The 119,846-nt window shown below is 41.3% G+C and overlaps 3 protein-coding genes across 14 annotated transcripts; 2 read left to right on the forward strand and 1 right to left on the reverse strand.

Moving 5' to 3' along the window:
* Positions 1 to 12,597: 12,597 nt before the first annotated feature.
* Positions 12,598 to 36,856, reverse strand: WDR4 (WD repeat domain 4). 2 transcript variants are annotated; one of them, XM_030020317.2, is made up of 11 exons: positions 36,683 to 36,856; positions 35,999 to 36,061; positions 35,103 to 35,249; positions 32,734 to 32,890; positions 32,015 to 32,127; positions 28,790 to 28,850; positions 27,360 to 27,458; positions 21,500 to 21,564; positions 19,767 to 19,950; positions 18,797 to 18,866; positions 12,598 to 16,255 (listed from the first exon to the last, which is right to left on the reverse strand). In XM_030020317.2, exons 1-11 carry the CDS (start codon positions 36,805 to 36,807, stop codon positions 16,077 to 16,079), a joined length of 1,263 nt encoding a protein of 420 aa, XP_029876177.1. In that variant the 5' UTR covers positions 36,808 to 36,856; the 3' UTR covers positions 12,598 to 16,076. The 2 variants fall into 2 exon arrangements, with proteins under 2 accessions (XP_029876177.1, XP_029876178.1); XM_030020318.2 differs by lacking the exon at positions 36,683 to 36,856 and adding an exon at positions 36,291 to 36,506.
* NDUFV3 (NADH:ubiquinone oxidoreductase subunit V3) lies at positions 36,812 to 49,148 on the forward strand. 5 transcript variants are annotated; one of them, XM_041124979.1, is made up of 5 exons: positions 36,812 to 36,915; positions 37,254 to 37,457; positions 37,830 to 37,920; positions 43,626 to 44,597; positions 48,865 to 49,148. In XM_041124979.1, the coding sequence occupies exons 2-5, from the start codon at positions 37,410 to 37,412 to the stop codon at positions 49,029 to 49,031; spliced, it is 1,278 nt and encodes a 425-aa protein (XP_040980913.1). In that variant the 5' UTR covers positions 36,812 to 36,915; positions 37,254 to 37,409; the 3' UTR covers positions 49,032 to 49,148. The 5 variants fall into 5 exon arrangements, with proteins under 5 accessions (XP_040980913.1, XP_040980914.1, XP_040980912.1 ...); XM_041124980.1 differs by lacking the exon at positions 36,812 to 36,915 and adding an exon at positions 37,019 to 37,038; XM_041124978.1 differs by lacking the exon at positions 36,812 to 36,915 and having other exon boundaries at positions 37,140 to 37,457.
* Positions 49,149 to 67,426: 18,278 nt separating this feature from the next.
* On the forward strand, positions 67,427 to 112,260 carry PKNOX1 (PBX/knotted 1 homeobox 1). Of its 7 annotated transcripts, XM_041124803.1 has the most exons (14): positions 67,427 to 67,552; positions 73,164 to 73,218; positions 75,284 to 75,360; positions 79,057 to 79,137; positions 83,808 to 83,909; positions 86,629 to 86,756; positions 87,912 to 88,083; positions 99,564 to 99,734; positions 101,217 to 101,316; positions 102,254 to 102,351; positions 104,742 to 104,870; positions 105,960 to 106,036; positions 107,677 to 107,849; positions 108,825 to 112,260. In XM_041124803.1, exons 5-14 carry the CDS (start codon positions 83,859 to 83,861, stop codon positions 109,034 to 109,036), a joined length of 1,311 nt encoding a protein of 436 aa, XP_040980737.1. In that variant the 5' UTR covers positions 67,427 to 67,552; positions 73,164 to 73,218; positions 75,284 to 75,360; positions 79,057 to 79,137; positions 83,808 to 83,858; the 3' UTR covers positions 109,037 to 112,260. The 7 variants fall into 7 exon arrangements, with proteins under 7 accessions (XP_040980737.1, XP_029875950.1, XP_029875951.1 ...); XM_030020090.2 differs by lacking the exon at positions 75,284 to 75,360; XM_030020089.2 differs by lacking the exon at positions 67,427 to 67,552 and having other exon boundaries at positions 71,409 to 73,218.
* The last annotated feature ends 7,586 nt before the right edge of the window (positions 112,261 to 119,846 follow it).

Below are 119,846 nucleotides of genomic sequence, written 5' to 3' on the forward strand. Positions count from 1 at the left end.
AACCAACAGTTACCATTTTCAGAAAATACAACTTCACAGAAACTTCTGGCCAAAAAACTTATTGGATGTCCTCATAAATGAAGAAGCTGTAACCAAGTCAAACATTTCTTTCTTCATAATCATGTTGTAGTAGATCTGGCTCTTTGCTAGTGAGAAGTCATACTTCTCAAATCATCTCACACACACAAAAAGAGCTTTCTGACTATTTTGGCATGTAATCAGGAATTACAGGTGTACTCAGGCACATGCACACACACAAAATGGCTATCTGTAGACATTTTTGTAATACCACTCTTGGCTCTGTTGCAAGATAAACTTAGAACCAGGAGGGTTTGGAAAGTGTAAACTAGTCCTGTCACAGCCAACATTTGCTATAATGTCTCTAAGGAAAAAAATCTCTATTTTCCAAACCGCGTGGAAGCACACTTATTGCCTGGCTGACAGATCTGGCAGATCCTCTGCCCTAAAGGAAGCTCCAAGGTGACAGGGACTTGGAGCAGCTCTATTTCTTTCTAGACAAAAAGAGCTTGCTCTCAGCCCGCTTATGGTGTTCTGGGCTCAGGACAGCTGGGATGTGCTCCAGGCTGAAAAACACAACAAGAAAATCAACACAAAAGCAGATAAATCCTCCTCAAATCTGTGTGCTCAAGCCATGCCTTCTAGCATGCCCAGTTAATAGCTCCCCTGCTTAACCCCTGGAAGCCAGCTTGTCCCACAGCACTCATGCTACCGGACAGCTGCCAGCCTTTGCAGCCGCCCCATAACACAGAAGGATGCTCTAAAGCACCCATAACTAATGGGCTTGTGTACGGACAATTAAGCTATAAATCATTAGATACGCATGCATCTCAGTGGAAAGGCAGATCCAGACCTGTCCCTGGCCTGGTCTAAGACAGGAGAACATGCCAAGTCAGAGGGACAGGCAGCCAGGCAACCACATGGTATGGGGACATAGCATCCCCTTATAATTTGTCAGCCTCAGGTATTATGGGTTTTTTTCAGGCTTTCCCAGGTAGTTTTAGTGTTTGGGTATGCACAGCTTGCTCCTGGCATGGTGTCTCCAGCTGCTGGTCTGCTGCCTGACCACCCCGGCTGCCCATACCCGAGAGGGGAAAATGTCCCCCCCAAAGGACGGCTGGTGACGGACACGTTGGGCTCTGAGCACCGTGGCTCTTGTTCCCAGCCACAACCGCCCTCGGCGGCCAGCATCGCAAGGGCTTCAACATAAACGCAGACGACTGGCAAAGGGAAGGCCACACGAACGGGACGTTGGCTCTGACGCCATTCTGCTCTTTCCAGCTTTGTTATCAGGGAAGCTGGTTGAGGTTGCTTTTTCAGGGGGAGCTTCTTTTTTGGGCTGGATACGTTTTTTTCACGCACTTTTCCATCTGGCCCTGCAGCGCTTGGTCTGCTTTTCAAATCAACGTGCTGAAAACATAGCGGCCATGTTTGCGTACCGCTGCAGTCAGTGCCTGGGGATCGGCCAGGCTTTCTGTCACACAAAAGCCGCCTTGTCAGGCCTTCACATCTGGGGCCACGTAAAATGGCACCGGGGCCTGAAATCCCCTCTTGTAGTTTAACTATAAACGTAGCCTACAAGTAGGCCTGTGGCTCTGGAAAGCAGATGGTGAGGCAGAGCCGGTGCCCACGCCACGCAGGGCGGCTCAGAAGCCGTGGGGAAAGAGGGAGCAGAGCGGCTCTAGGCCGCCATGGGAGTTTCTTGGGTGCCGACCCCAGCCTGCCCCCTCAGCCACGTCTGCCCCCGCAGCCCCCAGGTTCGTAAATGAAGGGAAGGAGGGGAGCGGTGGGGAAAAGCCGCTGACAGCCTCACAGCTTCGAGAATGAAAGTTACAGGAATAAGAGATTTTCCCGTTTGATGAGCAAATTCCTCCCTCCCCCTCCCCCTCCAAATTTCTGCACCAACTTGAAAGCTTGAAATTTCATTTCCTTTACTAAAAAATCCTCAGCTAAATTAAATGAACATTCAGAGCAACGCTTACGCATCGCTTCATTTTCGAGCTATTATCTCCCTTTCAAAAAACGTTACTAATTTTAGGTGAAATCCTTGAAACAAACCAACCCACAACGTCCCTGTTAGAAAGGTTTTCTGTCATGTTTCCTTGCCCTGCTTTGAAACAACCTGCCTAATCTGATTTCGAACCACAGGCGACGCCAAGGCCGCGGCTGGGATCCCCCCTCTGCCGCCCTCGGGCCCTGCGGAGGATGGCGGGGGGCAGAGGACGGGGTCAGGCCATGGGAGCTGTGCGGGCAGCAGGTAAGTGCCTTGCACCCGAGAGGAGGCCAGCGCACCCCAGAAAGTGGGGAAGAGCCTGGGACGGACACCGGTGGGCCCCAACCCCACTCACACCAGGAGTTTTAGTGCCTCCTTCCCCACTGGCAGCCGTCACCCCACTGCTTCCCAGCGCCGTCCAGGACTCGCACGGTGCCGCCGGGGCTGGCCGGCGGGGTTTGGCTGCAGGGAGATAGCTGCTTATCTTGGGGAAGAGCTGAATAATATGTTCCTAAAGGTTACAGGATAACAAGTCTAAAACACTGTGTACTTCAGAAAGTTCACCGGGGCAATGTGTGTGTCATAAATGACAATTTCATTTCTTCCAGGCTGTATTTTTTTTTTTCCCCTCACTCAAGACTTTGATCCTCTTCGTCATGCTGGCTACTCTGTGTGTTGCCAAGGGCAGATCTCCAGCTGCAGTGACTCGTCCTAGCTCCTTTGCTTATAGAGGACACACCACTCATTTTAGGGAAGGTGAGCCAAGGCTGCATCATCCAGAGCCTCCGGAGGCTGCCCACGCTCTGCCAGAGAAGGGTGGCGAGTTTCATCTCCATCTGGAAGGCAGCCTGCATACAGGGACATCCTGGTTTGCAGTACTTCAGTGGACAAAAAGTACAGGAATCTCCCCTTTATTTATAGTGTTTCATTTTATCCTACCAGCTGTTTCATTTATTCATCCTGTACGGTGATTTATTCATTGACCTGTGCTTCACATTGCCATTTCCACCCAGGCAGAAAGCATCAGCTGCTGCCTGATCTCTGCACAGTGCTAAGCACCTTCATGAGACTGGGCTATGACAGGTCATCCTGCTTCATCTGCTGGCAAGTATATATAAAAGCAGAAAAAATGCATTCCTATGCATACATCTTATTTTATTTATGTATTTATGTAACTGTTTTGACTAAGGGGAAAATTATGAACACATAGATAGTGCCACCCACAGTTGTGAACTGCACTGAATTATAGGCATTTATATAGCTTTGTTTAGGTGTTGTACAGAATTGAGGCTCAACATGTGTCTTTTGCATGAAAATACATAAAAGTAAACTGAAAAGGTTACAAGCTGATTAATATAAAAAGTTTGCACCCATTAGTATGGTAGAGCTCTTTCTTTCAAACATCAAGTATACAGGCTAACTCAGGAGGCTTACTTTTTTCAAAGCTGAGATTAAATCCAGTATTTCCAGTCTAATAACCTTATAACACCTTTGAATTTATCTCTAGGACAAAGGTCTTTTCTCATCCCAGTTATTAAAATTTAACTAGGGAGACAATAATCATCTTGAAAGACACATTGCACACGGAGGGAGACTCGGTGGCGTGACTTACAAGAGGAACTCAAAGTTTGCAGAGTAAGAATGGTGTTTGCAGACTGTAAAAGAGGATAACAACCCCTGGGACATTCTTTCAAAAAATCGGTGAATCTTGCACTGCACTGCACGGGAGGATTTGCTCTCCATACATTGGGGTCAAAATCAAAGCCTGTTTGCCAGACAGGGTTTGCCTGGTTTTTTTAAGTTTCTTTTTTGAGCCCTGTCTTCTTTAGAGCTCAGTAAAAAGTTAGTTTCATGACTGTAAGTTATATCAGAATTCACTCTCAGAATGTGCATTTACACAGTGCAGTCTTCCTGAAGCTGCAGGCAGGTGCTCCAACTAGTTGCCTGGAAAATCAGCTTCTCTGTAAACAAGCCAGATAATCAAGAGCAGATAAAAGTGCCTGGATTAGCCCTGGGTATGTGTGCACATGCTGCCCTTACTCTACTATCCCAACTGTTGCTATATTTTTACTGCCAGGTGACTGGCAGCATAGCCATGGATGCTCTATGCTGTGGGGCTCCTTGTTTCTTCCTTGCCCAGAGGAGGATGAGGCATCACAGTAGGCATTAGAGGGTGATCTGCAGCCAAACCCTTTTACCATTTCCCTCAGTGCACAGCAGGAGGATTTTGGCCTGCAAGAAAGGGAGCTCATGCTCCAATCTGCACTCCCAGTACGGCCAGCCCCCTTAAGGCACCACAGTTGCACAGCTCACCTTTTTTGGGGTGGTAGACATGGCAATGACCAAGGCATGATACTGCTAGGGATGGCAGCACGGCTGTGACCTTGCTGTCAACACTAACACGTAGGGAAGCTGGCAGCTGCCAGGGCAGGGTTAGCCCCTGCAGCAGGGACGCAGCTGTAGCAAAAGGAAGAGCAAAGCTGGCACCCGCAAAATCCCCATCTCATGGCCCCAGCTTCACCCCCAGCCTTCCGAGAGGGGGAAGGAGTTCCAGGTTTGAGGCTGCACATGTCTGCTCTGCCAGCGCTGCTAAGACCAGGCTCAGGAAGGGCAGTGGAGTCCCTGCTGAGGACCTCCTGCTGCATGGGGTCCGTGCAACATACACCTCCAGGCAGTGGAGGTAAGAGCTGGCATTGCAAAGCCAGGGGGAGATAGGAGATTGGCACCCCTTACCTGGGCTTTGCATGTAAAGAATACAACTGGGGACTGTGCTGGCCCTAACTAAGGAACAAAGTGCCAGACACTACTGCCAAGTAACCAACACAGAAAATAAGAAGCACTGGTCACCTGGATGCAAGAGTTAAACGCCTTCATGCTGTTGGTGTGTTTTTCAAGTTGCAATACAGCATTTAACAAAGTAGGTTCAGCAGTTAGATTTGCATACAAATTTGCATACCGGCCTCATTAGACAAAATTCCAATTAAGTCTTCAGTGCATGCAAGAATGGCAGATGCACAGGCCTAACAGGCGTACCGTTTTATGCTACGGGATGGCTGTAGTGTTTACATCAGACATGATTATACCCTGTTCTGCCCAAATACGGTTTCATTAGTTTGCATCAGCTCCATCCATTTCCCACGTTGTCCAAATCTGAAACCTTTTATCTTCTCCAGTTTCTCATTTTTTCAGAATTATATTATTATCTACTCTACTCCATTAAGAACCCCTTTTAGCCCATCTAAATGTATTCTCATGTACATAAGCATAATAACAAGGAAACATATAGGAGCTTGACATTTCTTTTCGTGCTGGTACTTACTGTTCAAAATGTCCTAGAAGAATATTAATGATGTCTGTCTTTTCACAGGTGAAGGGAACTAATCACTTGAAAGGACTCTCCATCTTTGGAAGTGTGCTGCACCAAGCAGGTCGTTTCATTATCCTTTTGGAAAACACATTTAAATCCCTTGAATGACACCCACATCAGTCTCCTCACTCCCAACTGCACAACCGTTGCGTTAAAGAACTGCCAAGGGAAGATCAGAGAAGAAAATTAGGTAGAACTTTTACATTTTCTGATCCTTAAGGAGTTAGCAGGGTGAGGAGGATAATAGCCACTATTCTCAGTGATTACATGGTGCTGGCAATAAACAACTTTTGTAACTATTATATGTCTGTAAAAGCCCCTGATCACTTCAAATGTCTCTGCCAGGAATATGATTCTGTAAGTAAAGTGCATCAGCCACCCATAGGCTCCAGCTCTGAGTGGTCCCACAGGCGCAGCTCCCCAGAAAGACAAGCAAGCTGCATGGCCACTAAAACCACAACAGTTAAAGATGGAGCCAACGCTTACCCTCTCAACACTGAGACTACCATGAATTTTTTCCAGTGTTTTCTTCCTCTAGATCAAGTTGAGATTAACCAGTTGGCAATTTTACAATTCTGTAATCATAGATCCTAGTGAGGGTCTCTGATGTGAATCATCCCAAATGGGTTTGGCTCAGTTGCAACCCTGACCTCAAATCTTAGACTGTATCTATCAAATCTAAACACTGCTGCTTTGGTCTAGCTCTAATAAGGACACTTCTACAGTGGTTGTCCACATGGGTACGTAAAACAGTAACATTTCACTGGAAGCCTCTCAGTTTAAGATTCATCCAGCTTTCTCCAGAGACAACCATGTTCCACCAGGAAACAGACACCTGTAAGCATAAAATGGAAACAGCTCCCGTTCCTAGGGGAAGTTAGAGTAGATGTCATAAATTCTCTTTTCACTTCTAACCCCACATTACTTTCTGCTGGAAGAAGACTTCATATCATCGTAGCCCCAAATTGCTGGGCAGTCTGAAAGTGTTAAGAGAAGCATGGTTTCTACCTCAAGAAGTTGACCGCATAACCCAAAACGGGACATAAATGAATTCAAATGGTGCAATACATGCCCTAGGATGAGCAAGCAGATGATGGCAGCACTCTGGTGATGCTGCAGGGACAGCAGACTCCTCCTCCCGCCCTCATTCCTCATGCAGGTCCTACTCATTATCCTCTGTGAACACAGTGCTGGTGCCAGCTTTGGTCACCAAGAGATCGGAGAGATAAGTTGGGAAATTCACAGGAATGCAGAACCCAATACATAAAACACTAATTACATTTCTCCAAAATGAAGTTGCCAGTGCAAACCCATTTGCATTTTTTCAGCTGAAGTTTCTTGCTTGGCTTGTGGCAGTGATGGTCACAGCATGTTTCTTCTGCTGTAGTTCAGAACAGATTTGCTGATTGCACCAATCCAATCCATGGCAGTGCAGGCAGGAGCTGATGCAGCTCCCTTACACCTGGACAGAAGCCTGCCAGATAGTTCTGTACAGCGGTGATCTGTTTGCTTCTCAGAGGAGCTTGGCTGAAAGCTCGGATCCAGAAAGACTTTCCCTTCCTCCCCTAGAACTTGCTGGGCCTCATGTTACTCCTGCATGTTCAGCTTATCTGATGCTTTTAAATCAGGATAATTTAGATATGCTTTCCTCCTGAATTACATAATTTTATTGTAAGTGGATGAGCTGAGTTGGGAACACTGTGCTCAGCTCAGCTAAGTGCAAAGAGCCCATTAACCTCACAGGGATAAAGCAAAGCACACTGGGGCAAAAAACAGGCTGCCTTTACCCTCCCCAGGAAAGACTTTTCCTATAAATGGGGGTGTACTTGACTAATGACAGGCATGTGAGCTGGAAATCAGTGACTACTACTCTCTGGGGAGCAGGGCAGAAATGCCATGGCAGGGTCACGCTCACACACTTCACCACCTCCTGGCTGAGTAAAAGCTCATTAATGTACCACCCACCGCAGGGGCAGCACGGCTGTGTCTCTTCCGAGAGGAGCTGGCTTTCCTCCTGCCAGGGCTAAAAACAAGCGGTCAGTGCTCGCTAGGACTAAACTCCCTTTGGTTTGAGGCCCTGAGGGGCCTCATTCAGGTGGAGCAGACTGGGCTGAGTCTACGTGATACGCTGCAGGCAGATAGGAGCTTGCTCTGTCCCAACAGGGAGCCCGCCCAGTGTAAGCTGGGTGTGGGTAGTGGCCGTGCAGCGTTAGATGGCACGGTGCTGCGAACTGGGTGGACCAGCTCAGGAGCAGCACTGTCAGTAAAACCTGAGTGCAGGTTGGCTTTCGTGGCAGCTGTGTCCGCAGAAGTCCTCCACGGCTTAGAGGTGGCAAGGGAGGGATCAGCTCCCAGCCTCAGTGACACTATCTGTCCACAGCTCAGGAGCAGGCAAAGATGGCAAAAGCAAGCTAAAAACACAGTCACACCACTTCCTTCTCTCTGTGTGCTCATGACAGCCAGCCACAGCCAGCTCCCTCAGCTTGTTGGCATGTCTCGGTGTGTTTGCCTTTGCCAGGCTCACTCCTGCTGTTATGAAGGGGAGCTGATCAGCAAGGGCAGCGGGTAGCCCTCTCGCCACCACCCCGCTCCCCGGGGCAGCGGAAAGGATTGAACATCCAAGTGGTGAAATACCTTCTCAGCCCTAATATCTCCTGCTCAGAAATAAAGCAGCAGCCACGCTTGAAATGCTGTTCATTGCTTAGCAGGGAGCACAATTTCCTGACCCTTTCTTCATCTCTTGCAACTTTGATGTCACCTATATTTAAAAAATAGGTTATTTTATTAAAAAAATACATTGTTTTTTAAATAGGCTAACACCAATAGGCTTTGCACATGTTAATTGTCCTCAGGCAAGTAAGATCAACTAGGTTCTTGATGGCAATCACAGAAAGAGCCAAGATGCACACAAGGTATGCAGGCCTGACTATGCCAACAGAAGAAAGAGGTGGCATCTCTCACCGAGCGATGAAGGATGAGTGTGGGAATGGGGAGGCTGCTGTACCTCTTGGAAAGCCCTAACAGGAGAGCGACGCCTCTGTTTCTTGTCACTGAACTGTTCGGTGCAACTGCATACCTTGCTCAGCAAGACGTATTATGCCAGTGACATCTGCAGGGAGAGCCTGACACCAGTCGCTTCTCTCAGCGTGACACAGGGTGTCAGAACCCAGACCGGAGCAGGAGCATTGGGTGCTGTGCCAAAGCACAAGCAGCACGCACCAAGGCGATCGACCAGAAGAGAAGACACATCAAGCCAGAGGGAGAGTGGGAAATAGGGCTCTGATGGCTCACGCACTCCTGCATCCCTCGGCAGGCACACGAGCCTCCTTCCCACGCCCAGCGGGTGAGGAGAGCAGCTCTTGCTGTGCCGTGCGTTCCCAGAAGGGGATGCAGCAAGAGGCCCAGCCACAGACTGGGTCCCCCAACCTTGCCAGCTCTGTACCAGCATGGGGAAAGACGGGTGCCAGGGCAGGGTGGCACAAGGCAGGCAAGGAGCGAGACAGGGCATTGCCTGTGTGGTACCGGCAAAGCCCCACGTGGACCACAGGGCAATAAGTGAACTGGGAACCTCCTAGGAATTACGGTAGTTGTTATTAATTCATGCATGGATTTCCCCTATGCTATCTAGATAACACTGTTCAGCTTCCCAGCAAGCATAAAAAAAAAAAGCAGATAGGGTGAAAAAACCTCTTGCTTATTGATTTATTCAACCTGTTTTCAGTGCCTTCCGAAACATACCCATTGCTTATTAACAGGAAGCAAAAATGCAGCAGCAGCTTTTCCATGCTAATACCTGACACATCCAAATGGAGCTGCTATACCCAACTGTTGCCCAAGCTGCTGCATCTGACCAACAAGCACTTTGAGTTTTAAGCCATTAACCTTTTATGCAGAGGACTCTCTATAGCTACAAAGGTGAAAGAGTCAGGAGGATTTTTCTCTTTTTATTTCTTTTTACTGTAGATCGTACCTGTGCTGGGTTACAAAACCAAAAAAAAACCCAGAGTGGCTGAAACTTCCTCCTGGCTGTACCACGGAGACTAGAGAAGGGACGGAGCCTGATTTGATATGACTATTTTTTATAAGAAATTTGAAATCTTATATAGCTGACTTTACACTGAGCAGAGGGATCCCTGAGGTCTTTTGTCCTAATTTGGCTGGGGGAGGGTTGTTTGGTTGGCTTTGGTTTTTGGAGAGCTTTTTTGTTTTTTAATGAAGGCAGTGGCAAGAGTGGAAAAAGGCTGAAAACTCAGTCTTATGACATAATGACAAGAGTTCCTATGTCTTTGTATTAAAACAAGCAGGTAGACACTACTCTTCTCTCTAAAGAAACTCTCAAGAAATTTCAGGAAAACTGAGAAGCACGGGTTGATTTTTATTGTTCTTACTAGAAGTTGCCTGGCACAGTTCTGCCTTCTTTACAAAACAGAATTTCTTGGTAAAGTATTCCGGAAACACAGTACACACAAATCTTAAGACAGTGACTGATTATTACAATTATTATTTCCTTGAAGATAAGAAGCCTTCACTTTCTAATGGCTAGTTTATTTGCTGAATACTGTTGGCCTTAGATACGATGATGAATTATTATTTCAGGTAAATCTAAATGGTACATAGATAATAATATGACTCTTCCACAGACCAGGAAATAGGAAAAAAATCAGATGAATGTTGCTTTTAATTTAAAATAGCTGGGGTGTCTCATCCTACCTTTCTTGGGCTTTAGAATATTAGAAAGCAAAGGAAGCACTGCAATGTGAAATACTGCAATTATAAAGGGGAAAAGTCAATGGAGAAATCCAAGACACCCAGCACTGCAGAAAACTAACTAGATTTTATATTGGATGCTGCCATCTTGACAACATGCTGATGAGAAAATATAGTAACACAGTTCTTATTTAAAAGCACAAAACCCTGGTGGGTTGCAACACAGCTGTAAAGGCAGTTAAATCAGGCTACATGCGTAAAAACCTGCACAGATGGAATGCTGAAATGGATGTTTTAATTGGTGTTTTTCATATTGAATACTGTGTTTCGTAACTGCCTTCCCCCAGTAGTCACTTCAGAAAGGATTAACAGCAACAGCTACTTGCTTGCACTGTACTCTTTTTTTTCCTTTAACACATGGCATAGAAAACTCAAAAGTGCCAGCATGTACTGCTCCCTGGCCATTGCACAGGGTTTAGGCTGTCCCCTTCTCCTCCCATGGTGGTCAAGACAGGTGAGGGCCGCAAGCGGTATTGTTCTCTTCCCATTTACAAGTGAAGTTTAAGCCAATGGATGACAGCAAGATACAATACAGAGTGAGGGTCTCCTTACTTCGTGTTAGAAAGCAGTTTGGATCTCCTACTAATGTTTGGGGATTTTTTGTTCATTGTGTTTATATATATATATATGATTTTATATTTATAAATATATATGACTAGGTCTGACACTCCAAAATCAAAATTTCCATTCCAGATGAGACTATTAAATTCTTCTTTTTATCCCTATGGGCAACATGCAGAAATACTATATCCTGCTTGTAGATGTAAATCTGGTCAATCTCAGACAAGTGAGCAAGTGTACAAAGCTTTTTGATCGAGAGCTCGAGCTTTGCTGTTAATAGAAGCAGGCGGGCTCCATGGCCGCATTAATGTCATATTTGCTTCTATGTGTATTTGCTTTGTGCTGATTCTCTGGAGTTAATACATGTACCTAACTATAATGTACTGTTTGAATTGAAAGTTGAATTTAACAACCAGCAGTCCCTAACTTCCATATCCAATGAACGTCAGTCCCACTGACTCTAATAAAACTTACCAAAAGTCGTTGAGACTCGAGGTTGTAAGTACAGATTAGAAAATGGGGCGTAGCCACTCTTGGATGTTCAGGTTATGCACACAGGAACATGTGTCTTATGCATGTGCAAACACATCCATTATCTCTATTAACAGAAAAAGGAGGGGGAAAAAATGTAGTATTAAAAGAAGTATGTTGCTGATGCTGTGAGCTTTCTTGAAGACAAAGCATCAGGTCACACAAAACAGTCTTCTGCCATGTTAATGGTTACTCACAGCTATGGTCTAGCCTCCGAGGCACCCATAGCCAGGGTAGCTCAATTTGGAGAGGAGCTCTGATAGATTTTAGCTGCTAATCCCTGCAGGACACGGTGGCCTTGCATTATAGGCCTGCCAAATGTCACACACTACACGAGGCTTGCACCTCACCACCAGTGGTGACTGCACACTTGCCTGCATGCTGGGCATGGCGTCTCCAGCTCCGGCCGCAAACCATAATGTTGCTGCTCGGGGACCTCAGCACCGAAATGGGGCTTGTGCTTAAAGGTGCCCAGGAGAAGAACCGCCAGTGCCGCAAACCCTGCTGGGGTGGGTGACTCAGCCTGAAGCGAAGGATGATGCTGGGGAGAAAAGCGAAGACAAAACCAATCGTAGTGCAGAGCAGAAAGCCTGAGCGTTCTTGTTTTGAGCGGCAGGGGTGGACACCAGTGCAACTGCAACTGCTGCAGGGCTGCGCTCTGCGCTCTGCTCAAAGCAGCCACGTGCCAGGGAACTCGGCACTGACCTGCGAGAGCCTCCTACCCACACGTGCATACAGGTGTGCCCTCAACTGTGGCCTCCACATGCAGGTCCCTACCTTCTGCAGGGACGTTTCATCTCCTTGCCGCCCTTGGTTTATCCCTCAGCTGCTCCTTTGGCTTCCAGTCACGTTAGGCCCCGAGAGGTTTTTTTCCACAGAATTTCTACTCCGACCTTGACCTGACCGAGGGAAGGGGATGTGCAGAAGGTCACTGGGTAAAAAAGTGCTGATGTGGGCTATCAAGCAATGACCCACTTCAGTCAGGAGTGGAAGAACCTTCACACCTAGTTCTTGCAGAACTTTCCAGAACCCCTGTGTTCAGAGGTGTCCAGTAACTTGTGCAAACACATTGGAAATCGAGATCTGTCGGCCTCTAAAGCCATTCAGTTCTCTACTAATTTTTTCTTTCCAGCCTCTGCATCTACAACTATTGACAAATCATGTTCAGCCTGGTTTTTCTCATTTGCAAATTACGACTCAGCTGAGTCATCCCAGCCTCGATCACACCACATCACCAGGACTGATGCCAGCAGGGACAACCAGAAAGAGTTAAGCCCATAGGGCTTTTCCTTTTCAGATCAAAGCACTTCATACAAAATATTTCAGCAAAGAGCAAAGAAAGCTGAAGCAGACTTTGGAGTGTATCGAAATTGGCAGCAACTTTTTATTAGCCTGAAGGTAAAGCAACTGTAGTGTATTGGGATTTTATTTTTTTTACAGAAAGGAACATCTTTGTTTATAGAGTAAATATGCTTTCTAAGTTTTGTTAAAAATGTAAGGACTGTTCTAAAGCATGCTACTGGGCTGCATTTGATTAGGATTCCTTCCTGCTAGGACAGATGAAAAGTCACTCTGTTCAACAATGTGTTGCTGAAGGGGTTTCAGTGAAATCCCAGCAACGGGAGTAGGAAGCATATGTTTTGGTTTAAAACGCTGAGGAAAAGAAACTCATTATTGCTTCAACTTTTTCCTTTCCTTACCTGCATTTTTAAAGGCTCCTTGAATTGTCAGTGCTTAGGGAAGAAGCAGGGGAGTCACACAATCACCACAAAAAGGTTTAGCGCAGTGTGGGGTGAACTTATGTGGCCTACAAACAGCCCTTGCAATGGTTTGAGTGTTCCCAGTTCTGCTATAAAACTACACCCTTGTTGACGCATCCCCTTTTTGCTAGGCACACATACATGCTTCGGTTCAAGTTCAGAAAATAAATGCAAGCAAGCGACACCAGGTTTAACCACTAGAAATAAATAGTTCAAATACCAGGGAGAGGAGTGTTGTCTCACTCTCTGTAGTAGTGGTATTCACTCCTTTTTAATGATTTGCTGGTGTCTAACCATTTCCCATTCAAGGTATAGGCACACTACAGTGGGTTTAGGCCTTCCAGCAAGTTTCCTTTCTCTGATCACTTTTCACAGACCCCTTCAAAGCAGTCCACAGACACACACACAAGCTCACAACTTAAGCTCAGGAACTGTTGCATGCAGAAAAGGAAACATGAAATGTAATAGGAAAGGAAAGGAAAACTTGCAGGAAAAAGAACAAAAAGGCCTGAATCATCTGCCAGATATCACATCTTATCTCACTCCCAAATGCCACGATCTGTCATCAGTTCAAGCATTGGAAGAAATTTTGGGTTTCTTCCAGGACAGCAGGCAGGGTGAGGATCACAAGAGTACCCCACAGCCAGTGAAGATCACTGCCAAGGTCTATCCTGCGCTGAGAAAACAGCTAGGGAAAAACATCCCTTGGGGATAGAAACTGCCGACATTGCAGTCTCTTGTCCTTTAGAGGTGTAACAATACCAACGTTCATGCCAAAACCCCATATAGGATCTGTGACCAACCCACTGAAAGCAGTTACCCGTGTCGTCCTCAGAAGATTTTTCCTCCTCTATGAGTTTTGTTTATGCACATGGACTCATAACACTTGACATCAAAGCATTTGCTCCATTTATATGACATCACATATGCACACATATACCATGATGCACTGCAGAAATAATTATTCCTAATACAGCGTAGCTAAGGTAGAGACACCACCTTCCCAGAGCAAGGAGGGCACCGCGTGTATGAGAACGTGGTCCTCACCAGTCACAGTACAAACCAAGAAACTACCCAAGCCAACTTCTAGGAAACAGCAAGGACTCCCACATAGCACAAGAGCCTTCAGGCACTCGGCGTGCTCAGACACTAACCCTGTCCTAGGGGTGAGCCTCCACGCCAGGCCAGCTCTTTGCCGTGACAGCCAGTGAGCCACTCCACCAGGTCAGCCTGGTGGTTCAGGCACTCTCTTGAAAGACAGAAAAACACATCAGCTCAAAATTGTTTGTTCCAGATTATGTAAAGTTAGGTCCGTTTATCTCAGCAGACTCTCTAATAAAAGGGTTATTGCACCTGAGGGGTTAAAACTCCTCATCAAGCCCAAACATGCCTACCTACCACGTTCTCCTTTGTCCAAGGGCCAGCGTAATCCAGGAGCACTCAACTGAGTAGGTGATACCCAAACAAGATGCGTCAGATCACTGGTATGTGGATATTGGACAGAGGGGGCTGAACTGCTACACAAGACTCTAATCTTTGTCGATGTGACACTGCATTCTTACATCATGTAACTCCACACATAGTAGAAACTACTTCGGATTTTATTGCGCCAAGGCAGATCCTGCCAGAATTAAGACTTTTAACTGGAACAGACAATACCACTCTTTTGACACTTCACAGTTTTTTGTCCAAAGAGACCTTTGCCAAGGTAGAAGGCTCTTTACTTAGAGGTAATCACTGGAAGAAATCAGACTCTGGAGGTGAAGGACTGCCTCTGTACTAACGCAGGCAACGCTCTATGCTTAAGAAGGCAATTCCAAACAGAATATGAAAATCCATGTGATATCCTACAGCACAAGAAAGACTTGTCGCCTCTGGGACACACAGTAAGGACAAGGCTGCAATTTTGAGCAGACATAAGCAGCAAGTTCTGCTTCTCTGCTGTATACCTGCTATTCTCAAAACAAGCTACATCTCAACAATGTCTTACACATCAGTGTAACCAAAATTTGAGTGCAAAATTTTTAAGTGACCAGATACTCCAAAGAGGACAGCTATATAGAGACCTAGAGAACTATTCATGGTTCATGCGCTAATTCTGAATAATTTTAATCTATTGTACAGATTTCTGCACCTGGTTTTATGAAGTACATTATATTCCATATAGACACAATGCCATCTGGTCGATGAATGCTATCTTCTGCCCCGTGATGAAGCAACAAGTGATCCCATAAGGCTCTTACTGATAACTTTTCAAAAAGATGTATTCTTTGGCTAATTGCAACATGAAAGACTTCTTGAAAGAAGCAGAATGCACTCCAAGCTTTGCACATAGGGCCATCAAATCGTTTTCACAGACACACCAGGATCATACTGTAACGGAAGGATCTTCCAATAACACAAAGTTGACTGACACATTTTACTTTTACTTTCCAGTGTATAAAATCTAGTTTTGCACTTCTCGCTATAGAAATAAGCCACAAGTAAGAAGCAATGGATTAGAAGCTAGGCAGAATCCCTACCATATAAACTGAAGGTAAAGGGTAAAAACAGGGATGGCGAAGTCTCAGCTAAAAGCTTTCATATACAGCAATAATTTCGCTACATTCCCTTTCCCATAGCCAGGTACAGTAAGTTAGTTACATTAACTAACAGACCTTTTAAAAAGTTAAAAAAAAAAAAAAAAAAAGCCAAAACCCAAAAGAAATAAAAAAAAAAAAAAAAAAAAAAAATATCACATCAACTTTAATCTGTGCACTTCCACCTGAAGAAGAAAGCCTGAACACAGTAGGCAAAAAGAAAATCTGTTTCAAGGAAAATACCATTTCCAATATTCATCTACCATGCCTTAGAGATTCCTAGGACTGAACCGCTAACACCTGTATGCTGCTAGAAGCTTAAGCATATTGTAAACACATTATCTGCTCCAAGCAGGATATTTTCATATCAGGCTACCTGAAAACCTGAATCTGAATAAAAGTTTAAACCAGTCTCCTTCCGTAATTCATTTTACATTTAAAAACAGTCCACAGTCAGATCAGTTCCTTTCAGCAAGGCAAAAGTTACAAGCTAACAAGCATCATAGCAATGATTCCTCAGTCTTCATCTTTTTTGTTTGTCCATTCGAACCACATTGCAGATCCTGCCTTTTCTTTTTCTGCTGCTGTAACCTTTCCTCTTTCCTCTGTAGGTAGGCAGCCATGTTATCAAATGAAGCCTTGTAGAGACTGCTGTAGTGGCTCTCTGCGCCAACAAAACCTGCAATTGGGCAAAGCAAGTACACAAGACAAGTGTTATTTCCCTTAGCAGTCTTACCAATTACTTCCTGTACTGTAATTCTAGATAGTGGCATTTCAACTCATTTACTGTGGTCCTATCCATTTTACTTAATATCAGCATTTGCACTGTGTAAGCCTGATTTTTGTTGGTAAGCATCTGTCCTGCATTCACACAGCCAAGCACAGCCCCCATTTTTAAATTTGCAGAGGCAAGCACCTGACATTCAAGCAAAGACGGCACACAGCTCTTTTTACATGTTGGACACTTGCAGAACTTCAAGGTTCCTGTTTTAAAATGACTGCTGTCACCACTTGTTGTTGCCCAAGACTTAAGCACTGCAAAGGGCATATGCTGCTGAACTATGCTTAGCTAACTTGCCTCCTAGAGTATTAAAAGAAGCTTAAAGAAGTAGACTTCAAACAGTGATGTCCTACAGCACACACATTTCTAAATATCCACCCCAATGGTTCTGTTACACCTTCTGTGAACCCAGCATAATGTTCATCACACCATCTCCAAGACTGTAATTTTAGACAAGTTTAACAGGGGAACTAACTACTTTCCAAAAAACCCCGATCAGATTGTTTCTGTAGAGAATACAGAATAAGACTAGTTGGCTAGGTCCACATTTCAAAAAATTTTTAGAGTGGTACCTGACAAAGTCAGTTACCTCTAGTTCTCTTTGTATTCCTACCTTTTCCCACTTCCCAAAATTCTTGATCTTAAAGGGCAAATGCAAGGAAATCCAGTATTTGCTAGGGTTTGGTCCTGAAGCTAGTGTGCTGCCCCACAGTAATGTACATACAACATCCCCTTGTTTCTTGGTACACAAACAAAACAACTTTCCCTCACTGGTACTCAGCAAAGCGCATACCTTTACTTTTGAGGGTCTTGCACTGGCATAGTAACCAATTTACTGGCCTTTGGGAGAAATTGCGTGCTGTCAGTTTGAATAGCCATGCTGCTCTTTACTTGATCAATCTGCACTAAATCTTGCTCTTTTTCTGAGATCAGTTATAATAGAATGTCAAAGTGTTTAATGAGTACTTCAGGATTGACCTACACATCTTAAATGCTACAGAATCATCAATCAGGTGAAACAAGTTTATAAAAGGACGATATACAGGCATTAAGACTGGGTTTAAACAGTATAATGATCACCTTTTTTTAAAAGAAGTAACTACCTTTTCAAGCATTAATTATGCACTAGCATAAGTGCTCATCAAGTGAGCCTGCCCTTACTAATTAACAATAATAGACCCTGTCATCTGAGCAGTCCTCCCTTCCCATCTGCAGATGCAGCCAGCTACTGTGTACCACAGTAATTTGCTACACTGGCTAATTATGCTCAGAACCTCTTCCCCTGCCTGCTCTTTTTACTTTTCTGTTGCTCATTTTCACTCAGACCTCATACTTCTAATTATCTGCCTGGCTGTAACTATCAAGTCTGCAACATCTACATGCAAACAATCTCCCTTCTAAAGGAGTACCTGACTTCCTCTTAAATTTCAAAGACTGTACCAACTTAATGACAACTTAATGACCAACTTAATGACAGATACACCCTAACCCATCCAATACTAGATATTAAGGAGACTTTCCATTAGACTGCTCATTCCTGCAACAATTCCATCTATGTAGGTTAATCACCTTTATGTATGACCACCAGGAACAGACCAAGAGAGCTGTGAGGACTGTAACACCTTTTTTAAGGAAGAAGGTTCCCAGTTTCGCAGCGAAGTACAGGAGAGACATTTCAATCAATCAACTCTCAATACATAATGAGACATCCGCTAGCACATGCCACAACCCTTCTCTACGCTGCAGCCATCACTGCCCTAATTTCAGCTTTTAAATAAAGTTTGATGGTTTTTAAATACAAAAAATCCCAGAAACATAGGGTGCTTCTGAACTAGTAAACCATGTATTATTTTTCTGCCAGAGACTGGAGGTGGGGCAGAAATCAAGAACAAAATGAACCAGCCCTGACAGCAATCAATTTCACCCCTGATGATACCATCCAGGGTCACACCCTCCAGCCACAGCAAGCTCCACATAATCTGCTTTGCCAAAGTGGACCCAAATGGCCCATCTTTACAGCAAAGCTGCTCCTCCCATGGCTATTCCATTCTTACGATCTCTGCTGTACTTCTGATAAAGTGTCATGCCGAAGTAAGAGACAAGACCACAAACAACAGTATTCGATATTACAGCCGTAAGACAGACTCCAGCAGCTCTGTCATAGGGTGTTTAGATACAGCCCTGTGATAAGGTATCTATGTAAAACAGCTATAATGCTGTAATTCCGATCTAAATACCTACACCATTTTGTTGTAACAGTAACCTGAACACACTTCATGATCTACACTAACTTCCATACCAGATGGAGTGATGAAACTGAGAAAACTGAAAGTGACTTCAACAGCCAGCTGAGCTGACCTGAACTCTGATTTTGCTCCTAAAAATTATGCTTTAACTGTAAAAACTGCATTTCCTGGGCCTCTAGGCCAAATTTCTCACCTTCAAACACTGTCCAGTTGTCTTGAAGATATTTTGACATCTTCTGTAATCCTTTGTCATCAGTTACAGGCTAGGAAAAGAAGGAACATTGCATGATGTTTTGGGAATAATAAACAATCTCATGTTTCACAGCACACTGAAAAATGCAACAGCTCTCAGATGAGTACAGTGAAACGAGAGCAAGTGTAAGCCCTCCATGATGTCTTTTAGGCTCCTTTTTTCGAGGACTGCTACAAAAACCTGGCCTGAGATCATGTGTTCTGCTGGGGAAGCTTTGGGGCTTGAAGGAAAAGAAAATGGATTCCCACTTACTATCTGTAAGGAAAAGGAATATCACAAGGAACACAAAAAGGTCAGAGAAAGTTTTATTTAAAACCACTTCACAACTACACCATCATTAACTGGGGACTTATAAGGATAACAAGCGAGTTTCCAGTTGTTTAATAGGCTATTACAGAGAACTTGATAGCACATCCCTCAAATTTGACTCCCTGTTCTCAATGAAAAATAAAAATAAAAATCCCCTAATGCTTCCAGAATGCCTTGTCCCCCAAAGGATCCCTCGAGAGGCAGGCACAGGAAAGGCTGTGTGGAAAGCATTCCTGAGCAAAGCACAAAGGGATTTTGTTGTTTTGTGTTTTTTTTAAATAATCAAGTGTAGCACACAGAAAGCACAGGCAATGGTTTAAAGTACTGAGTGCAACAGCTGACAACTACTCTGTCTGATCCTGATATGCCAGATGTTAGCTTTACCAGAGAAGAGACTGGTATTCATGACAAGCTCTCAGCAGCTTTGTGTTATACACAGGTGAGAGAAGTAGAATGAGATGTGTATCTACGACTTTTATTCAGTCTCAAGACATAGAGAAGTGTGCCATTTAGCTTTCATGGAACATAGTTTACTCCATTTTTGTTATAGCCTCAAGACAACACAAAACATTCAGGATGTTAGCATAACAGAAGTATCTACCTTCCACTGTCCATCACATGGTCTGTACAATTGAAGAGGAGCTTCACTGTCTTCCTCCAAAATCCATAGATCTCCCGTTTCCTCAAATGCAATGTCCCAAACTTTATGTTTCAAAGAGATTTGCTGTCTGTAAACTAGCTGCTGGGCAATGGCATCAAGCTGAAAGATGTAGACTGTGGGAATACTTTTGAGAGGAAAAACTTAATTACTATTATAACCAAATCCACCTACAGCCATCACTTGTACAGCAAACTGCAAACACCCACTCTAATTCCAAACAGAGCCAAAGCAAAGTCATTAGGAATTGCAAAAAATACCCTAGCACTTCAAGTGCAGTTTGCTTATGTGATCTGAGACAGAAGCTGTAAATACCTAACACGTCAAATGGCTTTTCGAGTGTTATATGAAAGAAAAAGCAGTCAACGCTGCCTTTTCTTTGAAAGAAAAAAAAAAGGTAGTAAAGGGAATTTCATAAGGATTACTAAGGATTTATATAAGGAGTGTTGCATCACAGCACACTGACCTACAGGGCTTCACTTGAAAGAACATGTAGCTGAGCACTGGTCAAAATAAAACAGGAAAGGAATTACATGCTGGGGAGGGGAGGAGGGAATGAGAGGGACAGGAAAACCTTGACACAGCTGAAGAATAGGACTCTGGCACTGCACTCATCTCCACCTCTTCTGTCAGCACTCACTCCTCTAACTCACAGCCACAGCCTCTACATGCAGAGCTTCCTAACCTCCCTCAGACAGGTTCCCAGTGTGCCAGGCAGGACAGCTCAGCTCCCTCCTGAGTTGCCTACCAGGTCCACATGACACCACTAGTTAGAAACGCTGGGCTGCGGAGCTGGAAATAAAAGCCTGATGCAGAGCACAGCACAGCCCCTGGGCCAAGTGACACCGGCATAGCCCTCGGCTGACATGGCTTCCCCTTCCAGGGCCAGTTTGGATGCCCATGCAGAAAGCCTGATGGGAAGCAGCTAAGGCTCCTTGCTCCGGTGAAGAGCAAGTCCACTGAGGGGATAGATTGCCGATTTCACTGTACAGTCAGCTCTGGCAATCTCTCCCTTTCCTGTTGGCAAGCTTTTGTCAGGAAGAACAGCCTCCTTGGCAGGCTTAAGGTGCTGTGGAATGAGAGGGGAAGAAGGCTTGTCCATCCCCGCAAGACATTTCCCTGCCAGTCGGATTTGTAAGGTTCCTCAGTGCTTAGGCCATTCAGCTCCCAAGCACTCTCTTCTTAGGCAAACACGTACATTTGAACCCAAAAGTCAACATAGACTCTCCACAGTTTTAAACTGAAGCAACGCTGTGGTTTTATACAGAACGGCTGAACCCATTTACAGGAGCAGAATACAGAAACAGAAGTTTGGCCGCTCCGTCGCCACAGCACCCTGAACAACAACACACAGGTCAGGCACAGCGATTTAGGGAGACATCCTGAGCACTGAGCAGTGCATCCTAGTCTTGCGTTTCCTCCTGTGAGGGAAAGGCATCACAAAGTCTGCAAAACTTAACTAAGCCGGGTGCCCCTCGCACTCACCTCTGCACTCAGACCAAGTACAATAAGGACTCAGAGGCTCCCTGTGAGGCCACAGGCATGCCTGGGATGCTCGGAGACCCACAGTACCAAGTACTGCAGGCTAGGGGAAAGTTAGGACAGCCAACAGGGAAAGCTGCTCTTGCCTTTGCAGGAGCTGTGATGATTTTAGCCGTTATTCCGTTTATTCTTACCCATCACAAAGAACAGCAACATAACCACCTTGACAGCAGTAGGTTATTCTTGACACAGGGTATTTCTATTAGGAAAAGAAAAAGAAACATCCTTGTAAGTTAAGACCATTTATGGGCAGAAAATTCACATTCCATTTCATGTCTTAGCCTTTAAAATTTAGCAGATGTCTTAATTTACAGCAAGTTAAGCAACATAATTAGCTTTAAACTGCAGTCAAGTATATTTTTGTACCAGTGTTTGCTGTTTTATGAAGTTTTCCACACTTCTCCCTTCACAGCCATCCAAACAGAGATCAAATGTAAAGGTTTTAGTGAACTACTCTTAATAGACTAACTAACAGATGAAGGAAAAGTACACCACCTTCAAATATTCTCTCCTGCACTGCTAATGGCAAAAACATCAACATTAAGCCTGCTCAGCCAGAATATCACACTAGCAGCTTAGAGATTATAAACACAAGCCATTAGCTGCTGTTATGTTTGTTAAAAAAAGAAGATAGTGATGCATAGCTAATATCCTTGCTGCGTTGTCTCTGGTGTTCTGAAGAACAAGGCAAGACTGCCTGAAGCCGTTTTCCTCATTAAAATAAAAAACACACCAAAACAAAACAACAACAAACTCCCACACCCAACAACAACAAAAAACCCCACACCACACTCCTAATTTAAAAGATACATAGTTTTATCTGGAAGAGAATCAGAGAAATACCTTTGCTGCACAACCATACTACCTGAAATATATAGCAACTGATTTGAGGCTCAAGTGCAAAGCAAGAACTTGGGAGGAGCAGAGAAGCTGCAAGAAGATGCCCTAGAGTGCTTTTTCAAAAGTATCTGTTATATAATGTGAAAGACAAAACTGCAAAGGCAAAAAGGCTGGTTCTCAAGTCTATTTTATAAGTAACAGTAACACCAGCACTTCTGATTAATAAAACCTTCCTACTACAGCAGCAGTGAGCTATTCCCTTTAGGTCAGGGAAAAAAGATCTTCTTAACGCTCTGCTGGCAGAATTCAGATGCATCATGTCCACTTTCCTTTTACCCTCTTTCCAGCCTTCACCTCTTTCCCTAACACAACACTGGTCACTAGACAGAACCTCTGGTTCACCAGCTTAAGCTGAATTTGCGAGTAACCACAAGATTTTACCCTTTGAGCTACCAGCTGATGTATAGGCATTGTCAGGGTGCTTGTTTCAGAATTTTGCAATCAGTATAGGAAAGCAAAACAAGCTGTACAGCTTCTAAACATTCAAGTCAGCAAGTTTAATACCAGAAGCTAACTATTTTGTCAACAGTACATGATGCAACTACTAAAAGATAAACCAACTGCAGGAAAGAAATTTAATTAATTGTATAAATATAGCTGAAAACCAGGGTTACACAGTGCATCTCCAGCACATGAGGAAAAAAAAAAAAAAAAAAAAATCTGTTGTGCGATACAATCTCGTGGCGGGGAAGCAAGAACAACAGCACGCACACACTTTTCACTCACATAATTGCCTGTTTGGACAGAAGAGGAGCACTTTATAAAAGACATTATCAAAAGGAAGATATGTTTCAGAGCTCTTGAGAACAGATGGGACTAATTTCTTGCTACTCTGCAGAAATACTAAGTTGTTAGTCCATATTTAGCATCAGGACCCAGGACCCCTGTTTAACATGGACGTAAAATGCTTACGGTTCCAAATACCAGGTAGGACGAGTGGGCTGAATCTGAAAGGTTCTCTGTAGCTAATACATCTAAATGTAGTTATTGCAGTATGGAGCCACTTACACCACAGCTTTAGAGTAGAACTGACAGCTCCTATTGTAAACCACCAGTGGGTTCTTTAGACATTTAAGGGAACAAGCCAAGACATATATATATATATATATATATTAAAAAAATACAAACCTCTGATATTTATTTCTAATAACAAAGCTCTGCCTCTCTCATGACAAACATGCAGGGCAAGTGTAGCGATGGGAAGTGCCACCTACACAGCTGAGTGCTTTGTCAGAGAGACAAAGGTTTCTGTGAACTTGAAGTATGCAGCAGCTCTCCCCCACCCTCACTGGGGGAGGGAGGTGGTGGCTTTTTTGATTTGAACCAAGTGTTACTCACAGCTGGATGGAGACAGGAAAATACATCTTCTTTGCAAGCTCTTTCCTTTCCATGTGTGGGTAAGTTAACAATCAGCCAAGTGAACACAAGCCCCGGAGTAGTATCTTGTTCAAGGACAAGCCTATGAAATCAGTTAACTTAAAGAAGAGCTACGAGAGCAGTCTGTGATAAACAGATGTTCACCTGATACTCTCTGAACTTATTCAGCATTTATATGACACTGTTATCAGCCTGCCAACACCTTAAAATTAACTTTTGATGTCCTCTGTAAGGAGAGGCGACCCTATGAAAAATTAATGTACTGGAGCACTGGGGTAGAGTTGTGCAATTCATGTTCTGGACTTTAAACAAGCTTCTGCCGTCAAGAGGATCAGATGAGGTGAAAGCTCTGAAGTAGGAAAAATATTTATATAGCACTACAAAATTAGAGAATTACTCCCATTCTAGTGGGAAAATGAACTGAGGATCTGCAACCCATCAGCTGAAATCAATGCTACACTGCTCACAAACACTCCTACATTCCCAAAACAGACATATATTCATCATCTGCCAAGCAAAATAAGCCCACATTTATGTGCTCACATAACCCACCATTACTGATGATTCCATTATCATTGTGCTTCAAGTTGTGTTTCAAGCTTCAGTGCATTCACAGTGGTTATCAACAGTAAAAATGAAATGCAACGCAAAAGAAAAGAAAAAACACTTATGTCCTCATCTGATCTTTGGTTGCCAGAGTCATTTACAGACAGCATGCTGTCTGTAGGTTGTAGTTACAACCTACAAAGTGCTGACTCAAGAGATTTTTTCCCTTAAATTCGGACTATAAATGTCACACTCGGTTGTGAAGATGATCTTTGATACACCTGGATGCACAGCATGGCTAAATACTACCACCAGACATCATCTCTGGCATTTCTAGCACTGTTACGCCAGCAAAACCCAAGTCTCCTTTCCCCTTTGGTCCTGCTGGCCATCAAGATAGTAACTGTTCTAAAAGAAGTACATATTGACACCTGTGTAGCAATACAGCACAAAGGTGGCAATGCACCGCATTAAGGTTTACATCTGTCGTTTATCTCTCTGTAAACCCTGGGACACTGTCTGATCACTGTTCCAAGTATGTATGAAATCTGGAAGTCAACCGAGTCTTTTGCACCCCTCAAGCATTGTGCAAATTTAGTGTCATCAGAGACAGATTTTAAAACACCTGTAAGAGTGGGCAGTAAGCAGAATTTCACAGATTCAAGGAACAGGCCAGCCTGAGGCTTCCAAGACCACAGTTAGGAGACACATAGAGCAGTGGAGAGAAGAACTGCAAAACACTGCAGGAATACAGTTTATTAACCACTGTGTTACATTTATTAACCCACAGTTTGTGGGTTTTCCATTTCTGTCATTGCTTACTCACACTGAGGTAAAGAAGCTAAACAAAGATTCCTCAAACAGTCAAAGGGCACCCCAAATTTCTACTGAGAAACTCCATCAGCATAAAGACTATCACATGGAAGGGGCTTCATCAGGTGTTAGGAGACAAGGCAAGTATTACTAAACTACATTTAAAAGCATTCTAAGAGAGTCGGAGATCATTTTTTAAATAGCTCTTGCTTGCAGCACCAAGTTTTTTTCCTCTAACATGTTAGTTTATCCAATACTATGTTCAAGGTTTATTATATAATTTAATATTATTTTTTATAAACTTGTTTGTAAGCAATGGAGTTAGGATTCAGTGTGAGATCAAGCACGTTAATTTACATGCGAACTACCTTACTAAATGCTAAGCCAGTCTAAGCAACAAGTAACATTTTGAAAATTAAGATTCCCCACTTCACAGCTAGTTGCTTATTAGTCCTCAATAATCCAATAAAGCTAGAAGACAAAGTATTTTAAAATAAAACCATTCTTCTCTCCAAAAGAAATGCCTTGCAACATTACTGCAGACATGGATTCAATGTCTATCAAACCATGTTGTCTCAAAGCACTCAATTCATGAGCTACTTTTGAACACAAAGATAAAACACTTGGGCTTTGAAACTGCCCAGTCCACTTATTTCCAGAAGGTTATATGTGGTAAAGTAATTTTGTAGGTTTGCCTCAATGTTAACTATCCATTCCTCACTCAAATCCTGCTGCGCCCAGACTATAAGAGGATACCAGCTAGACGGGCTTGTCCCCCAGTTTGGTACACCCACTTTTTGCTTGTGAAAAAAACCAGAAATAGCTACTTCAAAGAGTTCAAGCACTAGACTCAAGCTGAAATGAGTCCGAGACCTTGTGAATGTGTACAAGAGGTCTCTGGCTCACGTGTGCTTTAAAGTATACTTTCAGGTTCAGGAGCAGGCTAAATTGTCCATATATATACTACCCTGAATTCCTGCTAACAGGAACTCTAGGCCAAAACCAACATTTCCAGTATGTAAGCTTTGAATGCTGTGATGCAAGTGGCTGCCTTCTTGGGCTTATGTACGGACAGAAAGTTGCACGTTATTACTCCAACACAAAGAACAACTTGCTGATGTCTTCTACACAGAAGAAACCTTGAGTTGTCAGGTCTGTCCCTAGGAGCTTGGTCTTCCCATAGGTTATGCTCCCAGTTCATTAACTAGGAATCCCACTAACAAGATCAGGCCAGACCTACATGGACAGCAAAGAATCTCAGAGATCCCCACGAATGGCTCCCAACTGCTGGGAGATGCCAAGCACAACACACTTCGACTAACCAAAACCGCAACAAAACACAAGGGAGGAAAGACAGAACTTTTCAATTCCATTTCAGCCTGGATACGAATTCCAGAGTGGATTTGCCTCAAGAGCCATGCATGACTACAGGCTTCCCAGTCACCTAACAACTGGGAGACAGCCGTGGTCTTCAGAGAAAGAAGTGTTTTTAGAGATTCACATGAAAAAAACACCCAGCAGGATGGGTGATAAGATGAACAACTCCTAAATGACCCAACAGATTAGCAGCTGGCTTAATATGATGTACACAGCAGGGACAAGAATGTGCACTGTTTCATTGCTAATAGGTCGTATGCCAATTCACATGACAAGAAAGAACAAAACCAAACATCAGTTACTACCAGAACCACTGCTCACATCAGATTAGCATCCCAAATCACACTAGCACTCCAAACGCGTATGTATGACACCAGTCATGTACAGGCTGCAAGCTAAGGAGAGTTCCTGGGGTATTCAGTTTTCACATAGGACTCATACATTTTAATTTTGGACACTACCCAGCTTCAGAACAACCCAAAGGAACAAGCCCAGTGTTGTGTCTCCACCAGGCAGTACTATTGCAGGTGACTGGTTACAAATGTTACAAAGCTTCTTTTTGCTCAGATAAATTGCAACTTTAACACTCCAAATTCTAAATATTTTTAAAACTGGGTGAACTTTTAGATCTTTCCAGTGTTACAAGATATTTTCTGGCTAAGAGACAGTCACCTGTGTTTTTGGAAAAATCTTCTAGTGAAGGCTTTGTCCAGTGTGCAGAACTTGTATTTGGGAAGAATTACAAACAGCTTCTTTTGGTCACTGCTTGGTACTTTTTAGAAATGCACACAAGACACAGGAATGCATTTCAGGGACTTTCTTCCTTTCCTGAAATTCCAGGCTATTGTAACAGGTTCTAGGTCCGACACAATTTCAAAACCCACCATCAGAAGGGAGGCACTCCTAACAAAATGCAACAAATCCATTTGGGAATCACAAGGATCTGGAGATTAGCAAAAGCACTAACAAAAATGTGCGCACCTGGTCAGTTTTGGTTGTCTCAGGCCCACAGATGCTACTTAGATGGCAGCAGTACACTTCTTCTCCGCTTTTGTACTCCCAAAGTCTCAGTGTCGAGTCCTGGACAGATGGAAGCAGACACAAGTCTATTAATAACAGCACCTCAGGCAAAGAGAGGCCACTCATGGCCTTCAGCTAAATCCTATTTCCCTGAAGAGCTTCCCACAGAAGCTGCTAAATAGTCACTTAGTTAAGACCTCAAATTGCAGATAAAGCATTTTAATTAACATAATTCCCCCCCCCCCCATTCTAAATTATTCAATCATGCTAACTTTAATTCTCCTTTTGAAGTGGAAATTGGGTAGCTGGAGGAGTGCATTTCAAAATGAGTGCTGTCTCAAATAGTACAGTAATACATGTGCTCAGCGTTTTAATGGCCATTCTTTCAGGTTGCCCTTCTCTGCCCCTACTCTTGTTATCACCCAAATTGTCATTTGATTTAGTAACCTCCTGGAGAGAAGCTAGAGTCATCAAAGAGCATTTGCTAAGAATGAAATACAGCCGCACACAGCACTAACGCTAGAGTTGCTTGAAGAATTAGAGGAACAAGAGCCAAGAGCCTTAGGGAAGCAAGAGCAGCAGCTGAAACCAAATGCTAAGTATTACTATGATCTTCACATCTTCACAGAAAACATTATTTGTTTCCTATGCAATTTCGGTAGTCTGGGAAACAATATTGTCTCCCTTCTTCTAGACCAACTCCATCTACTCACTCTGTACAGGTCTGGCACAACAGCAGGATGCCATCAATTTAAGGAAAGGGCTGGTGGGAGGGAAAGGAGGGAACACTCACTTCTTCAGTCCTCATCCAAGCACTGTGTAGCACTGCACTGCAATCTCTACACAACATGCACTGGACATACAACGAGGACATACAGACAAGGACATAATTCAGAACAAGTCTCACAGGGGAAAGCAAGTGGGAGGGTGTAGAGTGAACAATTTTCTCATCTTAAAAGCTCTAAAAAAAAAAAAAATATCTGTGATTCTAAGGCCATTCATTCTCAAGACACTGATTGTCATGGCAGGCTGGCATAACACCCATTTGCTTCAAAGTTGTTTAATAGTCCAATGATTAAAGTTTAACTGTGCTCCAAAGCAAGAGTTAATGATGAAGAAATACTAAGGACTTTGTGATTCCTTCATCCCAAAGATCTTAATAAGAAGCTAGCCTTGCTATAAACACAGTAAACAGCTCTTATATGATCTAGCAATAGAATGACTGAACACTGAACAGAAAGCTGAGAAAGGGGGGAGAGAGAGGGCATGCTGTAAACCATGACAGATTATTCCAAGTATCCCAAGGAACTTGCAGGAAACACAAGCAAACAATGGTTTTAAAGTCTAAATTTTCAAGAAAAATACTTTTTTGAAGAAATTGCAATACATACCCCAGAAGCTGACAACAGCAGATCAGGATAGTTGGGTATTACAAGTATTTTGCTTACAAACCTAAAGGGAAAGTAGTCAAAAGTTGAACTCTCTTGCGTGACACTCTGGTCTTTAAACAGACACAGTAAGAGAAAACACCAATTTTAAAGAGAACTTTATAACAAACAAACAAGCAAGCAGATTCTCCACATCAAGCTAATTAGGAGGAAGAAAAAAATATGTCTACAATACTTAATACAGTGTATATATTACACAAACTACTGACTTTCTACTTAATAGAAAAAAAGTATTTCCCCAACTGCACTCAAGGAATTCAACTGACTTCCTCCTGACTGAGAATATTGCCATTTAGACCAAAAAATGCCAATGGAGACAGATTTACTTGGGTAGCACGTTCCCCTTTCTCAACTCATGATGCACATTAAAAACATGAATCAACAGATGCTTTTAAAACACAACAGTGATGACTCAGCTTTCAGAGTACCAGATCTCTCCCATCACATTTGGAGATCATTCAAAAGCAATCTTTACAAAATTTTAAAACAAACATGTGGCAATTTACCACCAGCATCTACATTCACCCAGAAACCTTGTTTTTCAGAAGTATGTAATACTGCTGTGTCTACCATGACTTGTCTTTGCTGAGTAATGAGGACCTGAACTTCTGGAGTTCGTTATTATCTTGGAGCTCAGCACTAAAAACATAGTGACCTGAGCAAAACATTACCTAAGTGAGACAGTCTTGCTTTTGAAAACAGACATAATTTTGAGGCCAATAAAAAAAGAAAGAGAGAAAAATAGAAGGAAGAGATTTGGTCACTGTAGTACAAACTTTCATGACAAAGCAGTAACGGCAGGTGCATGCAGGCGTAATAGATCCAGCAAGAAACACCATGCACCCCGTTGAAAGAAGAAAACCCAGGAGCGTGAAACAAGACAACAATTATAGCTGCTTTATGTAATCCTTTGCTTATTCATTCCTAATTTAAATATTGAATTTTTAAAAATATTTCAATCGATTTACACTAAGTGCCTTTCCACTCTGTGGCCACTAATGAACTCTTTGTGCAGACACAACAGCCCCAGTTTAAATGTGTCTTTCCAACCATCAAGTTCTGTTCATTAGAAAGTACAACTGTGTACACAGTAGGTGGAACATCAGACATGGCTCTGTAAATATGCTACAGAAACTGACCTGATCAAAGACTACTTAGATCTTTAACATGAGTAGTCTCTTGCTTTTGTACTATGCCAATTCTACACAGGTTAGACTACCAAATGATGTTATTAAAATCAAACTGACATTCCAAATTAATCTGTGTCCTAAATGCTCTATTAAAGCACCTTGGTGGGCAAGTTTACCCATATCTCAAGTTCTCTAGTCACACCATCTTTCTTTAAGTCTTGTTTCTGATATAGTGAGTTGACTGTACCACGTTGCATCATCTTATGAAAGAACAAGCCTGGAAGGGTGTTATCCCCAAGTAACTCAGTGGCCAGACAAGCAGAATTACATGCATTCCCTGCCCTATGCAGGGTCATGTCTTCTCTGTTACCTTGTCACTGTGGACTTCAAAATGTAGCAGTGGACACACAAAAAAAACCTTGCACAACCCCCCAACCCTACTCAAAAACCCTAACAACTGACAACAACAAAAAGCCTTCAAAAGCCCACAAAACCACATAGAGGTGGAAGGCAAAGGCAAGAGACTTTGAAAATACCACAATTCATAGACATTTTAAGCAGCAAAATGTAGGGGGAAAAGTCTTTTAAAAGTTTATTTGCCATGTCAGTCGTCTTCATGGGAAAAGGACTACTGAGAAGAAAAGGGAAAGTACAGTCCCTCCTGTAGGCTGAAAAGGAAGTCCTAATAAACAGGCTAGAAGACAACCCCCATTCCTATTCCAAAAGAACTACCAGTCTCCTAGCAAGTCAGAGTACATCTGAATCACATCAGTGTAGCCAGCAGGTTGTTTTGCTGCCTTCCACTCTTTAGATCACTGTAATTAGGACCTTTACTTCAGGATGGAGGAGAAAGGAAAGGAAGGGAAAGGAAAGATCATCCTTCCTGTTTTGATACAGAGTGAACCCTACATTTTACTGGACTTAGTAACACAGCAGCACATCATCTTTCTACAGGGATATCCCCTATGATCCACCGTCCACAGATCCTTCTATTTGCCTGAGTGTTCTTCCTCATAGCAATAGAACCAATCTCAAGTAAAACACGAAGTCCCTTTTCTCAGCTACCAGAAAGGCCAGGTAACTACATTAAAAAACGTGATTCCTTGAATCTATTTTATGGGACCATTTTGCACCCTCTAGCTCACTGTAGTCTAATGTCCAGGCAGGAAGAGTGCTCTATCCTTCCTATTGATACAGCCAGGTTTTTCTGCATTACCACAGAACCTCCAAGTCTGAGCTCTGCATTGAGATGCCATTAGATTAGCGTCTGTTCAAGCCACAAAGACTTCCTAAGATTTCCTTTCTTAAGGCTAAGGCAGGCTCCATCCTGAACTAACAATCTCCAGGCTTTGGATTCTCTTGTGGCCAGCAGGTCAAGGGAGGTAATTCTGGCTCTCTGCTCCACTCTGATGAGACCCCACCTGGAGTATCGTGCCCAGCTCTGGAGCCCTCAAAACAGGAAAGACATGGACCTGTTGGAGTGGGTCCAGAGGGGGGCCACGAAAATTATCAGAGGGATGGAACACCTCTCCCTTTAAGGACAGGCAGAGAGAGTTGGGGTGGTTTAGCCTGGAGAAGAGAAGGCTCTGGGGAGACCTTACTGCAACCTTGCAATACTTAAAGGGGGCTTATAAGATAAGGACAGACTTTTTAATAGGACCTGTCGTGATAGGACAAGAACTAACGGTTTTAAACTGAAAGAGGGTAGATTCAGACTAGATATAAGGAATTTTTTACAATGAGGGTGGTGAAACACTGCAACAGGTTGCCCAGAGAGATGCCCCATCCCTGGAAACATTCAAGGTCAGGTTGGACGGGGCTCTGAGCAACCTGATCTAGTTGAAGATGTCCCTGCTTATTGCAGGGGGGCTGGACTAGATGACTTTTAAAGATCCCTTCCAACCCAAACCATCCTATGTTTCTATGATTCCAACATAGACCTAGCTGTTGTTTAATATGATTTGAGGAGACAATCATTTCATCCACTGAGGCACAGTGAAGACCTGCACACAATAACTTCTGCACACAACAAACTTACTCTTTGTGTCCCAGACAGTAGGATACAATATTATGAGGAGCCTTTGCCAAGCTGACTCTGATCTTCTCATCTCTGTCCGCAGTTAGGATATACTGGTCATCAGGACTCAGTGTCTGTTGGTAAAGGGAGAGTTTTAGTGTCCAGTAGTTCAATGTTTGTTTTAATATAATTCTTGCTAACCAGGAAAAAAAAAAAGATAAGCAGTAAACTATCTGTTTCTCTTGACTCTGAATGGCAGGTGCAAACATTAAGCCACGCTCTTCCCCTGACAATGAAAGCATAAACCTTTATGACAGTAACTTCCTCGCTTACTAAGACAAGCGACACCGACTACTGGGTTCAGTGAAAGCTACTGAGCTCCAATGGTACAGGCAGAAGTCCCACCGCACCTTAAGAAGAAAGAAACTTATCACATTGAAGAGCCCAACTGACATGACAGACTGGGTGAATTCCCATATACAGAAGACTCGGTGGTGGAATGTGACTGTAACATGAAGACTTTTTGAACACTCACACTCCCAAAACAGATAACCCTTTGGTGAGCTTGTTTCTTTACCAAACTCTGCAGATACAAACTCAGTAGGAAGAAATCCAGACCACATACTTCATTTATATAAAAAAACCAAACCCCCAAATCTAGGACAAGAGCAATGCTGAAAGACCCAAACACAAGCAGGAATGCAGGTTTGTGCACTAACTGCAAGGAGGCACATACTTACCACATCCAATAGCAGAGACAAGTGACCCAGCTCAAGTTTTCCATCTGCTTGGGGTTCTGTTATTGAGTAAGAATAGACATCACCAGATTTGTCTGCAATCAGAATCTTATCCTCTGCAGCTGTGATAATCAAAGAAGTACATCTCCTGCTTACAGACCTGAAAGAAAAATGGCACAGTTTGAACAGCTCTGGATGGCAGCTTCAGCAAGCCTGGATTCAGACCCAGTTAAACAGACCAAGAGACTGGACAAAAAGCTCTCAGATGCAACATTCTTGAAATGGCAGCAATGAGAATAACGTTAAGGGAGGGTATGGGGCTGAAACAGCACTTTTGAGACCTATTAAATGACTAAACTATGTAATAGCAAACATCTGGGGGGGGTGGTGGAAAAAAAAAAAAACGGAGACACCATTAAAGTTGCATGCCTGCATTTTGCTTAGGTACTTTCTCAACGGATCATTTTGCCTCGGCAGCCTGCCAGTACTCTAAAGAAAGCTGGTAGGCTTTCTCGCACTCTCCATAATAAAAATACAAGTTAAACACGTAGAAAAGAGAAGACAACGTAGTTCTCCTAGTAAAAGTCCTTTGCAGCAACACATCTACAAACTGTGTTGAAACTAATTCTCCAGTTGCCACTTCGTATTGTAAAACGAAGCCCCTCCTCGTGAGCCTCAAGGACTCCTCCTCCCCACATCCAGAGTCAGAGCACCATGCTCTCAGGCTATGGTGTCCAGGCAAAGCCCTGAACTTGAGCTCTGAGTTTCCCTCATCATCTGCCAGTATCATATAGTGCCAGTTGCCAGTGTAGCAGGTAACAGTTTTCTTACAACTTTTCAGATAAACATAGGGCCATACATGTCAGAAAACAAGTTTTAAAAAAGGTTTAATCACTTAGTCTGGAGAATGCTTCTGCAACTTAACAGCTATTGTTATTACTGTTATTCTTTTCTTTTCATAACACCTCTTTTCCAAATCCCTCTATGTCCTGTGTGTTAACATAGGACTGTGGACACCGGGGATCGTAGGGAATGGACATTTCTATTCACCTACTCTCAAATACACTGTACTTCAGGTAGGAAGACAGAAATTCTGTTACTTTTTAGTGACTGTTTAAAGGAACACTGTAACAATGGGCAAACGTATTGGACAAGAATGTCTACTAACAAATTGCAGGCTCAGGGAGAACAGTTTCAAAATAGGTTACCTTGCCAACAAGAAAAAGTCTTGCTCCAAGTTCACTGTACTGCCTTTGATCTTAAAAACAAGGATTCAAAAGTTCCCCTTGTCTGAAACGAGCTAACTACAAAAGCCGCGTGAAAACTTTTATACAGTGTGCCACAAAACACCAATGCAAATTATATAGCTCAACTTTGGCATTCCCTTTTTTTTTTTTTTTTTTTTTTTTTTTTTACACAGAGACCCTTTTGCCTGTATTCCCAGTTTCCTAACAGGAGGTAGTGACATTCCCAAAAAATCCCGCTGTTGTCCTAGTTCATCTTTCAGCAGAAAACTGCATCAAACAATTACCCAATGGCATATTACAGGCAAAACATACAGGGCAAGACAGCAGGGAAGACAGAACACAGAATGAACGGAATTTGCCATTTCTGGTTTTGTCAGTGATTACTTACTCATTACAAGATTGGTTAATTCACCAAAGGTCCATCACGTACCCTACACACACAGCCAAGCTGACAGAGACTCCATTTCGTTTTGCAACCAGAGCCTCACATCAGTCAGAGACCGCCAGAATCAGAGACATCACATGCTGAGGTACTTTCTCAGGAAGCCCTTCCTGGTCCTCTTTTTTACAGACAATTGTCACAAGCAGCAGCAAAAAACTTGTAACTGGAGGACCTCTGGTGGACAGCTACAGACTGTTTTCTCAAGAGGACCGTACTACAGAAGGAAACAGTTGGCAGCATCTCTGAAGATATGCTTTTAAGAGAGTTCACAAACTCCCCAAAACATCTTCTCCAAATCAACAGAAACCAACAACGCACCCACTAAACTGCTCAGCATCACTTTTACGGGCCCAACCTCAGTGTTCACTAGGAGTGGGTAAAGTTTCAGTTCTTAAAGATGCAAATACTGTCTTTTGGAATAAGAAAAGAGATTATCTTTTCCTTGGCCAATGATATAAACATGTGCGCTCCCATTCTTGGTGTGGGGTGTACCACACATCACTTCTTGACAAATATCTTTGAATTCCCAAGAACATTAAATTTGTTTGAGCAAGAAAAAAAAAAAAAAAAGAGGAAGCTTAGTGATAACAAATGGCAACATCCCAAGTACTACTATTTTATAATTCTAAATTAATCAGCTGTAACTCCATAACAAAGTGACACGCAACATCCTGCTTCCTTACCTGATGCTAACACATTCCCAGGAAGGCTTTGTATGGAACAGAATCAGACGTTTGCTGTCATCTGTCAAGGCAAAATAATCTCCTGATGGGGAGAAGGCAAAAGCTAGGATGTCATCACTTCCTTTATCTGTTGGTTTTCCATCCTGCCTAATAGAAAGAAGGGGAACAACAGTTCACAACCCGAGAGTTACTGAAATCCTTAAGAAGAGAAGGTTGTTCCCACACCACCAAGAAGGAGCATGAAGAACAAAGTACACCACTGAAAGTTTTATTTGTGCTTAAAATGTTGAGCCAACTTGAACATTAGTGCAAAGAAAAAAGCCAAGAAAAAGGAAACTGATATAAGGTCTAAGCCTGCATCATTACCTGCTTAAAAAAAAAACAAAAAAACAAACAAACAACGCTAGAGTTTGTGCCAGCAGATCTTAACACAAATTTAGGGGAAAACAGTAAAATTGGCTACAGGTAAAACAATGTCTGGTGGTTGAATTTAAACTAAGAAAAAGACTTTTTCAGGTTTTTAAATCTCATGACTTAGAGAATAGACCTGAAGGAGGAGTTATGTAACTGGTTTGGGGTTTTTTTCTGGCTTAGATGGTCTAATAAAAAATGCAGCATTCTCCCATAAACATCTTGACCAAGAAGAGTTATACAGAATCATTGATTACACTACTGGTGTTTCTCTAAAAATGAAAATGGTGTAGAGTCTCCCCTCTGGGATGAAACAAGAATCAAAAAAATACATACATATATATCCATCAGGGTTAGCAAAAACAACCTAGCCATCACCTGATCAAGGAGTCATCCCTAGACTTTATTACCTTCACTGCCACCTAACCTCAGGAGGAGAAGCACCCTCCAGGAAAACAGCAGATTACCTAAGCAGATTTTCTCACCCTTTATTTCCTAAGGTCTTCTTCTCCGCATTGATGCAATCGTACACAAAGAGACTATCATCACTGCAAATAAAAAACAACAGACTAAAACCACAGGAACTAGAACCACCATGAGTTTAACTATGACGAGTGTCAGCTCCTTTGTAACATGCTATTATTTCACGGTTATTTGCGCAACTGACCCCTATCTCGAGGAACCACCCCTGCGAAATGGGCTCCCAAAGTGCTACGGACGCGGTAGAAGTTTAAAACCTTGGGCTGTACGCACATGCCGAAAACAATAAATTGTCACCTGTTGGCGAAGTAACGGTGATATTTTACTTCTGTCAGGCTTAACATCTTCGTCACTAGCAGCCACCCTGTTGTTCACACACCAGCGACGCGCGTCTCCTGGTGCACAATCGCGCCAGAAAACCCTTAACGACCGAAAAGCTCTAAAGCGCTCTGCCAGCACCGGGAGCGCACGCAAAGGCCCTGCCGGAAGGCGGCAGCAGGCCGAGCCTCCTCCACGCTCCCACCACCTCCCCCCCGCCCGCCAGCAGCCCGGCCCCGGCACTCGCTGCGGAAAGCCTCAGGGGCCGTGCAGCGAGCCCCCCGCGCTGGGCCGCGACCGGCGGGGCGGCCTCCGCCGCTCAGCATCCGCCGCCCCGCACCCCGCGGCCGCCCGCCCCGCCCGGCACTGACCCGGCCTCCCTGTACCGCGCCGCCAGGAGCCGGCCGCCGCCGCTGGCGGCCATCAGCGCCCCGCGGAGCGCCAGCGCCGGCCCGGCACCGGGACCGGGGCCGCGTCCCCCGCCGCCACCTTCCATGCGTCAACACCGCCACGTGCGCGCCACGGCGGGCGCAGGCTACAGGCGTCACGGCACGAAGCGATGACGCGGCGAAGCGAGGCCGCGGGGGCGAACCTGTGAGGGAACGTCCGTCCGCCCCGCTGCGCGTCACGGCGGCGGCGGCTTTCCCCGAGGCCGGAGGGAAAGCGGGCTGAGGGGAACCGAGGGGGGGGCCACGGCAGCGGCGCCGGCTGTGCCGTACACCTCCCGGTGCGCCTCGGGGTTGGGGTGGTCGCTCCCGCCTGGCGCCGTCGGGGGGGGCGGGGTTTGACGGGGCTGCGCCGGAGAGCGCGGCAGCGGGAGGCGGTAATCTTCAGCAGCTGCGTTACGCAGTGTCACTCAGGGTGCAGCTGCAGAGAGTGACCGCTTTTAACGTAGAAGCGGCGACTCTATGATGAAAACACTTTGTTTTTTTCTGCGTTAAGCGTTTGAAGCGGTAACACGAGTCCCCGTCAGACCGCTCAGAAGACGCGCACTTGCCTATTTCATTTCCAACCCCGCTGACGACACTCCCCTCCGCCCCCCCCCCCCGCTAACGGCGTCCGCCACCGCCTCACGGCTTAGACCCCGCCCACACCAAGATGGCCGCTCCCTCGCTGCTGGGTTGCGGACGAGCGGCGACCCGTGAGGTAAGGGGTAGGGTGGGCTCCGGGCGGAGCGGGGCGGGGGTAGAAGGGCAGGGAAGAACTCTCTCGGGCCGCCTCTACCCCCGTGCGGTTGCTCGGCTTCTCTCGGTGGCACGTACCCAGTCGGTCACCTCCCCTCCCCCGGGCCCGGTGCGCGGGCACCGGCCGCCTCGCCTCAGGCGAGGCGGCCGGTGCCCGCGCACCGGGCCCGGGGGAGGGGAGGTGCGCATGCGTGGGGCAGGACAGCGGGTGGGCTTGGCGGCGTCTGCGCGCATGCGCCCTGGGTTGGGGTATGCCCCCCGCCCCGGGTCTCCCTGTATCCAAGAGACGGTTTTTGTCCCGTTTCGTTCATTTCTTTTATACGGTGCCTTGCAGGTGTTGCGGCTGGAGGCTCGGGGGCTGCGAGGAGCGGCCCCCTCCGCGGCGCTCTGCACCAAGCCGGTGGGCTCCCGGACGCCGCCGACGAGTAAGATGCCTGTTTCGTGCTGAGCGGTGGTGGGGTGTAAATAAAAGCAAACGGGCGTACAGCTGCTCGTAGCAGAGCCTGTTTTCTGCTGCTAAACCGGCAGGGTAGCTAACTGCCTTCCCCTGCAGCCTGCCGGCCTCGGGAGCCTTATGCACCCTGTGGTGGTGCCCAGACCATAAAAGTTTATCTGCCTGTTGGACTGGGGAGTGCCTGTCTGAAGTTCAAGTCCCTCTGGTTATCATAGAATGGTTTGGGTTGGAAAGGACCTTAAAGATCATCTAATCCAACCCTCCTGCCATGGGCAAGGACACCTTCCACTAGACCAGGTTGCTCAAAGCCCCATCCAACCTGGCCTTGAACACTGCTAGGGATGGGGCATCCACAACTTCTCTGGGCAACCTGTTCCAGTGTCTTACCACCCTTACAGTGAAGAACTTCTTCCGTACATCTAACCTAAATCTACCCTCTTTCAGTTTAAAGCCACGACCCCTTGTCCTATTACTATATGCCTTTGTAAAAAATATCTCTCTGGCTTTCCTGTAGGCCCCCTTTAGGTACTGGAAGGCTGCTATAAGGTCTCCCAGGAGCCTTCTCTTCTCCAGGCTGAACAAGCTCAACTCTCTCAGCCTGTCTTCATAGGAGAGGTGCTTCACCCCCCTAATCATCTTTGTGGCCTTCCTCTGGACTCGCTCCAACAGGTCCATGTCCTTCTTACGTTGGGGGCCCCAGAGCTGAACGCAGTACTCCAGGTGGAGTAGAGGGGGAGAATCGATTCCCTTCACCTGCTGGTCACACTTCTTTAGCTGCAGCCCAGGATACGGTTGGCTTTCTGGGCTGCAAACGCACATTGCTGGGTCACGTTGAGCTTCTTGTCAACCAACACCCCAAGTCCTTCTCCGCAGGGCTGCTCTCAATCCACTCATCGCCCAGCCTGTGTTTGTGCTTGGGATTGCCCCGACCCATTGGCAGGACCTTGCACTTGGCCTTGTTGAACTTCATGAGGTTTGCACGGGCCCACCTCTCAAGCCTGTCAAGGTCCCTCTGGATGGCATCCCTTCCCTCCAGCATGTTGCCCACACCACACAGCTTGGTGTCATCCGCAGACTTGCTGAGGGCGCACTCAATCCCACTGTGCATGTCACTGACAAAGATGTTAAAGAGCGCTGATCCCAATACTGACCCCCGAGGAACGCCACTAGTCGCTGGTCTCCACTCGGACATTGAGTCATTGACTGCAGCTCTTTTGAGTGCAACCATTCAGCCAATTCCTTACCCACCGAGTGGTCCATCCGTCAAATCCATGTCTCTCCAATTAGAGACAAGGATGTCGTGCAGGACAGTGTCACATGCTTTGCACAAGTCCAGGTAGATGACATCCATTGCTCTTCCCTTATCCACCAAGGCTGTAACCCTGTTGTAGAAGGCCACCAGATTTGTCAGGCATGATTTGCCCTTAGTGAAGCCATGTTGACTGTCACCAATCACCTCCTTATTTTCCATGTGCCTTAGCATAGTTTCCAGGAGGATCCACTCCATGATCTTGCTGGGCACAGAGGTGAGACTGACTGGCCTGTAGTTCCCCAGGTCTTCCTTTTTTCCCCTTTTTAAAAATGGGGGTTATGTTTCCCCTTTTCCAGTCAGTGGGAACTTCCCCATACTGCCACAACTTCTCAAATATGATGGACAGTAGCTTACCCGCTTCATCCGCCAGTTCCCTCGGGACCCCCGGATGCATCTTATGAGGTCCCATGGACTTGTGCACCTTCAGGTTCCTTAGATGGTCTCGAACCGGATCTTCTCCTACGGTGGGTGGTTCTCCATTCTCCCAGTCCCTTTGCCTTCTGCGTCTTGGGTGCTATGCCTGGAGCAGTTGCTGGTGAAGACTGAGGTAAAAAAGTTGTTGAGTACGTCAGCGTTCTCCATGTCCCAGGTAACCAGGTCTCCTGTTTCCTTCTAGAGAGGGCCCGCATTTTCCCTAGTCTTCCTTTTATCACCAGTGTACTTACAGAAGCTTTTCTTGTTGCCCTTGATGTCCCTGGCCTGATTTAATTCTGTCAGGGCTTTAGCTTTCTAACCTGATCCCTGGCTACCTGTCCTTGCTTCCACCCTCTGTAGGCTTCCTTTCTGTGTTTGAGTTTGTCCAGGAGCTTCATGTTCATCCATACAGGCTTCCTGGTGGTTTTGCCTGACTTCCTCTTTGTTGGGATGCGTTGCTCCTGAGCTTGGAGGAGGTGACCCTTGAATATTAACCAGCTTTTTTGGGCCCCTCTTCCCTCCAGCACTTTATCCCATGGTATTCTACCAAGCAGATCCCTGAAGAGGCCAAAGTCTGCTCTCCTGAAGTCCAGGGTAGTGAGCTTGCTGTGTGGCCTCCTCACTGCCCTAAGGATCTTGAACTGCACTATTTCATGGTCATTGCAGCCAAGGCTGCCCTTGAGCGTCACATTCCCCACCAGCCCCTCCTTGTTGGTGAGAACATAGGCAAGAAGAGCTTAGAAATGCTCACGGCCTTGTCTCTGAACAGCTGCTATGTAAGGCCAGAAAGTGAAAAGTCATCACCATGTAAACAAGGATTTCTATTGAAATGTACTATGTAGTAAGAAAACTAAAAGTAAAGGTCTGGCAGGACTGGGTCTGCTTGGGATATATTTATATTCATAGGCCATGCTATGAGTTTGACACTTCTTTCCTGTTTACCTTCAATTTAATATGTTAGCTGCTGTGATGCTTGATCAGACTTAAGGAAAGCTATCATTACATTTGTCTTAAAAAGAAGCTTTGCAAGTTGCCTGAAATTTGGTGGAAATGAGTGTAGCAAGTTACTTTTTTTAATGAGGTGCAAAATCTGGTTTTGAACTTCAGATACTCCCCCTTGTCTTTTGAAATGTTTGGATTATGAGGGTCAAAAAGCATCCCATTTTACAGAAAGAGAGAAAGACTTGCAAGATCTGAATATCTGCTCCAGGCAACAGTGTTGAGAAGCTGCAGGAAACTACCACGGCCCTGTTCTGTTCAAATTAGTTATAATGCTTCTTGCCCTATAGGTTTGCAAGCAAGGCAATACATGGACCTGGGTTTGGATGCTGCGGTGCATTTGACATTCAGAAGTATTTGAACCCCTTCTGTCCCTGACTAAAGTCAAAACATGAATACGAATTTCAAAGAGGGATATCTTGTGCAAAATGCTGTTTGTAAATAGAGGCTCACTGATTCAGTGAGTAGGATTCCCATCCCAAATTAGAGATGCAGGTGCTTAAAAAGCAAAGCTCCATGGAACCATACATAGGAGTGATCAGACTTGCTGACAGCTGCTGAAAAGACCACTGAAATAGTAGTTGAATGCAGACTTCTGGCTTCTAATGTTAGCTTCTTAAACGCCAAAGCAAATAAAAGCTTGGTTGTTCCATTAAGAAAGCCGTTGCTGCATAGATTGATATAAGCTTGATTGAATAACAAATTGCTTTTTATTATAATTTTTTTTTCATTATTTTAAGTGTGTTTGAGATGTACTTTAGCATCAGTTTCTAGATTCATTGTCCTGCAGCTCTGATTGCACAAGGTGTCAGGAGACCTCTTAGGCCACCTCTTTCAGCCAGCTGCCTCCCCTGCAAATGGTTAAGGTTAGTTAAGGTGTATAGGATGCATCTGTCTTTCTCAGATTCTACCTGCAACAGGGTGTGCAAATTTGCTTTGCTTTAATAAAATGCTCGTGTTTACTTACAAAGTCAATGATGGGGAATAGAGCTGTAATTTCCGCATGCCACCTTTCTGAGTGCGAACATGTTTTAAACACATTCCGATAATGATACTGATGTTACAAGCATCAGTAAGAATGCATCTGAGAATAATATTCTTGTTACTGATGTGAATGTATTGTTCTTTTGGCAAAGCGATGCAAATACAGATCAGGTGGTACAGAGTTTGAAGTACCCTAATTAAAGAGTCTGTACTAGTTGTATTAGACTTTATGATTAAAAGTTGAAATGTATCTTTTTCACATATCCAAATATTACTGTTTAAAGTATTTTTCCAGTAACACCTACTGTTAATGGTCAAGTTGAATGTTACCTGCCTTCTTGGTTTCTTAGGATATCTTAACATCAATACTTCTTCAACTTTTGCTCAGCTTTCACTTGTCTGTCATCCCTTTGGGCATTCTTGTGTTAGTTTGACCTTCCTGTATGCTTCTTTGAAGAACTCTTCAATCCTGAGTGATATTTCCTCACGTATTAGTTTATATGGGCTGCTGTTTGGCTGTGTCAGTCTGTGCAGGGAGTCAGGCTTCTTTCAAAGGTGGCTGCCCATCCTCCTACTTCCCTCCCTGCCCTGCACCTTCCATCTGGCAGAGAGAAGTATGTGTTTGAAATTATTCAAAGTATTACCTGTACAGTAAACTGATTTTTTTTTTCATTTGTACCTATGTTAAGAACTCTGTATTTCTTTCTTAAATACTTTTAATTTCATGTGTCTCTCTTCTGTATTTTCATTTGGATATTGCTAAAGACTTGCTTCTATTCAGCACTAATTACAGTAACTCCTTGTATCATACAAGGTATTACTGTAAAATACTAGTAAGGGGGAAAACTACATCTACTTTATGGTCTTGTAAAGTAGATTTGGGTTTCCAAACTGTGCAGATAAATCTGCACCATAGACTGGATATCTGTTGAATTACATTGCTGGTTGGAAGTGGTGCAACTCATAATGGAGTTGGCTTTGCTATAGCAAACTTCAGTGGTGGTGTGTCTTCCTAATGTCCTCCCAGTCCTCTCTGTCCTCCTGTTTTCTGTAGCCACAACAGTATTCGCTGTTGATAAGCCTCTTGAGGATAGCATTGGCACAAGCATCCAAGGGGTATTTGGTACTCTGAAGGGGCCTGAAAGTTGCTACTTTCTCTTCGACTGTTGGCTCCTTGTCTGGAGAATTTAGCTTAATGAAAGTATCCATGATGGAGAAGAAATAAAGGCAGGCTAACATGAAGCATTAGGAGATCTTCTAAGACCTTTTTAACATAGAGATCTCAAACCACAAATAGGAAGTGGAGACAGTGAAGACTGGAGGAGATAAGGTCTTGGGGAAATAATGTCAAACTGTGTTAGACACAATTCAGTTGGTAGGTCACATGGATGCGTGAACAAGTTATACTTTCATGTATGGCCTCAGGTATCTCTTATTCCGCTACTTTGTCTCTTGGGAGTCATCCCTTCCTACTGCTTTAAAGATAACTATTGCAAGAGGCTGGCTATTGCTATGTCTGTTTACTATGTCTTCTGCTTTGCTGGCTTGTTCATAGACAAATATTATCTCTGTAGCAGCATATTTGAAGAGCTCGGTTAACAAGCTATCTTAATGTTCATCTGAGATAGGAAGGTGTCTGTAAACCATTTTCAGTGATGCAGAATTGAAGCACAGAGAAAAACAGCTCTTGCAAAGAGTTTGGCAGAGCAAGGAGCAAAAGGCATTATCTCACGAGTTTCAGCATCGCAGCAGCAAAAACTGTTAAGTGCTAACTAGAACTCTAGTTTCTTTAACTTAAAATGTCTTAAAACTTTCTGCTTCATAATGCCTGTATTTAGTATAATAACTTCTTTCAATTTGCTTTTTGTACTAGGTTATCTCAGAAAGTTAAAATTGTATGACTAAGATCACTAATTAACAGTGGTGTCAGATATAATGATGATAATCCTCTTTATGCCGTTTCCTAGATGTAGTGGCACCACAGGGAAGCGCCAAGCTGCTAGCCATCAAGGCACCAGTTGAATTTCCTAAAATGTTGTCTTCCAGCTCTCTCCTAGTATCTGCAAACAAAGGTGAGAGCATATCTAGTACTAACCTTGAGAAAGCTTCAAAACCTTCTGCTGAAGATGTGAGGATGTTCATGTCAAGAAAAACTGTGGTTGCATTTCCTCAGCGAGCAGTTGTTTCTTCCCTTGCAGAGGAAAACCTCACTACACCTGCAACAGAAGGAGTCTTGAGGAAAGAGTTAGTTGAGGAAGAAATTTCATCTTCATCCAGCTCAGATTCAGATTCTAGCTCAGATTCTGAGCAAGAAAATGATGATGACTCAGAAGTTGCCGTTAAAACCAAAGTTGAGTTTCCTAGACGAGATTCCGTGTTTTCTGAGAACATAGCAGTAAAAGCATCAATGCTAGCAAAAGAGAACTTGTCCAAGAAATCCCACAAAAAATATGTAGCTAAGAAGAAGCCATGCAAAACAGAAACTGATGTGTCTCCTGTCAAGCAGGTCACATTTTCTAAAACATCAGTTAGCCATGAAACATCAAAATCCAAAGCAAGAGACCCCAAAGTAAAATCAACTCCAAAAGCAGCAGATCGGCAGAAGCTGGTCTTAGACCCACACATGGTTGACAGCCAAGACCTGACCGTTGTCACTCATAAATCTGATTATTTGGAGGAAAAGTCCATTGGAACACAAGTAGCAGCTATTCAGCTGAAAGCTTCATCAGTGACTCAGGAAGACAAAAAGCAAAAACTGGTATCCAGAGGAGAACAAAAAAAGGTGAAGGAGGCACAGGAGTCAGAAGCAGAAGTAGTAGCTGCTCCTAAACTAGAAGAGGAGACTTCTGAAAGCACAGTGTCGGTGATGGGCACTACAGCAAAGGAGGAGACCATTCAGGACACAGGAGTCCAGGATGGAGAAAGAAGCACAATTGAGGGTACAACTTTAAATTGTTTGAAATGTATTGATTCATCTGGGCTAGGGTTTAACTTTTTTTAAAGGGTTTCTAAATCTTCTCTGTTCATGATTCTCTGATCTTTATACTGAAGCTAACTATGTAGCAGTGACTTTCTGGAAGATAAATTCTTGTTCATTGCTAATTGTTATAAGCGCTCAGTAATACTCAGTTTCCAGTTATGCTGAGAAAGGAAGTGGTCTTCATTTCACTGTATTTAGTTTCATAAACCAGTTACTTATAAAATGAAACCAAGATTGTTTCCACTGTGAGCAAAATGATGGGTTTTGTATGACAAAACTTGTTTTCCCTCTTTTCTTGGGAGAATTTGGTAGCTGCTTTTCTCCTGAGCCGAATTTGATGCCATCTGATTTTTGCTTAAATCCTGCTGTCTTTCTCTTACCTTTTTTTTTTTTTTTTTAATCTTGCAGTGTTTCAGATTTCAGTAGACTTCAAGAAATCATAGTGTAATGCCAGTAACAGGTATTGATTCTGAGATTGGTAGGTTGTAAGCAAGTCATGTTGAAGTAGCACAGAGTTGACCTTATAACCCAGTTTTTGTAGTGAGCTGGGGAGGAGACAGTGATATGTTTTAGGAAAGAGCATCATGCATCATATAATCATTTCCCTAGCTATACTTCCCTGTCTAACTTAGCCTTCTTATTGACTACCAGTCCTGTGAACTTACCTACTGATCTCATTCTGTTTATTTCAGTAGCAAATGCCCCTCTGTCCCGAACTGTGGTGGCTTACCATTCTTGCCTTTCAACTTAGGCAGTATACCATTTTAAGATCCCCTTCCTGGTTGCTGTTTTGAATTAAAGAATTTGCCTACTTGGAAGTAAAAGCAGCATAATTGTAAAACTCCTGGGATATCATCCTTTGAATGATATCCTTGCAGAAAAGGCCTGGGAGGTCCAGGTGGACAGCAAGTTGAACATGAGCCAGCAATGTGCCCTTGCAGCAAAGACCACCAATGGTAACCTGGGCTGCATTAGGAAGAGTGTTGCAAGCAGGCCAAGGGAGGTGATCCTTCCGTGGTGAGATGCACCTGGAGTGCTGTATTCGCTTCTGGGCTCTGCAGTACAAGAGGGATGTCGAGCTACTGGAGAGAGTCCAGCTAAGGGCCGCTAAGATGATGAAGGGACTGGATTATCTCTCCTGTGAGGAAAGGCTGAGAGAGCTGGGACTGTTCTGCCTGGAGAAGACTCGGGTGGGATGTCATCAGTGTATGTTAAATACCTGAAGGGAGGGTGCAAAGAAGACAGAGGTAAGACTCTTTTCAGTGGTACCCACTGGCGGGACAAGAGGCAGTGGGTACAACCTGAAACACAGGGTTTTGCCTGAACATCAAGAAACACTTTTTTTTACTGTGAGAATGATGGAGCACTGGTGCAGGTTGTACAGAGAGGTGGTGGAGTCTCCATCCTTGCAGACATTAAAAAGCTGTCTGGACATGGTCCTGGGCAGCCTGCTTTAGCTGACTTGGCTTGAGCATTTGGGGTTGGACCAGATGACCTCCAGAAGTGTCTTCCAACCTCAACCATTCTGTGACGAGTCTAACCAGGTTAAGTGACAACTAATTGCTTTTGTACATCGGTTTTCAGGATACAATATTGAGTAAAGGACCTGCCTTCTGTTTTAAGGGGTTAGTTGGCTCATAATTTGATCTGTTTTAAGAGTTGGAAGCTAAGCTTGCCTTCTTCCCTGACTGCAACTCAAATGGTAAAATACAGCAGTGTTTGCAAGTGACATTTTCACTTACTTGTTCCTCATCGCAGTCAGCAGCAGAAGCTTTCTTTAAAAAAAAAAGGGGGGGGGGGGGGGAGGCATTTGTATTTATCTACAGATGGTGCTTTTTTACCCATTCATCCACAGTGGAGTTCTAGATGCTCAAGCGTTATTTTTTTTTTTCCCACATTGAAGCTGATATGAAGACCCAAAAAATGAGTTCAGTTAATTTCAAGTATGAGATGGAGGACTTGGTCTTAATATGTGCTAATGATTCAAGGTGAAGATTATGATACATCGAAAATCTATGAAATGGCCTCCTCTACTCTGATGCTGTAAATCCAGAATAAGGTTAAGCCCATGTGACAAACTTTTCCTGTAGATCTGTAGCGATGGGGCAGTAGTACCACTGTGCCTCAGACCCATCGTCATCATAACCACACCAGCAAAACCCTTTCGGGTAGGACCTTTGCTGAAAGCAGCCCTTGCTGTTGAGCTCCTCTTGCTCTCTGGAGGTAGGTAAGGCTGTGACAGCAGGAACGTTTCTGTTTGGTACGTGCTAGAGAACCATGTTGCAGTGGCTGTAGGAGAGGTGGGGGTTAGTACAGGCAGGTTGACACCCCTTTACTGCTGGTGTAATGTCTTTGGGTGCCAGAGGGTAGCAAAGAGTCAAACCTAGCTACACCATGTTCAACAGTGTCACTGGTATCTCCAGGAGTATCTTGTTCTCTCTTTTGAGGCCACCTTTGAGAACAGCTACTGCTTTTCCATATTTAATGTTCACAGTTAATTATACCTTCTGTAATCTGCTTCTGTCCTGTTCCTGTGTTCTTTTGTTCATCTGCAAACTCTGCAGCAGGCACACTGAAGATGTAAAAGCAGTTTTTCTCATTACAAACCTGGATGTTAAGGTGATGTCATCCGCTTTGTAGAGCAGGCATGCTAACCAGTCAGCAAAAACTGCTGACTTTAACTGCTAAGTAAGTAGCAAAATAGTAGCATGGTAACTCAGAAATATACCTCTGATTCATTTCAGAACATCCTGTGAAATGCTTGGTCTTTAAGACAGAAAGCATAGATGAAGTCTGAAGTATGGGGAGGATGAACTCAGGGAAAAATTTTTCCTTCGAGAAGCCAAGTACAGTGTATTTGGGGAGGAAAAATGAGGCTCCATCTGCTTTTCTTCCTGAGCATCTGTCTCTTAATTTGGAACAACTGTCTCTTGCAGGTTGAATGTACACTTGCCTACGCTTGCCTGTTCTTGGGGCTATTTGCAGCAAAGACCACATCATCTGGCTTTTATATCTGTAGTGTTGTCTCCTATGAGCTGTCTCAGTAGGAAGTAAGCGGTAGGCACAGGGATATTTCCTTTCATAGGTTGTGTGTGTTCTTTTGCTGAAACCATGGCTTAATACATTGCATTTTATAAGCAAGTCTTGCTAAATGTTACGGATACATGCTCTTAAACTGCTACTGTTACACTGCAATAATTATGTCACAATTAAAGGGAAATTCTGGTGTTCAGTTGCTTGAGTTCTTGTATTTTTATTGTAGACGGTTGTATTACAAAAAGAAGCTTAATATACAGTCTAACCTAAACCACTACATACAGATTTATATGACGAAGCTTTTACTAGATTATGCTTATGTCTTTCCTGTTAAAACTCTGGGTATATGAAAATAAATTAATATTGGGAGTAAAGTTTTATTTCTTGCAATTTCCTTGATTGTAAAATCAGCCCGTAACAGGAACCTTTTATGTAAATGGTACTGCCTAAATTTGCATAATATTCTAAAAGTGTAAGAATTAATGTTGGATTTAATGTGAAGTAAGGAGTTCTGAATAACTTCATTAGGTTATTCTTTTAGGAAGAAGAGCTGATACAAAGTTTAGAAGATTACATTTAGAAGAAAGGAAATTTACATCAAAGGCTCTTGATATATTACTGTTCAGTATAACCACATTTGAAATTGAACTGTGGAGACCCCAATAATTCCATCACTTCTCCCCATGGAAAAAATTCAATCTGTAGAGTAGTTCTAATAGCTGTATCTCATGGTCTGACATGAAGATATATCATTTGTACTGCTGCTTTGCCTCTCCTGGCTTACTAAGAATGTCACCTACTGTTCTGGCTGGAATGAAAACCAAGGCAACTATGAAAAAGCTGGGAAACGCAGACATATGTCTTCAAAATATAAATGAAATGTTCTACCCTATCCACCCCCAGCATTAGGTGGTAGTTTGGATTTTAAAACCCATGCTGTATTAGATGACTTGTACTGATTCCCATTCCCCTACTGCATACTAATATGCTGCTTTAGGACCAGACAAGGTACCAGCAGAACTTAGTAAACTTATACTTCTGTTATAGTTGCTGACTTTTTTTTCTTTTTTTTTTAATTAATGTTGACTGGATGAGGGATCTGCCAGTATATGAAGGCTGGCTCAGTAATTAAGAATATTGCCCTCTGGTGTGGCATCCTTATAGTCACCAGTTACTGTTTGTTTTCACAGAGACCACAGCAGCTGCTGAGCCTGCTCCAGAAGAATTCGATAATTCTACCTACAAGAACCTTCAGCATCATGAATATAACATTTATACCTTTGTTGATTCTGTTGTGGTTCTCTCAAAATTCAGGCAGCCTCAGCCATCTTCTGGAAGACCATCACCAAGGCACTGAAAGAACCACATTCGAAACAAATGCCCAGGCAGAATGATAAATTGTTCTATTTAGCACTGTTGCTTCATCTGTATTATAAATCAGATCATAAATAATAAATAGATGCATGATAACTTACACTTGTGCTTTTGAACAGTTGTTCTTGGTTCTTGGAGTCCCTCACTTTTATGAATGAGCTACAAAAGAATCATCACTGAATGAAAATAGCTTTTCTGCCTCTCAGTATATATTATTTGGTGATAGTGTAAACAAGTCCTGACTTTTCAGCTTCTCCAAACTTTTGAAACTGACCATTCTTTCAGTACCATGTCAAAGAATGTAATGGCCATTGCATATATGCCTCTTCAGTATGTGCTGTGGATTTTAATAGGTATTGTTATCACTGTACTGCAGCAGGCTGTTCTCCTTGCACACAAACATGTTCCCAGCTCTGAAGAGGCTATGTTTACTCTGGATTTGAAGTTAAAATCATTGGCTGGAAACAGCATAAGAAGTATTTGTCTCCTGTGGCAAGTAGTGTATGTTTTGTGTTAGTACAGGAGTTTAAGTTTATGTAATGTGATTGAAACATCTCAAAACCTCTGCTGTTGTAAAGGGAGAACGTCCAACTTTATTTAATCTTCTGTTGGGGGTTCTAGCATCCAGGTTCTGCAGTGACTGAAATAATGTAAAATGTAAGAGAACCTCAGTGGGCAGTTCCTAGTGAACTATACTACATTTATTAAATTCTGAGGAATAACATATTTCTATGAGTAGAATGACCTGAATGTTATTTTTAAATGTGATGAAAATAGCATTATGGTGTAAAATCAGCTCCTGGTACTAATTGTTCAGTGGGACTATGCTTCAGTTCCCTCTTCCCCCCCCCCCCAATAAAAGGTAAGATTGCTGAATCGCTTCACTCTTGCTCTGCAGAAAATGTGAGAAATGAGGCACTCCTCAGTATATGTTATCAGCAGTTACAGTTGGTCTCAGTAAATTTTGTATTTCCATCCTATTAGTAACAGTCTTCTGCCCTCTGGGAAAACTGCCTTGATGACCACCAGCTGTTGCGGGTTTAGTTCCATTTTGGCTTCTTGTTCATTTGGGGTTTTTTGGAGTTAATTGGTCTTTGAGCAGTTGTAGTTTCAATAGCTCCAGCATTTTCCATCACCTGTCTGTATTCTTTCAAGCAACAGAATATGCAAGATCAAAGGGAAAACAGAGTCAGCTTTAGGAGTCTATCTGGATATTGGATGCAAATCCCTGGGTGCAATTAGTAGAACAGATATTTTATATTCTAACTTGGCAAAAATGCAGTAAGAAGGATCAAGAGGCCTACATCAATCTGCTGTGTAGAATTTTAAGTCAAAAACCTCTGGCAAGCAATTTTATTGTCCTGTAAAAACTAAAAAGCATATTACTGACTCTAACTATGAAATTTAAAAATAAGCAAATGTATAAATCCATGTGCTTAGGTATAAAGAGCAGAAAGTCACTTTGAGACACCAGTGGTACCATGTACACTGTACTTATAAAATGGAAAGAAATTTGCTGTTAACATTTAAAACATGAAAGAATAAGGAAAAGGGTCTTCCTTTATTAAGGGCCCACTGGAGGGCCCCAGTAAATCTGTGTTTTGTTATTAACTGAAACTCTGTGTAATAACCTGAACCCTGTAGCTTAGATCTGCGTTGGTGCTGAACTGTGTTCCTATTTGTTTTGTGATTACGGAAGGAGGCTGCAAATCTAAATGGTGAAAGTTAAATGTAGTCCATTAATATGCTTATGTATTTACTAAATCTACCCACAGTAGCTGTGACTGTTAGCTGTTTGGAGTCAGATTTGTTCACCTAGTGCCCTTTTTATTTCTAAGGAGGGTTGGTGTTATAAACACTGACTTAATAAGCTGAGGAGGAGTGGGTTGAAACAGAAGTGTGTCTTGCTTTTAGTCAACTCCTACGCTCTCCTTAACTGCATTTCTAACTGAGGAGATTCTAATCTGTGTTTGGGCCAGGCATTTTGCTACCCTTGTTTCGCAATTACAGCAAAAAGTAATGGTGAATGCCCTTCCTAATCCTGTCTCGGTGTCTTCCGGTGATCTTTTCTGCGCCTGTAGAATCAAGCTGGAAGTCAAATAACTTCATAACCCTTCTGGTACCTACAGTGTTTGTTCTGTTCAGTGAACCAGTCTGCTCCGGGAAGGGCAGATAATGTGAGGAAGGGCACCGAGACTTTTTCCCACTGTTGTGTTTTCCTGGACTTCAATGAAAAAGGCTTCTTTTTTTTTTTACTTGGCTTTTATCAGATGTTATTGTGTTTGAGTCATATGCTAGCATTTAAATTTCAAGCAGGATGTGATACAATATGCTGAAATTCTGTAACGTTAGTACCTTTGTCTTGCTATGCTAGGCACTTGTCAGATACAGTCATGGACCTTGTTTTAAAGAATGTATAATCCAGGTTATTAACATAATTCCTGGAAAACCTCAAATGTGAAAGAAATGAAATCTCAGCTTACTGTTTGTGAAAACCAGCTCTTCAGAACCAGCATAAACTTCAGAAGTGGCATTTTCAATGTTATTGGGGGGGGGGGCAGTACATGGAAATCTGGAAAGTGGAATTCACTAACTTCTCATTAAAAAGATGAAGCAACTACTTTCCATGACAAAGGGAGTGGTTTTCAAACTTTAGGTCCTTTGAATTTCTTTTTTAGTGTAGCAAGCTGCTAATAAAATTGCTTTTTATAATTTCATCATAGAATCAGAGAATGGTTTGGGTTGGAAAGGACCTTAAAGATCATCTAGTTCCAACCCCCCTGCCATGGGCAGGGACACCTTCCACTAGACCAGGTTGCTCAAAGCCCCATCCAGCCTGGCCTTGAACACTGCCAGGGATGGGGCATCCACCTCCCTGGGCAACCTATTCCAGTATCTCACCACCCTCACAGTAAAGAACACCTTCCTTCTTCCTTACACCTTCAAAAGTAACTTATGAGCCCAGAAGGTTCTGTACAGCAGTTGAAAACCCACTAATCCAAGGTCCTGAAGTAGTAATGCAAGCAGAGTTTGTGGTGATCACTTTAGTAATTACAAGGTCAAGATTTTTTTGGCCTTCGTGGTGCTTTCTTTGGCATCCGGTCATGATAAGCACTGCAATCTATAAGGCTATCTTCAAGATTTATTTTAAATTTGGGAAATGAGAGTTAACTTTTAACTGTTTGCACTTACAGATCTTCCACAGTATGTCCCCAACTTTCAACAATCAAAACACATTCAGTGGATCTCACTCTGGTTTCCTGTAAACTCATTAGCCATAAAAACCTGCCCTTAGTCTTTTCTTCCACCACAAGAGATGCCGTTGTCTAAGCTACTTGTGTATTATGTTGAGTCAGCTCTTAACATGTGATGAAAACATAGTGAGAAGTTTTAAGGCTGTCTCGGGATGATGTGCAGTTTTTCCGTTAGCTACTCAGGGTAATGAGAATGTGAGCTGAGAACAGTCACCAGACTGTCCAAGTCTGCTGAAGGTCCATACAAGAGCAGGACTTCTCAGCATTATGCTGATGAGAATCCCACAGCTCATAAAGTGCTTTGGTGAGATTTTGTGGTCTTGTGGCATTTGGGAGGAAGAGTAGGAGAAGCTGGTGAGAGCAGCTGCTTGTCTGTTCCGAACAGTTTTAATTCCTGGTGGGTCCCATCAATGACTATTGTGCAGTGAGTGAGCGAGTAGAAAGCATGCTCACAATGTCCTGTAGCATCGTAACATCAGAATCATGCATATTGAGGTTGGAAGGAAACCCTTGAGATGATCAGTCCTCTGCTCTGTAGCAGGTGTAATTAGATCAGGTTGTCCTGGACCTTGTCCAGCTGAATGTTGAATATCTTCAAGGATGGAGATCCTACAATCTCTCTGGTCACCTTCTCCAGCATTTGAACACCCTCGTGATTTAAAAAAACAAACAAAAAACCCAGCAAGCAAAACCTTTACCTGTTATCTAGTTGGAATTTTTTGTTTTCTGACACTGATCCTTACTACATGCCTCTGACAGGCCTGGCTTTGTCTTTTCTGTACCCTCCAAGGAGGTAGTTGAAGGTAGTAATAACATCCCCCTTCTTCTCTTCTTCAGACCAGATAACCTCCGTTCCTTCAGGCTCACCTTGTGCGACATACTCCAGGCCCATTTGCGTCTTTGCGTGGTCACAGCGCACCCTCGGCGCCTCCCGCTCTGTTCTGTAGCGACAGAGGTTGCCTGAGTGGTCTCTGACTGTCTTCCTCCCCGTAGCTTATGCTTCAAGGTATAACGTGCTAGAAGGGGGCTTGTGTTAATTTTCCTAATTTTTTAGTGTGGAATCTTCTGTAGTGAATGGGAAGGGACCTGGGAGACTCCTGTTCTTTAGGCTGCTACGCGGCGACAGTAGTGCAGGGCAGGTTCAGGTCCCCACTGTCCTGCTGTAAAAACAAATTAAAAAATCTTGGAATCGTTCTTGGCCCAAGTATTTGCTATCTGCCTGTGATTTACAGCCCTCCCATGCTGTTCTGTATTGTATGCAGTTGTTTGCATACAGAGTTAGACAAAAGGAACTAACACAATAAGGGTAATATAGGCACTTTAGTACAGGTCCTTTGAACGTTTGAGTGATTGACTTTACAACCATGGTGTTCTTGTATTGTGGCTTTGTTTCTTTATTTGTTTTAATTTTATCCTTTGAGAGAAACTCCTCTAAACTCTGGATGATTTTAATTAAACTCTTAGGACTCTAAACAAAATATCCCATCAAGTTTCCAGATCATCCTTCTCCTTTCATGTGCTTCTATTTCACAGAATTATAAATACTTATTTATCTTTTCTATGACTCTATGGTTTTGGTGCTTACATATTACCCTTAGTGTTCATCTCAGGATGGTACCACTCCCGATGCACATATTTTTGAGCTCCCTTTTTTTTGTTTGCCTACACACATTCAGTTACATTTGGAAATTCATAACCACCTCTGAAAGTCTTAGGATATGTGGCAGGTTTGGGATAAAAAAGACTGTGTTAGTGCATAGTTAGGGACATAAGTTTAAACATGTGTGTTTATGATAATAAAGTATCCCACAAACTTTGGGTAAGTGTATGGAGTCAGTGGATAAGCTCTCAGAATTTATTTTGGTTTCCCCTGCACTCTCAACAAACATTTAACTGCAAAATCGATTAACAGGAACATGGTTCTGTAAATCTGTAGTATCACAGAGTACAGCCTATATGCATGTTAACTTCTAATACTCACAGAACCCATGCTGTGAGTCTTAGTTAAAATTAATGCCTAAAATTCTTAGCAGTAGTCGTCTTTGTTTCTCCAGTCTGACATGTGGTTCAAATTGCAGTACCCCTTTCCAAACCTGAGTGTTTTATCAGGTCTGGATAGGTAGTTCCTAAAGCAGTTAATATCCAGTAATGTAAAAAATGAGCTAATTAAGATTATTTATGCTTTTTTTTGTTGGTTGAGTTTTTAATTTGTTTTCTGTTCCTGTCTTACCTCTCTCCCTGGTTATGAGGTGCTCTTGGTATTCCGTTTGGCTGTTTGCACAGTGGAGATATACTTGGTTTCTGAAATCTGACAGCATCTGTCTACCACTGGAGAGGGAACATGCAAGCCACAACATACCTTGTACTAGGCAAATGCTAATGTCTTGTATCAAAGAAGGGGGCAATAGTTATTTTTCCCTGGAGGCTTGGAAAGGGACTTGAAAGAACCACCCCTTCATGCTTTCATTTCTTATTTTCATGCAGTCCTTTACCAAAAAGCATCTCCTATTTAGTTTAGATTTTGGTTTAGAATCATGCCAGAGTAGGCCATTCTAAACTCTGTTGATGTTTCCCAAGCTCTCCTGAGGTATCCCTAAAAGTGAGCTATGTTCTATTGTTTAAGGACTGGGAGAAACGTGAGGGGAGCTGGAAAGAAATTCAGAATATAGAAAACAGAAGGATAATGTAGGAACAGAGAGCAAGGATAGTCCTCGTGACTCAGGTATTGGACTGGCTCTGGATCATTTGTGAGACCCCTGGCTGCCTGCATTACTGTTGGCAAGTCACACCATTTCTTGGGTTCTCATCCTCACTTTATAGATGAGTTAGTGGTCCCAACTTTCTCTTTTTCTCATCACATCTATTTAGCGAGCAACTCAGAATAAAAAACAGTAAAAAACGGGAAAGATTTTTTCCTTACATCTTCTGCGTTGAGCGTGCACATCGTTTAGAAACTCTGAGCTAGCTGAGGTTCTCCCAGGAGATGCAACGCTTATTAACAGCATGACAAAAATACACTTCAGATAGTCTGTGCAGAAATGCCAGCAATTTTGAAGTTGCATTTATGCAATGGCAAGGCCGTTTAGATACAAAAAAAGCTTTACAACTGTTCCAAATACTTACTAGTGGAAGACTGTTAACAGACGGGAAAAAATGGGGAGGTGTCCAAAACCAGCAATCCACCCTGGTGAGAAATCCAGCTGCTGGGAAGTGGAATGGTGCTGGAATTCATACCAGGTTGTTGTCTCTGGACACCAGTCAATGGACTCCATCTTTTATATCACCCTCCCATTAGCCGTAAGGATTCGGTGTTTTTCAACTCCTTTTCTCTTGGCGGCTGGATATGGAGAAGGAGCTTTTTCTCTCAAGTCCTTGCTGAAGAACCGTTTCAAAGCTGTTGTCCTGGGGAGGAACATCACTACTCTACCCCACTCCTGCCTCCTGAAGGTCGCCATTGGGCAGAGGAAAATCGACCAGTCTACCCTTCCTCCAGCTGCTTAGCTCCTGCTGTACCGTTGTTCACTGCTGGGCCCTGAGCTGCTTATCTTCATAGTCTTCCTCCCCTTTGAATAACTTTGGGATTTACCTCTAGAATCAATGAGTGCTTTCTTCCATGTGGTCTTGGGAAACCAGCATGTTTGAAAATCTTGAGGGAAAGACACCCCATTCCCCCCCTCCACCCCCGCAAATTTGAGATGACTATAAAAAAAGAGAACTAAAGAAAGAAATAATTGGGAGTTATTTTCCTTGATGTTAGTCATACTTTTATGATTGTGTTTTTTGAGATTTTCCACATAGCCTCAAGGAATGGAGAAGCTATTTTTTTGGACGTTAAGATTTCAGGTAACAACTACAAGATTCCAGCTGCTCAGGCCTCGGGCTTCATGATACTCACCGATTTATGTGTGCTAATGTTAAGAGATTTGGCAGCACTTCAAGCAAGCGAGTGAAAACAACGTGTTTATTCTAAGCTTCGCTCTTGCCCTTTGACTCGATAGCGGCTGTGCAACTGGCCTGGCTGCTCAGCTCCGCTCTGCCGGAGCATGGGAAAAGTAGGAGCAGCAGCAAAGAGACAGCTGGCTGGCTGCTGACTTAGAAAGACATCATTGCGTCACATCACGCTTGGTAAGTTATCTTTGCAATCAGAAGAGCCAGGATTTTCCCTTTTTTCTTAAGCGGGAGGTAGGCGCTCCACAAACTGACCACGGGGATTTGGCTGTGTCGAGTAAAGCATCCCACTCATCAGTGGCAAGGTGGTTTTTCAGCCCTGAAATGTAATGCTTTTCTGACCCTTAAAAAAAAGATCTCTGCTGGACGCCTTTCGAATCCCCTTTAAATGAACTGTTTGTAACCTTATTAGGATTTTCTTTTTCATTTTTAATATGTGGATTGTTTGAATGGAAATATTAAAGCCAGCACAAGCAATAAAGATGGATTGCCAGTAAAATAAACAGTTTGGCCTCTGACTACACAGAGGAAGCAGATCAAGTCAAGAAAATATTTCCTAAAAGTCACTTCTCTAACTGTAAGACTATTCTAATAGCTGCTTCTTATTTAAAACCTACACTATTTTGTAGCTTACTAATCCACACATTTAACTTAGTGTGGAAGTGCAAGTTAATTGACATTCTGCTTCCAAAGCGATACTGATATTATGAAGGGCACTAAACCGATACATGAAATATAGAGTAAAAGTGAATGGGAAGCAATAGAGATGTATTTCTGAGAATCCAAAAAGAGTTTGCAAATGACAGATAAAGAAGGAACATGAAATAGTATTTACATGCATATGGGTTGCTAGTAAAATTCTGGGTCTGGAAGCATCTCATGGAAAAATTATGATAGATTTCTGTCATGCCAGACTTTCGCCTTGTCTCTTTAAAACTCTTATGGTGAAACTCATAGGGAGGTATGTCTTGCCCAGTTCGCATTTACTGTTGTAAAAGTATACATATGTAGAAGACTCACTGGTAGGGAATCACATATGGGACTCTATCCTTGAAGTCACTAAGCCGGTGAGTGTATTTTACACCTATTTATGTTGAGCGGGCTCAGCAACTTGCATGAGGAATGTAATATCCTGAAGGGCTGACTTCATAATTTGCGGCTGTGTATATATTTCCTTCATGAAACCACATTTATGTTTCTTTATTATTGTTATTATTTTAAAGGTTTTTGACTACTCACAACTCCTGTTTCTTTTTCCATAAGCCCTGCTACCCCGTCTTCAGTATTCTGACTTTTTAGATTTCAAATCTTGGCTATGGTATTGAGGATCAGGTTGCCGGCTGGGGACATCTGGATGGGTTTGAGATCTGTGCATATCATAATCAAATATCTCAACTATATATTTTGAGTCCATGTTTTCATTCTTCCTCTGCATTTCTCATTGTTTTGTATCCTCTCAATTTGTATGAGTGTATGCAATCTCATGCAATTATATAAAAATGGTTTCCTTATGCATGGTGTGAATTTTTATAGCTTTACATTCACTTTCTTTCTTTCTTTCCAACATCCCATTTCGTGTTTAAATAGGTAGAATAAGTTAGGTAATATGTACACAGGGACTGCTCCACCATGGACCGGAGCTCTAAGTATCTCTGTTAACACATGCTGTAGCCAAAGAAGTTTACAGCATGCAGAGGGAAAAGGTTATTGTTAGTGTAACTGAATAAGTATTAGGGTTAATATATAATGTATAGGTCTATGTAATGGATAGTTTTTATTCATCATAAAATGTTCAAATGACTTGCAGATGTATGACTGCTGCAGCTGTTGCAGACCTTGTAATGGCATTAGGCTCTGACTCAGAGAGCAGCTCGTTTGCCAAGAGATTCTGGCAGTGGCTACGGCTGTGATATTCCCATTGAAAAAAGTATTGTCAGCAGTGGAGGCGGTGATACAAAACTGAACTGGAGTATGAGAAAGTGGCAAGGCTGGGTCTAGGTATGACAGGAAAATGGGGGTTCTGAAAGCTTTCATTTTTTTTCATGTTTAACTATATCAGTAGCGTCCTACCACTACGTGGTCTACTAGGGGAGCAGCTGGAATTTATAGTCACCACAGATTCTGGCTACATGCAGCTTATGTTATAGTAATTGGGGAAAAAACACAAAACACCAAACCTTTGATAATGTAAAACTTTGCTCCTGAGTTTTAAAATGAAAAAGCAAGCTACAGTCCCTACAAGAAGATAGAATTGAATCTCACTGTGCAAACGCAGTCTGTCGCACGAACTGTGCAGCATGGGAGCTCGGCTACTTGCTGCCTATGGAGACTGTGCAGTCAGGGAATACGCTTACTTAGCAGTCAAAGGAATGCCATCATCCTATGGATGCATACAGTACTCTGAAATAGTACTGAGGAAAAAAAAAATCCCCTGCATGTTTTGTGATTGTTTTCCTAGGTCTGATTGAAGTAAATAAAATAATGAAGATTGACATCCGGAATAGGCACGCATTTTATACATGGGATGTCATACTGAGATAAACATGCTGGGTTTGATACAGCTTTTTGACTCCTGTGTGCCTGGAAAAGCAGAAGCATGATCATTTTAAGAAGAGAACTGGAGAAGGCAGTGCAAAACAAAAGGACAATTTTGACAGGGTTCGGTGAAAATACTCAGAAAGTAGGACTGCAGGAAGCAAACCCTAGAGACAGCTGAACTGTAAATCTCTGAAATGGTGAGGGAGCATAACAAGAGTCACCTCTTAGTGAAGAATGGATTTCGTCGCTGCCTTCTCTGATGCTTTAAACTACTTATGGAGTGTATGGGTTAGTTATGAAATGGACTGCAATGCTGACTCTTGCTTTCTGTGAACAGTTACAAAGCCATAAGCAGTATTGTTTCTGGCACTTTTTGAAAGCCCTCTGCTGATTCCAGTGTGTTCTTTCTGACCCTGTTCAACGCCACATTTATGAAAGTAAAGCTACCAAAATATACAGATTATTAGAAAAGAGATGCAATCTACATGAACTTCACTTACTAGATTTAAAAAACAAAAATTCCAACCCTTACTGACGTGACTTATGCCTTACATGAGTAAAAGGGAATGAGTTGCTAATAGCTCTCTTCTCCAGGGCTCAAAATTCCTTGGGTAAGAGGAAAAAAGCCACTCAGCATGACTGTGTTGGCTGTTGGTTGGGGCTGTGAGCTGGGACCTAGGTCTCCCCTCTCCCTGGTCAGCGTGCTGCTCATTAGACCAGGTTTACTCATTTAGTCTGGATGAGTCTTGGTCAGCAGTCCAAGGTCTGCTGGAGAACTTTACCAAGGTCCTATCAGTGGGAAGCAGTGTGTGACAGCAGTGGGCTGTTGGGCACACCAAGCAATTCACCCTGCCTCAGGGGCTGCACTTCTTCAGCTCCTTCCTAAGAGCACGATGTGAAGTATGGGGCTTTCTGATGGATGCAGGATGTGACTCAGCTTGGACATGGGGCATGAGAGCAATCAGGGCATGCTACAGGGCAAATTTTATTTCTGGTCTGTTTCTGGATCAGATGTGCTTCAATAATCCTACAGAGTATCATTCCATCATTGTCTGTGCTGGTCAATAAATATTGTATGCGATGACGAAGAATCTCAGTAATGGATGGGTGCAGCTCCCGTCCCAGGAGGCCCTGTAGCAATGGTATGAGGCATGTGGTCTGCAGATCTGTGGGATTTCATGCACCGCCTGTATGGGAGGAGGCTTAAGTCTCTCCCTGGGAATCCGCACCTGCTCTGGGTAATAAACAGGATATTGCAAACTGAGAAGAGCTGAAAAGTCACTGCCCTGCAGCTTCCAGGTTAGATGGTCCATGGGGGAGGTGAGTCTGTGTCCTCAGGCATTGCAAAGCTTTGGGAGCATGCCTCTTGGGATGTGCCAGTGTGGCACAATGCATCTCTGTGCTGCAGATCCCCAGCCCAGCATGAGGTTAGTATTACTTCTACTGCTTCCAGATCCAAAGCTATTTCATGCAGAGCCAGTATACGGATCTCTGTACCTTATTGTTCTGCAAGCTGTTGACATACTCTTTCTTTCCTAGAATGTTTTCTCACCAATAAATCTTAGAAAAAATGTCCATAGCTTCTCCTGTATCTCCTCTTTCTTGTGAGGAAAGGCTGACTTAGGTAGTCTAACTCCAGGAGAGACTCACTGGTGGGCAAAAGGACATTATAGAATTGCAATCTGTAAATGGGTTCAAAAAAGGGAATACAGGAATTAATGGAGAAGTCTTCCCGTGGCCATTGAATATGATGGTCTGATTCCAACTTCTCATTCAGAAAGGTGCTAAACTATCGACCCCAGGAGCTCCTAAGATACACCGGAGGAAGGCCAACCCATTTGTTTTCACGTTTCCTACACTCTTTCAGTAAGCACTTACTACTGGCCACTGTTGGACTTAAGGTAGTTTGACCCACATGTACATGTGGAAGAAAGGAGTGCCCTGCATTTAAGAACTGGGTGCCAGCTAGGTCCATCCAGGCTGTCATGCATGCATGTGTTAGCTTTGTGCTCAGATGACAACAGCCCTTCATGTTGAGGAAGAGCCTGAAAGCGTTAATGGGAATGCCGTCCCAAACGTCAACCATCAGCTGATCCAGAGCCTGGTCCAGATGTCTGACTGCTCCAAAGAGGAAGGGCTTCAGCTAGACGTGGTGGTAGGAATGTGTCACATCTGGAGTGACAGTGTGGATGTGGGCCTGGAGGATATGGTGTCAGTACTGCAGTGTGGACCATCACAGACGGGCTTGTCTGCTTTCAGCCCAGGAGTGGGTGTGCATGGTAGTTTCCACAAATCTCAACCTGGCGGAGACGAGAAGGGGAATGTTTGTGGAACGCTTCTGCCCTTGGCATTTCCTATTTGCTTTTAGCTCAGTGCAGACATCTGTGTGGAGCTCAGCTTTTCTTTTGCTTTGTGCTAGGAGCTCGGGTGCCTGGCTAGACAGTTGCATTAGGCAGTAAAGCACCTAATCCTCGCTGAAGGCCACCTAATCCTCTCAGCTTAATGGCCTTCTACTCCTTCAGATAGTCCCTTCTTTATTTTTTCTCTATTTGCTCAGCAATTGAATTCTTTCCCCTTCCATTTGCAAAACAGTGTTGGGAGCAGGCTGGCTGGCTGGCCATTCTCATTCCCTGTTACCAACGCCTCTCGGTTCTTCTAGGCTCCAAAAGGCAGAAACCCATAAAAGCAGCTGGAAGTAAATGAGTAATGGAGAGGAAAGACGGGTCTCTATGGACTGAAGAAAGTGCTCTGTAGACCAGTGTTTGAGAACCTCTCATTAATGCTTCCTGGTTATTTTTTCTGCATCTCACTTTGCCGAATCCAAATCCCTCCTAAGCCAGTGGGAATTGTTCCACTGACTTCTGTGAGAGTTGGATCTAGCCCCTTGTCTGGAAGGTAAAACTAGTCTCACTGGTTTTCTTTTATTTCAGTTGGTTTCACTTTCTGCTTCTCAAATCCCAGAATAACGTGAATATGTTCATAGTCCTCCACTGTGAGATTCATACAAAATATTCTCTTTTTATGTTTTTTGTAAAATAAAAATCAAGGTGTGTATTAGCGATTCCACCTTGGTCCTTCTGATTCTGCTTTTCTGGCCAGCTGCCCTGTTTTTTGCCCCCCCCCCCCCCATGCCAATGGAAATGAAAATGTCTTTTTAAGTATAACACATTTTTGATGAAACTTTGCAGTCAAACAAGATACTCTCAACTTTTGGCATCATTAAAAGCAGACAGTTTGCCCTCAGAAGGTAATCTGTTTATAGCATCTCAAGTGGAAAAAAGATACATTGGGTTGTGAAAGATGTTTGTTCCATCACCATGGAAGTCCTCGCATGGTTCCCAGGGCAAGGCATTGCACATGGGCACATGGGGAGGTGACAGTGGATTTCTACATCACAGCTCAGTCTTCAGCTTCTAAGCGGAAGCTGTACTTTTATGATAAGCTCTTTTTCCCAAAATAGCAGTTTGTTCAAATTAACATCTCTGATAGCAGAAAGGGATCAATGTAAAGTATGGTGCTACATACAGAACATACAGAAGGGAACATTATCTTATAGAGCTTTGGGGTTTTATCCTCCAGATCGCCCAAAATTCTTTCCAAGTAACGTGTTAAGATATTGGTAATGCAGTGACTCAACCATATAAACAGATGGAGTGAGTAGTATGCAGCCAGTGATTCAGCTAATGTAGAGCTCTGGAAATTCAAATTTGATTTAACAAGAGGAGAAATGTTGAATAAGACATTTATAATTTTTCCTTTTTTGAAGGAAGCTTTAAGTATGTTGGTATTTCTACTGAACAGACAGGGTGGAAAAACATAGGACAATAACAGCTCATCAAAAGGATGGCACCTTGATCCCCACACAGAAACTCCTTGCAGTAGTACTGCACTGCAGTGCCTGCTCTTGGTCCGAGCCCAGGTCCTGCTGTGGGACATGAGCTCTTAATTTCTCCAGAGGGAGTGTTCCCAGCTGAGTTACACCGATCTCCATGATCTAGTTCAAGCAAAGCTTGACATTTATTTAGGCTGAGTTAACTCATTAATTTCAGCCTTAAAATCTTAAAAGCCATATCCATTATAAAATAAGTCACACATTTTTCCCAGGCTCCTCCTGTACCACGTAAAGTTGTGGCTGCAGATGTGAATGTGCTGTGCCTGCAAACAGGGCACACAGAGGTTGCTTTTTGGAATGCTCTCCAAACAGCCAGAGGACATCTAAGTCGTTGACATGTCTTATTACATACTTTTTTCCCTTGGAGTGGTGAAAGAAGAAACTGGTTTGCTGCAGAGGCCTCCCATTGTTAAGAGATCAGCACTTAAAAACTCACCTGATTTTTATGGGAATCCGGGGAAAACCCTGCTCTGTTTAGATTATTCCAGTCTTATCACTGGAATGACAGTCTTTATTCAGTAAGTTATGAGTGCAGATTACCGCCACCTGCATGGAAGCCCATCCCTTCACCTCTGTGTAAATGTTTCCTTTGAAAGCTTAATTATGAAAGAGTTGCAAAGTACGCAATCAAGAGCCATGAGAAGTCTCCTTTTTCTGAATACGTTAAGTGCATATGAATGTTATATTATGCACAAAGTTGTAATATTTAGAACTTGGAAATTAATAAAGGATGTCAAAGTAAGCCTAATTTGTCTAGCAACTGTATGTAGGATACAGTTTTGCCCTCCAATACATTTACACAATCCTACTATAACTAAATTGCACTTGAAAGTGTGTTTCAGAGAATAGATTTGGGAGAGTGCTTTTCTCATTTGGTGAGAAGGGACCTTCATTGCTTAGTGTTTGCAAATATTTGGTCCAACTGTGAGGAATGCTCTTATATATCTGGGACTGTTCTCAGTAACCAAGTAAGGTCCTGACCCTACAAACATATCTGTGCATGCTTTAAGTAATGAGCTATACTTAATAAGCGTATTTAATATGTACAGTGTGGAGAAAGTAACAGAGGTTTGAGAATGTGAGTATTCTGTTATTTGCAGTTACAAGCATAAATATTACAGAACCTCATTTTTACGTACTTGTAATTTGCGATTACAAAATATTAAAATGGCATTTCATTCACCTTGGCATGCAGCTTTTGCTTTTTTAGAAAAAAGATCAGCCCTCTCACTATTGCATTTAAGCAAGTACACCCATACCCATGGAAGTTCATAGCATAAAACTACATCAGTTGTGTAATAACCCTTATAAAATGCGTAGCATGAAGAATTTCCTCATGATTGCTGTCTTCTGTCCTATGTATTGAACCCTTGTCCTTTTGCAGAACTGACGAGGGAGAACACAGTTTGTTTGGACAATTAGAAACAAAGAAAAGGTTACCTATCCTTTCCCTTTTGGTTTTTTTGTTTGTTTGTTTGTTTGCCTTTGAATCACTTGTCTCAGTTACTTCTTCATTCTTTTCCCCTGCTGCTCCTCTCCTCCCAGCTCCTTCTATTTTCCAAATGTTGCAGGCTTCTCTCAAAAGCCTTGTAATTTTTAGTGCTTTTCTTAAATCTTCATCTCCCGGAGTCATTTCAGCTGTGATATTTTAAAAATTAAGCTTAGCTTTCGAGCCTGCAGAAGCTGTATCAGAGAGAACTGAAGATAAAAAGAAAAGCAAGGACCTCTTGACAGTGATTAGGAAGAGTGCATTCAGTGAGTTTAGAGATGGGCAGCTGGAGGGCACGAGTTACATCAGGTGTGATTTTTAGGTTACTTTCTTATGGGAACAAGTTTTACATGGTCATGTCATGAGGTATACAGTCATGTCATAGAGGTATATTTGGGGGTGTATCCATGTCGTTTAATAATATTTGAACCTCGCGACTTACTCCAGATAGGATTAAAGCTGTGAGAATAATTTAGTTCCTGTAACTTTCATGCCAATAAGTTGTGGCATAGGGAAGATGTATCATGTACTCCCTGAATGATGGAAAGTCTGCAGTGGGAGCTTTTAGGCAACAGCATCCACTGACTAAAGAGAGACATTATGTACATGACAACTTTGGAAGAGATTTCTGTTAAAGCTTGCACCTTAGACCCTAAAGTTAACAAACCATGAGGCACAAACGTGTGGGGAACCAGGCTTTCTTAATTCTGGTGCTTGGGAAGTCACCTGCTTTAAGATTGAGGGAGTTAGAACATTTATTGGTGTCATGAAAAGTGTAAGAGGCTGAGGAGAGTAAAGGATGGAGTAACCTTAATTACAAAGGAGACCAAGAGATGGGATTACTGGGGTGAGGGGAAGACAGCAGATGAGGGATTTCTACACCTGTCATGTGTGAGGGGGCAGCTGGGGAAGAGAAAGTGGCAGACAGGAAGAGAAGGAAAAGCAAAGAGAAGCAGGAGGAGAAAGCAAAATTCAAGTTGAGAAAGGCATCAAGAAAGGCTTTGAAGATCACTGGGAGAAGAGATTAAACAGAAACTAAATTAGTTTGAATTTAATCTGTACTTTCTCAGAAGAAATCGGTGAACTCCTATCCGAAGAAGTGCAGGCAAGGCAGAAGGAGAGCAAAGGGTTTGCAGAGAGAATCAAATTTGAAGAAGAGGCAAGTCTGGGCATGGGAACCAGTTAATTTTAAGCACTGTTTAGTGAATGTGTCACTAATGAATGTGTCAGGGATAATGAGAGATGAAACTTGTGGTAGAAGAAGCCAGCCTGGCCACAGGAACTCTGTTAGAGGAGGTGTTACACAGCGCAAGAGCAGAAATAGAGAAAGAGGCTCTTGTAAGACAAACTAAGAGTTGTATTTCTTTTTAAATCTTGTTTATATAAGTCATTCACATGAACTTTGAGACCAACCCGATTCACGCATCTGAGCGCTCTGGATTAGCATAGTTCATTTTCTTTCCCACTCTCTCTGCTAGGCGTGCAAGTAATTTCTCAGTTCACAAGCCCGACGTCCATGTGGTTCGGACTGCATGGGGAAAAATGGCTGGAAAATGAACTCCTGTAAAGGCTCCAGACGGTCTAGTGAGAGGATGAAATGACTGTTTTGTTAGTGGACAAATGGTGGCAGTGTGCACAGAGTGACTAGATTCCTGAAGGCCGAGAGCAACTGTGTTGGCTGAGCAGGGTCTCGACACAGCAGTTATGCTCAGAGGACTGAAGGTAGACCTGGCTTGCAGGAACATTTAAGTAGCTGTTTCTATTGCCAGACTATTAGCCACATCTCCTATAAGTGGCCTGGCCCAGGAAAGTGCTATATAAAACAAACTAGGCAGCTTAGTACTGTTAAACCAAGAGGAAGAGTGGCATGGACCTTGAAAAAATGTAGGGCATTCCCAGTTTACTGGGGCACAGGATAACCGAGTAGATTCCCAGCTGCTGTTCTGCAGAGGGGCTACAAAACCTGAAACTAAACCTGCTTTGGTTTTGAGCTGAGCTTCCTAAGATGAGATTTGCTCTGTACATATCAGCTTCTCCCCCACCTCCCCGATAACCTTTGCCCTCAAAGAGAGAGGTTGCTGAGATGATCTTTCAGATGTCTTAAGAATGAGGAGCAGGGTAGAGATGACAGACCATCTCAGCGACCAGATTGAAAGGTGTACATTCAAGCCCTTTTGCACAGCAGAGAATCTACAAGAGAGAAACTTTTTAGATATTCCAACAGCAAAATGGCTAAGCCACAAGTCATGCATCTGTCCGAAACCACATTTCCTTCCCCGATTCTCCTGCTCCTTAAGAACAGTTTTGGGAAACAGGGCATATTTAACAGTGGTAAAACATGAGGGAAGAGCTGCGATAGTGCTGTTTTCGTCCAAGCGGAGAAAGAAAGCGGAGTTTCAGTAAAAGAAAGACATCTGTACCCAGCACCTTTATTTCGGGTCATGGCAGGACGTCGGGACGGGATCCTGAGGTTCTGGGGATATGCTGGTTGCAGCGCAGGGTCTGCCCTCACTCAGAGCCTGCGGTTTGGAGGAAGAGGGGAGCAGGTTTGGGGGAGGAAGGGTCACAGCATGGCAAAGGATCTGCCGAGCAGTTTCACCACACAGAGGGTGGAGGAGAAGTTCCCCCCGAGTTTCTGGGACACAGGCCTGTACAGCCTTCGGGGACTGGACAGACCTCCACACTCGGGGGTTTCTCCGGGGCGCGGGGTGACTCCGCGCCCGCCCCAGGCGGCTCCCGCCACCCTCCCCGGGGGGCACACGACAAGGCGGGGTGAGGCGCAGCCCCCAGGGACCCCCACCAGGCCCTCAGCCAGGCGGGCCCACACCCCCAGCCCTGAAGCAGCGAGGCGGCCCCCGGGAGAGCAGCGGGCGCCAGGCTGAGGAGAAGCGGCGGGAAGCCGGCGGTGGCGGACCCCCGCCTCACGGCTGCCGCCCTCTCCCCGCGTGGCGGAGCCACTTGGTATCTCCCTCCTCCCCCCCCCGACCCCAAGGAGATGGTTTCACCTCTCCCCCCCTTCCCCGCCCCCCCGCCTTTCTCCGACCCGGGGAGAGGCGTGGCCGGGCCCGCTCGGGATTCCCCGCCCGCTTCGTCCATATTCATGAGCGCGAGCCGGGAGCTGCCGCCGTAGGGAGGTGGCGCGCGGTCGCCCCGCCCCACCGCCACAGCGGCGGGGCGGGGCGACCGCGCGCCACCTCCCTACGCCGGCGCGCGCCCCGCCCCCCGCGGTGAATATTGATGAGGCGTGATACGCGGCGTGGTGTCGTCTCGGGCGGCGCGGCCGGCGATTGGCCGGGTGCGTGTGTGCGCGGTGACGCGTGTCGCGGCGGTGCGGGTCCCGATTGCTGCAGCCGCTTGTCAGTGTGACGAAGATTGGCACCCAGGTAAGCGCTGTCACTCAAACCCGCTCCCAGCCAGCCAGCCAGCCATCCATCACGGCGCGCCCGCCGCCGCCACCGCCGGCCGGGCCCAGGCGTACCACCAGACCGGGGGGGTGGTTGGGGAAGGAGCGGGGGGGGGGGGGGGGCGAGCTCGCCACGCGGAACAGCGGGGAGGGGGCACCCGCACTCCGCAACTCACCCAGAGGGGGGTTAGGGGCGGTGGCGGGCAGGCGCGGGGAGGGGAGTAGGGCGGGGGGGGGAGGAGGAGGAGGAGGAGGGGGGGGGGGAGCGAGGAAAATTCTGGAACGGCCGCCGTGTAACCGTTGTCTCTTGTGGGCGCGCGCCGGCGGGGGCGCGCCGGCGCCGCGCTCGCGCGCGGGGAGGTGGTGGGGGGCGGGGGTGAGAGAGGAGAAGGAGACGGGGCGAGAGGGAGCGCGGGCCGCCGATCGGCGCCGCGCGGAGGGGACGCGGCGGCCGGGGCGGGGGGGGGGGGGGGGGGGGGGAGGAGGAGGAGGGAGAGGGGGCGACGGGAGGGGGGAGGCGACGTGATACTTAAAGGGCCAGCGCCGTGTTGGCAGGAGTTCCTTGCGGGGGGGGGGGGGGGGGCAGGGGCTCTCCGGGGTCCCTCTCGCCCCCGCCTCCCCTCGCTGCCGTGCCAGGCCCCGTCGACCCAACCCAGCCCGGGGAGCCGACGCTTGTGGCGGGGATCAAACCGCCGCGGCAGCTGCCGCCCCTCCGCACCTGCCCCGGCCCGGCCGGGTGCGGCCCCGGGGGGGCGGGAGGAAGGGGTCTGCCGGCGGCAGTTGGCCGCGGGCGGGCCCCGTGGGGTGCCGGGGCGGGCGGGCGGGGCGGTGGTGGTGGTGACCCCCAGACCCGGCCCTGGTGCCGCTTCGGTGGCGGCGCGCTGCGGCGGAGCCCGGTCCGGCCCCCGGGAGAGCGGGTCTGGCGCGTCTCTGGCTGTGCTCCCCCCCGCCGCCTCCCCTCTTATTCATAGAAAGCAGATTGTGTTAGCGGCTGGCACTTGGGGCAGTGTGCGCAGTTCTGGCGTGAGGTGGTTTCTTCCTCTTTTTTTTTTTTTTTTTTTTTTTTATATTTTTGATGTGACCTCATTGTCTCTTGCCTCGGTTACGAGTAGAGGCTTCTTGACACCTAGAAGACCGAGGCTTCCTGAGTGTTTACACAGCCGCAATTAGGAGCTGAAACTTGACTTGCCCAGAGGCCCTGCTTATGATGTGTGTAAACAATAATAAATCAAGTGCTGGTTTTATCCTGAAATATTGCCTCAATTAGCCACATGTCTCGGGTCTCCGTGGAGTAGTCGATAGCTTTCCCTCATTCCCACAACGCCAGCTGTATGGCCCAGAGTTCATCGGTTAACAATATAAGTAGTTGATGCATCTGTGTGATACTTCTCTCTATAGCTTATCACAGTCTTTTTTTTTTTTTTTTTTTTTTTAGGATTTCTTAAGTATTTTCTCTTATCCTAAATGGGAACATATAATGTAATTTAGACATACAGTCACGTTTGTTTTTTTTTTTTTTTTTTTATAACTGTGGCGGCAGTTTGTGATGCCTTTTTGTCAGTTACATCTAAGTAAATGACTAGCATGGTTTTGGGAGGGAGAATGAGACTCTAGATCTGGTATGATACCCTTATAAGTGAATTTTTATGCCATGCAATGAATTTTTTTTTTTTTTGTCACATGCAGTTAAGAGCTGTGCAGGCAAGATTCATTTCTGTCCTTGCCCCTATTTGGAATATGATGTGTGCATTCCATTAAACAGATCACAGGAATAGGGAGCGTGGACAATATGTTCTGGTCTGTGGATGCTGGAAAACATTTGAGCCAGCATCCTATGGAGGATAGCAGGAGGGTGTAGACTGTTTTCAGTGTATGCTAAATATCTCATCTATTTGTTTTTTTAAAAAAGCTAAAGAATTCTTGGTCTTTACAAAAACATGCACATATAGTTAGTTCATAATACTGCATATAATTTTATTCTAGAGCATGGTCTGCGCAAAGTTTCACCAGTGTAGATTGTTTGATTAGGGGAATTGTAACAACTGTAGCTTAAGAAATTTATGCACCTTGCTATTCTCCGTACTGTGAATACACTTACAGATTGTTCCCTTTCCTCTGTGGGATATAAACTGGTTATGGTCTGGCTGTGCTATGGGGTTATATCCCTCTGGTTATATACATATGTAGTTAAAGTGATATAGGTTCTGCAGCTGGGTAAGCGCTGAAGTGTTGTTTAAGAATGAGTCCTGGTTAGTCCCTGTTAGCTGCATGTACAAATTTTATGGATTATGCTGAACCAGGAAACAAATTGTTGTGATTGTATCAGAAATCCTTTTATGTATTTCCAGATCTTGTCATTGCTAGAGTATCAAGCAACAGCAAATGCATTTTGAGTGCATTTTCTAAATAGCTCTGTGAAATAAAATTGCAGAGTTATCCTTTTCTGAGTCTGTGTGTAGCCATATATAATCATTACCTTTAAGTTTGCAAAAACTTGTGAGGAAAAAAACCCCAAACATTTCACATTTATTCAGTCTGAAGAAACAGTTTCACACTTCTTGGTCTGTCATTGTTTTTAATCTATCCAAAGTAAGTAATTCTAATTTTTTTTTTTTTTATGTGTGTTCTGTCTTCAGTTTTATGAGGTGTATAGTATATTTTTACTGTTGACTGTTACCGCTTTACTTATTTTCTTGTCAACTTATGGTTAAAGCATCCACAGAAAAACTTCAGTGTAGGTTTCACTATGTTTTCTTAACCTAAGCTTCAGTTAAGTGGTGAAAGGCATAGCTCCATTTACTTCATTCGCATGGTAAAGATAGGTAGCGTAGAGGCCATCACACTGCACTGAGACCTTGAAGACTGATCATTCTCATTGGTCTCCTGAGTGATTTTGGGGCATGCATTTATTTTATCTGTTCCTGTGTATCCTTCTCTACATAAATTGAATACTAATACCTGTCTCATGTCTGAAGTGGGTCTTATTATCATGTAGCTAAAGTGCTTTGCTGGACTGGAATTCATCTTGTTACCATTTCCTATGTGCTAATAGGAAAACTGAGAATTCTTTGAATCTTGTCTATGATGTTGTTACACTTGATTGGGGTTTTATTTTGTATTTGGAAATTTCACTTTGGTATGTAAAAAGTCTAATATTAAATAACTTACAGCCTTGATTGGTACTCTTTCTTAATCTAGATACAATTTTTAAGATTCAGTTTATCTTTTGAAGATAAAAACATTTAAAAACCAAGTCCTTGCAGTATTCCATTAGTGCAACTGAAAGGAGTTTAGAATGAATGAAATACACGTGTTTGTTCTAAATACTTCAGTCTTATAAAATGGATATATCTTCTAGATGCTGTACTTTCTTTTTCAAAATTTTGCTTTTTGACTGTATTTTTCTCATACCTTTCCCTGTACTGTAAATGCAGTGCTGTAATAAACTCATAATAATTCTGATTGCTACCACAGCAAGTTTAGAAGTGATTAGGAGCAATTAAATTTCCTGGAAAAGAATAACTATTTTGCTGTCATTAAGCCCTGTACTAACGGTGAAAGGTGAATGATCCACAGAACCACTGCTGTGATAGTGGAACTGCTTGTTCTAATGGCTCTGCTAATGTCCTGAATGAAGAGAGATGTAGTCCAAATTGTATTTCAGAATATTATGTAGTGGTCTGGGAGCCAAATGTTACCTTTGCAAAACTGGCACACATGTGATGAAAGCTTACAATAAAACAGATTAATATTTTTATTTTGGTGTAAGAAAGACTGAATTTTTTTTTTTTTCCTGTGAAATTTAAAATTCCACAAATGTTACTTCTCTCTTGCAGCAGCTGGTTGCTTCAGTCTCACTTGTTAAAAGGATATGTAGGTTTATAAATGATAAGTCTCTGCGGGGGGTGGGGGGTGATATTTTACCCCAGCTCAATGCTGTACAAAACGTGAGACAACTTATTGCTCTTCTGAGCAAGAGGATTCCAAGAGCAAGGAAGAAAGCTGCTGATAGAGTTCTTTCCTTTGCTTACTTGGTGCCAGATGTTACCAAAGTATTTCACCCAGACTGTTATAGCTCTCCCCAAGATAATTGAATGCTGAAGTATTCACGTTTGTTAGCAGGTTCTTCACTTTGTTTAATAAGACTGTTTCATGTTGTAACTGTGGAACACGGGTATCATCAAATGGAACTAGCGTATAAAATAATGACACCAAGAATCTGGAAATGCCAATCTTTGTTATTAATGGAATACTGGCATGTTTTTATGAAGGTGGTAAAGGGCAGTAACTTGGCTCCCCTGCCAGCAGCATGAGGATACCAAGTTGTGTATGTTACTGAAGGACAAAAAGGAAGTCAGTGTTAGAAGTAGAAATAAAACTTAGGTCTGTTTGTTGTCACATGCTTGCTTATCATCCTTCATATGAACACGCTTGTTTGTTTTTAATATAGCAACTACTCCCGGCCATGATGTTCTCATTTTTTCTCTACATATGTCTATAAAAGAGGTATTTGCTGTTAAACAGGATGGCCGTTTAAGTACTTAGACAGTCAAAAGATCATTTTTGAAAATGGGAGCTAACTGACTATGATAAGCATGTACTGTCCCTTAGCCTGCTGTACCTATGGGTCTGTAACTGTAATCTTCTGCTGCTGACAGTAAATTCAAGCAAAAAAAGTAGAATATGGTAGCTTACTGCTGGTGTACTAAGACGGATCCATTTTTTTTAAACCACCAAATTCCAATTTATATTTTATTTGGGAGCTTTTGGAATTGCCTTGTGTTTTTTCTTGAGGACAGAGGAAGTTAGGAAATGTGGCTATACTTGACATCCTGCTTAGCTTTTTTCAAATTACATAGCAAACAAAACAAAGGGAAAAGGATATTATAATACTTATTACTAAAAACTGAAGTCTTAGTCTTTTATATTCAAAGGAAACAGAGGTGGTTATAAAACAGAAATTGGAGCTTTATACGTGTTTAACATGCCTAGAGAATAGGGGAATGAAAATGTATGTGCTGTGTTTTATATTTTTGTAACTAAAGAACTTACACTTCCAGGTCAGTCTGTGATCACTGAATTTATATGTGTTCTATCCCATTTTTGTGTGTTCTAGGCCATGACAGTAGCAATGCCAGGAGTAAAGTTACCTTGTTAGCTTTTTTTATTTTGAGGTGGTGTTTTCAGTAGCTTGCCTCTTAGTCATACTGAAAGTTCCCATGATAAATATGTTTGAGCTGGGTTATTCTGGAAACTTTAAGCTAAAATGACATAGCATTTTGAAAATTACTTTAAGAGAAAGTAAAGATGTTAATGTAAAGGGGGGGGGAATGCTTGTTTGCCTTATTTAAGAGCATATCAACACTTGCATTCTGGAATTTAGCATTGCAGAGGAGAGAGGGGAAGAGAGTGTAAGCATTCACACGGAGCGTATGGCTGTTCCTTGAGAAACTTCAACGAATCATAAGCTCTTGAAAAACTGGTTCGCACATCTTAGTCAGCAAATATTTATTAACTAAATGATCTGAATATTCCATGTAACACAAGTGTCTTCCTGTCTGTTGGTCCTTGCATGTCACCTGACTGTGCAGTCATCATCTGGACCAAGTAGTTAAGCATGATGCATCCCACAGCAGTAGGTGATGGGTAAGTTTAATCCTAAATAGTCTTTCTTTATCTGTACTTCTCCCCCAACCCCAGAATGCTTAGGCAGCAGTTGTACTCATGGAGGGATGAAGACTGGTGTTCAGGGAGAGGTGGGGAACAGAGATTGAAGCTTGGTGAAAATGCAGTAGGCCCCGAAACCTGAAAAGGATGGCACTAGCAAAATGACAAATGGTCAGAAGTGGGGGGAACGAGAGGGGGCAAGAGGTGAGAAAGAGGACAAGCTGTACGTTGGTGTGGAAGGAACAATGGGGAAGGGTAGTACGAGGCTGAAGAGCGGAAAGAACATGGATAGAAAAGTAAGGGAGCATGAAGAAGGTTGGCAGCAGGAACAGAAGAGGCTAGAACACAGCACATCTTCCTTGCAAAACCTAGTTGACCCGATTGCTTCTGTTTCACTATTACTAAAGAGTTGTGGACAAAGTGGAGCAGGAAAGGAAGGATTTTTATCTATTCACCATTTTGAAAATAAAATAACAGTTCATTTTAGGGCGTAAACTTAGTAGCAAAAGAAAGTTGTTCATGTTTGACCAAATGTTAGAGTCAAAAGAGGGAAGATTCTGAGAAAGTTACTGACCAGTTGGAACTGGATTTGACAGAGGGTTGCAGGATCAGGATTTTGTGTCGCTTTAGTTTATTCAGCTAGTCTGAGTTAATGCTTGGTTCATTGACAGGCTCATTATTTCTGAAATCATAAAGGACATAAAAATGAAATAATTGACAGTGGAACATCTTAATCTTGATGAAGTGTTTAAATGCCAAAAATGTGTAGAGGAGATTTTCTTCTGCATTCAACGTCTTCAGTCCATTTTAAATGCAGTTATTAGTTAAATAAAACTCTTCTTCATCCTTTAACTGTGCTTCAGTAGCATTAGGAATTCAGTCTTTCATAGAAAGAATCATTAGAAACTTCTATGGTTTTATAATAAAAATGTTGGAAAACTTACATATGCTTACATAAACTGCTTGCTAACATTGTAAAGTATTCAACAGCAATAAAAGCATAGTGAGATTGGTAGTTATTCTGTGTCTTCTTTATGAAACCGCAAAGTATAAACACAAAACAAGATTAATTTGAGTCATAGTTTATTGGGTGCTGATACAAATCATGATTAAAATGGGATTTCCCGTTGCTTTGGTTTAATTCGCCTGGAAGGATATGATAAAATGAGCGTTTCCAGAAGTAAGAGATTCACTACACACTTGTGTGGATATTCCAAAGGCTTTAGTGGCAAGGGAGTGGAATTGTGTCTAGCACATATGCAAACCTGTTGTTTATCCATGTGGGGAATGCTGGGGAAATGTGGAGGGTGGAGTTCTCTTTCTTTCTTTCTTTCTTTTTTTTTTTTTTTTTTTTAAATTAAGTTGTGTTTGAAAAAGTAATTAAATATCATTAAGTAGGAAAGTTGTACCAGAATCAGGTCCAGCTGTGGAATTGCTGATACATGTCCCCTGGTATGTAAGGGGGTTTTGGTAGTCTTTCTAATGCAGTCCTCTTACCACGATAGCAGCAAGGCAGATAGTGTAGTATCTTCTTGATTTTGGGTCTAAAATGTTATGATAACAACACATTGGTTAAATAGTGAGGAGCAAAAAATACTTCTCTGCCCTGTGACAGGTAGATGATGTGTGAGGATTCATGATGTGTATGCTAGGATTCACAAGCAAGAACTGTAAAAAGTCCTTCAGTTTTCAGTGTTAAGAATACAGAAAAATACCCCAAACCCTAAAGCAATCTTCATTTACTATGTGAATATTTGGGAAGGATGAGGGAGTGATGGGAAATATTTTTGCTCCCTCATACCCTAATCCCTTGGAACTCTTGGAGCAATTAAAGAAGGGGGGGTTTCCTTTCCTGCAAGTTTTGTTTCCCTTTTACCAAAATTTCTGTTTAGTCCCCTTAATTCTTTACTATTACTTTATGGAGCTAATAAAGCAGGGTCAAATTACAGTGTGAAATAGGTAGGAGAAACTGAGATGCTGCCAGAAGTTTCTTGAATTTAAGAATCTTTTTAATAGTTAGAAGAATGAGGTTTTCATTTTGCAGGAGGTAGGAGAGCAGCCTGAGGATTTCATTCTGCAATGCCAAGAGCTACCTGGAGGCAGGATACCTAGCATGCTGAGGTGACATTATTTTATGACTAGATTGGATAGGATTTCTCATCTTTATCTTCCTTGTTGTTAAGATGCGCTGTGGTAAATGAGCGATTACATGAACCATGAATGTGAACCATGGTTATGAATGCTTCCCAAGAAATATGCTGGTGTAAACGCAAAGGTCGTGTGCAGAGTTAAGAAGCTGAAGTTCTTCAAGAGACCGAGGTGCCCTTAATTCTGCTTTTGTTGTTGTGCCTTGAGAAATTTACATTATCTTATGCATCCTTAATATCAGTTTTATCAGTTACTACATATACAATTTTAGCTTGTAAAGTGGCACATTTTTTATAATACTTTTTTTCATATTTGGTACCTGCAAATGGGAGAATTTCCAGAATTCCTTTAAAATTCTGAAAGCAGAGTTTACACAGAGTGAATTGGTAAATGAACGCAAATCTTTCTGTGAGATGGTTTGTTGTTTGTCATGCTCTGTGACATTGTGTGGTGATGCTTTGAAGGTAGTCTGTGATATAAATACTTTGTATGGCTTGTTAAGCTCTGAAATGGGATGATATGAAAGGAGGATACTATGAAGGATTAATGGGACAGCAAAGCAGTATATATAGTGTTGGAGAGGTCTTGCTGAATAAAGTCAGTGTTACGTAGTATATATGCTTAAAATCCTACAAAGAAAGGTTGGTGATAGCTTGTAGTGTAGCTTGTATTTCTGAAGAAATATAACTTTAGTGATGGGTTTTAATTTATTGTTAAATTTCGGTTTCTTAAAGTATAACGTGCATTCAGTTTTTTAATGTAATCTCATATTCATCAAGATTAATATATAAATAACTTTATTGCACCACCAAACAATAAAAGGGAAAAAAGTGACACAAAGTAAATCTCATTTTACTGCAGCCGAAAATTGATTTTGTGGCTTTTTAGGGCTTGTCTCCCAGGGAAATTGACAGCATAGCTATTGTGTAATAACTGTTTAGCTGTATCTGTGTAGTGCAACTCCCTGAGGCTGGTATTATATTCCTGAACAGGAACATCATCTTCCTAAAAGTATAATATTCTAAATAATGACTATACTTTGTAAGTACATAAGATAGAGGAAACGGAAGCCACCTTGCTGCTGAATAAGGAGTACATTCTCATTGAGCTCAGCTTTAATAAACTTGTATGCATCAACTTCATATTGATTTGCTTGTCTTAATTTTACTGAATGTCTCTTCGTAGGCAGGTTGTTGGAGATAGATAACCACTGCAGCAAAGGTAGAATGAATCCCTGATGGCATGTTGTCATACATACTCTGCATATATACTCTGTTATTATTTGCATCTATAAAAATACAAATGTGTCCTGATCTTAATGTCTGCTAATATTTGTAGATGTGAATGTATGCACAGGTCTTTGTTTCTTACTAGCTGACATGCAAAATGAGAGTATGACTGAAAAGAGGGTTCTACGCTTGAATGCACAAGGTCATATTTTACTTTGTAGTGAAAACTCCAGTTGTGATAAGCTTTTTAAGCGACAAACCAAGTTGCCCTTGGTTTTTGTTTCATAGTTAAGTATCTTCTTTGTTATAATAACATGACTTTAAAGCTTGTCTGCAGAGGAATAAAAGGAAAAAACAAATAAGCAGTAGTGATTCCGAGTTCAGGCTCCACAGAGCCTTGGTGTTGTCTCCATGTTCTTGTCCCCACTGAGATATACAAGAGGACATAACGTGCAAACTTGGATCTCTCTTTGTTTTCTTGTCTGGTATGTTCTAGGGTAGACTCTAGTCTTAATTGCTGCCAAGTGTCTCTTGGAAGAAGGCAATATGACTGCAATGTCCTCTGGCTCCTCAGCGAAACCTTTTCCTCTGCAGCATCTTTCACCTGGGCATGCATTTCGTCAGTACCTCATTCTTTCTGCCCTTGATATCTCATACACTGTCTAGACACTTGCCTATTTCCACAGTTTCAGCTGAAGGCTTTGCAGGCAAGGGCTTCTTCATACATGAAATATTTTTGACTGACCAGATCTGGCAGCAGTGGTTCTTTGCAGTTGTTTCTGAATGAAGGGAGCAGGTTTTTCAGATTTGCAATGGTGAAGTAGTCCTTCTTTATGTCTAGGCAGAGACAAAGAATAAATAATCCCAATTTATTTGGCAGTCACCTCCATTCAGAAGATACTATGAATAGTGAGAAGTCCTCTATTTGAAAATAGCCTAAGAAGTTGAGGTAGGTGAAAATGAGTACCAAAATTATAGAAGATAAATAGCATGCGAAGAAGGGGATAAGAGGGTACACTGTCTTCTCAGAAGAGAATTAAGAAGTTGCAAAAATGAGAGAAGCCCATTCTTTGGGGACATAGGTCTTTGGCAGTTTAAGAGAAAGTGGTAAGAACTTTTATTGTGTCATCTGCCCCTTGAGGCTTCAAGACCTCAGTTTCGTCAGTATCAGTTTGGACTGAAACTCCTTCTAGCTCAGTATTTCGCCTCTAACCAATGGCTGAAGCTTATACTGTCTTACAACTCCTGCGTATCTTTCCTGCTCTTTTAGAGCTAGGTTTCATGAACTGGTGATGGCGTCTATATTGAGTGGCCCTTGGCATTTTGTTTTTGTGTGAACTCGTCTGAAAAACATTACTTCTACACTACACATGGATAAATTTTGGTTCTCAAATCCAAATGCCAACTTCATCTTGCTTTCAAAAATGTTGGAGATACTTTCATTACAGTTCTTACGCAGTTGGCAAATATGGGAACGCAGGAACGTTGACTAGGTGAGAAACAGAGATAGTCTGATTCAAGATCTCAGCTGTGTGTTTTGGCCATCATATCATTTCAGATTGCCTTCGTGCAACATTAGTGTCTGGAACTTCCCCTGAGATAGTTTTGCAGGCTTTTTTATAATGCTTTTGAGCAGTTGTGTTTTCTAAATACATTTTCACAATCTTTGCTACTTTTCTTTCACAATCACTACTACTTTTTAAAAGTAGCTTTAATATATCAAACAGGTGCTATTAAATTAAATATAATTAAAGTAATTTAAAGTGGTAATATTTTGAAAGCTTTTTAAAATTGCTGAATAATCCTGTGGCAGAACCTGTCTTCACAGAACATGTGATCCTAACAATGGCTCACACCCATTCCTATAGTCTGTTAGTTTTTATCATGTAGCAGATTACTTGATCATAGCCGTCATTAGAATACATTCCATGGTAAAATCAAAGCATGATTACGAAGGAGATTTAAATTTAAAAAAAAAGGCTTTCACCTTTCTTGGTTTCATGCTTAGTTTTTACAACACTGTTGAGTTATTCCTCTTTGCATTTTGTAGTTGTATTTTGGGGATATGTCTTGTCTAGTCTAAGCAGACAGACATGAGCCAGAGAGTAAAATATGAAGGATGAACAGCAAGTGAGTTAGCAGTCCAGATGTAGCCTTCTGTTAGAGGTATCAGCAAAGACAAAGATAAATATGGAGAATGAATGGAATAAGATGAGGGAAAGTTCAAATAATAGCATGGGATAGTGAGTGTGATTAGAGATTATTAAAAATGCAAAAAAAACCTTTGCAAAACATGCAACAACAACAAAAAATCCTGTCAGTTTATTTAAACTTAGGGAGGGAACCACATCATAAGCAAAATACTTTCTGAGACTGAATATGATCAAAGCAAATATGTTCTATGTTGTTGTCTCCTGAATATTTCTCTGTTGGTTTTTAGGTTTGTCCTCTACGTTGTACATCAGTGGGATCACTCTGCTGGAACAAGATAATGTTATCTTCAATCCATTGAAGGAAAGGGGTGAGCAGCTTTCTCACAGCCAATATTTTATCTCCTTTAGAAAGCAGTGTGCCCTGGAAGCAAATATCACTGTATTTTGATGAAAAGTGAAGGCAGTTCTAGATGCTTTTCCTATGTCAAACAGGCTTGCTGTTTTGATTTTTGTTTCTTTTTAACTTTGTGAATATAAGAATCTATGTTATAGAGCAAGTGCCAGGCCTAAAGTTAAATAAGAATGAACAAATAGCCATGCTGAGTCTGCCAGTCGTCCATGAAGGACTTCAAAGAAATGTGTATAGGGGAAGATTAGAAGGAACGATTAGTTGTTAGCAAGTCTGTTGGGTAGTTTCTTCACAACCCTAAGATGGTTAGTGGTTAGTTTATACCCTGAAGCATAACTATTTATATCTCTTACAAACATCTGTTGTAGCTTGTATATGTTAAAAATGATATTACTGAACTCCAACAGCTTACTTGCACCTTATGTTAACATTACTGGGTGGTCCCTTTGCTCTTAATTATGAAGGAGTAAGTAGAGCAAGTGAGGAGTGATGTATGTTAAGTGATCACTTTGTGTACATGTTTCAGCTCACCTATAATCTCTTCTCTTAGATACTCCTTAACTTGCACAAAGAATCCACATTTCCAATTATGATCACCCCTCTTAATTTAGCTTCCTTTCTACTCTCTGTTTACTTTCCTACTTATTTTTATTAAAGGCTTGATTTTTTTTTTCCTTCTGCTTTGTTTTGCAGAACATAATGCTTTTACGAATTCCCTTTCGCCACAGGTATCAATAGAGTTTCTGATTGCAGTTCATGCATCAGCTTCCAGTTTACATGATCTTAAACGTTTCCTTGGGTTTTCCTCACAATTTACTTTAAAAATAAATAGAATGAGAGTTAATTCTGTTCTGCATGAAGCAGACTAGCTGACTTTCTCAGCCTTGGGTTATTTTTGTTGTTTGTAACTCTTTGAATGTAACATCAATGCACAGTTTTCCTTCTACTCTGGATTTCTTTAACAAAGAATAATTGGTGTTTTTAACGTTAAGCTGTCCAGAAGTCGTATGTTCTTAGGCATACTTCAGATACCTTAGTCCATATAGTATTTGGTGTAGCTGTGCTGGTTAAAGATGGTCCTGCTGTGAGTTGATAATCGCCACACATGAGCCAGAAATTACCACACTAATAGGTCAGCCAAGAGCAGGGGTTGTATGAGTGCACAGCAATATGCTTCAGACGAAGTCAGCTGGTTTACATCATAGCCACCTTTAACAGCGGGTTGAACTAGCCTAACTGACTTTATGTAAAAAGGATCAGAATCATTCACGTGTTCTGTGAGCTCAGTGGTAGAGCTGTGGAAGTAATTAGCTCTGGCAGGGTGGCAGTGATAAACATCTGGGAGTGATACCAGCTTCATCTAGCATTGTTGTTTGCAGAATGAACATCTGCTTAGGCTGTGTATCTGCTAACTAGAACTGGATGCTGTATCCTAAATTAGGTTATAAAAGCCAAATGTGTAAATACCTTTTCAGTTATTTTTCTTAAAGTTTAACATAGTTTGCTTCTTACCACTACTGGGTAATGAGGAGATGTTTCTCTTTAGTGAACCAAAGTAATTCCTCAGTTAATTGCCTCAATTTAAGTATGTGATTAGCTCAATTTGTTCTTCTTGATTTGCAGTAGTTGTCTTCACTAAATCTCATCAGTTGCTATCTTGCCTAATAGCTTAATCTTCTTCTACTGTAATTATAAGTCAGAGGGGAAGCTCTTACGAGAAATGAAGGATATACCCATGCAGAATTCTTTCCAGCTATTCCCCTGGGAGAGAATAGGGCAAAAGTCCTTCTTGATGAAATAATCTATGGATCTAGCTCAAAGCTGTGCACCTCTTTCTTCCTTTGTGTTGCCTGAGGGATTTCCAGATGTGGAATGTGTTCTTCCTTATGGAAATCTGGAAGGAAGGGTTGGTCCAGGTTGTCTGATTATCTAGAAATTCTTGCCATGTCCTATTGTCTTCACCCATTTACATGTGTTATCTTTGTTGCTTCCCTCTCCATGTTGTTCTTTGTGTCACTAATATGATCTCACATCCTTGCTAACTCTTAAGACATTCTTCCTTTTCTGTGACTTTTACATCTTATTTCCTTACTTCTGACAAAGAACTTCATCTTTCTCCCACAGCCAAACAATTTCTTTTACAGCGTTTTGTGAGGAACTTCTTCAGCTTCTAAAACAATCATGAAATAGTGTTTACTGTTTCTTTGTTGATCTGTTCAACTGTTCTACTTTTATTTTGAGGGTAGTCCGGTTTGAAATGAAACGTGCACCTTTTGAGAAGGAAGAAAACCAGCATTTTGTATGTGCCCGTTCACTCTATAAATACAGAAAGACATTAATGCCCCGGTTGTAAGCTACCATTTTTGAAAGAAAATGAATGTTTAAACACAGGGCAAATGCTTACAGGGCTGATGTTTTAGAATGTGTCCCCTTAAAGTATTTTGAAAGATATCTCACTTTGCTATTCTGGCAAATGCCAATTTAATTTTAACATTAAATGATTCATAACTATACAAAAAAAAATTAAAAATCTGAAGTACTTCTATCAGTGAATGCATTTGTCATTCCCGTTTTTTTAATTATTATTTTGGTGGAGAAATCAGAAATGGTTCTGGAGTCTCAAAGGAAGAGATACTGATATCCTATAAAGACAGATAGACAAACTCAAACCAGAAAATACTTTCATTAAACCTATTAGGAAAACTCTAAAGGCAGTCTTTACTCTTTTTCCTCTGTAAATTGTATTCTTAAGAAAAATGTACTTCAGCATAGGAGTTCCCAAACTGTAGGATACCTTTTAGCCAGTATTCCACAAGCTTCTTAAGATGGTATGTGCGTGTTGTTTACAGATAGAAACTTGTTCAGCTCCATAAGCACATGACCCAGTGCCAGAACCAAGATCTGCTCTTGTTTGCTCATATTTGTGGTTCCCAAGATCCTTTTGTGTGTGTAAAATGGCATAGACTACCAGAGAGTAACAGCTCCATTTAAGCATGAGTGAGTGCAAGTCAATAACCCAGCTTGTAAAGGAAGTTGTGCTTAGGTCATCCCAGTGAACTTCTCTGGTCTTTAAAGCTGTTTAAAAAGAAAAAAGAAAAAAAAAGAGAAATTGCAGTAATGCTTAGGAATCGCACTTTGAGTAGAACTTGATGCAAAGTAAGGCTTGAGGTTTGTCCTCAGGAGTTAGGTTTGTCTCTGTGCCTGAAACTGTTAAATAAACAAAGAAGGGAATCTTGAAATTTGTACTCTGTTTCCTAAATGAAACATTTACTTGAGACTATTATAATTTGTAGGGGAAGATATCCAGAAATGTAAAAATTGCTTTTCAAAATGGTCATATACTGTAGTAGTATGCAATGGCAAAGGAAAGATTTAAAAATAATTGAAAAATTTGTAGTGATTGAACACATTACAAAGAAAAAAGGTTTTGTTACAGATCTTAAACTGGTGAAAATTCTGAAACTTTGTTCTTCAGTACTGACATAAGTGGAAGAGAGCAGAAAACCTGGAATTAATACCTGGATGTAATCTTTTTCAAGACATGAGCTCTGTCTTTTCTAATATGAATTTTTTTTATAGTAGTTAAACATTAGAACTCCTACATGTCAAGGAAAATTGAGTTCTATGGTAATAGTTAATGGTAATAGCTTAATGAATTATGTGATTTCAGTTGTAATGGCTGCTAATCTGACAAGAAAATGAAATGTAAATTGGTGATTTGATGGATAAACTCTTATCTGGTGGTGGTGCTATGCTAACTTTTTTTTTTAATTACTAGATGTCTAACTTTTAAAAAAAAAAAAAAAAGTTTACCTTATCTGGGCACCAAACTCCAGCTAATGCTTGGAGGGAATAACATACATAAATTTACTTGTGTTATAAATTCTGTTAATAAAATGAGTATTTCCCAAAGTATCAAATGTCTATGAAAATGTGACTTCTGAATTCCTAGGTCACTTTTGAAACTGTATAATGACACAGGCCTAATTGTTTAAAAGTTGTTAGATATTGTTCTATTCTTTGTTGAGCCTTAAATGACTTGGCTGGTAGATTCCTGATGTCGGAAGTGATTTGAGACTTTGTTTTCTAAAAGTAATTTCAGGCCCTACTTTAGAATATGGATCCATACTCATAAATAAATAGGGTATTCCTTAACACTTCCTACATTTGGTTCGTTGGCTGTAGACTATTATTATTTCAGTTACAGTAATGCTCAATGTGTTGTTAGCCTTTTCAAAACACAGAAACACAAACCTTTACTCATTTCTAGATTTTATGTGTTACCTTAGAATGTTAGTTAAGTAGTGCAAAAATAAATGCTATGTTTACTTGAAGTTTGTGAATGTAAAAGAACCTCAGCTTCTTATTAAAAATCTTGCATTAAAATATAAAATGATACAATGAACTTCTTGCTGATGAAAAATGTTGCATTTTCCAACATGATTTTTTTTTTTATTCCTTGAGAAAATGCACGTAACTATCATAGTCAATAAACTTGAAACTCGCTGATTTGCGGGGGGGAAGTGTGCATAAATCTTCCCCCCCCCCCCCCCCCCCCCCACCTTTTAGAACTGGATTCTAAGTGGTCACTATTGTAACTGACTTTTTTTTTTTTTTCCCCTCCCCAAGAATATTTGTTCATACTTATGATGATTTGACATAACTAATGTTTTATTAACCATGATGGCAACACAGACATTAAGTATAGACAACTATCAAGATGGACAACAGGTAGGTGTGTTTTTCTTTCTCTCTGAACTATATACAGTTAGCAAGAGAAAAAAGGTAGTGACTTTTTCCTTAATGCCTGCTTTGGCATTGTTTAAGTATCTGTTCTTGTTTGTAAAACAAGATTTTTAAAGTGATAAGCTGCTATTCTTTAATACTTGGATACTTTTTAAAGGCTTAGCTAATCTTTGCATGACTTTGCTTAACTTATGGGAGAATGGTTAGGTAAGGGGTTTTCTTCTGAATCTGTTCTAGATGATTTGTGTGCTATGATGTTCCTATTTTTAGGAAAGTCAAATGGGCATCTGTAATATTTTTTGTACATGATGCTTCAGTGTTCTTACATGTCTGCAGTTACAATGGCTAGATGATGTTTACGTAGTCATAGACTTGTTGGTCTTGAGCAAGTGAAGGGTAAATTTAGTTATCTAGAATTATATGCTACTTTGACTACATTTAAGTTGATGCAATTATGCTGCAGGCTGAAAACTGGTAAAATACTGGAATTAATTTTAATGAGGTTATTGATTAGAATTGCTAATTAGAAAGCTGGTCAGTGGGCTTCCAGTTTCTTACTTCTGTTAACAGCCAACTAGAATAATGAAACATACTCAGATATGTCTGGTCATGATGTTTCTTTTTTGTACAACAGGCTGTATATTGCAACAATTTGAATTGCTAAATTAAAATACTGTTAACTGGACACAAGTCATGCCATGGCCTGTACTCTGAAGACCCATTTTTACGTTACTGTGTGTCAGCCCTAAGCAGTAAATACAAGTACTTCTGTCAGCAGATGGCAACAGTGGTGAACAGTCAGAAGAAAAACAGCAACTTTTCCCATCTCTTATAGAAATATGTTTATCTGAATGCAATCTGGGATTATTGATTTGTTGTTGTTGTTTGCTTCTTTTATTGAAGTTCTAATTTCTCTCTCTCTCCTCTCGCCTACCTTGCGTCTTTTACTTTATTCCCCCAGTAAATACATGCCATCCTGTGACACATCAATGAAAGTAATATTTGTTTTTGTAAAGAATGGATTGGGAGGGAGCATTTTCTTTCTATTTGTTTTGTATTTTAAGCTCTCAGTGACCAAGATAGACAGGTAATTTGGGTGCCTGCTGCTTTTGTAGTTTGGAAATGGCCCACAGAAAATAGCCTGCAGGTTTAAGTGAGCTATTTCCTCCTTCTAGTGAGGTAGAGTCCTAACTGAACATGCTCTCTCCCTTCAAACTTTGCAGATGTGTGGCTCAACATTTATAATCACTTGTATGAGTCATCCCCTTTTATTTTGCTCCTCCTTCTTTTCATTAGCCAAGAAATTAGTCCATTAGTTGCATCTTTTTTGCAAGCGTTCTGGTTTAAAAATCATCTGTGCTTGCTGAGGAAGCTTTTTGCCAGGCAGGCTGCTCTGTTGGGTAGGATATGCTGGCATTTTCTCAATTTCTGATTTTGCTAGGAGGTGGCTTGGCCCTGACAGGTAATAAAGCACAAACCTTTCGGTTCTCCCAGACTTCTTTTTGGGAATAATATAAATTCTATTTGCTTATGTTGTGTGGAAATAGATTAAATTCTGTCAGTCAGGTTCTCATAGTTTCTGGGGGCCAGCCCTCCTCTCAGAGGGTTTCTGTGATTGATGCAATGCATACATCTCATGGGAAAAGAGGGCAGAGGATTGCATTCTGTATGCTTCCTTTCTGCAGGTGTCAATTCTGGCTGCCTGGTCATATCTAGAGCAGTGTCTGTCCTCTACTTGAGATAAAACTTGGTAGGGTTAAATTAGAAAAAGATTGCAGTGATTTCTTGACTCTGTACAGGTGTTCCCACTGCTCAAAGGGGAGAAAACCTAGGAGTTTGGGTTGTGTGTGGAAACTATGACTTTTAGAGGTCAGGTTCCTTTAAGACCTTTTAATCTGAAAGATATTTAGTTGGAGGTGATGGGAAAAACACTTTCAACACCTTCAAAGCACCTCAAAGGCATGAGGAGGCTCTAGTGCAATTTAGGAGGTGCTCAGTAGAAACTGTGGCTCTATGTTGTTTTTCTAGTGGTGGCAGACTGTGTAACTGTGTGTTAAATGGATTTGTAGACGCAGTTACTGCTGTTTTCTCCAGTAGCTTGATATTCCTAAAATAATTTATTACAATACATAAATTTGAGTGGCAAAGGTCAGGGGAGGTTATGCTCCTGATAATTGAAAGATTGGAGGGACACAGAATATTTCAGTTCTTTGTAAGAAAATGTGCATTTTAATGGACAAGAAAAACTTCAGGATCTCTTTTCTTCAGTATCTTGATATAATGTACAGTGAGAAATAAAAAAGAACACTTAAGAGTGGAAACTTTGCTTTCTGTTGTTTTTGTCCTAAAGGCTTTTTATGCAGACATCCCCATAAATTTTTTGAAGCAAAAAAATTTTTATTTTTTGCTAGCCTATTCCAAAAATAACTGCTTCAGAGACAAAATGCTTTAACAATTCACTAATATCTGTCATTCCCATTTTAAAGCTGAGTGTGGAAACTTGAAGTGACCTTTATACTACCCATCAAAAAGTGTCAAGGATTAAAAGAGGGGTTTTGTTACTGCTGTGGCTTTTTGTGTAACTGCCAAGTCATACCAACCTTCTGGCAATTTAGTAGCCCTTTGCATTGCTATTTCCTTAGAAAACAGCACTTATTTTACGTCAAGCATACAGATTTACTTATAACTTACTCTTTTTCTACAGATGCAAGTAGTAACAGAGTTAAAAACTGAACAAGATCCCAACTGCTCTGAAACTGATGCAGAAGGGGTGAGTCCTGCCCCTGTAGAATCTCAAACTCCAATGGATGCAGACAAGCAGGCCATTTACAGGTAGTAATGGACTCGTGTTCTGTCTTTTGAAGGGTAAAGAATAGAGGATTTTTTTTTTTTAAATTAATAATAAGTAGCTTAAAATCAGTTGATCTCTTGGCTAATTGTCCCAGTAGTTTCCAGGGAAAGAATGAGATCAAATTAGCTTCACTGTCAGTCTTCAGCCAAGAAAAAAAACTTCCCTTTATTGTGGGATTCTTAAATTTCAGCATGGTTTTAAAGCATATGCTAAAGGTGGCTGCCTTTAAAGCACAAGCGAAATTTAGCAAGCTACTCAGACTGTTGAACTATGGTCACTATTTCTTATACTGTAGTTTTTATCTTTAATGTGAGATTTTATTTTTGTTGTAATTAGGTCGATCTTTACTCCCTTTTCTTCAGGGATAACAATCTATTGCCCAGTAATTAGCTCAAACTTTTATTAAATGTTGATGTATAAACACACTAATTTTGAGATTTTCCAGTGTTAAGTGCTGTGCTAAGCAGTATGCTCAGTTTTGATGAGGTTAAGTGTTCTTTCACTTTAAGTGCTTTATAAAGACATAATTATTACCAGTTTGCATGTAAAAAAAAAAAAATACAAACCAAAAACCTGAAGCAGAAAGATGTATCCACTCATTTACAGACTTGTGCTAACAAAACCATCTTCTGCTCTGAACATAATTTCATAGGAGGCCTCTGAGTACAGCCTGGATACTATTCTCAGTTCTGTAAAGTTATTTCTGATGTATAAATAAGGCCCACATTGAAGAATAAATGAATTTCATCAGACTTTATTTCATAATTTAAATCTGCATTCATACTATTTGTAAATCCTAATCCTCATTTCTAATGCACTGTATTAATGTATCTCTTGCCACTCAATTACGGTGAATTAAGCTGTAATTAGCTTTTTAGCTTGTGATTGTTCTCTTTATTTAAATACACATATTTTACTGCTTTACTCGCCTCTAGAGTGTGTGGTAAATCAAAATGAAAATACCCCAAACTTTCATCATGTTTTGCTAGTCAGGGGTGTTATGCTCAGTCTCTTCCAAAACTTGGCTTTCTGTTTCTTACATGAGTTCTGTTTCTTACATGAGCTACATGTCTTACTTTTCAGTGGTGTACACATAAGTGAAAATACCTATTCATGTATTTTAACTTTCATTCTAGGCACCCACTATTTCCCTTGTTAGCACTATTATTTGAAAAATGTGAACAATCTACACAAGGCTCAGAAGGTACAACTTCTGCTAGTTTTGATGTAGATATTGAAAACTTTGTAAGGAAGCAGGAGAAAGAAGGAAAACCCTTTTTCTGTGAAGATCCAGAAACTGATAATTTGGTAAGTATAAGCTGTTTCTTTTATTTCTGAAACAATCATCACATTTGCCTCTTAATTTCTGATCTCAGCTGGTGTTTACAGTTTCTCCTTACATTTTTCTTCCTACAAGAGATTCTTCATTATGTTAACGCTGAGAAACTTTTTTAAAAAATTTCTTCTCACCCCTTTTTTCCCCCTCTTACATGTAAACTTATATTAGGCTCTTCACAGTTGTTTCCCATTCTAAACTGGCTGAGATCAGTGTATTGGAGATGAACAGAAACATATGCTTGCTATAGCCAGGTTGACTCTGCAGATCAACTTCAGTGTGTCGAGTGTATAACATATATTTTTCAAAAATATGTAATCAATGTAAATTTTTTCCAACTGTGTTTTTTTTAGTCAGGGTTCATGTAGTTAATGTGGGAGAAGACCTGTTACAAAATGAGCTTAGAAACTCTTTAACGTATATGTATTTTTTCTTACATGTCATTGTCTCCTTTAGGCTTTCTGAAAATCTTTCCTGTGATGAAGCTGTGATTTCCTCAGTCCCTTAGTCTCCCTCTTGAACCACATCTCTAGAGAACACCTCTCTTGGCATGCTAGTTTCTAAACTGTCTACCTGCCTTCGTCTCTTTAGAATCGTGTTGCAACTAGATTTTATCATATTCAAGAGTGTTAGAATTATAGAGGTCAAGTGTTTGTTTCAGTTTTGAAAACCTGTTCCTCTAAGGGGGCTGTGTAGTAAAACAAGTGTTCATCCTTGATTGTAACTCACAGGAGAAAAGGCTACTTAAAATATGGACGTTCACAAACAAAATTAAATTGATGGGAGGTTGTAAACAACAGAAATGGTGATGTTTTAAAGCTGATATCTAGAGAGATTTATGTGGGCAGGCTAAGGCAACGTACCTTAAACAAAACCAAGACTTAAACAAGGAATAAATCTGAGATGCTGTTTAAAATTGGCCGGAGTGTTGCAGTGACCAGCATGTTAGGAGGGGCACATACAGCAAAAAAAGGGGTCAATTTTGGCTGCTTTTGCAAGGAGTCTAAATAGTAATTTGGCATAACTTGATTTCTTTCCATGCACTTTATGACCAATCATGAGTGTACTTAAGTTCTGGGAAGATAGTATTTAAATAGTGTCATAGAAAATAAAGCTACCACAGTCTCTATAATTAGACCAGCGTGAGAGTAAAGAAGGCAGAAGACAGTATGTTCTAGAGCGAGACAAGCTTTTACAGCTTTAGCTAGAGAGACATAAAAAGTTACCTTCTCAGCTACTTGTTATATCCTTTTAACTGTACGTTACAGTGCCCAGGATTGAAATATCTTAATACATTGTGTCAGTGATCTTAGTCTAAATATAAAGTCACCTTAGATTAAATCTTCTACAAGGATGGATCCAGTTAACACAATTCACTCTGCACTAATCCACCTGCAAGAGTGCTTTCAAAAAGTTATCACGCAGCTTTGGCTGTGGAGCTGTTTGTCTTACAGAAGCTTTTATTTTCAGTTTGGAAACATTTTGAGGCTCAAATAAGGTTTTTGTGTTAGAAAGTGACCCCAAACAGTGCCCTTCAGAATGATGGGAAAGCAGCTAAAGGAGGACGCACAATATGATACATAATGATACTCTCAGTATTAGTGTAAAGGTTGTCAGCTTATAAATGAAGAACTGAAGAACATGCATTGGCCATTTTTACCAAAGTTACAACTATAACAGAATGGAACTCCCAAAATCTCAATATCTTAATTGTTAGACCTTTGTGGGCAAATTTTGATGCAGCTCATCTGAAAAATATTTATTCATACAGACAGTGACTTAGTTTTCTAAGTAGAAAGAAGCATTGACATACCTACTAAAACAGTTCCATGAATAAACCCTGTAGCTGAATGACTGTGTCATTGTAGGAATTAAAAATAGACTATGAAAGAAGAAAAATAAAGGCAAGGGGACATAAATGATAATTCTCTTATTTTAGTTACTGCCCTAATGGGAGCAGCAGTGGCTTGGGGTGCTGTGCTTTTTAGTTTGGTTTTTTTTTTTTTTTTATTTGAAATGTGAGTGGTGTAATATTACACTTATGAAATACCTGTAGCACAATATAATGATTGTCTTATGTTTGTAAGCAGAAGTAAGTACTTCGGAATGGTTATAATGGGATGGTCTGTCTGTGAAGAGTATGGCTGTTCCATTGGGGTGCAGAAACCCCTGGAGATTAAGGGCCACTAGTACCATAATTTTAGATCTTTCTTGAACAGCAAAGCACTCAGGCAAATTAGGGGCTGGAGGGGGAGGTGCATTATTAAGGGAGAAGGAGATAAATACTTTGAGCCATTAGTTTCTGAGGAAGACTAAATCCAGGTTAAAAACTGCAGTTCATCACAGATGCTAATTTGCACATGTACAAAATCTTGTGGGACCTTTGCCTGTTAAAGAATGAATTGCACACAGAATTCCCCAAATAACATATCAGTTTCAGGATCTTGTGGTTTGACCCAGGCATCTCGAAAGTTGACTAGCACGAATGCTTATAATTTTGGAATTGCTTCTTTCTTTATCTCTTTCACTCTCTTATGTGTTTGGGGTTTTGTTACTGCTATCAGTGACACCTCCAGAGTGCTTCTTGCACATCAGCTGTGAATTTGAAGACACCAGTAAAATTCCCCATGGCTCTTGCATCAAAGACTTTTTTGAATATACTTGCCTACAATACTTTGCTAAAAAATGAGAGTTAGTTCTGTTCTGCATGAAACAGGTCTGTTGACTTGCTAAGTCTCAGGTTATTTTCTTCATTTGTAACTCTGAATTCAGTACAAATATAGTTTTCCCTTATCTCTCTAATCCCAATTGAAATTTAATAGTTGGAATGTAGTAGTTCTGGCTCAGTGGATGAGGAAAGAGCAATGGATGTGGTTTATCTTGACTTTAGTAAGGCTTTTGACAGTCTCCTATAACGTTCTCATAGACAAACTGATAAAATACGGATTAGACAGATGAACAGTGAGATGGACTGAAAACTGGGTGAACTGCTGGGCTTAAAGTATTGCGTTCAGCAGCATGAAGTCCATTTGAAGGGTAGTCATTGGTGGTATACTCCAGGGATTGGTACTGGAATACTGTTTAACATCTTCTTTAATGACCTGGATGATGGGACAGAGTGTACCCTCGGTGAGTTTGCAGATGTTGCAAAACTGGGAGGAGTGGCTGATGACCAGATGGCTGTACCAGCTTTCAGAGGTACATTGTGACTTCTGGAGAAATAGGCAAACAGGAATCTCATGGAGTTCTACAAAAGGAAATGCCAAGTCCTGTAGCTAGGGAGGAATAACCCCGTGCACCGGTACATTCTGGGGACCAACCGGCTGGAAAGCAGCTTTGCGGGAAAGGACCTGACAGTCCTGGTGGACACCAAGCTAAATATGAGACAGCAACGCATCCTTGTGACAAAGAAATTCAACATACTTGGGCTGTGTTAGGAAAAGCATTGTCAGCAGGTCAAGGGACATGATCCTTTCCCTCTGCTTGGCACTGGAGAGACGCATCTGGAGGGCTGGGTACAGTTCTGGGCTCCCCACTATTAGACATACTGGAGTGAGTCCAGCAAAGGACCACAAAGATGATTAGGGGACTAGGGCATCTCTTGTATGAAGAGAGGCTCAGAGAGCTGGGACTGTTTAGCCTGCAGCGGTGAAAGTTTGGGGGGATATTACCAATATGTCTAAATACCTAATGGGGAAATAAAGAAGTCAGGCTCTCTGACTCTTCTCAGTGGTGCCTACTGAAAGGGCAGGAGGAAATGGACATAAATTGAAACACAGGAAATTCCATTAAAACATAAGAAAAAAAATTTTTACTGTAAGGTGATTGAATGCTGGAGCAGGTTGCCCAGGGAGGTTGTAGAGTCTCCATCCTTGGAGATAGTCAAAACTCAACAGGACCTAGGCAAGCTGCCCTAGTTGACCGTGCTTTGAGCAGGGGGGTTGGATTAAACAATCTCTAGGGGGCCCTTCCAACCTCAACTATTCTGTGGTTTCTGTGAGCCTTGAAAGATCCGTTTCCCAAAGATCCTGTGTGCCTTGGGCTGCTTCACGTGCTTTTGGTTGTACACAAACATACTCTCAGACCTAGCTTACTTTGGTTGTAGATGGGTCTGCTTTGTTCAATAGTCCTTCCTGCTGATTGACCTGTTTGTGATTTTAGTGGTGACAAAGTTTCTTGGTTTATGTGGTATTCACCTTTGTTGATGGGCTGCACAAATGTAGCTTGCTTTTGCTTGAGATGGATGAGGAAGTATTTGTTTATGTCTTGTATTCCGTGGCTGCTGAGGTCAGTACTATCTTAAACAGGAACCATGTTGCAAAATCAAAAATCTTCGACATTGAACTCCTGTTCTGTAGTTGTATTGTTAGCTATGACTTTCTATTAGTAGACACCAAATGAAATCTGAGTGCAACTTGTCCTCTGCCTGTCCTGAAGGCTGGGGACTCTGAACAGCTGACATTCTGACAGGCTGTTCATTTTGTCAGGGGCAGTGAGCAGAAAAGTAAAAGAGTTTCTGTCAGTTGTGAAATAGCTAGTATGGTTTTCAGTCTCTTCTTCAGCTTGAACTATTGGTGCTTGCACAGAGAAGGCTGTAGCTGGGCAGTTTTTTCTGCCTTGGTTGCATAAATATATACATTTTTATATAGATGAAATATCTCTTTTTAGTAGAGAGGGATTGTGATATTGTGCACCTTTGTTATGTCTTCTGTTCTTGCCGTCCCTTTCTTTTTAACTCCAATGTTAAATCAACCATTCACTTGAAAGGAGAAGCTAGTGAAGACTGCTAATTAGAACAAGGCAGAACGGTGGAGCAGGTAGGCCAGACAACTACTTACTTTCCACCTGTGCTCTTATCTGACCCCAGCAGAGTCAAACAAATACAGTGTAAATGCTTGCTCAGTAGCAATCATTCAACTTGGAGTCAGAGCTAAACTGAGATGGATTGAACGTTATAGTATAGTATAAAGAGCCAAATTCAAGTCCTATCTGAAAAGAGTCACAGGCCTGCCTACAGTAAGGAAATTGGCCACCAATTCAGCTGTTTCAGTTTTTTTCCTTCTTTTGGAAGTGGCACGTAGAATTCAACTACAGCACACAGCTTTTGTTTTGGAGCCATTAGTTTAAGCTCCATCACAACAGAATATCATTGCAGGCTCCTTACTGCCTATAGGCTAATCGACTAGCTAACAGAAATTGTGAAGGGTCACAGATACTGATTGTAGGGCCTCTTACAATCTTGGCAATGTTTCACATTGCGTGCTCACTTGAAATGCCTTGAATATTCCAAAGGAAAAGTTTGGTTTTCATCCAGAGGACCACAGAATGTTAATCGGACAGCACAGGCATTAGATCAGTTTGACCAGAAAGGAAGCTCATTAAGAGCAGTGTATGGTTGTTCTAACTTGAGTAGCTCTTAGTAAGCGACAGTCTAGATTACCTTGTTACTTTGGTATGATGGTTCCCATTCTAAATTAATCAGTGGTTTCCTGCATTACTAGTATAAAGGATTTCAGCACTGGGAAATAACAGGTAGCATCCATCTGAAACTTAATTTTTTTAAGGATATGCATATATTGCTAAGCCTGGCTTGTAAACCAAGTTTCAAACCTTTTTTATTATCTAGATGGAGGGATTCCATTCTTTCTAGTTAACCACTCCAACAGCATCAGTTGGTGAACTTGAAGCAGCATGGCAAAGTGTTATGGTCAACACAGAAATAGTGTTACTAGGCCTTTTACTTTTGCAGTGTCTTTCCCAAGACTGAATGTCAGACACATTGTCAAAATAGGGCATTTGCAGTGAAATGGATGAGAACATTTCTATAAATATTGATGGCTTCTGGATTGGGTCAGAACTTTGGTATTGGGCTTCAGCATATTTAGAAGAGCAAGAATTTCTCAGAAGAGATTGTAAGAATTTGGAAAGAGATGGAAAAAATTGCACTTTCTTGTGGAAGGCTTTTTTTCCTTAAATGAATTCTTAAGGTACTCTGTGAAATGACCTGGATTAAGCATGTTTTTTTTTAATTTGATTTATTGCTATGTTCCTGTTCTTTTTCTATATGTGTATTCACGTAATAGAGTCAGCAATGGTTTGTGTTCAAAACTTGCAGCTCTAAAAAACCCACAAAACTGTTATGGCTTCCCTGAAGCATGAAGTTTCAGTTGTTGTCTCTTCCTTTGTCTGAGAGGTGTATAAGATGCCTCTTTTCCTTCCAAGGAAGAGCATATCACAGGAAAATGCAAAGTTTAATTCTGAGAGCTGTTGAAAGAAAACTGAGAAGCTTCAGTGCTAGCTCCTGGACAGATTTTATCAGCTCGTCCTGAGATCTAGGAAGTCTTGACATTCTAGGTATGTCTTTACTTTTAATGCAGATTCATCTTCCAGTCAGAAGGAGTTCCAGTCCATCCCTAATAAATATACAAAGAAAGTGGCTTTTCTGTGGGAGTTACATACTTGCTTTTCAAGAACTATTTGCCGCAAACAGAACTTTGAAACTTTTCCCTTCCAACTTCCCCGACTCTGGCCACACAGGTTAGGCTATTCAGGGAGGTAAAAGAAAGGTACAAGTTTATGATTTTTTACGGTAAATACTTAGCTCTTACAGATATGCATGGCACAGCATGGAGTCAGAATTATCCTCTACCTTGGAATGTGTTCTACAGGGATCTTTTGGTTTTCAACAGTTTTGTTCTCCTTCCTGATTCTTGGTCACTCATGCTGTCTGTGTCTCCATTGATTTTTCTCTGAACTTGATATAAGTGCTGATTAGCTGCAAGAAGTGCTGCAGACCTCCGCTTTTCAAATCCTAGTCCCTGTGGGAAGGAAGTAGAAGCTGAAGGTTGTGCTCCTGTTTTACTTACTAGACTGGAAGTATGCTTTCTCTCCCAGAGCTTTAACTTCCTCCTTATCTTTTTGACTTGTTACTTTGCATCCACCTCTAGTCCTTATATCAAGCATCAGTACCAGAAGAGCTGTTTGCTGTTAAAAACCAAATCTTGGTGGTCTGTATTGCTAGCCAGAGGTTCCCAAGTGCACATGCTTCTTTCTGGAAGTGTGCTCAGCTATATCCCCATAACATGGAGTATCATCTGTTCGAGCTTCTTACCCTTAGCTTCTTAACCTTTGCCCCTTACCCTTTGACATCTCTGTCTCCTTTTCACAGATAAAACAGATCTTGGAACAAACCAGTGAACCAACTTCTTTTTGTTCTCCATTAGTATCCTTTTGTGCTTAGGACTTCTAAGGCATGGAGGAACCTGTCCCTATAAGTTGTTCAGCATGAGTGTTTGCAGATAATTTTTAGAGCTTTCACAGATTACATTATGTCTTAAGACATTCAGTACTTAACACTTCTTTCTTGCTTACTGTTACCCAGCCACTGCAGAAACGTCATGTTGCCTCAGGGTGGTTCCTACCTCCTGTATAGCTTCTGTTCAGAGTAAACTCTTCCCATGTATGGGTGGCTTTTTTAATTTTCCCACATTCATAGGACCATAGGATGATTCAGGTTGGATTACAAGCTCGAGAGGTCTGTAGTCCAACCTCCTGCACAAAGTAGGGTCAGCTGTGAAGTCAGAGCAGGTTACTTACGGCTTTATCAAGTCTAGAAACAATACAAAACATGGGGTGTTAAATATATTCTCACTTTTGTATTTGAACAGGACACTGCCTTTTTTGAAGACCCCTGAGTTTTTTGTTTCATTTGGGGTAAGGGTTTTTGGTTCAGTACCCTCTTCTCAAAGGCTATCCTATTGAATTTTTAGTTGTGTTAGGGAAAGTTGTAGTGGTGGTAAAGCTGGCTGATGTCATCTGAATATTCTTGAGTGAACAAGCCATGCTTTTGCATTTCTGAAAAGTGTTCTTACTATTGTTATCTGCAGAACTGTTTCAGAAACCTCTAGTCATACCTTTCCTAGCTATGTCTCGTGGCTGGGAACTCAAAATAGGGGAGGGAGGCTATCAAATCAAAGCAAATGAAAACAAAATACCCCTTCTCCCAGAGTTTGTCTTCTTCCCTGAAGACCTAAATCACCCCAGAGAGATTTGCTCAGGAAGGTAGGTGAGCTGTGAATGTACATATTTTAATTGCTTTTTGCAAATGAGAAGAGTCATTTGAGTGAGAAGATTACTTGTCAGTATATGGAGATTCTTTCATATATGTTGTCCACATATGTATTTGCTATATGCTAGTGTTATATGCCTTGAAATCCATAAAAAATTGTGGGTATATGTTTTAGATAAACAAAAGTGAGCTGGCGGTTATGACTAAGGTAGTGCATAGTGTGTTCTGTGCCCTTTGCACCGCATGCTTGAGGCACTGAAAAGACAGGATGCAGGCACCATCTAAAGCTTTTTTAGGGCTAAAGATGTCTCCAAATTTAATATATGATATGTTTATATGTGAATATGCTCTGGATAGCAGTTTTAGCAAGAACTGGAAGTTTTTCAGTAGTCTTTCTCTGCTTAATGTTTACCATTATCTTTATTTACAACAGTTTCAACAATATACGTATATCTCATGGTTACTTCTGACTGTGCATTTCTCTGAAATGATGCTCCAGTTTATTTCTACAGCTGAAAAGGCTGAATCAAGTGGGTTATAAAAATTCGTTCTTCTGTGGCATGTTCTACTCAGTAGCACTAAATAACAAAAGCATGGTTGTTACAGATTTTTTTAAGGTGTGCCTTTTAAGAACATAGGAATGAAATATTACTGCTGCTGTGATCTGTCTGGAAACGTTTATTTGTATTACCTTTGCTCAACATGGGTGATTTTATCAGGAGTTCTTGATTTTCTTTTTTCCTTTTTTTTTTTTTTTTTAATTTTTTTTATTTTTTAGTTTCAAGGAAAAAGTGAACTTCTGCCAACAGATTTTAAGTTTGGTCCACCCATGCTGCAAGAGACCAGGAGCCATATGGCCACAATTAGTGTAGTTGTAAATGAGCAAATAAGTCCTGGTGACAGGCATGGCATATTTACAAAGTTTTGTTTGCTTTCCTAACCACAGTAGTGCAGCTTCCTGTAAGAGTAGTGTGACTGTGTGTGGCTCTGCAGAAACCTGGGTAATGTTACTAATTCTTGGTTTATGGTTAATTTTGACTTTAATTCAATTTTCACTTCAAGTATCAACCATCAATTTGAAACTACATCTAAGCTGAAGAAAGGACTTTTATTTTTCCTCCAAACAAATGCTGATAAATAAATAATATAAATATGGGTAATGGTTTAAGAAAAAAGAAACCTCCTGACTGAACAAAACTAATCACTGATATGGTCACATGTTATGTGCCCAAAGGCGTATTTTTGTTACATCAGTTTTAGCCAAATGTTCAACGCATTCGCTAATATATGTGCTCTGTGTTGGTCTGCCACACATGAAGAATTTTGTAATTTAAGCTTTTTTGTCTCTGAAACCCTGGCTATTGCAGTATTGGAAAACAATCATTAATAATTCTGAAAGGAGCAGAATATCATTAAACACAGATGACCTTTGTTTTGTGTTAAAATCTAGTTAAACTTGCATAGTTTAACTTGGTTGTGTTTAAAGGTACTTAAACACAGTTTAAACAGCAACCACTGCTGAGGGCTGTTTTAGAAGATTGCTGTTTTATATACCTCAGCGCTGGGGCATTACACTTATTATTTCAAAGGCTTGTGGTGTCATAGGTTATAAGAGTTACCATATTTTAATTTGGATCAACTGCCTCAAGTCTACAGCTCAGGTTTTTCTGCAGCTGTGCTTTTAAAGATATATGGTGTGGGTTTGGTTTTTTGTCTTTTTAGCCCTGAGAAGGAATAAGATTTCCTTTTTTGTTATCACTTCAGGTTTTTTTTCTATTGTTTATTGTAACATACAATTTTCTACACTGGGTGAGTGTCATACAACTGGAATATCTTTTACTGAAAAAACAGGGAAAAGATCTGTCACAGTGAAAGCTAAAGTCATCGTGGTGGAGAGGGGAGGACACGGAGAAGTTTGCCTGCCTTGATCTCCTTCAGGTGCTTTGAACAAAGGCAACTTCAGCTCCCAGTTGGCTTCTTTAGTTAGAAGTAATAAGTGGATTATTTAGTAAGCTATCATTTCTGGTCATTGGGTTCAGTGCTCTGGCCAGGTAAACGACCCTTGATATAGGACAAATTTTTCTAAATAATGCTAAAATCAAGCTCTGCACTATGTTTCAAAATCATAACCTATTCAGTTTCATAAAACTGAAGGATATTTTTCTTGGAGATATAGCATAGCAAGTTAATGTTGGGGATGGCACGCTACATAAAAAATAAAGTAATTACTTTGCCAATGTGTTATGTACATATTTGAATGTCCTGGATTTCCTACTGCTTCGTGAAAATTTAGACCATCTGGATTTGGTTTTAGCTTTTGATTTTGTGCCATGACCCTTACAATAACCTAAGCTATTTTTATGCAGTATGTAATACCATTAGCTATCCAAGCTTACGAGTCTTTTTCTCGCAGTAAGCATAAGTATTCTTATCACGTACATGTCTCCTGTACTTCAATTTTTGTTTAAACATGGATTTGTTATTGGGTTTAGTGCTTTGTGTTTAATGGTTTATATTTCAGAAACCATCTCTTCACCTGAAAGTTCTTACATGATTTTACCCCAGAGTTCTTAATCTTTGACATACAATTGCAGAGGAACTTGGAAGCTCTAGGACTGAAGAACTGTTTGATTACTTTAAGCTTCCTCGTTGAACAATGTGACAAACTTTGTGACCTCTTTATTCTAATTTTACAGAAAAATAAAAGCTATTGTATTTTTGTTATAGGTGAGATGGCAGGCCATTTCCTGTACCTTTCACCCTCCCTAGCAATCTGTGTGACAAATTCATGCTGAGGGTTTTCCTCAGTTTATCTCAAATTCATCTGTACGCTTTCGGTTTTCTTCGGTCAGGGTGTAATGTGGAACTGAACTTGGTATTTCTGATATGTAGTTCAAGACGACTATTGCTTACTAAGCCTGTTCCAGCCACACTTCCCAAATAATATGTGTAGATGGGATTGCCTTCCTTCACTTGTGGTCTTATGTGGTGTATGACCCAGAGTTGTATGATGGGGATAAAGATCATATGGACATGCAGGCTCATTCTGTGCTCCATGTACACCTTAAATATGCTCTGTCTTCCTAATGTGTCGCATGTGACAGAGACAAAGATTGTATTGTTATTGTGTTTTGTTTCCCCTGTATGGTAGTTTACTTATGCAGTGGAAGGATACAGGTTTTGTATGTAAACATGTTCCTTTCACATTTCAGGACCATAATGGTCAGAGCTAGGGAACTCTAGTCAGCACTTAGCAATTAGTAACTCTGCTTTAATTGGATGGTTGTTGTTACTGGAAAGTAGTGTTTGCTTAAATCTCACATTAAATATTTTTAAAATTAACAGTTACTTTGTTTCTAAGTTTTTTTCCAATTTGCTCCCTAGATGGTAAAAGCAATCCAAGTTCTACGTATCCATCTGCTTGAGCTAGAAAAGGTTAATGAACTCTGTAAGGATTTCTGTAGCCGTTACATTGCCTGCCTGAAGACAAAAATGAACAGTGAAACTCTATTAAGTGGAGAGCCTGGAAGTCCTTATTCACCTGTGCAATCTCAGGTATGTTTCAGATACAGGTAAGTGTATTTTTGCTTAGATTTCCTTAGGAAGTTATAACTACACTTCTATTGCTGTTAGTCTGAAGGGTTTCTGCAGTTTCTTTCACTTTCTCAAAATCGGTTAAGAGTAGAAAGAGCTATTTGTTGTATTTATTTTCTTTTGTGCACACCTGTGCACCACTGCCTGATAGACAAATTTTTTGAAATGTCCGGAACATAGAGTCACTTCTTTTTTGTTTGTCTTCCTTTTATGATTTCCTTCAGTTCAGCAAATAGAGATATTCAGAATAGTCTGGATTTAAAATTTTGTTGGAAGGAGGCTAGGAAACAGAATAAACAAAGGAGAAGAAAAAAAATTCCATGTTAAGAAGGTCTCCTTAGTCTAGTCTGCTTCATTAAAATATTGAGATGACTGTGTATAGAAAGTATCAATCTGTATTGTGGAACAAATAGACAATATCTGATGGATTATAGTTGCAATATTTGAGATGTATGTCATTGCATGTGACCTGGGATAACCATGTAGTTATGAACAGTAGCCATTTCTATAAATGTGAATCTCAGTTTATACATTGTTGACACTACCTAAATGCAATAACCAATTGCATTTTTTGTAGTACATTGACAACAGTTAGTACGTTATGGTTGATGCTTCTGCTGTTAGATGCTGGAAAGTGAGCCCTGCCATCTGAGTACCTACTAGATACCTAGTCTTAGGGGATGGTCCTTTTCTGACTTACTAATGTGTTTGATGCTGTGTATTATGAAAAGCCTCAATGACTTTTAAACTTCACTGTCTGAACTCCTTACTTAGGTTTTCGTGTCTGGAAGTGTGGAAAGGAGAGTCTAAAATCAGACAAAAACAACTTTTAAGAGATGGTTTTTGTATATCTGTTACAGTCTTCTGTCGAGACAGGAGGGACTGAATTTTGCATTTAGTTACAACAGAGATTATTCATACATATTAAGGAATGTGTAAGAGTTTGCATGGTCAGGGTTGAGTGAGAACTGTCCTGAGCAGAATAAAACATACTTGGCATCTTGAATACATGATACATTATTTTGAAATTGAAGGAATTAAGGTAACAACTAAAATTTAAAAGCTTTGATGCTTGTAATAGGAGCATCAAGGGTCCATTTCATCTGTCCTTTTCCCTTGTGCCTTTGAAACTGTTTCTCTTAGTATTTATACACCTAGAATAATTTCTTTCCTAAAATTTCTCATGATAGTTTTACATCTTTTCTAACAGTTGCTTTCATGAGGGTTTTCAAAGGTAATGGTTGGTGATAATGATAAAGTTAATGTAGGTAATGATGAACCTCTAATGAAGTCTCTTTCTCTTTGAAGTTAATCCTGTATTTAGACTCCAAATGTGTTTTTAGAGCCAAAATTACACAAGCATGCTTTATCTGCTTCAAAAAAAAAAAACCAACTAAACTTAAAAAAAATAAATGCAAACAACTAATTGTTTTATTTTTCTAGCAAATTCCAAGTGCCATCGCAGGCACACTCAGTCCCCAAGGGATTATGGTGCCAGCATCAGCATTGCAGCAGGGAAATGTAACTATGGCAACAGTAGCAGGTATGACACAGTGAAGAAAAAACTGGCACCTTGGTCTTCATTTTGGTTTCTTTTTATAGTTGTTACAAAAAATACACAAATATTTTTTAAAATGTGTTTTAACTCTAATACCTGAAAAGCTGTTACAATACAGTCAAGCACCTTACTGGCTTCTGAATGTTCCTTTAATTTATATGTGTACCAAGTATACATATGTGAGTGGAGGTTACATATATATAATATTAAGAGATCTTTCTGTGCAACGCTACTTTTGTTAGAAGACATTTCAGAGACTGGGGTGTTTTACAAAACAATTCTGTTTGACAAAAAAATGCATTACCTAAAATATTGCACTTGCTACCTGTCTCACGCTCTATGGAGTTTGGAACCACACCTGATGTCCAAGCTGTTTTACTATCGTATAGTAGTATAGGATGATGCTTGAACTGAAGTGTTTTATCTTGCTTCTAAGCAAGGTTTTAAAACAAACAAACAGAAAAAACCCTTGACTACAAATGCAACAAAGCAATGTAGTCGGCTCCTACAGCATATACTTGCAGAGAGGTTACCCTGAGGCACAATATGTGCTTTGTGGCTCTGGTGCCCAGGACCCACTATGCATTCACCAAGAGTCTGTCACCTTGGTTGATCTGGATATCTAGGTGTCACCCAGCTGACTGCCCTAACCAGTCGACACACATAGGTGTGGTTTTGGTGGTGTGACCCTTGTTGGCTGAAGAGTTAGCTCAGTTAAAATGCTGAACTATTTTATAGCCTGAAAGTCACGGCATTTTCCTTTGAAAATAGATTTAGAATGCCTAAAACACAAGGAAGAATAGTTGATGTATTATCAAAACCGTTGTATTGTCTGCAGTGCTGATGTGTTTGTGTGTTTAAAGAGAGTAATATTTGAAGGCCTTTTACTTACCTATAATCTTTGTTGCTGTTTTGTTTCAAGGGGGGACAGTGTATCAGCCAGTCACAGTGGTCACTCCACAAGGTCAAGTGGTGACACAAGCACTGTCACCTGGGACTATTCGGATTCAGAACTCTCAGGTTTGTTTCATGGGCTTCACAGAATAGTATTCTGAGTTCAAATAAATCTCACTGGTTTTACGAGTTTCGTTTTAAATTTGACACACTGTCAGAATAAGCTCTGTGTACACACACAGAGTGACTAATGTAAAATTAATGCAAGCACTTCTATAGGAGTTACAAGTTGTATAACATGCGATAAGGTCCCAGACAGATCTCCCTTGCCATGACAGGTCATCATAGTTCCTACCTGTTAAATATCTTTTTTACTGATGGCAGAAAAGAACAGGTACACAGATTTCAAAACAAAACAAAACAAAAAACCCCACCCCCAAACCCAACAAACAAACAAAACCCCACCAAACCAAAAAACCTGCTGAATTAAGTAGACGCTTTTTCAATGACTAAAACTTTTCTGATTGTTGAACTAGGTTTATGGCTGGATAGATTTGCTATACTGCATTATGGTGCCACACTGCTGTTGTCAGAAATGTGACTTTTTGTCATGATGGCAACCACTAGTACTGTGAAACTGTATGTATTTCAGAATTTATGTATGTTGAGAAGCATTTTGCCATAAAACCTTCAAAATACTCAGTTGAGACTATGGGAGATCTCACATTGGGCTCATTATATCATACCCTAAAAGATAAGGGCCAGCACTCTCTTTGGGGGAGGCTCTTAAGAGTTGGATCTGGAGAGCTCAAAGAAACAAGTAAGGAAAAGGAAACATGAAAACTAGACCATCTTCAGTTAGGGAAAACCTTGCTAGCTTTCTCCTGTAGCAGGAAGTGGTAAATCAAATCTTCCAGGAATCATGAGTCAGTTAAAAATGTGAATGAGGAGCTGCCATCTCCACAGCATAAAATCTGTTGGGAATCACTGACTCAGTCTGCTCTTCTTCCTTCTTCTGACCTTCCAACTGAAAAAGTATGCTTAGAGTATTCTTATGTTCTTTTTATTGGCAGTAGCATATATGTACTTGCCCATATTCTTCCCTAGGATGCATGCAGTTCTGTCCTCAGATACCTTTCAGAAATAAATGTGTAAAATTACTCTTCTAGACTGAAGTGGTTTTGAAGAAAAATGCTTTTTATACCTCTGATGAAAAAAATTAAATACTGAGTGGAAAATAGTCCCTATAGCCTATAAACAAAAAGAGGACTTGACCTTCTATATATATCTGTGGCTACTCTTGATGTTAGTAGGACTCTCGTACTATACATAGGTTCGGACCTGTGTTCCTTGCCACCCATAGGAAATTCTTTTTCAAATTATTTTTCAGTGTTTCAGAATGCTGTGGGGGTAGGGGAAAAATACTGGGGGAGAGTTATTGAAAGTTCATTATAAAGCCTCCATATACAAGCAGATTATTTAGAATAAGACATTATCTTGGAAATAAAAGTGTGCTTCAAATATATATATTTGTTGTAATATATATTTGTTGTAATTTGATAGCTTAAACCTTGTTTAAAACTTGTTTCATACAGGACGTAGACATAATGACTGGGTTGAAGAAATTGCTCTGTGCTGTTGGAAAAAACTGATTTAGAATGATTTAAGTTATAATTGTCTGAAATATAATCTCATATGCAATTTATGTGCTGTTTCTTCTTATCTCTGCGTAAGCATTTAAGAATGTATTCCCTAATGTTCAGATGACCAATGTGCAAATGATTTGGTGTATCCATAGGAAGTGAAAAAGAAAGAAAAAGTGAGAAAGAAATATGAACCTCTAGGAAAATAGTAAGCGTGTTGTAAAGTCAGTTAAGGGTTCTACCATATATATCTTCTTGCTCTTTGAGATTTTGGATGCATTTGTTTAGCAGGACCTTTAGCATCTTTGTTTGCACCTCTAGCTTAATAACTAATTTTACTGAGTCATTCATTTAAGTCTTAAATCAGTACTATTTTACAGCTTCCATAGTTGTTAATGTTTGCACACAGCGATTATATTCAGCATTGTGTTTTTCAGTTGCTCTTCACATGTGCGAATCACTAAATAGGGTGAAAAGGCAATCAGATCCCTAAGATAGTGTAGATTAGTACAGAGGATTAATCTGACATATACTGCATAGGTGGATTTTATTCTAAATTATAGAAAATCAACATTTGGCTATTGTCACAAGGTCACATAGCCTAATAACAGCTGTAATTCTTAAAACAGAAGTTACATGAAATGTGGAAACTATAGAAATCTGATACAGCATTTTCCCTGGATAAAGACATTTTGGAATGCTATTGTAGGAGAGCTGCTATTGTAAGTCTTCCCTAGCAAATTAAGTAGCTTTTTATAATCAGCATGCCTCAAGCCTTTTCATTCCTTCTATAAATGAGTTACTCATACATTGATACAGAATACTGCTGTTACTATGTTAACTGCCTTATTTCTTCTAAAATTGTATGTGCAGCTTCAGTTGCAATTAAACCAAGATCTAGGCATCTTGCATCAAGATGATGGCTCATCGAAAAATAAGAGAGGAGTTCTTCCCAAGCACGCTACAAATGTGATGAGATCTTGGCTTTTTCAGCACATAGGGGTAAGGACTGAACATGATCAGGAGTCACAGGTTTTTACGTAACTCTTTTATGTGGTCTCTTATGATTTTGCTTCATAAAGTAGGTGAATTTATTCTGTTGTCATTTGTGTAATCTCAGTTCAGTTTTCCCTGAAGTCATTTGGAGTAGCTCCACTGTCTAATGTCGGATGATTTTTTTTATTACTATTTTAATAAGTGTGTTACATTTGTACCTCATGATCTCAATAAACATTGTGAAAAGGGATCTTTCTTCATTTCACTGTGTTGAGAACTTAATGCTCTCTACACCCTGGTTCATGGCACAAGGAAAAATAGTTCCATCTGTGTTCTGTAGGTTTTAGTGTTGGGGTTTTTTTGTTTTGTTTTTTTTTCAGAGAAAAATTTTAAGTTTTCTGGCTCTATCTCCTTTCCAACGATCCTTCTAATATGTACCAAGTGTTTTACTGTCTACTTGTGCTTTCAATAGAATGTCTTTCTTTTGCATAAATACTTATCCTGAAAGGATAAATGGGTCTCAAGTAGTATCACAATGTTTAGTTGATTGATTTTTTTTTTTTTTTTTTTTTTTTTTTTTTTTTTTTTTTTTTTGTGTGTGTGTTTTATAAGTATTTTACAACAGACAAATGATACAGGGAAACTGCGTGTATGTCTCTCATGGTACATGCACTCTCTTCATCTGTTTAGTTTGGAGTAGCTTTATTTAAGTAGAAAATGCGTGTCAGTATTCTCATATGACACTGCCTTTAGACAGCATAACTAATCAGATCTTATCACATGCTGTGTTGCCCAGGGATCACACTGTTTAATAAAGCCTGTCAGCCATGAGAAGCTTTTTCTTCTGAATTAGACATCAGCAGTTTAATGGTATCATATACATTTTCAAGGATAAAATAGTTTTGTGTAGTAAAGCACTCTTTGTTAAATGATTTTTATCTATAAAAGTTTGTGAGGTTTCTAAAGTTTGTGTTTTAACGAGTCAGATGGTCTTAATCTAGCACCTTTAATCAGTTGTAATAAAGGAGTCCTTATTTTTGATGAGAAGATGAAACAAGCTTATGCCTTTTTTGTTTGCCTTTGTGTCTTGTTCAGCATCCATATCCAACAGAGGATGAGAAGAAACAGATTGCAGCACAAACAAATCTGACACTACTCCAGGTTAACAATTGGTAAGAGCAAAAACTCTTACTTAATGTCTGTTGGTGTTTTCCACGTGCTTACAACATAGAGAAATAGTTGAGAATGTAACTTGGATACCTGGAGTTGAACTTACTGTTCTACATGTGTTACAAAATACATATAAAAATATAATTATAATGCACTCATACATAAGCATATTATTTTTATAGTAAGGTATAATAATACTTGTGCCATTTAAATAATATAAGGACTGCAGAAAACTTTGCAACATTAAGGAATTACACTGTGTTCTATTGCTGAAAGAGATGGAAGTACTCTCATGTCTCTTCTGCAAGTAAAGAAATAGAAGTTTAAAGGCATTTAGTGACCTGAAGCTCTGGAAAGTGTTCTCTGGTAATCATGGTTGCAAATGTTTAAGAAGTTACCGTCAACAGATACTCATTCCGCTCTTGTATCAAAGGATGCTGTCCCCTGAGCAATGATGTCTGAATGGAGTGTGTCAGTACCTCAACTACTCTAGTTCATGGCTCAACATGTTTTAGCATGTCTTATCTTCACTAGAGGTTTAAGATAATACGCCTGCCCCTGCAGAAGAGAAATGAAGGTGCTGACATGCATCCTATTCTGCTTGTGGTATTGGTTCCTAAAATTGTTGCAGCTAAGTCCCAACAGGGATCTTCCTCAGATTTCAAAGATGACGCTGGCTGCGTGGCTGCAGAGGGGTCCAGTGGGGAAATACTCAAGATAGTGGCAGTACACTGATTCCAAAAGTGGAACAGTGTAACTATGCCTGTGTGACACGGTAGTAACGGAGCTCTATGGTACTGGGATCCGACTAATGTCTCTGCAAAGCATTGCATTACACCATGTCGACCTGCCAGCTGCACCCTACTTCCTTCCATTGCAGGTAAAGATGGGTCCTGGATGTGTTTTGTCAGACTTAGCAAGGGATGCTATCCTCAGTCACAGCTCCTTGCCACAGTTAGCTACACTGAAATTGACTCAGTTAACTGCTGGTAGCTAAGTGAGATGTGGTTTAAGTATTTTCTTGTTCACTAGCAGAAAGGGGAAGGGCAGCGATTAGCATGCTAAAGTAAACAAGTGAAAATCAGGGAATGAAAAGGAATTGGGAAAGATCTGAAAAATGTGTTTGTTATTGTCTCCTGGAAAAGGAACCAGACCTTGGAAAGCCAGGGAGCCTATAAAATAAGTAATGCAGGAGCTTAAGGAAGTAAATGAAACCAGACAAAACTAACTAGGTTAGGCAGAGGCTAGATATTAGGTGAACCGTAATGAGAGGAGTCTCAGCTTTCTGAGCTGTGCTGTCAGCAAGTTTTCTGGTGCTTAGTTTTTAATAAGATCTTGAAATATGTACATCTGTCATGCTGTCTGGAGAACTTCCCCCTCTGAGGGGGGGGGGGGGGGAATGCTGCTAGCAGCAAAATGATAGAAGTACTTTCTTAGCTAGTTTGCCAAAATCAAAGGATGCCAGTGTTCTAGGAGCAGTTTTACATGTTAAAAAGAATGTCAAGCCAAGCTGCTAGAGATAAGATTGTATATTCCTAATTTTTTTTTTTTTTTTTCCCCACTGCGTACTTTGTATATCTGAGAGAGAGAGAATTTATAGCCGACTGGTCATAAGTACTTCTTGCCTTTTGATCGTGTTTAGGTTTATCAATGCTAGAAGGCGAATTCTTCAGCCAATGCTGGATTCCAGTTGTTCTGAAACTCCAAAAACAAAGAAGAAAACAGCTCAGAACCGACCGGTTCAAAGGTTCTGGCCTGACTCCATTGCCTCAGGAGTTGCTCAGCAGCAATCTAACGAGCTCACGATGTCGGATGGTAAGGAGAACTGGCTAAACCACAGATAATAAAGTTGATTCCTCTGTAATGGAAATGAAGGGTTTGATACCTTTGTGGGGAGGGAAACTTCTTGATATTACAGTATAAATGTGTTTTTAATCTGGAAAAACGTAACAGAAATGTGTCAATTTTCTCTCTTTAAAAATTTTCTGTGTTTTGGGGGGGTATTTTGTTGGAATTTATCTTGACAGACTATTGCTTTTGTTTCAAAAGTTATGAAGCAACAGAACTTAGCTGCACATCTAACCTTTCTTCTTTCAGTATGTGTATGCGTGTCAGTAGCATTCTGTTTGATTAGCAGTATTGGACTGCAATTTCAGTTTCATGACTCCCCCATCCTGTTCACATTCTTTTCACTATTGCTGGAGGGACTGAGCATCTGCAATTCTGTATATGCCTCGTGTGTTTCAAGTTGAATGCTGAGAAGCAGAGAAATATAATGGAGCCTCCAAAGACTTACAATGAAGTGACTTCCTTAGCATCAGATCAAAAAATAGACTCAATTTAAGAAAGATAAATAACTGCTTTAATCTCAGGACTATCCTTTCTGTCCTGCTGCCTGCTGCTTTATTTCTTTCCAGTTTGTAGCCACTTTTCCCTCAGCCACCACTCAATCTGACAACAGCTTTATCCATTTAAGTCACCTTGAATCTCTATGAACACTCCCATTTTTCTGCAATGAATTAAGCTGGAATAAGTTGTGGAAATGGTCTTGTGATGATTGGAGAATTGGTGTAATGGGTGTCCATAACTCAGCTAAATTCAAGATTCCTGGCCAACTTAATTCTGGCATTTCCTGATATTTGTTTCACAATCTATATAGCTTTTATTTTAATTTAGTTCCTCAGGTTTTCTTCCTGTTGATTAGAAACAAACTCTGGTATATATAAATATGCATTGCTTAAAATTAGAAACCAAGAAAGATGCTAAAGTACTACAATTGTGCTTCTCCAGGTGCTGTTGTAACAATTACAGCTCCAGTCAACATGAATGTAGACAGTCTCCAGTCTTTGTCATCCGATGGTGCTACTTTGGCTGTTCAGCAAGTTATGATGGCAGGGCAAAGTGAGGATGAGTCTGTAGACAGCGGTGAAGATGATGGAGGAGATCTCTCAACAACAAATATCAGTGGGCTGGTCTTGGATAACAGCGATTCTCTGCAGTAGGAAGCAAGAGAGTGTGACAAAATGTTTAGGAAAAAGAATGGACTGACTGACTGACTGTTTTTATAGTTTGCACAGCAAACATTTTACACAAGTTTTATTTCTAATATGTTTTATATGTAGATATAGAAGGGTGCACTTTTTTGTATTTCATAGTAAGCTTAAAGAGTGTTTTTGCAGGTGCAGCAACTTCTTTCAAATGTGTTTTTTTCATTTCTTATTTCAGAAAATTTTATCTAGTAATATAAAGAACCACATAAGCACCCCTTTGTTATATGAATTGGAAGTGCTGCAATTTCTAAAGAATTATGCAGTTTCAATTAGTGCTGTTATTTAACACAGCTCTTGATGGGCAGGTGATGTAAATTTAAAGCATGTGACACTAGTGTGTGGAACTTGATCGTTAAGTTAGATGCATATATTTGAAAGATGCTTCTGCACCTTAAAAACTGCTAGTCTGAGGTGGACAGCAACACACATAAAAAGAAAATGTTGATGTGTGATTCAGTAGCGAATGTATGGCAATTTAAATAAGTTTAGTTTCTCTCATAGTCTGTGAGCCTGTTTATCATTTGCTATAAAAACTCCTATTTTTACCTTGCTGGGGTTATTGGATAAAAAATATTTTTATAAATTCACTAGGAATTGGGATGACGACTGTATTAAGCAGGAGGGGAAAAAAAAAAAAAAAAAAGAATTTCCAGAGGGGAAAAAATAAATATTTAGTATTCCTATTTGGAAGGTCTGAAAACTGACCAAATTTAATAAACAAGCCTACGCTAGCATTCTATGATTCTCAGCTATCCCACAGTGATATATTATATTTGATAATAGCATAAGAACAGCCCACTGTTTGATGGGATTTTGATATTGTCAAACATTGATTTATATTATGTGTAAACTAATATTCAAATTACATTAACTCTGTGTCTAGACTTGTATCTGAAGATATTTGCTAAATGAGTATTCAGGTAAGTAAATTCAAATACCCACAACTTTTCCAGTTATTAGAGAAATTTAGCAGTTTATAGTTTGTACAACTGAATCTGAAAAATGAAAAGTTGCCTACTATATGCTCATGAATTCTGCTATCACTCTGCTATTTTATTGCATTTTAAATATTTTCCCCTAATACAAAAAGAAATATAACTTATGGATTTATATAAAATTTCTTCAAATCTGAAGGATACTACCAGAATATACAGCAGGCTTTATTAGAGTAGAAATCCTTGTGTGTCATTTAAAAACTAAGAGGTAGTGATGAAAATGCCTTTTTTTTTTTTTTTTTTTTTTTGGTTGGGTTGTTTGTTTTTTTTTTCGTGATAACAGTTCATTTCTTTTTTTCCCAAAGTTTGGAGTCTGTGTTTGTCTATCCATGAAGACTTACTTTTGGAACTTTGTATTTACTGTTGTTAAGTACAAATAACAGACTCCAAGAGTCTCATGGTATGATCAACGTCCTCTTTTCCCCCTGTCCGTTTGTCACAATGCTGGGTTAGATCAAGGCCAGAACTTCCTTCTGATTTAGACCAAATCTAGTTGCGTTTCCAACGTGACAAGGAAAAAAAGTTAGCTTTTAGAATCTTTAGATATTGTATTTGAACAAAGCCCTTTGATAGGTGCAAATATTTAATTGAATACTTAATTTCTGCTTCACAAAACACTCAGGCATGTGCTTAGGTCCCATTGATTTCAGCAGGATTAATGCATGTACTTTTCGACCTGCTTAAATGGTTGGAAGCTGGTCTTTAAAGATTGTCTTTCAAGGCAAGCATAAGTTGGTATGAAGAAAAACTTCAGAAATAAATGTCAGTAGCATTGGCATACATACGTGGAGAATAATACTAGTTTTTAGTGACGAGTAGCTATTTTGAAAAATTGGCGTTGGGTTTTACTCAACACAAGTGATGTTTCTGCTCTGGCTTTCACTTATTTCTGGCTGAGGATGTTGCTGCTTAGTTCAAGTGCTGTAATGATCTACTCCAGCTGGAGTGGTAATTTCTAAAGAATTTGTTTTCTTCTAACTTCTCTGCTTTGCCACTAATGTGCCATGTTTGTTAAAGAGCATAGTAAATGAATAATGAAAGATTTAATTAGGAAGGCTTTGACATAGCATAACTATCTCAAAGGCTATTGTCAAATCTAGCTTGACCCCAAAACATTTAAAGACAGGTGTCATACACAAATCATGCTCATTTGGAAACATTCAGCCTCCTGCTTCTACAAAGGGTACCTGAGATGACTAGAACTGAGAGACAGATTCTGTATTTTTCTTAACTCCCTAAGTGCTTCATCACCCTCACAGTTTCCATTATATAGTAGGTTGTATATGTTGGTTTGTTGGGGGTTTTTATTCAGCTACCCTTGTTCACATTTAATAGTGCGTTAATCCTTGTACTTCTAGCACATAGGCAGATGAATAGTCTACTTCTCAGTGCATACAGGCCTATGCACAAATATGAGCTTTTCCAAATCAACCTATGCTGGAGGAACAGGCCATTTCTCACTGTCTCCTTTCCCTCCCTGACCAGTTGTTGCTGCCTCAGATCTACCAGCAGAGCTTTTCCCAGCCTGCTTGGAGGTAGTTTAGGAAGCACCTCAGCTGGCAGACTTGTTTGGGTTAGCAAGTAGCCAGCAGCGAAGGGAAGGGTAAACCAAAATGGGCAAAACTTCTGTGGTTTGGAGATAATGTGGCAATGGGCACTTGCCCACACGTTGAAACTATGAGAACTGAGATCTTAAAAAGAGAGAGGGTATTAAGACAATTTAATATCTATACAGCTAGCTGGAAGAGGGTTCAGGAATATGTAGTTTACGTGCCACTTGGAACTCAATAGGAGACAACAAGGCATGAGGGTTTGTAAACTTCTGAAAGTTTATTTTTCAGAAAGAAACTGTTATCTGGTTAGGTTTTTCTATTCGCCCCACCTTACCTGCAGCAGAAGTTTTATTTTTCTGAAACATTTGCAACCTTGTCTTCAGCAAGTTTATCAATATCTGGAAAGTGAAGTTGGCAGAATTTACTGTGAAAGGGGGAATACGGAGTAGTTTTACTGTCAAATTAGAAACAAAAACATAGGAACGTGAATTCCTAAAGCTGAAAAGGCTTTACCAAGTTAATCAAAGGTATTGCCTAATATATGGAACTCAAACCTTGTCTTTTAATTTCAGTGAGAATTCTGTAGTGGTATGAACTGCACAGAAATTCTTGTTCTTTTCATGATTTTTAAAAAAAAAAAAAAAGTGTCCTCCTTTTTTGCTGTGTAAGAAAGATTGCTGGTTTAAGCAAAGCATCACTATTGTCGTGGTCTAACCCCAGCCAGCACCTAAGCACCACACAGCTGCTTGCTCACTCGCACCACATGGGAATGGGGGAGAGAATTGGAAAAGTAAAAGTGAGAAAACTTGTGAGTTGAGGTAAAGACAGTTTAATAGGTAAAGCAAAAGCTACGCACACAAGCAAAGCAAAACAAGGAATTCATTCACCACTTCCCATGGGCAGGCAGGTGTTCAGCCATCTCCAGGAAAGCAGGGCTCTATCACGTGTAACAGTTACTTGGAAAGACAAACGCCATCACTCCAAATGTCCCCCCCCTTCCTCCTTCTTCCCCCAGCTTTATATGCTGAGCATGACGTCATATGGTCTGGAATATCCCTTGGGTCAGTTGGGGTCAGCTGTCCCAGCTGGGTTCCCTCCCAACTTTTTGGGCACCCCCAGCCTCCTCGCTGGTGGGGTGAGGAACAGAAAAGGCCTTGACGCTGTGTAAGCACCGCTCAGCGATAACACTGTTTTCAGCACAAATCTAAAACATAGCCCCATACCAGCTGCTATGAAGAAAATTAACTCTATCCCAGCCAAAACCAGCACAACTATTCAGGAAAGGTGCATGTTTACATTAGTTAAAAAGTCTTTATAGGGGACCTAACTTTAAACCCATGTATAATCCCCCCCTGCCCCCAATTGAAGTCATATTCATATGCAATAGAACTAATTTGTTTTTAAAATCAATGTAATTCTTCTGCAATTATGATTATTGAAACTTTTAATTTGTTTTCTATGTAAACTAGATCATTAACCCACAACAGGGTTCTCAGTCCAATTTTTCCAAGATTTCTGTAACAGGCAAGGCAATAGCTGGTTGTTCTTTAACTTTAGAAACATTGTGTTTTAGTAAATCAATTCCAAATTGATCAGGATATATTTTGAAATTACTGTTCCAAAGAAATAATCATGTTGGAAATCATTTAGAATCAACAGGCATAGCTCTGGCTCTGCAGAGAGTTTCCTAGATCTGGATATTGGATTAAAGTGGAGTCTTGCTGACCTCATGGAAACTCTGTAAGGGTGCATGTTGGGCTGCATTTACCTGCAAGAGAATTGGTTCCTTGTTCTGGTCCCTGATCACTATTAGGAACCTTTTGGAGAACCCTCCAACTTTGTCTTGCCTGCATACCTAGGTTTTCTTCCAGTGGAAACCAGGGTATGGACAAAGGGCTTAGAAGGGCAGGAATTTGCGTTGACCTGGTGTGCACCACATATCGTTTTGATGTTCAGAATGTGGCCAGAAGGCAGACCTGTACTGAGGAGTTAGAGTTCCCAGTTCCTGTGCTTTAAAAGTAGCTTTGGGTTTATGGATATTCTGGTGGAGTAAGGCCACAAAGACTTAATGCATGAATAATGTATCTATTTGTTTCTCTAATCACCTGGAAAAAGAATTAGAAGGCAGTTCAGCTTCCTGACGTTATGAACTTGACAGCCCAAAGGGTGAAATAAAGTCTTTCCAATGGGTGATAGTGTCATAAAACCGTTAGACTTGTAGCACTTAAACAAAAACCCAAACCACCCTGGTTATTTTGAAAAATTGGAACACATGCATTTAATTGTAATTGAAGTTGATTTAAGATTTATTTTCTGAAGCTGAGTTGTCTTGGGAGGAAAAAAAAATGAATATTTGTCTATGCAAGACATAAATGTCAAAAATGTATGAATTACCCATTTTTAGGTGCTGTACTGTTATTGTCTTTCTGACTTCTGTTACTTTGATTAGTCTTTTAAACCTTTCAGCCTTATATTCAGCTTACTTTTTAGAGTTGAATAGGCAAAATGTAGTTTTGAAATCCTGTTGGAAATGTAACTAACCTTCATTCCCTCATGAAAATCTCGCATGTTAAACAATTAAGTGAAATGTTTTGGTTTCCTAATAATAAATTCAAACTCTCACCATCTCCTAAAAACAGAGCATATCCGTGAAAATGCACGTTTAATTGTAGTGTGCAAATGATCAAATGATCAGCCTCATGCTGAATACACTTTGGTCTTTACTGTTCAGTGTAGCTGAAGAGTAAAGCAGGTTCGTTTTGCCAAACTCAAACTCAGTGTGGATTCCTTCCCCACCCCCAGCCCTGCCCTTGGCTTGCTAAGCTCCTTCAAATAGGTTTTGGGTTGTTTAATTTTTAAGTCCTAAAGTAACTTGATCATCCAGTGTAAAACGTAGTAAAATTGGCACTAATGTGCTTTTAAGTGATTGCCCAAATCATGTTATTTGTTCATTCTTGTCACCTGGAAATATAAAATCTGTTCCTTTTCTGTGACTTAGTTCTTTAGGACCTGCTGAGTGATCACAGCTGGTTTTGCCAGAGAAAAGCAAGGTGTGAGAAAGCAGTGAAATGCCTTACCAACCTTGTAGACTGCTATAAAGATATTTACTTCACGTTAATAGAATCCAGTGGGTTTGGGTCGTGACAGAAGTGGCCCGTAAATCTTTCCGTGGGTTAGCAACATTTGGTCTATACAATCGACAATCTTTAAAATGTGAACCCTGTAACTTTTTTTTTTTCCTTGGTTGTTAAGGGATTTTGAAGCAACTGATCTATCAAAGGAAAAAATTAAAAATGAAAATATGCTTCATGGTTGATTTATTTTTACACTACTGTTTCTCTGTGAACAGAAAAAGCACATTTTTAAAGCAAAGCATTTGCGTTACTTTAACATTAACAGTATTGTTTGGCTGAAAGGCAAATATGTTTTCAAGAAGTCTTGAACATAGTTTCAAACTAGTTAACCATTTCTTGGCCAGGGACAATCCTTGGCCTTTTTATTTGTTTGAGTTTTCTTGTTTATGCAAATGAAGAAAACTGTTTACTAGTTCTTAGCAGTATGGGGATTTTTATTACGCTTTTGTATGCAGGAGCAGCTTTGATGAAAGAAAGAATTAGCAGGTAAATAGTCCATAATGTGTGTGACTTTGGGGTTTTTTTTGTCATTGTTTCAAAATTGTTAATTAAAATGGCATGGACATCAAACTTTCAGTAATGGTTCCAAGCATATGTGGTCCCGATGTATTTGAAAAGACTTCCCCTGTGCAAGTCCCACGTGTTAACTTGTTTAGCCAGATAGATTGTAATGCATTTTTAAAATTACCGTGTTCTACTCAGTGAGAAACCTTTAGGAAACAAGCAGCCTTTTTATTAGAAGATAGCGATTCCTCTCTAGCACAAAACTCAAACTCATTTCATCCAGTGTGTGTGAGTCTTACTCAGCAAAGACGCAGACAGGCGTGGGTGCCCTGAAGAGAAGAGGTACTTCTGCTGAGCTCTGAAGCATCATTTATTCCTACTCTTGCTTCCCCAGGCTCCGGCACGGCGACACCCACGTGTGATCCCCAAACGGTCGAGCCCCGATCCCCGCGCGCGGGGCTGGAGGGGTGGTGTGGGGCTGCGCCCGCTGGAGCCGCCGCAGCCTCGTGGTGCCCTGCCTGGCTTGGCAGACGTCCCCGGGAGGAACGGCGGGACGGGCGGCGGGCACCTTCCTCTGAATTTCACGGGCTGTGTCAGAACCGTTCAGGTCAGCGGGCCGGGGTCTCTGTCGGCTTTCTGACCGACTGCGACGGATTTCCTCTTACCCTGGAGAAACTGCAGTTATAAGCATGATTGACCATTTTCTTAGAAAATGATCTTTTTATAGCGGTTTATTTACTCCAGAACGTGTCCCCAAGGATTTTGGATCATATTTTGTTTTTAAAGGGTTAAGCTGTGATTAGCTGAGCAGTATGTGTTCTAGACACAGCAGTATTTGATCATTTCTTTGTCTGATGTTAGCAGAGTGCCTGAGAGTAGTGCGAGTAACTCCTGGTGATATCATTGGAAATAGTTTTAACTCCACTGCTGCCAGGGACCAATTTTTTCCTAATCTGAAGAGAATAAAAAAAGCCAACCAACCAAAACCTGTAAACCAGATTATTTCACCTAAATTATGTCCAGTATACTGTATTTCTTGTCTGTTGGTTTCAAATTCCCCTGAAAGATGAATCCCCTCTTTGAGAAGGCGTTACAGGAATTAGAAGCATAGTCATAAGTAACTGATGAGTGGTTTGCTTTTGTGGAGCACCTGTTTACAAAACAGTAAGCCTTTAGTATGCAACTTAGGGCTGTTTCTAAATATACCTCTTTGTAGAAAACCAGAGAAATATCCTCAGTCCTAAAATGAGGGAATAATGGGGATTCTGCAAAAAGTAACAGATAAGGCTGGGACGTGTCCTAGGTACTGTATTTACTTTAAATGCCTATTTAAATTTATGCAAGTTCAGAGTGTGCAAGCTATGCAGGAATAAGCCTGCAGTGTATTTAGAAAACAAAATGACAAGCCACCATTTAGATACCCTACTAAAACCTGAAAATAATGTGACCTTTGTAGGTCAGGTTTGGTTTGTCTTCCTGATGCAACTAAGGTGTGATCTAGAGCTTATGAAGTCACCAGGGAAAATCTCTTACAGATGTTTATCTTTCCTGTTGGTCCTTGGACTTTGTGTCCCTACTCGCACAAGTCAGAAAATTAGGCCCTTGGACCTACTCCTGACACTTAATTCCTAGCACACTTTTTGTTAAGTTGATCACTGAATCCTCAATATAAACTGATTCATATACTAAATGTGAATGTGGTAATAAAATTTAATTTAGAGACATTTTTTTAAGATCCAAGCATTTTTAAACTTAGATTTTTAACAGTCATGAAAAATACGCAGATCATGCTTAAGAAACTAGTGATTGACTTGTACGCTGTTTTTGCAGTGCCCCGCTGCAACCTTTCACTATGAGCTACAAACTGCAGAGACTCTCCTTAATGTATTAACATTCATCAAATTATGTTTACTACGCATTTCTGCGTAGCTCAGTTTATAACGTTATTTGGTCTTTAAGATTTAGACCGCTTACTTTCAGCAGAGGCTAGCACACAGAAAAGACAAGGGGACTTATTTATACCTGCCATTACATAAGCAAAACCAATTTCTGTGCAGGTACTGATTTTTCTAAGAGACTTGGGAGTATATATGGTTCCATGGGTGAGATCCAAATTAAGGCCAGGAGGGACAGAGAGAATATTTCTGTTACTGTTGTCTCACTATTTTTATATTGGAACAAGAGGGTGGTTTGGCGTTTCGGGTTTTTTAGGGGGTTTTTTTTGTGGGTTTGGGGGGTGTTTTTTTCTTTTTTTTTTTTTTTACACAGGACTGTTTTGGACAGCTGATTCTGATTAACTGTAACTCAGTACTATAGCTGGATTGAGACCTTGAAAGCTCTTGAAAATTTTGAGAAGCATCGTCAAATGAAACTCAAATTTTGAGGAAGTGGGTTGGCATTTGTTAGATAATACCTATGCTGCCTTTTCAGCTTTTCAGATGCTGGGCAAAACAATACTCCTGAGCCACTTGTAAACGCAGTGACACTTCGAGCAGCTACAGAAATAATAATTTTCCTCTACAATCCTCCATTCTGCTTTTAAACAACTGTTTTTGTATTCCTGTTCTTTTTTTTTTTTTCCTCCCCCCTTCCTTTCTTTGAAAGCTGGCAACAATTAATCCTTGATTACATGCCCTAGACTTTTCCTGTGTCTCTTGAGCTTTTGAACTGTGAGAAGCATTGAATAATGACTCCGCAAATCACTCCAAGATTCAAAGCCAGCTTTGCTGGAAAAAGCCCAGCAACTTTACAGAACTGAGTTGTGGATGCTGCTATGAATGCAGTACTGGAATGATAACTAAAAATAAGCTGTCCTTAGCGTAGATGCACTAAAGCTAAATCACTTTAGGCCTAAAGCAATTTTTACATTATTTTCCCAAATGAATGTGTGTCATTTTTGTCACGTACGTGCTTTTTTTTATGTTCGTGTTTGCTCTAGTAAAAGGTCTTAGGGTTAGAAATGCATATTTTAATACTCTGCATCACAAAATATGCACATCTTAGGGAAACATGCAAAACCCCTCCCTATTAAATCATGCAAATCCTTAATTTAAAGAAATTACACTTAATAAATGGTCAGAAAAATCCACTTCTGTTTTAAATTTCAGAAGCAAAATAGATACTGCATCAATTGTGCATATATTGAGTTTGCCCTGAAACTCCTGCCCAGTAAATCCCTTTTCTTATGCAGCCCCCTGATTGCTGTTCGGTAATTTTGACTGAGGTAACCCAAGTGTCAGCTTCTCTGCTTTTCCCAGAGGACATCTGTTTTAAATGCCAAATCTACATTTTTGGTCCCCCCTGCCCACCCACACGGAAGAAGGAAAGGCAGTTATTTGTAATGCAGAGAACATCTAACAATCGGGACTTCTCTTAATACCATGCGATATTGTTTGCAGTTTCTTCTAAAATACGTCCATCATTTTTCACTGTGATACCGAACCAAAGAGATAGGGGAAGAAGTCATATTTTAAAAATCTGCTTCAGCTCAATGTCCTGGTGTAGGCCGACTTCATAATATTTTTCTTTTTATGTTGACCCAGTAACATTTGTGTGTGTGAGTTTAGTTCTCCTCCTTGTGCTGTTTGTTGGTCAGTACGTTGCATCATTGGCATGCCAGCAGGCATGTCAGGGCAACCGTATACGCTGAAAATTTCCTGTAAGGAACACACTCAAAAGATAGTGTCAAATGCTACCTCTCTCCCTGCCCCCAAATTTTAAAGAAAAAGTATTTCTGGGGGGATGTAGTCAGTCCGTTGCCAACACTGAGTGGGTATGGTTTAGTTAAATTGGGGGATCCTCTAGGAAACCTCTGTCACGTTGTTCTCATCCTGATCAGGAATCAAGAGCGCAGAACCTGCCACAGGATCAGGTTTTCTGACAATTTAAGAGCATAATATCTAAACAAAATGACAGATGGCTGACCACCTACACCCAGGCTTTGCAGGTGCAGGCTGGGGGAGCGGAGCGGAGCAGCAGGGATGCTGAAGTTGTTTGGTGAGCCACCCAGGAGGAATTCACTTCTTCTGGCAGGGTGTCAGGAAAGGTAGAAGGGCTTGGGCAAATACTTTAACTTCTTGGCACTGGATATAGTTCTGCCAAAAGGACATCTCCTAATGGGCTGTCACTCATGAATATTTTACCCTAATATTTTACAACCTCGTGAGGCAGGAACTGAGAGGACATGTTAAAAGGACTGATGCCCAAAACCTGGGTCTATTTAAATCAATGATTAAATCATTAATACAATTAAGAAAGGCCCTGTCAGTTCCACAGCAGCAGTAATGATCTTTTACAAAGTTATGGGACACCGAAGAACACAAACAATGGCCCCAAACGTGATTGCGCTATACGTGAAATGAGTTCTTTTTAGGAGTTGCAAATTTCAGCTTTTGACTCAATTTTCAGGGCTCATTTAGGGAGGTACAGGAGTTTGTATGCTGCTTTGTACTTAAGAAACATGTATGGCTCCTTACCTGCAAACATGTGCCTAGCTGTGACGCAAAATTACAGTGACCATGCGAATGGGTATTCACAAAACTACGCTGATGTCCAGACCGTGGGGAAAATCTGAGCT

This window comes from Aquila chrysaetos, chromosome 7, assembly GCF_900496995.4.
Source record: "Aquila chrysaetos chrysaetos chromosome 7, bAquChr1.4, whole genome shotgun sequence".
Lineage (NCBI taxonomy): Eukaryota > Metazoa > Chordata > Aves > Accipitriformes > Accipitridae > Aquila > Aquila chrysaetos.

Coding starts and splice junctions, on each gene's coding strand:
- WDR4 (XM_030020317.2), bottom strand. CDS start 36,807: ATGGAAGGTGGCGGCGGGGGACGCGGCCCCGGTCCCGGTGCCGGGCCG. Junction 28,851..32,014: donor TACTGTCTGGGACACAAAGA/GTAAGTTTGTTG, acceptor CTTTCCCTTTAG/GTTTGTAAGCAAAATACTTG. Junction 19,951..21,499: donor GTTGCTGTTCTTTGTGATGG/GTAAGAATAAAC, acceptor TCCTCTCAAAAG/TATTCCCACAGTCTACATCT.
- NDUFV3 (XM_041124979.1), top strand. CDS start 37,410: ATGGCCGCTCCCTCGCTGCTGGGTTGCGGACGAGCGGCGACCCGTGAG. Junction 37,458..37,829: donor GACGAGCGGCGACCCGTGAG/GTAAGGGGTAGG, acceptor GGTGCCTTGCAG/GTGTTGCGGCTGGAGGCTCG. Junction 44,598..48,864: donor AGAAAGAAGCACAATTGAGG/GTACAACTTTAA, acceptor TTGTTTTCACAG/AGACCACAGCAGCTGCTGAG.
- PKNOX1 (XM_041124803.1), top strand. CDS start 83,859: ATGATGGCAACACAGACATTAAGTATAGACAACTATCAAGATGGACAA. Junction 83,910..86,628: donor ACTATCAAGATGGACAACAG/GTAGGTGTGTTT, acceptor CTTTTTCTACAG/ATGCAAGTAGTAACAGAGTT. Junction 99,735..101,216: donor ATTCACCTGTGCAATCTCAG/GTATGTTTCAGA, acceptor TTATTTTTCTAG/CAAATTCCAAGTGCCATCGC.